At 41.4% G+C, this 124,700-nt stretch overlaps 1 protein-coding gene and 1 pseudogene across 1 annotated transcript; one reads left to right on the top strand and one right to left on the bottom strand.

Moving 5' to 3' along the window:
- The first annotated feature begins 1,533 nt into the window (after positions 1 to 1,533).
- LOC102971477 lies at positions 1,534 to 2,123 on the top strand (annotated as a pseudogene).
- Positions 2,124 to 50,687: 48,564 nt separating this feature from the next.
- On the bottom strand, positions 50,688 to 122,438 carry MCCC2 (methylcrotonyl-CoA carboxylase subunit 2). Its single transcript, XM_042988022.1, has 17 exons — positions 122,140 to 122,438; positions 113,423 to 113,489; positions 109,639 to 109,723; positions 107,010 to 107,111; positions 98,627 to 98,754; positions 96,834 to 96,946; positions 82,561 to 82,674; positions 75,037 to 75,101; positions 69,952 to 70,051; positions 69,496 to 69,591; positions 67,960 to 68,032; positions 64,524 to 64,600; positions 63,508 to 63,574; positions 60,212 to 60,368; positions 59,230 to 59,344; positions 56,672 to 56,757; positions 50,688 to 51,847 (listed from the first exon to the last, which is right to left on the bottom strand). Exons 1-17 carry the CDS (start codon positions 122,266 to 122,268, stop codon positions 51,730 to 51,732), a joined length of 1,692 nt encoding a protein of 563 aa, XP_042843956.1. The 5' UTR covers positions 122,269 to 122,438; the 3' UTR covers positions 50,688 to 51,729.
- Between the last annotated feature and the right edge of the window lie 2,262 nt (positions 122,439 to 124,700).

Here is a 124,700-nt window from a genome sequence, read left to right as displayed (position 1 = left end):
ATGCACTGATGGCTTCCCATCTTACTAAGCACTGAATCTAAATTCCTCATCCTGACTTACAAAGTACTACATGATCTGTACCTCTCTCCAATTTCATGTCCTACCACTCTGCCCCAGACCCCTCCACTCCAGCCCCAGTGGTCTTCTCTGTGCTCCTCTAACAGGTCAAGCTCATTCCCATTTTGAAGCTTTTGCCCTTACCTTACCTGGAAAGGTCTTCCTGTGTTTCTAAATAGTCGAATACTTCTTGTAATTTAAATCTCGGTTTAAATGTCCTTGACCAGCCAATCTAAAGTATCCACCAATTTATGCTCCCACAGATTTATTGCTTGCCATGTGATGTGGGTCACTGGGATAATTAATACAAAATATGTGTCTGTTATCTCATTTATCAAGTATTTAATTGCTACTCAAATGCACCCTGGGAAGAAATTCAAGAAATACTATCTCTCCTGACGAGTAGCACACACATCAACAGCACCAAAGTATTTTCCTTTGGGATAAATCTAACTTGAAAATTAATCTAATACCTACCCCAGGTCTGCCTCTTAAACATACCTTTAGATCCTACACAATAAAACTTCAGTGCCAGCACATTTTACTGTTTAAACCTTACAGAGACATATTGGCACTCATCGCAAAAGGGATCTCCAGTAACGAAGGTATTCTAAATTTCAGAAAGAAAGTAAGGTTTTAGTCCATCCTTCTGCAAAGATGGGGATATTCCCAATGCAGTAATTTCTCTCATGTTGTGGACAGACACAATTTACTGATTTACTGTGGACAAACCTCTCTTAACCACTCCTCCTAAGATAAAGCAGGCTTCCTATTTCTCTTTTACTCCCCCCTTCAAATTTTGAGTAATTTCTTTTCCAGTATGGCCCAGAATAACACTTGGCCTTTTGGACTGTCATATTGCTCAAGTACCAAACTACTTTGTTATCCATTAACCCCCTCTCCATCCTTCTGCCAAACAAGTCTTGTTCAACAGTAAACTTCCTCAGTTTGGGCCAGGAAAACAAAAGCAAAAACAAACATTGGAACTCCATCAAAATAAAAAATTCTTCACAGTGAAGGAAATAATCAATAAAACTAAAAGACAATCTAATGAATAGGAGAAGATATTTACAAATGACATATCTGATAAAGGGTTAGTATCCAAAATACAGAAAGAACTGATACAATTCAATGCCCAAAAAACAAAGAATCCAATTTAAAGATGAGCAGAAGACATGAACACACATTTCTCCAAAGAAGAAACACAGATCACCAACAAATGCATGAAAAGATCCTCAACATTACTAATCACCAGGGAAACACAAATCAAAACCACAATGAGATACCACCTCACACCTGCCAGAATGGCTAAAATCAAAAACACAGGAAACAACAAGTGTGGGGAAGAATGTGGAGAAAAAGGAAGCCTCTTGCTGTGGGAATGCAAACTGGTGCAGCCACTGTAGAACACAATAGGGAGGCTCCCCAAAAAGTTAAAAATACTTTCCTTTTACTGCCACGGTGGCAGCCATAAGTATGTTCAGGCTTCAAAAGAGGCTTGTCTCCAAGGTCCTCCACTGTGGCAAAAAAGGCCTCGTTGGACCCCAATGAGTCTAAGGAAATCACCAGTGCCAACTCCCATCAGTACATCCAGAAACTGATCAAGGATGGGCTGGTCATCCAGAAGCCTGTACTGTCCATTCCCAGGATCAGTACCGGAAAAACACCTTGGCCTGCCAGAAAGGTAGGCATATGGGCATCAGTAAGAGAAAAGGTACTGCCAAGGCTAAAATCCCTGAGAAGGTGACCTGGATGAGGAGAATGAGAATTCTGTGCCAGTTGCTCAGCAGACACCATGACTCTGAGAAGACTGACTGCCACATGTGGCATAGCCTGTACCTGAAAGTCAAGGGCAACCTGTTCAAAAACAGGTGGATTCTCATGGAACACATCCACAAGCTGAAGGCAGACAAGGCTCTCAAAAAGCTTCTGCTGAAAAGGATTCTGCTGAAAAAGTTCCACAGATCAAGGACCAAGGAAGCACACAAAGTCTGTGAAGAGCACCTCCAAGCCAAGAAGAAGGAAATCATCAGGCTCTGTCCAAGGAGCAAGAGATAAAGAAATAAAACTTCCTCTCTTTTGTCTGTATACAGTGGCCTCAGCAATTACACAGGTCGATTATTCAATAAAGCAAACCCTTATCTGCCCCCCCCAAAAAAATTAAAAATAGAACTACTATATGATCCAGTAATTCCACTACTGGGTATTTACACAAAGAATACAAAAACATTAATTCAAAAAGATAGAAGCACCCCTATGTTTATTGCAGTATTATTTACAATAGCCAAATTATGAAAAAAGCCCAAGTGTCTCTCAGTAGATGAATGGAAGAGCACCTGGGTGGCCCAGTTGGTTTGGCATTCGACTCTTGATTTTGGCTCAGGTTGTCATCTCATGGTTTGTGGGATCAAGTCCCATATCAGGCTCTGCACTGACAATGTGGAGCCTGCTTGGAATTCTCTCTCTCTCTCTCTCTCTCTCTCTCTCTCTGCCCCTCCTTGCTTTCTCTTGCTTGCTTTCTCTCTCTTAAAATAAATAAACTTTAAAAAAAATAGATGAACAGTTAAAGAAGATGTGATACACACACTCAGCCATAAAAAAAGAATAAGTTCTTGTCATTTGGAACAACATAGATGGGTCTAGAGAGTATAAACCTAGGTGAAATAGGTCAGTCAGAGAAAGCCAAATACTGTATGATTTCACTCATATGTGGAATTTAAGGGGGGGGGAAGGAAAAAAGAGACAAACCCCAAAACAGACTGTTAACTACAGAGAACAAAAGGAGGTGAGTGGGTGGGGTACATAAATAGGTGAAGGGCAATGAAAGTACACTTATCACGATAAACACTGAGTGATCTATAGAATTGTTGAATCACTACACTGTACCTCTGAAACTAATATAACGCTGTATATTAATTATATTGGAATTAAAAAAATCCTCAGTTTCACTGACCTCTTAGATATTTGTATTTAAAAGTGTTTCTCTTTACTTATGTTCACTGCACTTTCCTCCAGGTTAAACATCACTCTGTTCTCTTTGGTACACATTTATAATCTCATGGGTGGCACACTTTTCACTTCTACATTATCTGGTCCCCCACCTTCCCTATCTCCAGAAGAGAAATGAGTTTCCATTGACATTCATCTTGTATTTACTGACTTTCAATCCAAAGCCTTCCAAAGGAACTGATGTCATTCTGTTCTAACGAAACAACTTTATCACTATATAGAAGAAAACAATCAGCAAATGAAGCACACTTGGAGTTGATGCTAAACTGGGAGGTGCTGGAGACATATGAAAGACTATGTATTTTAGAGACAGCCTCAGAAGGAATAAAGTAGAGAAATAAGACAAAGCTTTCCATTATTTTTTCAAAGATTTCAATTTAAAAACTGTCAATTTCAAGGCTTCCAATTTTTTATTTTTTTTTAATTTTTCTTACTTTCTAATATGAAATTTATTGTCAAATTGGTTTCCATACAATACCCAGTGCTCATCCCAACAGGTGCCCTCCTCAGTGCCCATCACCCACTTTCCCCTCCCTCTCACCCCCCATCAACCCTCAGTTTATTCTCAGTTTTTAAGAGTCTCTTATGGTTTGCAAGGCTACCAATTTTTTTAAAATATCAATGTTCAGTATGTTCACAGCACTGCTAAGTACACTATGAGGACTAAACAAGAACAATTCTTGCCCTTGATCTCTGGGTCTGATCATATCCATAAATACCCATAATGTAACATCTCATTGAGGTGGGGGTCCTACTAGAGAAAGAAAAGCCCCAAGAACTCAGAGATCAATTCCCACTAGAGAGGGGAAGTTTCATGAAAAAAAAAAAAGGCATAGGAATTTCTGGGTCTTAAGAGGGTGTGTAGAATTTCCACAATAACCAACATCCCACTCTGGGGCCTTGGGGGTAAATAGGCAATGTACACATAGTCATGTAAAAGATGTAAAAGTCATGTAAAAGATGGGGAAACAGCACTGGAAAGGAACAGTAGAGCAGAAAAAGGAAATTAAGAGTAGCAATAGATCATTCTAAATTTGTATCCAAAATGAACAAGAAGCATAGATGAACCCAAAGGTTTCCATTTTTTAAATACTAACACTAAAAGCAAGCTTTGTTACCTAAGAGGTCTAGTCTAAGAGAAGTAGCCCGTGTCAGATATAGGGAGGTATCAATAATGAAAGGATACTTGTTCCAAGACAAAGAAACCTTTCTCAGGTTTCTTTTGCACCACACACCTGGACTGCAGCAGAAAGAATGGCACACCTAACCTACACTCCCTATGCCAGAGGTATCCCATCTTCTCCTCTAATTTTTCTGGATTCAGAACTCCTAAACTTGTAAGAAGTGTAGGATTAGAACTAAAGCAGTAGACTAGGATGCCCTAAGAGAAGAACTATATGACCTAATAGAGAGTAATTTGAATCCCTCAATGGCTTTTCATTGCCTATACTTTTAAATTAACTTCTCAGCATGGTGTCAGAGTTTCTCATAGTTTGATCTTCACCCATATTTCCAATCTCCTTTTCCTCCACTTCCAACCAGTTCTATCAGGCATCTTATATTTTATTTGGCAGATACACCATACTTATTTCTTACCTTTGCACTAAATGAGAGGAATACACTAGGTTATGCTCTTATAACAAACAGCTCCCAAATCTTAGTGACATGACAAAAAAGAGATATACTTCTCACTCATCTCACATCTGCATCGGGTTTAATGAAGTGCTATGTTCATCATGGTCTCAGGGACCTAGAATGACCAAACAGCCACCATGTGTGACATTGCTTGTTGTGTTCGGGGGGGGGGGGGGGCGGTGGGGCGGGGGAGGGGCGGTGGGGGTGAGCAGTCGGGGGAAGAAGAGCTCTGGGTAATCTTGAACAATCTATTAACAGCTGTGGCCCAGAAGTGCTGTTTAACTTGTTTGTAACTCATTAGCCTGAACTACTCACATGGCTCCACCAACGTAAAAGGGACTAAGAAGTGCAGTGTTAACATGTGCCTAGAACAGACTACCATACACGTCTGCATGTTCATACCTCTGCCTTTGTCCATGCCCTTCTCTACACCTGGAATGTCCTTCCCAGGCTGTGAACATCTAAACAGCTCATGTTTCAAGACCTATCTTATCTGACACCTTCCTCATCCATTAGCAATCATACCAACAGGTTTACCTTACATTTGTTTCCATAAAACTTTAAACAATACTTATTAAAACACCCAACATGCATTATATTATGTTATCATATGTCTATCTCACTTGCTAGACAAAAAAAAACACCCTCGAATACTCCTGGTATTCCCAGTATTTAACATGGTGCTCAATACACAGATGAGAAGGAGAAAATTAGGTACTATGAAATGAAAGATAATATTTAGACACTAACTAGGTGAACATACAAACAATTACACACTTATTACAGAATAAATTCATTAAGCAGTTTAAAAGCACTGCCAATTTACTATTTAGAAACACCATTATCACCCTCATATTAAGAAAAAAGTATGCCAGAGAGGGGGAAATTTGTTTCACAGGTAGTCAGTTTCAGAGTAGGATTTCTGGGGTACAAGCTCTGGCCTCTCTCAACATTTCCTCCACAATTAAGGGCATTTTAGTTTCAAAATGGTAGATTTTTTGCCAAGTGCAAAATTTGGTCTGTCACTAAGAAGAAGGGTATTGCCATAAAAATAAACTCAAAATGGATCAAAGACCTAAATGTAAGACAGAAAACCATCAAAACCCTCGAGGAAAAAACAGGCAACAACCTCTTTGACCTCAGCCACAGAAACTTCTTACTCAACACGTCTCCGAAGGCAAAGGAATTAAAAGCAAAAACGAACTATTGGGACCCTATCAAGATAAAAAGCTTCTGCACTGCAAAGGAAACAATCAACAAAACTAAAAGGCAACCGATGGAATGGGAGGAGATATCTGCAAATGACTTATCGGATAAAGCGTTAGTATCCAAAATCTATAGAGAACTTACCAAACTCAACACCTGAAAAACAAATAATCCAGTGAAGAAATGGGCAGAAGACATGAATAGACACTTTTCCAAAGAAGAAGATATCCAGATGGCCAACAGACACATGAAAAGATGCTCAACATCACTCATCATCAGGGAAATACAAATCAAAATCACACTGAGATACCATCTCACACCAGTCAGAGTGGCTAAAATTAACAGTTCAGGAAACCACAGATGTTGGAGAGGATGTGCAGAAACCCTCTTGCACTGTTGGTAGGAATGCATGGTGCAGCCACTCTGGAAAACAGTGTGGAGGTTCCTCAAAAAATTAAAAATAAAATTACCTTATGACCCAGAAATAGCACTATTAGGAATTTATCCAAAGGATACAGAAGTGCTGATTCATAGGGGCACATGTACCCCAATGTTTATAGCATCACTTTCAACAATAGCCAAATTATGGAAAGAGCCTAAATGTCCATCCATTGATGAATGGATAAAGATGTGGTTTATATATACAATGGAATACTACTTGGCAATGAGAAAGAATGAAATCCTGCCATTTTCAGCAAGGTAGATGGAACTGGAGGGTATTATGCTAAGTGAAATAAGTCAGGCAGAGAAAGATATATCATATGTTTTCACTCATACGTGGAATTTGAGAAACTTAACAGAAGACTATGGGGGAAGGCAGGGGAAATATAGTTTCAAACAGAGAGGGAAGCAAACCATAAGAGACTCTTAAATATAGAAAACAACCTGAGGTTTGATTTGGGGGGGAGGGGAGTGGGGGAAATGGGTGATGGGCATGGAGGAGGGCACTTTTTGGAATGAGCACTGGATGCTGCATGTAAGCAATGAATCATGGGAATCTACTCCCGAAGCCAGAGCACACTGTATACACTATATGTTAGCTAATTTGACGATAAGTTATATTTTTTAAAAAAGGAAGGGTATTGCTTCCAGATCCTTGTTATAGACTTCTTCAGGGCTTTTCCCACACACTCCCTATGGTGCAATATGGAAAGAAAACTGGGATAGGATCAAACCCTAAAGAATCTTGGGAAATTTAAAACCTGTTTCTGATCAACAGTCCCAGATCACAGACATGAAGAAGTGACTCCTGTGCTGGGCAGGGCTTGGCTTAGATGGCATTTAAGGTCACTTTTACAATCATGATTCTGGGACTTTATGCCTCCTTGAGAAATCACTAAAGTGAAATCTATTCCTTTTGACATAAACTATAACCTCAGGAGAAAAACAATAACATCTGGCATGATGCAAAGAGGCAGGGCCTGAGGGAAAAAGTATATTTTATAGGAAGAAGGATCCTCAGTGAGTCTCTCCTTTATTTTTCAGGTGATCTCTGGCCCTGACATTTCTCTACTGTGCATTAGAAGTAGTTTAATCTGGTTCTGGTTTTAATGATAGATCCATCATGTTGGCTTGGATTACCAGCTAAGTCAGGCCCAGCTTCTCCTGCTCTGCAAGCTCGATATATTGACATTCAGATCTCTGCACTTCCCATCAAACTTTCTCTGTAAAGCCAGCCTCACAAGGTCTCTGAGATGGATGGGCTAGCAATCATTTCTTAAGCTCCCCTAATATTTTCGGAAAGCCCACACGGACTGTGGTTATTACACCGGAAGGTGAGATTAGAGTGGAACTTTGAGAAGAGTGAAGCCCAGAGAATGGCAGACTTGCTCAAGGTCATCTGTCAAGTTTTTCTCTCCTAACAACTGACTGCAAGAAGACAGCTGTTTGGAAATCCAGTTTAACTTTATGAATGGGATTATCGACAAATGAAGCTCTTCTATTTCTATACAAAAGAAGTTTAAAGATCTTAGGAAAGGCAATCCAATCAGAAGAGGTGTGCAGACTGGGGGATGTCTTAAAGCTGCATTTGCCATAGAGTATTCACTGTTTTAGGGGGACCTTGTGGAGATAATAATGATTATGGGAATACTTAAAAAAAAAAAAAAACACCTCAATTTTCCTCAGTGCCCAATACTCCCTTAATTTTCAACCCTTCTCTAGAAAACACAGATCTTCAATCATAGTCTCCTTTCTTACAGGCCCCAAGGCCTCTATGCCCATTCATCTGAGGCTGTGACAAACATCGTGGCTATCCGTGGCTCCCGCTCCCTCTGAAACACTATGCGATGTTATGTGTTACACTGTGTTATGATTCACAAATACTTAGTCCTCCAGGAAGGACTATACTTTGGACTCCACCAAAAGCATAGCCTTTTCAACATCATGTGACTTGCTTCAGCCAATGAGATACAGGCAGAAGTATGAGGAATTGTTTTCATGTGGAAACTTTAAAAACCAAAGCATACTTTGCACTGCTCTCTTTCCCCTTCCATGCTGATTGGCAATGTTCCACATAGAGGTAGCTCTGTCAGCCTGTTATGGAGAGTTCTGGAGGGAAGAAAATGTTGAACACAGCTACCAGCCTTCAGTAGACATACAGTGTGAGTAAGGAATAAACTTTGCAGATGTAAGCCACTGAGCTTTTGGGGTCATTTGTTACTGCAGCATAATTTAGCTTACCCAGGCCAACTCAGGTAGATAGATTACCATATCCATCAACTCATCTCATAGATAGGACCAGTCATCTATGCTGCATAACATTTAGTGGCTAAAGACAACATGTCTTTATTATCTCACTATTTCTGTGGGTCAAGAATCCAGACATGGCTTAGCTAAATCATCTCTTTGAGGGTCAGTGCAAGGCTGTAATCATAAGGTGTTGACTGGGGCAGCAGTCATCTCAAAGTTCAACTGAAGCAAGATCCACTTCCAAGATAACTTAGTGGTTGTTGGCAAGAAGCCAGAGAAGTGACATCTCATCATTTGTGCCATATTCTATTCACTGGGTCCTTCCCACACTAACAGGCAGGAAGTGAATATCAGGAGTCAGGGATTAATGGGAACCATATTAGAAAGTGTCTATCACAATGATTGTCAACAAAAATAAAAGTAAATGAACAAGAATTGTTCAAGAACCTAAGCTTGAGTGGTGAGATAAGAAAGAGAATCTTTATAAATGGGCTCTGAAGCCCAGAAAGGTTAAATATCTTGCCTAGGCTATGCAGTTAGAAGTAAAGCCAGAATGAAAATTGAGATCAGTGCTATTTCTGCTCGACAGTGATAAGAGAAAAATTAAATAGCAATACAAGACAAATTGCATTCAAGTGAAACAGAAGCTAGGCCATCAGTTGCTAATTGAATTGTCACATAAATCATCCAGATAATGAGTGAATTAAAAGTGCAGAAAGACAAGCTTGTTAGGCTGGGGGCAATAAAAAAGGTGGGTCATAATATGAGCTAGACCCAAAGGGTAGAATTGTTTGGGTGGAAAAGAAGGCGAAACTGTTCTTGGCAAGGAAATAGCCATGCTGAGGCTTCTTCAGGAGAACCCTGAGGCATCATGCAGAAATGTTGATGCCCCTACTCCTCTGTCTTCAATCTCAACTCATCAGGTGAAAGACATTTTCCAAACAGGCTATCTCTGGAACATCGTGCATCAGAGGTGAAGCCAGACAGACCCTTTAATTTATCCTTAGAGAAGTGGTACCCAACCTGAGGAAGAAGTATCGGAATCAACTGGAAATTTTTGTTTGCCAAGCTACATATGCTTATATTATACCCCCAAAACCTGAGGTACCAGAATATCTGTGGAGGAGGGCACTGGAGCTCAGCTAGCTTGCAAAAGTTTCCCCAAGTGATTCTGATATAACCCCCTGGTTAAGAAGCACTGCTAAGGGGCTCTTTGCATCATCTGGTGAGGTTTCAGGGGTGCATATGATGCCCAACAAAGAACTCCAAGGCCAGGTCTTTTCAGGATGTTAATACCCTCTCTCATAAAACACAAACAGCTTGACAGGTGAGCCAGGATGGAAAGATGAAGTCCAGTCATGCTCAGTTCAACAGAGATCTCCACTGTCCCCTCAATTAAAGTCTTATGAGCACGCCCCAAGGGCCTTTCCAAGAATACTTGATGTGCAGAGATAAGCCCCCAAAATAGTAAGCTTAATAGTAATTAAACCTTAATGAAAGACTCACTTCCATCCCCCTTGACAGGATAATGGGACAGGGGGATGTATTCCCCATTTTGTAGGTGATAAAACTGATCATTTAAGTAACTGGATCCGGGTCCACAAGCAAGTGGGAAGGAAGTGGAACCCAAATTATCCGAAAACCCAGTATTTTCTTATTTGCTAGTCCTTCCATTTTACTTTGTCAATTTTATCATTGTTTTAGGAGAGCAGGTGAGAAAAGAGGGGGGAAGAGAAAGAGAAAATAAAATCTATAAAATTTTCAATTATAAAAGGATATTCCCTAAAGGTCAAGATCCCCATGGTTCCCTGACAAACCAAGTCATTTTTTATTGGAAGTTGCAAAAATGTCAGGCTGAGTTTCCAAGTGCAAGTTTTGATTTTCCCATTGTGATTGAAACTCTGTTTCATTACACAGACTGTGAACTCTGGACTGAGGTCCTCCCGTGCATCCCATTGGAGATCTTCTCCCAGAAAATCAAACAAGGCTTTAAGGGCACTTTGGCTAGGGGAAGAGCAAAGATCTCACCCTATGCAGATACAAACCCACCACGCTTCACTGACTAGGAGAGACCCTGACAAGCCACAGCTATTAGCATTTATGATGCTTTTTGCCCAGATGCAAATGTCATTTTCTGCCATTTGCACTGATGACCAGGGTAGCCCTGGATAAAGGCATCGCTGATGGACACAGCCTTTGCTAGGGGTGGGGGAGAGGTTGGAATGGACTATAACTACAGCTTTTCCCATGGCAGCCGTCAGATACCCACAGAGACCAATCTCTCCCAAGGCTTGCAATGAAATGTTTCCTCGGGGGATGAAAAAGTCTTCAAAGGAACCTGTCAAGTTTGCTGTACTTTTTTTTTTAATCATTGTTTTTTTTTTTCCCCAAGCACAGGCACACAAAAAAGAGCAAGTAGCTTCAAAATGCCATTACCTGTTTCCTTAATATTTGCCATATGATAGTCTTGATGTCCAAGCATTTCAAAGGGAAACTCTGAAATAATTCTTTGTTTCTTTCTTGTCTATTCTTTCTCCAGGATTTTGTAAAAACACATCCAAGCTCTAGAGGCATGGACATAAATGTCCTAAAGGCTCAGTTACATATGAGTAAATCAAGATAAGTGAATGGGCTGCCCAAAAGGTGCTGGGAGATAAGTGAAAACCAATCTTGCATTCCAGACTTCCTAAGCCCATTTCTCTGGCAGAGACCCAAGGTATGAGTGCTATTTATGTGGAAACCCTAAAAAGAGTTTCTGAACTGGGCTGAAAATTAATTAGGCCACCTTGTGAGCTTTTCAAACAATATCCACCATCAGAGATTCTGATTCAATTGGCCTGGGGTGGTGCCCAGGTAAGGGTGCTTTAAAAGCTCCCCAGGTATAAGATGGAGGTATCTCACTCTCAATGATCAGTATGGCCCTTCCAGTGCCTAATTCACTGAACTGGGCATTTGGATCAGTTGCTCTGTTCCCGTTTACGGATTGTAAATCTAGGTGTCTATGGGAGACAACAAGTAAGGTAAGGCCCAAAGAGGGCCAGGTACAAAGCAACAGAGAATGGTAGACCTTATAGGGTTTTTTAAATGTTTATTTATTTTTGAAGGAGAGAGAGACCAAGCATGAGCAGGGGATGGGCAGAGAGAGAGAGAGGGAGACACAGAATCCAAAGCAGGCTCCACAGGCTCTGAGCTGTCAGCACAGAGCCCAATGCGGGGCTTGAACTCACGGGCCATGAGATTATGACCTGAGCCAAAGTTGGACGCTTAATCAACTGAGCCACCCAGGAGCCCCTTAGTTTTTCAAGAGGAGATAGAAATTTCAATTTTTAAAAAAATTTTTTAATGTTTATTTACTTTTGAGAGAGAGAGACAGAGTGTGAGTGGCGGAGGGCAGAGAGAAAGAGAGACAGAATCCAAAGCAGGCTCCAGGCTCTGAGCTGTCAGCACGGAGCCCGACGCGGGGCTTGAACTCACGGACCATGAGATCATGACCTGAGTCGAAGTCAGATGTTTAACCAACTGAGCCTCCCAGGGGTCCTAGAAATTTGGATTTTTATATGAAACTTCCTGATTTAAAAATTTTAACAACTGATTTAAAATGGAATTCTTTGAAAGTACACAAGGCAGCAGCCTTGGTTTCCACTCAGAGCATTTCCTACACTGAGCACTCAGATGACCTGGGCATCTCTTTCCCTCTGGGATAAGCTAGCAAAACTGAAGAAAGAAAGCACATCTACAGAGCATGACTGCCTGTCCTGGTAAACACTGGCCTCCTGTCAGTCTGGCCTGCATCATCATTTATATGTATATGTCTTTAACTGACAGACTCCAGTTTCCAGGAGGGCCCAGGAATATGTCTATAACCAAGATGAGTGACCCGAACCCTGAGAGGCTTCACCAGGCCTTAGACAAGAATGTGCCATTGGGTCCAGGACCTTGGAGGAAACTCAACAGAAGTAAGGAGGGGAATAACTGAACCCCCAAAAGATCCTTGTTGATCCTTTTTGTTAAGATCACCAATCAGAGAATATGGTGTGTGGGAAAGAGCAAAGGTACTGAAGCCAGACCCTGACCCACTGTACAGCACTGGGCAAATCAAACCATCTTCCAAGCCTCAGATCTCACATCCATCAAGTGAACATAAAAATACCTTCCCCATAAAAACAGTATGGAGATTCCTCGAAAACATTAAAAATAGAATTACCCTACAATTCAATAACTGCCCCACTGGAAAGGACTCAAAGAATACAGAATCACAAGTTCAAAAGATATATGTGCCCCCTCTGTTTATTGCAGCGTTATCTGCAACAGCCAAATTATGGAAGGAACCCAAGGGTCCATCTGTAGATGAACGGATAAAGAATATGTGATATATATAATGGAATATTTATTGTTCAGCCACAAAAAAGAATGAAACCTTGCCATTTGTAAGAAAACAAGGATGGAGCTAACGAGTATAAGGCTAAACTGAATAAGTCAGCCAGAGAAAGACAAATATTGTATGATTTCACTCATACGTAGAATTTAAGAAAGAAAACAAATGAACCAAGGAAGAAAAGAGTGAGAGAGAGACAAACCAAGAAACAGACTCTTAACTATAAAGAACAAAATGGTGGCTACCAGGGGAAGTGAGTGGGGGGATGGGTGAAACAGGTGAAGGGGATTAAGAGTACACTTATGATGAGCACTGGTAATGTATAGAATTGTTGATTCACTATATTGTACCCTTGACACTAATATAACACAGTAGGTTAAGTACGCTGAAATTAAAATTTGAAATTTAGTAAAACAACAACAACAATAAACCTTCCCCCATAGAGTTGCAATGGTGAGACAGGATGAATCTAGAGCACCCAACACATGGAATGCACCAGATAAATTCTCAGTCAGAAAAGGCATCCATTTTCATGCCTTGATAATCTAATTAAAGTATCTCAAAATTCTTACTGATGGAAATTTCTTCCAAATACAAGATTTAATTCTTTTTTTTAATGTTTATTTAGTTTTGAGAGAGAGAGAGACAGAGAGAGAGAGAGAGCATGAGCAGGGGAGGGGCAGAGAGAGAGGGAGACCCAGAATCTGAAGCAGCTCCAGGCTCTGAGCTGTCAGCACAGAGCCTGATGCAGGGCTCGAACTCATGGACTGCGAGATCATGACCTGAGCTGAAGTCAGACACTTAACCAACTGAGCCACCCAGGCAACTCTGCTTTAATTCTAAACTCCTTTTGTTTACCTACAACGACTACAACTACACACTCCTTCCACACATGTGCACACAGGTGGCAAACGTCTCCGTCCATCAAAGCTTTTCTTCCTTCCAGCATCTCACCAAGGCTCTAGTGGTCCCTTTCACCCTCTGAATTCTGCCCACCCTTCCACAATACTTCAAGCATTTCACAGTATTAATCTTTCACCTGCCGCTCAGCACATCAGAATGTACAAACACCTCAGCTGAGAGGTCTGGACATGGTCAGGTGACATAATAACCCTTAGGGAAGAGGCCGTGTGATAAGCATCTTTTCATCTTCTTCAGATACAGAAATGGCACCCAGGAGACCAAAATGTCACGTAAGGCACTTTCTCCCAGCCTCTTTCTGCAGAGCCTCATCTTGCCTGCAGCACCCACTGCCAGTTCTGAAATCACATTATCCATCTTGGTGGGCTTTGCATTCTAAAAAGCAGCTATAGTCATGGCTTACCATCCTCCACAACATCTGTCTATATTCGATTTAATTGCACAAACATGTAGGGACTTCTTTCTCCAACTACTCTACTAAGGCTCTGAGGAGGAAAATCTAAAGCAATACACAGACTTTTGCCTGAGCTCCCCACAGTGTGAAGGCTGTATATCAAGTTTGCCGAAGGGATGACATGCCATCAATGGTTAGACAGATTTTATTAATATTTCTCTGCTCTGTATCTCTTTTCTAAGACATCCACCTGTGATTCGGATTCCCTGGCCCAGGAGTGTAGTGGGTATGGCTATTAACAAATATAACTGATTATTTTATATGAAGAGTTTATATCTACATGGATCTTGAAAGAGATTAAGATATGCTACCCCAAAATGTGCCACTTTGGCATAAAGATTATTCAGATAAGACTTTGAGCTGAAAGCAATTGAGAATCAACAGATTCAGGATAATTCTGCTTCAAAACAAAGCACAAAGTTCCGTTTGTGATGGTGTCGCTCACTCGCTCCTATACCAGGAAGAGGAGTGACCTTTATCACGAATGATGGACAGCCAGCACCAACATGAATCTGCAGATACAAACTTTAATAAAATAGCCCTTATATTCCATTAGTTTCCCTGATGTATTTCCTAGTCACTTCCTCACAATTTATTGTTCCTTAAAGCCCAAACCCCTTTTCCTTTGGTAAGAAGGGTATACAAGCTCACAAGTCTAACTGGTTCTTTGAGTTTCGCTTGCTTTCTGTGAACTTCCATGCAGGTAAACAGTAGTAAAAATTGTGTGCCTTTTTTCCTGTTAATGTATCTATTGCCAGTTAGATTTGCAGGCCCCCACTCAATGAGCCTAAGAGGGTACGGGAAAAGTTTCTCCTTCCTGACAACCTCTTCAAAGCAGACATTCTCAGGGACAGTATGCTAACACTCAAAACCTAAGGACCTGCATGCCTTTCTGGAAAGGTTCGTTGTAGCTTATCTAACCATAAACAACTATTGAACCTGAGAATTGCAAACTCTTATTTGCCCTTAAGCAATGACTATGCTGCTGGGAGCAAGATGAGGGAACATCAAACAATTACAATCCAGTGTGAGATGAGCTTACAGAGGAGGACCTCACAGAACTCTCTACACTGGAACTCACAAGCTGTGACTCTAGCCCCTTTCAAATCCCATTCTCCAATATAGCAGCCACTGTGATCTGTTTTTAAAGATGAACTGAGTCTTCTTGTTCCCCTGCTTAGATCCCTGGAAGCCTTAACTTGGTACTTAGAGTGATTCCTAGTTCCTTCCATGGCCCACAAGATGCAGAAGGATCTGGTCTTGCCACCCTCCCCGTCCTCAGTCACTTGTTTTGTGAGCATCTACTAGGCTGCAGGCCTCTGCTAATCTCATCTCCTGACACCCCCCTTGTCCTCCACCTACTCCTGCATGGTTTCTTCTCAGCCTCTAGACCTTTTGCTCTAATGTCCCCTCATATAGTCCTTCCCCAGCCACTCGAAATAGCTGCCCTATGTTATCCTTTATCACAGAATTCCATTTCCTTGGTAGCACTTATCACTATCCTGAAACTGATTCATTTGTTTCCTTGTTAGATGTTCATCTTCCCCCTTGGGCTATAAACTCAGTGAGGGCAAGGATCTGGTCTGGGGAGAACAGTGCCAGGCACAGAGCGTCCAAGGCAGTGAACAGTTCTGAATGTGGAAATGAGAGGAAAGTCAGCCTTCGGGTCAGGCCGCCCCACTCGCCCCTTCCTCTGTAGCCACCCCTCACCTGGTCATGACTCAGCAGGTGCACATGCTCCCATAGACCCCTGGCACGTCTGAGCAATAGCTCAGGGTCAACTCCTTAGTAGCTGCCTTTCTGCATTCCCCTCCCTTCCCCAGGAAAGCCTTTGGGAAGCCTATGGAAGAGAAACATAAATCTGTTCCCGCCCCACCCCTCCTGCCACACAGACACAAGACAAGCACATCCAGGGTTCCACAGAGAGAGACAGAGACCTGAACTGCCCAAAAGCATCTCTTGTGAAGTACAATTTGACTTTATTTTAGGATCTTGAACTCCTGGTCCCTCATGCCTAAGCTATTTCCCAAGGGAGTCTATGCTGAGCCTTTGCTCTAGGGCACCTGTCTCCCAGGGATGGCCTTGCTGCTGCCAACAGGACAATGGATGTGACCAGAGTTCCCAACAGTGCCAGTGAGTGACTGTGGACTTCTAGGTGACATCATACATGACCCAGTACCAACCTTTCAATGTGACACAGCACAGGCTTAGTCATAAGATCCGGAAAATACAGATCTCATGCCTCCGGAACGAAATGGCTAAGATCTCTTTTCCTAGGGATCAGACAGGTTGAGCTGAAATGAGTGTCGATAATACCCACTGATTGCATCTCAAGGACCATTTCCCTGAACTAAGCCTGGGTCAGAGAGCTTATTCCTTTAGAGCTGCATCCACTGGGGAAATTTTTGTTCTAAAATATATAGCATTGGAGAAATGGAAAAAACCACTTACAACTGTATAGTGAAGAGGTGGGGTGGGGGATAGTAACCTAATTGATTTTTAGGATAGAATAGAGCTTCTTATTCAACAGCAGCCCAGAAGTAAAGATGCGTAAGTGCTCTTGATGGATGTGGCTATCAGAATCCCTCTACGTGTGCTAATAACATAAGCTAACAGAGCCCTTACTCTGGGCCAGGCACTACTGAGCAAAGCAGCTGATAGGCATTTCTCATTTAAATGAGGGTCAGGGGGTGCCTGGGTGGCTCAGCTGGTTGAGGGACTAACTTCCGGCCCAGGTCATAATCTCAAGGTTCATGAGTTCAAGCCCCACATCGGACTCAGGACTGACAGCTCAGGGCCTGGAGCCTGCTTTGGATTCTGTGTCTCCCTCTCTCTCTGTCCACCCCCTTGCCCGTTTGCACTCTTTCTAAAAAATAAATAAATGAATAAACATTAAAAAAATTTTTTAAACAAGGGTCAGGAATTATTCTCCCATTTTTATTTAAGGAAACTAAGGCTCAGAGAGGTTAAGTAATCACACAGCTTGTGAGTGGTGAATCTGAGCCATTCGCCACATGGCTCCTGCAGTTTTTCTTGCCACCATAACTATGCTTTTGAAGTAAGGGATCAGTGAGAAACCCAGCACAGTTAACCAGCTCGAAATCCTCTATCCACCACCCACTGCCACGCTGTTTTCCCCTTGCCCCCATCCAGGTTGCCTCATCACCAGCAGCCCGAGGCAGTTAGCTCTCAAGCCTGCTGCTTGAAAATAAGATTTGCAGCAGCGAGGGGAGCAAAAAGTAGGAACACAAACACCTCAGGACCCTCACCCGCCACTACTTTCTCTGCCCCACGGGACTCCCATCCCACAGGACAACGATGGCTTGGCTTTGACACATTAATGGTACTCAGCATTAGTCACCACATGTTGACTGAACCTGAAAACAACATACTTTTAAAAAGCTGCTCTTTCAACGCTCTATACACAGAACTGAGTCTAATGAGTGCCGTTTCAACACAATCCAGCACAGGCTTCTTTCCCGGTGGAATAACGACGACCGGCTACCATTTGCTGAATACCTACCGTGTGTCAGATGCTTAACGTACATTTCTCTTACAAGCTGTCTCAAAAATAACATATACTCTACTAATATTTCAATAGCTACTACGTTATTAATAGTATCTTAGTAGTTATCAGTGTACTATTAAGTATTTTATTTATCCATTTTAAATAGCGAAATTAACCATCTCATTCTTTCAGACTTTCATAGCAATTACAGTTCAGAACAGGGTCAGCCCCTATCAAGATGAATTCACTTCGTCCTCCTAATAACACTGTGTTATTATCTCACTTTTCTGAAGATGAGGAAACCGCAGCCCAGAGTGCTTAAGTAATTTGTTCAGGGTCACACAGCAAATAGGTAGCAGAGCTGAGATTTGAACCCTAGCAGTCTGATTTCAGAGTCCAAGCTTACGACCTCCATACTCTGCTGCTTCAAGCCCTTCATAATCCCAATGGCTCTTGACAGAACAAATGATAGCTGCATAAAACTAGTAATTGCAAAAAAAAAAAAAAAGGAGTAGCAAATTCAGGGAAGAGTTCACTCTTGTGACAGTCAGAATCATATACAATTCATAGAAAGACGCACTGTGTGGAGATCAAATAAGTGACGAGTGCTTAATGTTACATATCACGGAGAGACTGATTTTAAAAAAATTTAATCTTTATTTACTCTTGAGAGACAGAGTGCAAGTTGGGGAGGGACAGAGAGAGAGGGAGCCACAGAATCTGAAGCAGCTCCAGGCTCTGAGCTGTCAGCACAGAGCCCGACGCAGGGCTAGAACTCACAAACCACAAGTTCATGACCTGAGCCAAAGTCGGACACTCAACCAATTGAGCCACCCAGGTGCCCCTGGAGACAGTGATTTTTTAAGATCAAGTAAATAAAGACTTAGAAATGTTTACAATACTGACCAGCATTCCCATATGTAATTTGATAGTGTTGCCATTTATAAAAACCACAGAAATAGTTTAGAACATATTCACTGGATGTTTATGCAGTCAGTAATCAATCAGCTAGAACCTACATGTAGATGACTCTTGGGAGAACAGACCATAGCTAAATGTGTGTGTGTGTGTGTGTGTGTGTGTGTGTGTGTGTGTGTGTGTGTGTGAAAGAGAGAGAGAGACAGACAGACAGACACAGACAGAGGGAGGGAGGGTGTTAGAACACACAGCGCAACCTATAAGGTTTACTTCTGGGAAGTGGGACACTCAGGGAGAACACAGTGTGTCTGCTGTCACACAGTCAGGCGAGTGGCAGAGCCAGGATTTGAAGCAGAGCCGATCCAAAGCCCACATGCTTTCTACCCATGACACTCCTTTCTCAAAGAATGGATGAGAAGGGATTTCAGTTATGTTTTCCTATAAAACCCTGATTTTAGGTTAAAACCTATTTAATCAAGAGGGGATACACACACCCAACACTCATAAAGTATCATTTATCTGCCATTCCTTGATCTATCAATTTTCTTTCTTTCATAAACTTCGTATTCCCAGGGTCTTTCATATATCAGTGATTAGTATTAAAAGGATTATCTATTTAACTGGGGGTTTTTTTAGTGTAAAATTCTGTGAAGTTTGCTGCACGTTTGGAATTCATATTTTGCATTATTTCTTTTTAGTTTACCATCAACTTTCTCCCTTTTTCTAAATGATTTATTTTAAACTGAAGTACATAGCAATAGAAACCAAGGAGTTTTGTGGTAAACATATCTGTGGATATTGTTATGAATTTATTGTCTATTGTTAGTCATTGAAATCATGATCCTTATCACAGTGGTGATGGACAGGATCATTCTGGATACATACTGTCTACAATGCAGGTGAGAGAGAAGAGGGAGGTTAGAGGAAAATGATTAGACTTCATTACAACTGGGTCAGACAGAACAATGCCTGTAAGCTGTGAGCCCTCCTTAAAATGCTTTATTAAAGAGCACAGTCTGGTTTGCTTTATCTTTAACCACATCTCTGAGACAGGTTCTGCCCTCTGCTTTGTTTCGATTGGCTGGCTAGCCCTGAAGTCAATCAAGAAAACTTCTCAAATGGTGGGGACACAGAGGAAAGGATACTGGGGATTAGGTTAGAGCCTCAGCTGCTCCTGACCGGAACTGACCTGCCTGGAGTGGGGCCTCCACCCCCACCAACTCAAAAGAATAAGGAATCCACTTAGTGGGAATGCTTATTCTTTGTTGTCTGTGAACGTCTCTATCTCAAACTAGTTCAGAGATGAGGTTTAAGGTTAGGGGTAGGGTCAGGGATAGGAACAAGCCAAAGCAATGCCCTAAATTTTCCTAAGCAAAGCTCCTTTCCTCTTCCTCTGCATATTGAAGCGTTCTTCTGGCGGAAGAACCATAATGGGGTAGCATGTGCCAGACCCGGCGCTGAGCCCACAATGCACGGCAGCTCTGTGCAGTGAGCACTGTCATTTGCACCACTGCCCAGTAAGGAGAAGGAGGACAGACTGCGACGACAAAACCAGGCAAGCTGCTCAAGGACAGAGCCAACTACCAAGTGCACAATTTTGCCAGCTGAGCACTCCAGCACCCCTGCACATGTCTTGGTACATTTGTTGGAATGATGAAGAGTAAGAGGGCCAGGGACCTGCGAAGAGAAGAGGAAGCCCAAGCAGGGAACTGGGCACCAAGGAAAAGGCTCACCATCTGTACCATTCTCTCTGCCCTCCAGGCCTTGAGAGAGGCTTTATCATAAGCTTCTAGAACCACCTCCGGGGCTGCCATTGGGTCCTCAGAGGCCTGACGAAGGGGAAGTGTAGCTAAACCTGAATTGCTAAATTTCTTTTTGAGCCTGCTGAAAGCTAAGAAAGGTCCGAATGCGGGAGATTGCAGAGTCTGTCCCTGGAAACAGACTTTAAAAAGAGAATAGCCGGTCTTCTGTCCTGGATATTGGACTTGGTTCCATCAAAGCAGAATGTTCTGCTGTTGCCCCCCCACCCCACCCCCAGTGAAGTCCTCTTTTCTCCTGTCTGCCCCTTTCTTTCCCCTTCTCTACAATTCTTCACTAATTTGACATTTTGAAATACTCAACCACTTGTCTAAAACTTAGTCACACCATCCAATAATTCCTTGAGCTCTTTGATATGCAGACAATTAAATGGTTCTTGGCTCAGTAATAAGACTTGCTATGTCAGAACAAAAAAGAAATAATGTTTCAAAGCTTCTTGTCCTCACAAATCACCACTCTTTCAAGTCTGCAACAAATGTCTACAACTAAATGTCCACTGGGGCACCTGGGTGGCTCAGTCGGTTAAGCATCTGACTTTGGCTTAGGTCACGATCTCACAGTCAGTGAGTTCGAGCCCCGCATTGGGCTCTGGGCTGACAGCTCAGAGCCTGGAGGCTGCTTCAGATTCTGTGTCTCCCTCTCTCTGCTCCGTGCCCACCCCCACCCCCACACACACATCACATTCTGCCTCTCTCTTTCAAAAATAAATAAGCATTAAAAAGAAAAAAGTTAAAAAAAAAAGTTCAAATGTCCATTTAAGAGATACAATTTTTAAAGTTTTTTTCTAATAAACTCTAATTCTTAGAGCAATAAAACTGTTCATTGGACAATATCCCTGTCAATCTTTCTTTCTTTCTTTTTTTTTTTCCTGTTGGTCTTCACATGTACCACATTCAAGTAAATGCTCAATGTAGATTCATTTATGGAATGAGAAGACTTTCAATGTCTCCTCCACCCAAGCCTCTCTGGATGGCTGTCATCTCTCAGGGGCAATATTCATCCCTGGGGAATTTCTCCATTAGCCATAGGTCATCACCACTCTCAAATTTTATTAAGTTTGTCTCTACATACATACAGGATGCAGTGCTTTGGCATTAAACAGACTTGGCTTTGATCCCAACCCAGCAACTCTATTTTCCCACACATGCATAAAGAACCATGTACATGGACGAATATTGCAGTATTGTTTTTAATAGAAAACACAGGAAATAACCTATATCTCCACCCCTAAGGAAATGCACTGATATGGTGGAATATTCCACAAGAGTTGAAAGAAGTGATCTAGATAATCACAATGGCTCATATTTATTGAGTGCTTACAAAGAGTATCTGGAAATATTTCTATTATACAGTTAACGATTTCAAGTCAACCTCCATGCAGCAATGTTGGTAATTCTTACTGGAGAAAACGAGAGAGATTCAGTAGAAATCTACATTACCAATACAAATAAACAGCTCAACATCTTTATCCTAGATACAGATGGCCAGGGGCATCTTTAATAACAACAGCAACAACAAACGTCAGTTATCTAGCGGTTATCTAGCACTTTCCACTTCCAGCACTGCTCCAAGTGCTTTACACATTTTAGTTCAAGGTATCCTCCCAACAACCCAATACAGTGAAGACTATTAGAACCCACATTTCACAGATAAAGAAATTAAGGCACCAAGAGGACAGGAAATTTGCCCAGAGTCACACAACTAGGCATGCTAGGACTGGAATTCAACCCAGGCAGCCTGACTCCAGACCCTGTGATCCTAAGCGCTTTGCTGTCTATATCCCTTTGGGAATAAAAATGGACACATGCCAAAATAAGATGTGAGTGGGAAAGAAGGGGGATACAAAATTTTACCTAAGGCATCATTTGTGGAAATTTTAAGAGCACACATATATTACAATAATACCTACTATGGGCTACTGATACGTAAATATATGAAGTGAATTCATTTTTAAGTGAACTGGAAGAAAATACACCCAACTCCTGAAAAGTGGTTCATTTGGGAAAGGGGGGGAAACAAGACATGGAGAGGGACAAGTGAGAAGAGAGGTTGAACTCAGACTCTAATATTTTATTTCTTTAAAAAGATCTCCTTGGGGGAGGAGCCAAGATGGCAGAACAGCATGGAAGCTTTTTGTGTGTCTCGCGTCCGTGAAATACAGCCAGACCAACACCAAACCATCCTATACACCTAGAAAACCAATCGGAAGATTAACACAACAATCTGCACAACCTGAACCACAGAATTCAGCAGGTACAGGACACGAAGAGCTGAACTTGGGGAGCAAGAAGCCCCGAAAAGTAGGGAACCTCTTTTGCGGACAGAGAGAGGATGGAGACGGGGTGGGGAGGGGGAGGAAGAATATGGGAAAAGCACCCATCCCCAAAAGCAGCTGGAGAGAAAGTGGAAAATTGGAAACAGCCGCAGGGACTAAACTAAAAAGGGAGAAAGGAGAAAGGAGAGGGTTTAAATTTCATTAAGACTGTAAACAAGGGGAGCCCAAAGGCTGCAACTCCACAGCTTGATACCTGGCGGTGCTCTGGTGGGAAAGGTGAATCCCCAGGAACAGAGTGGGGTCCGGGAGGTTCTTGGGCCACATGGGAAAAAGCGGTTCCATTGCTAGAAGGACATTTGGTAGAGACTGTTGAAGCCACCTGGCCCCAGCAGACCCCAGAAGGCAGCCACATTCGCTGGTGCTGGGACAAGGTTGTTGAGGGTGAAGCCTGGTGCCAGATGTGTGTTGCGATTTTCCATGGTCCCTGAAACACTGAGGCTACACTGTCTCGCGATTTTTTTTTTGGGGGGGGGGGGGTGGGCTGGCACCTGGCCGCAGTCTTGGGGCACCGGCAACAGCAGGGTCCAGCAGGCATTCCTGGGTGCAGCCAACATTCAGCCATTGCTCATTCGGCCATTGCTCAGTGAGACCCTCCTGCAGAGAGGCGGAGCGGGTCAAAGCCACAGTCCTTCGGAAGTAAGGGGCCAGGGAAAACAGCCACAACTGAGACAAAACTTGGGAGAGAGGTACTTCCTGGAACCTGGTCATGAGAATGGAAAACCGGGGAGTGGACGAGAGCTGAAGACGGAGGACTGGTGCATGATTGCTGATCCAGAAGAACAGACTGGGTGGCTGGGTGGCACCATTTTTCACCGCTTCCACGCATGCGCACCTATGAGCACCACAACAATCCACCCCAGTAGGCTAGCAGCACCATCTAGTGGAGAGCAGAACTGTTACACCGAGCCCTGCCCAACTGGGCCAACTTCGCTCTTCAAGAACACAAACCTCACCACCAGCTTAATTTATGGACTATAAAGAGTCACATGGACTGACCTCTAGGGGAAAACGAAGCAATTTCAATCCTACTTCAATCTGTTAGCAGGTTCATCTATTCAATTTTTTTTCTCTCTCTTTTTCCTGTTTCTCTTTTTCTTGAATACAGAAAGAGAAAAAACTCATTTTTATTTTCAATTTTTATTAAAAATATCTGTCTTTAATTTTTATTAATGTATTTTTTACTTTTGTGTAAAGTTCTTCAAATTCTACTTTACTTCCATCATTTTATTTTAGTCTTCTTCAGTATACTCACCTTTTCAAATTTTCAAACAATTTTTTTTCTTTTCTTTTTTCTCTTTTTCATTTCTTTTCTTTTTCTTGAATGCAGAAAGAGAAAAACTTCATTTTTACTTTCAATTTCTTTTAAAACTATTTTTATTTAATTTTTACTACTATATTTTTTGCTTTTATGTAAATTTTTTCAAATTCTATCTTATTCCCATCATTTTATTTCAGTCTACTACAGTGTATTCACTTTTTCAAATTTTCAAACCATTTTTTTGTCTTTTCTTTTTTCTTTTTTTATCTTTTTCTCATTTTCGTTTCTTTTTTCTTAGATACAGAAAATGAAAAAATTCATATTTCCTTTTTAATTTTTATTAAAAATATTTTTCTATAATTTTTTCTACTATATTCTCTACTTTTGTGTATTTTAGTAGACTTTAGTGTATTCATTTTTTCAAATTCTCAAACGATTTCCTTTTTTGTTTTTCTCTCCCCTCCTTCCCCTCTTTTTTTTTTTTTTTTTTTTTTTTTTTGTCTCTCTAATCTGTCAAACCACTTTTTACACTGAGACCAAAACACACCTAGGATCTAGCATCACCAATTTGATTTTTGTGTGTGTGAATTTTTAACTTTTAATTTTAATACTTTTTAATTTTAATTTTTTTAATTTCAATTTTTCTACCTCATTAATTCCTTTTCTCCCTTCAAAATGACAAGATGAAGGAACTCACCCCAAAAGAGCACGAAGAAACAGCAGCCAAGGATTTAACCAACATCGACACAAGCAAGATGTCTGAACCAGAATTTAGAATCACAATAATAAGAATATTAGCTGGAGTCGAAAATAGATTAGAATCCCTTTCTGCAGAGATAAAAGAAGTAAAAAATAACCAGAATGAAATTAAAAATGCTATAACTGAGCTGCAATCACGGATGGATGCAGTGGCGGCAAGGATGGATGAGGCAGAATAGAGAATCAGCAATATAGAGGACAAACTTCTAGAGAATAACGAAGCAAGAAAAAAAGAGGGAGATTAAGGCAAAAGAGCACAATTTAAGAATTAGAGAAATCAGTGACTCATTAAAAAGGAACAACATCAGAATCATAGGGGTCCCAGAGGAGGAAGAGAGAGAAATAGGGGTAGAGGGTTATGTGAGCAAATCATAGCAGAAAACTTTCCTAACCTGGGGAAAGACACAGACATCAAAATCTAGGAAGCACAGAGGACTCCCATTAGATTCAACAAAAACTGACCATCAACAAGTCAAATTCATAGTCAAATTCATATCATAGTCAAATTCACAAAATATTCAGGCAAGGGGAGAATCATGAAAGCAGCAAGGGAAAAAAAGTCCCTAACCTACAAGGGAAGACAGATCAGGTTTGTAGCAGACCTATCCACAGAAACTTGGCAGGCCAGAAAAGAGTGGTGGGATATATTCAGTGTGCTGAATCAGAAAAATATGCAGCCAAGAATTCTTTATCAACAAGGTTGTCATTGAAAACAGAAGGAGAGATAAAAAGGTTCCCAGACAAACAAAAATTAAAGGAGTTTGTGACCACTAAACCAGCCCTGCAATAAATTTTAAGGGGGACTGTCTGAGGGGAGAAAAGATGAAAAAAAAAAAATATATATATATAGAGAGTGTATATATATATAGTGTATATATATATATATAGTGTGTATATATATATAGTGTATAGTGTATATACACTATATATATATACACACTATATATATATATATATATATATATATATATATATATATATATACATACACTATATATATACTAAAAGCAACAAAAGATTAGAAAGGACCAGAGAACACCACCAGAAACTCCAACTCTACAAGCATCATAACGGCAAGAAATTCATATCTTTCAGTACTCACTCTAAACGTCAATGGACTCAATGCTCCAATCAAAAGACATAGGGTAACAGAATGGATAAGAAAACAAGACCCATCTATATGCTGTTTATAAGAGACCCACTTTAGACCTAAAGACACCTACAGATTAAAAATAAGGGGATGGAGAACCATCTATCATACTAATGGTCAACAAAAGACAGCCAGAGTAGCCATACTGGGCAATCTAGACTTTCAAGCCCCGCGTCGGGCTCTGGGCTGATGGCTCAGAGCCTGGAGCCTGCTTTGGATTCTGTGTCTCCCTCTCTCTCTGCACCTCCCTCGCTCACACTCTCTCTCTCTCTCTCTCCCTCTCTCTCTCTCTCTCTCTCAAAAATAAACATTTAAGAAAAAATAAATAAATAAAATAAAGACTGTATCAAGAGATGCAGAAGGGCTTTATATCATAATCAAGAGATCTATCCACCAAGAAGACCTAACAATTATAAACATTTATGCTCCAAATGTGCAAGCACCCAAATATATAAATCAATTAATCACAAACATAAAGAAACTCATCGATAGTAATACCATAACAGTAGGAGACTTCAACACCCCACTCACAACAATGGACAGATCATCTAATCAAAAAATCAACAAGGAAACAATGGCTTTGAATGACACATTGGACCAGATGGACTTAACAGATATATTCAGAACATTTCATCCTAAAGCAGCAGAATATACATTCTTCTCCAGTGCACATGGAACATTCTCATGAATAGACCATATACTGGGACACAAATCAGCCCTAAGTACAAAAAGATCAAGATCATACCGTGCATATTTTCAGACCACAATGCTATGAAACTCAAAATCAACCACAAGAAAAAATTTGGAAAGGTAACAGATACTTGGAGACTGAAGAAAATCCTACTAAAGAATGAATGGGCTAACCAAGCAGTTAAGAAATTAAAAAGTATACGGAAGTCAATGAAAATGATAGCACCACAACCCAAAACCTCTGGGACATAGCAAAGGCGGTCATAAGAGGAAAGTATATAGCAATACAGGCCTTCCTAAAAAAGGAAGAAAGATCTCAGATACACAATCTAACCTTACACCTTAAGGAGCTGAACAAGAACAGCAAATGAAACCCAAAACCAGCAAAAGACAGGAAATAATAAAGATTAGAGCAGAAATTAATGCAATCGAAACCAAAAAAACAGAATAGATCAATGAAACCAGAAGCTGTTTCTTTGAAAGAATTAACAAAATTGATAAACCACTAGCCAATTTGATCAAGAAGAAAAAGGAAAGGACCCAAATAAGTAAAATCAAGAATGAAAGAGGAGAAATCACAACCAACACAACAGAAATAAAAACAATAATAAGAGAATATTATGAGCAATTATATGCCAATAAAATGGGCAATCTGGAAGAAATGGACAAATTCCTAGAAACATATACACTACCAAAACTGAAACAGGAAGAAATAGAAAATTTGAACAGACCCATAACCAGTAAGGAAATCAAACTAGTAATAAAAAAATCTGCCAAAAAACAAGAGTCCAGGGCCAGATGGCTTTCCAGGGGAATTCTACCAAACATTTAAGGAAGAGTTAACACCTATTCTCTTGAAACTGTTCCAAAAAATAGAAATGGAAGGAAAACTTCCAAACTCTTTCTATGAAGCCAGCATTACCCTGATTCCAAAACCAGGCAGAGACCCAACTAAAAAGGAGAACTATAGACCAATTTCCCTGATGAACATGGATGCAACAATCCTCAACAAGATATTAGCCAACTGGATCCAACAATACATTAAAAAAATTATTCACCACGACCAAGTGGGATTTATACCTGGGATGCAGGGCTGGTTCTATATCCACAAAACAATTAACGTGATTCATCACATCAATAAAAGAAAGGACAAGAACCATATGATTCTCTCGATAGATGCAGAGAAAGCATTTGACAAAATACAGCACCCTTTCTTGATAAAAACCCTCAAGAAAGTAGGGATAGAAGGAGCATACCCTTGAGATCATAAAGCTGTATATAAACGACCCCATGCTAATATCATCCTCAATGGGGAAAAACAGAGCTTTCCCCCCAAGGTCAGGAACAAGACAAGGATGTTCACTCTCGCCACTGTTATTCAACATAGTATTGGAAGTCTTAGCCTTTGCAATCAGACAACACAGAGAAATAAAAGGCATCCAAATTGGCCAGGAGGAGGTCAAACTTTCACTCTTTGAGGATGACATGATACTCTATATGGAAAACCCAAAAGATTCCACCAAAAACTGCTAGAACTGATTCATGAATTCAGCAAAGTTGCAGGATATAAAACCAATGCACAGAAATCAGTTGCATTCCTATTCAGCAACAACGAAGCAACAGAAAGAGAAATCAAGTAATCGATCCCATTTACAGTTGCACCAAAAACCGTAAAATACCTATGAATAAATCTAACCAAAGAGGTGACAAATCTATACACTGAAAACCATAGAAAGCTTATGAAAGAAATGGAAGAAGACACAAAAAAATGGAAAAAGATTCCATGCTCCTGGATAGGAAGAACAAATATTGTTAAAATGTCAATACTACCCAAAGCAATCTACATATTTAATGCAATCCCTATCAAAGTAACACCAGCATTGATCACAGAGCTAGAACAAATAATCTTAAAATTTGTATGGAACCAGAAAAGACCCCGAATAGCCAAAGCAATCTTGAAAAAGAAAACCAAAGCAGGAGGCATCACAATCCCAGACTTCAAGCTATACTACAAAGCTGTAATCAAGACAGTATGGTACTGTCACAAGAACACTCAAATCAATGGAATACAACAGACAACCCAGAAATGGACCCACAAACATATGGGCAACTAATCTTTGACAAAGCAGGAAAGACTATCCAATGGAATAAAGACAGTCTCTTCAGCAAGTGGTGCTGGGAAAACTGGACAGTGATATGCAGAAGAATGGACCTGGGCCACTTTCTTACACCATACACAAAAATAAACTCAAAGTGAATGAAAGACCTCAATGTAAGACAGGAAGCCATCAAAATCCTCGAGGAGAAAGCAGGCAAAAACCTCTTTGATCTCGGCCGCAGCAACTCCTTACTCAACATGTCTCCGGAGGCAAGGGAAACAAAAGCAAAAATGAACTACTGGGACCTCATCAAAATAAAAAGCTTCTGCACAGTGAAGGAAACAATCAGCAAAACTAAAAGGCAACTGACGAAATGGGAGAAGATATTTGCAAATGACAAAGCATATAAAGGGTTAGTATCCAAAATCTATAAAGAACTTACCAAACTCAACACCTAAAAAACAAATAATCCAGTGAAGAAATGGGCAAAAGACATGAATAGACACTTCTCCAAAGAACACATCAGATGGTCAACCGACACATGAAAAAATGCTCAATATCACTCATCATCAGGGAAATATAAATCAAAACCACAATGAGATACCACCTCACACATGTCAGAATGGCTAACATTAACAACTCAGGCAACAACAGATGTTGGCAAGGATGCGGAGAAAGAGGATCTCTTTTGCATTGTTGGTGGGAATGCAAGCTGGTGCAGCCACTCTGGAAAACAGTATGGAAGTTTCTCAAAAAACTAAAAATAGAACTACCTTATAACCCAGCAATTGCACTACTAGGTATTTTTCCAAGGGATAGAGGTGTGCTGTTTTGAAGGGACACATGCACCTTCATGTTTATAGCAGTACTATCAACAATAGCCACAGTATGGAAAGAGCCCAAATGTCCATCGATGGATGAATGGATAAAGAAGATGTGGTATATATATACAATGGAGTATTACTTGGCAATCAAAAAGAAGGAAATCTTGCCATTTGCAACCACATGGATGGAACTAGAGGGTATTATGCTAAGTGAAATTAGTCAGAAAGACAAATATCATATGACTTCACTCATATGAGGACTTTAAGAGACAAAACAGAGGAGCATAAGGGAAGGGAAACAAAAATAATATAAAAACAGGGAGGGGGAGGGGGACAAAACAAAAGAGACTCATAAATACGGAGAACAAACTGAGGGTTGCTGGAGGGGTTGTGGGAGAGGGGATGGGCTAAATGGGTAAGGGGCATTAAGGAATCTACTCCTGAAATCATTGCTTCACTATATACTAACTAATTTGGATGTAAATTTTAAAAAATAAAAAAGTTAAATTATAAAAAAAAAAAAAGATCTCCTCAACTTGGAGGAGTATAAGAAGTCAGTGTGCTGCCCTTTCAGTTTTCCCAAGAGTCTCACAAAAGGTACCCATTTCTCCCCATCATTCATATTTGCAAAGCCCAGAACCCACACACATGCTTTAATTTCATTCTTTTTAAAAAAAAAATTTTTAACGTTTATTTATTTTTGAGACAGAGAGAGACAGAGCATGAATGGGGGAGGGGCAGAGAGAGAGGGAGACAGAATCGGAAGCAGGCTCCAGGCTCTGAGCCATCAGCCCAGAGCCCAACGCCGGGCTCAAACTCACGGACCGCGAGATCATGACCTGAGCTGAAGTCAGACGCTTAACCGACTGAGCCACCCAGGCGCCCCAATTTTATTCTTACCTATTAACATTTGCATTAAGATACAGCTTAAATGACATTTACTTTTAAGCAAATTTTATTAAGCTGTGCATTTTAGCAGTGTGAGATCAGAAGGAAAAAGCCAAATAGGTTAAAGCAAACACATTTTACTTTCTTATGATAAAAGGGATACAGGTTCATTTTAGCAACTTCAGAAAATGCCAGTGTATGCAAAAAGAGGACATATCACTGACATACCACTGTTTACATTCCCAGGTATACTGCTCCAGGGTTATTCTATGATTAAATATACATAGAATTTGGACTCAAAAAATGACATTATATGTATATCCATGTCCAAAAACTGCCATTTTCCACCTAATAAAGACCAAATGTCTTTATTTTTTTTCCTGCATTATTTTTTGATGTTTTATTTGTTTTTGAAAGAGAAAGAAAGAGAGTCCATAAATGGGGGAGGAGCAGAGAGAAAGAGGGAGACCGAGAATGGGAAGCAGGCTCCAGGCTCTGAGCTCTGGCAGCAGAGCTCAATGTGGAGTTCGAACTCAGCAACGGGGAGATCATGACCTGAGCCAAAGTCAGATGCTGAACTGACTAAGCCACCCAGGAGTCCTTATTTTATTTTTTTATTTTTATTTATTTATTTTGAGAGAGAGAGAGCACGCACGCCAGAGAGGGGGAGAGAGAAACAAACTCCAAGCATGCTCTGCACTGTCAGCACTGAGCCCGATGCAGGGCTCGAACCCACAAAATGAGAACATGACATGAGCTGAAGTAGGACACTTAACCGAATGAGCCACCCAGGGGCCCCGCTGCATTATTTCAAGCAGTTGCATGTATTTCATTCTCTCAATGCACGTATTTGACCAACAGTTATTGTACACCCCCCGCCCCCCTGCCAACAAAGGTGAATTAAAGACATTTCCAGAAATATGAAAGCTGGGGCAATCTGTTGCTAGCAGATCTACACTACAAAAAATGTTAAAGGAAGTTCTGTGGCTGAAGGAAATCATTCCAGATCTGCACAAAGGAGTGAACAGCATCATATGGTAAATATGTGGGTAACCAGCTTTTCTGTTGTTTTTTCTTTATAAGTCTGCAAAAATAACTCATTGAAAGCCAAAAGGACTAACAATGTACTGTAGGTTTTGTAACAAATGTAAATTTCAAAGGCATGACAGTCATAACACAAAAGATGGCAGGAGAAAATGGAAGCAAACTGTTGTCGGGCTCTAATGTTATTCATGAAGCAGTGTAATGTGATTTGAAGGAAAATGTGATGAGATGTGCACTGTAAACCCTAGAACCATTACATTTTTTTTTTAGTGTTTATCTCTGAGAGAGAGAGAGAATATGAGCAGGGGAGGGGCAGAGAGAGAGGGAGGCACAGAATCTGAAGCAGACTTCAGGCTCTGAGCTGTCTGCACAGAGCCCAAGGCAGGGCTCGAACTCATGGACTGTGACATTATGACCCAAGCTGAAGTCGGACGCTTAACCAACTGAGCCACCCAGGTGCCCCTGACCCACTAAATATTTAAAACAAAAAATATGATGGGGTGACTGGGTGGCTCCGTTAGTTAAGTGTCTGACTCTTGATTTCAGCTCAGGTCATGATCTCACGGTTCACCAGTTCGAGCCCCACATTGGTCTCTGTGCTGACAGTACAGGGCCTGCTTGGGAATCTCTCTCTCTCCCTCTCTTTCTGCCCCTCCCCTGCTCTCTGTCTCTCTCTCCCTCAAAAAATAAACTAAAAAAAATTTTTTAAACAAAAAATATGAAATGGCAGTAAATGCCCAATCCAAAGCCACAACTGGTATTTCAAGGAAGGAACGACCCATCCCTGAGAGGTTCAGGCAGACTCTTCCACTATTTCCAACTGCTGCTGTTCCAGAAATAAAAATATCATTTAACAACTTGACTCTGGTCTAATTCCTTAGTCCCACCTTGCAACTCAAAATATAGAGGCATCCAAATCCACCTGCTCAAACTGCTCAAGAAACCAGACATCGACAAATAGTCCACAGAGAGAAGTGAACTAGATGAAATCCAAGTTTCCTCCTCATAAACCCAAGGCCTAACCAGAGAAGCTGGGATCCTGAAGCTTTGACATTAATCACCCGAGTTTCCATTTTACCATTATCACTATTGAAGAAATATTTTCAGAGTCACTTTTTAATACAGTTTGATGTATAATAACCACAGTGGAACTGCACTGGCATTTTCAGTACCAAGGGATCAGTTTTTCTAAGCTCAGTTCCTTTTTGCATCCGTGTGTCCACAGAGACAAAAACACAGTGACTTGGGCTTGAATGAGCCCTTTAGGGAACATCCAGCTGTTGATGCCAAATACATATAAGGGCTCCAATGACGGAAATCAGACTTTCTGATTCATCCCATCCTGCTGCCTGGACACAGGCATAGCTCTGAGTGTCTCTGGCACATCCTTCTGCTCAGTGAGGTGCAGCCAGTTGCCACAGGCCTCTGGCAACTCGGATTTTTAAAAGTCTTTGAATCTCTAAATATACAGTTATTATCCTTAGACCCACCCCAGACTTCCTTTGTGACTGTGGGGAAGCCACCGGACATAAAATCTTACATTAGTCTCCGGGTAATTATTAATATCTAACAGTTAAGGCTTACAACATGCCTTCTATGGGCTCTAAGTGACTACATATAGTATATACTTACAAAATATAATAAACAGTATGTTACAAATAAATATATAATATATATTCACTTAACGGATTATGAAACTGGGACAGAGAGAATTTGAGTAACTTGCCCCCAAATTTTTAAACTAACAACTGAGGGGGACACCTGGGTGGCTCAGTTGGTTACACGTCTGACTGTTGATTTTGGTTTAGGTCATGATCTCACGGTTCATGAGATTGAGCCCTGCATCAGCTCTGCACTGACAGCAGATTCTCTCCCTCTCTCTATGCCCCCCCCAACCTTCAAAATAAATAAATAAATTTTTAAAAGATAAAAAATAAAACTAACAAGAGACCATGCCCAAGACTCAGCTCCAGCTCATCTCCATACCATACAACCTCAGGTAAAGGAATGGTGGGGGGTTGAGATCTCACGAAATTAACTTCCTTCCAGGAACAATACCAAGGTGACAATAGACAGACTCTGGGACAAAACACAGTAACCTCACTTCGTGCTCCTGTCTCTACCATCAACCTGCTGCCCCTACAAGCTCCCCTTGACTGCCCCAAAGTTTCATCTTGCAAGATCTTCGAACCAAGGGTAGTTGGAGATAAGCAGCTAGCTCCCCTACAACCACCCTGGAGAGGTCCATCTGTGGGCCCCTCCCCATGCTATGTGTGCCAGGTCCAGCCACGTCGGCTTCCTTACCATTAAGGAACGCATTCACCTGTTCATTCAACAGATATTTATCAAGCACCTATTTTGTGCCAGGCCAGGCATGGTGCCAGAGCCTGGGAGTACAGTGATGAACAAGAGGTATGGTCCTTCCCCTGCAGAAGGCACAACCAAGTAAAGAGACAGACAGTGAATTCATAATTATCAACTACCTGAAGAGAGAGGGGAAATTAGAGGAGATAGAACAGGAGCTCCCATTTGAACAGAACTTTGAAGAAGAAATGAGAGTTTGTTAGTCAGACAAGAAGAATAAAACGCCAGGCAGAGGGAGAATGTGTGCAAAGGAGGGAAGGAGGGAAACAGATCTGAGGGTTCCTTGACTGTAGGGTTACAGGCGAATACAGCAGAACAGGAAATCTGGTTACAGGCATCAGGCAGGCTTCGCCTGCAGAAGGCCAGGGAAGCCAGCATAAATGCCTCCCCCTAGTTAGATGAGGAAGGAGCCCCAAAGGAAGAAACCATCAACAGCAGAGGTTGCCAGCGGATGTGCAAAAGAGCTCATGGAGCATGAAAGCACTGGAAAGGACACTGACCCATGAAGTGGAACAGAGGAAGCCACACCGTGCACAGAGTAACGGCCACTAAGGACAGAGCCCTTGACAGCCGGCTAAGGTTGGAGTTTCCCAAAGCAGACCCTGAGACAAAGACTTGTGTGCAGGTAGTTTATTGGGGTGGGGGCATCCCAAAAAAGGCAGAATGATGGAGAGCGCAAAGTGAGAAGGGAAAGAAAGGCAGAAAAGGCTATCAAGTGCAGGTTAATATGAAGGTTCCTGCTATGGGCAGCTGGGGCTCAATCTCGTGCAGATGTAAAACAGACCTCACAGCTAAAATATTTATAGAAAAAAATTCCATCCACCCCCCCCCCGCCCCCGGTGGAGGGTTGCCCCTGTGGCACTGAATCACCAGCCCTCTCACACTGCCCGGCACACTAAGCTAACCTCTCCGGGTGTAGGAGGAAGAGTACGAATGGGGCACAAATCAACTGGAAATTAACTGAAATTCAGTTCACCAAGCAGACAGTCTCCCATGCATGGTAGACTCTGCAATCAGATGATTACCGTTCTCGTGCTCTATTATCCATCCCAAACTGAAAGGTTATAAGGTAAAGGAGTAGAAACACCATGCTCAAATAGGTTCCCTCCAAAATCCCAAAGGCCTACCAGATATTGTGCCTCCTTTTATTGGTAGGCCATTAAAGATACAACAACAAATTCTTCACATTTTAGGAGCTGCTTCAACTGGACCTCCTCCTCCCCCTGCAGAAACTTCACTAAGCAGACAGACCTTTAAATGTTCACAGGCTGCATCTCCCACCCTGTGGTCCACACAGGTCTCATTAAGGCATCTTAACTCCTTGCTCCTTCCTGCTCATCAGCTCTAACATAGTCATCAAAAATAGGGATCCACTGTCATGTTGTATGGAGTATCAAAACGTCCAAGTCTTTTGCGGACTCACATTGTGGCAGAAAGCAGGACAGGTGGCATAGTCCCGAAGCAAGACTGAAATATACCATTGGTTGTGCTCAGTAAAAGCAAACTGCGGGGTGCCTGGGTGGCTCGGTCGGTTGGGCGTCCGACTTCGGCTCAGGTCATGATCTCACGGTCCGTGGGTTCGTGCCCCGCGTCGGGCTCTGTGCTGACAGCTCAGAGCCTGGAGCCTGTTTCTGATTCTGTGTCTCCCTCTCTCTGTGACCCTCCCCCGTTCATGCTCTCTCTCTGTCTCAAAAATAAATAAACGTTAAAAAAAAATTTAAAAAAAAAAAAAAAAAAGGAAACTGCCTCCCGGTGATACTTGCAAATTGGTAAAGAGAAAATAGCATTTTGTGAGCCAGTATCTGCATACCAGTTACCAGGGGCCGCATTAATCTATTCCAGTATGTATATCCTACCCGACAAAACAGATCAAATTGAAGTGAAGTTTCCAATCGTCTATGGTCATCCTCCAAGATTCTTCTGCCTCCTGCAAAGGCCAAACAGGCAAAACAGGAGGATGCAGTAAGTATCAGCACCTCATATCTTGAATCCATTCAACCATAACCCAGCAATTCCTCTGCAGGGTTAGTGATTTCCTCCCATGGCATACTTTGTGCTGGTCTCCCCAGTTATGGGTCTACTGACAAGAAGATATTGGGGCGACTCGAGGACAACAGGCATCCTCTTGTAAGGCAGCTTCCCCAGGTAAGAGGATTAGTGTCCAACCTAGAGAAGGCTAGTCTACCCAGATGCAGAAAAATAGCCGTCTTCTACCAACAAAGCAAGTTCTGAGTAACTGGGGAAGTCCCCACTGTCAGTTCCATCTCAGCCCATAGGATGTCCCCATTCTAAGACTTAAGGTCCTATTCCTTCTCAGTAAATGTCCTAAGTCTCCCAAGAGAGTCATGGCAAGGCCACGAATTCAGTGAAAGTTTGTGTTTCATTTTCAGCAAGATTGGCTGTGTAGCTGTAAGAAATAATTCACAGCCACTGTAGAGGCTCTCTGGTTCTCTTTAACTAGAGCTGAGAATTTAAACATCCAATCTCATCACTTTCCTTCTCTAAGTGATCTGAAAGACTCAGAAGAATCCATCCCAGGCTACTGTCCTTTTTAGTCATCACTGCTGCCACAATGGTCAAGTACAGCAGCTACTTGTTCCCTGAAGGTATCTGCTTCAGTGGCTGCTTCCTCACAATTAACCATACACGAGATAGTTTACAGAGAGACTGGATTTACCACTAAATGGGTTTTGACACCAAACTTTCAAGAAAAAAGATATAAAAAGACTTCAGATTTCATAGCACTTAAAAATTTTAAACTGTAGATAAAAGATGATGAACCTGTGGGGAGGAAGGGTAGACAAACTATTCTGAGGGGATAAGGGGCTGTGTAAATGCGCTCAAATTCTGATTTCTTATAGCAAGAATGAAATAGACAACTTCTAAAGTTGAAAAGAAAAGAAATTGATAGGCGAGCATATCTTTTTGTGGGGATATCCCCAAAAGAACAAAACAGAATTGGCTAGAAGTGCCTGTCTCTGTGGATTAAGGATGGATGACACACGTGGACTATGATAAGCCCCTTTGTTCTATTTCTTTTTCAACCGTTTGTAAATATTATTTGATTTTTTTTAATTTTAAAGAATTTAAGCCAGGCCCAGAACACTCAGAGATGCCAAGGAAAGACATTTAAATTTCAACCCTAAGTGACAGGGAGCCAACACAAATACTTAAGAGAGTGGTACAATCAAAAAGTGTTTTTAGGGGCACCTGGGTGGCTCAGTTGCTTAAGCATCCGACTTTGGCTCAGGTCACGATCTCACCGGGCTCTGTGCTGACAGTCCGGAGCCTGGAGCCTGCGTCAGATCCTGTGTCTCCCTCTCTCTTTGCCTCTCCCTGGCTCACGCTCTCTCTCTGTCTCTCTCTCTCTCTCAAAAATAAATAAATATTTTTAAAAAGGGTTTTTTTAGAAAAGGTCAGGGGGATTGGCTATCTCAGGAGTGCACAGCATGATCTCATATGTGGAATCTAAACAAGTTGAACGCATAGAAACAGTTGAATAGTGGTTCCCAGGGGCTGAGGGGTAGGGGGAGAAATGGGGAGATGTTGGTCAAAAGGCACAGACTTAAGTTAGAAATGAATATAGTCTAGAGACCTAATGTATAGCATTGTGACTATGGCTAATAATGATGTATTGTATTCTGGAAATTTGCTACAGAGTAAATCTTAAGTCCTCTCACTACATGCAAAAGAAAAGAAAAAGGAACGTGAGGTAATGAATGTTAATTAGCTCGATTGTGGTAATCATCTCCACAGTGTACACATTTATCAAAACATGTTGTGCACCTTAAATATATATAACTTCTGGTCAACCACACTGGAAAAAAATAAAGATTTTTGCTTATAGAGCATATCAGAGGCCTATGGGAGGGGCAGGGCACAGGGCTGTACGGAGACTGGTCAGAGGGAAACTTTCCACACTCATGGTTCCCAGAGCTGAACAGTTCAGAATCTATTTCGACTGCAATTTCAAGGTCCAGCAGTGAGGATACATACGCTAAACCCTCACACAGGCAGCACACTAACACAGGCCTTTTCTTTTATTCATTATTCCACCAGTTATCTCCATCACCTTGGGATATAAAGACCTACATGTGGCCTCATACTACACTAAGACCCCATCTAGATGATTAGAGGAGAGGAACTTCCGCTAACAACCCAAGAGTCAGGGCAGACACCTGGGATTTAAGAGCCAGGTAATAACGGTGTGGACAGAATGGGGATCTGAATGGCAAGTTTGCGTCTCCTCTGACACCCTGCAGACACCGCCATGCCCCCACTTCCAGTTGACACTTGGAGGGGGCCATCAAAGTTGAACATGCTCAGTCTTTGAAATGATCCTGAATTTACAAATTGTGTTTTAAAATATTCCCCGTTAAACTTTATCCCACGCGTTTATGTAGACTGTATGGATAAGGAGAAGAAGGAACAGCTTCAGAATGGTGGTTCTGAAGGAACAGCTTCAGAATGACGTGACCGAAGACCCGGACCCTTGCATCATGCTCTGGCACCCTCAATAACAGCTTCAGCCTCTCAGGGAATGCAGCAAAGCTCCACAGATCCAGAGTCACATCCCCACATGTCAAGGTCCAGAAGAAGAAAGAGATCAAATGTTCTGGCTTTTCTCTGGGACAAAGAAATATCTCCTAGAACCACCCACCCCTCCACAGATTTTCTCCCATACCAACCTCTGGGCTTGTCCCTGGAAAAGAGAACGAGAAACCCATTAAGCCAGTCAAGCCCACCAGGAGCTGAATAGGAAGCCGATAGGCTTCCCTGAAGCACATGGATGCACTTGTAAGTATGAATAACTAAAGAACAACAACAACAACAACAACAACAAAAATCAGAGTTCTGTACGAGAGAAAAGAGGGGGACAGATGCTGGACAAACACCCAGTAGCATCCATTTTAACATCTAAACTGAAAATTTTCCTGACTTATAGGATCAGGAAATAAAATTATATTCAATTAAAATTTTGGTCAAAAGATGTAGAGAAAATATTTAGCTCCTGACCTGGGGAGGTGAGGATAAGAAAAAAAAAATGCCAACAGAAAAGACATGAGACACACATAAGAAGTATTTCCAGTAATCTCACTGATATTCTGGGGAGAATGCCTGTGCTCTGAGAGCTCATTGGATGCTCTACATTTGCAGAGCTCTCAGGAGGCCTCCAAAGATATAGGAGTTGTAGGAAGGGTGACAATGAATGGTTAGATGAATATGTTAATAAAAATAATCATGGAGAGCACCTATCGAGCACTTGATCTACATTAAGCACTTTATATACATTAATACATGAAGTGCTCATAAAAACCCGTGAGAGGTTATTAGAAAGGAAGAAAATGAGGTTCAGGTTGTTGCTTGCCCAGATTTATAATCCTATTAATGGGGAAAGCAAGACATAAACCCAAGTTTATGTGATTCTGAAGCTGATGCTCTTGATCGCTCATCTTTAATACCTAGTTTCTAGAGAAATGTAAGGGATAAATTAAAACACGTTCCACACCGTAAGTTCCGAAGGATTCCAGTGTCGGGCTGATAATTTGCTTTCTCCATCTTCAACTGAGTAACCTTTACTGAATACCCACTCAGACCTGAGAGATCATCTAGGTCATCTGGTCAACCAGTGCCAGCCTTCTGCCAAAGTGTGGCCCACAGACCAGAAGCACTGGCATCAGTGGAAGCCATTTGAAATGCAGAATCTCAGGCCCTACCCCAAACCTACTAGATTAGAATCTGCATTTTAATAATGCAGGTGATTCACATGCACATTAAAGTTTGAAGTGCTGCTGTACAGCATCCCTGACACGGGGCTCCTCTTTAATCTTTCCTGGGACGGCAGATCCATAAGCACATTGCTCTCATATGAGTAAATTATTACTAAAACTTTTCTCATCATTCTACACCTTCCCCTCAGTTTGCCATTTCAATTTACAAATGACAACCCTTCAAAGCTTGCGAACACCTGTTTCGTCTTCCCATAGTCCTCTCGGACTAAATACCCACTTCCTTCACTATTTCCTAAATCATGCTGCTCATGTCATCCACCTCAGTGGTGCCCAATCTACGATGTGCATGAGAATGACTTGGAGATATCCAAGAGTGGATCCCAGGAACCTGTACTTTTTACGTTGTCCTCAAGTACAGCCAAGGCCCAGATCTCAGGGCTCTGAACCAATGCCCTGCATGCCTTCTGGTTTGTTAATATTCTTCACAGAGTACAGCTTATAGAGCTGCAGACAAAAATTGGACCAAATTATAAGCATTATTGTGACCAATGATCAGAACGTACTATTTTAATTTGTGTAGCCTAAAATGCGGCTAGTTCTTATAAGAAAGTCTCATCACAGTTAACCTCTGTCAAGCTTGCTGGTAAACAAAATTCCAGGGTCTTTTTTTTTTTTTTTATTCCCATAGGAGCTGCTTCAAAGCTAGGTTTCCTTAGTTCTATACATAAGCTATTTTCCTAAATTTAGATGTAAGAATGTACTTTGTCCCCTTAAATTTCCACTTGTTGTTTTGAACCCTTGATTTCACCCACAAAAAGTTTTGAATCTTTATTCAATCCTTTATTGGAAGGCACTGAGTGGACTGGGAAAGGTTGGACTCTAGAAACAGACATGCTTGGAAAAAATCAGATTTACTGGAGATAAACGGCCCAAATGGTTATGCCCAAGACTGTAACTTAAGAGGTCAGCTCAATGCCTGACAAGAAGTGTTCATGTAATTTAATACTTGTTGAATGAATGAATAAAATTATGACTGATGGCAGTGATAACCAGGGATACCAGCTAAGAGGCTCTAACACTTATCCCCAAGCAAGAACAGATGGAGGTCTGAGTTGAAGCCAGTTCCGTGATAAAAAAAAAAGGAGGATTTAGGGAGGTCTTTGAGAGGTATAAACAATAAAATTTAGGGGCACCTGGGTGGCTCAGTCGGTTGAGCATCTCACTTGGGCTCGGGTCATGATCTCATGGTTCGTGGGTTTGAGCCAGGCATTGGGCTCGCTGCTGTCAGCAAGGAGCCCGCTTCGGATCCTCAGTCCCTCTCTCTCTGCCCCTCCCCCACTCAAGCTTGTACTCTCTCTCAAAAAACAAACAATAAAATGTACTGGGCAATGGATTGTCGAGGTAAGGAAGAGGTAAGAGTCACAATGACACCCGAGTTTCCAGACTGAGCACCTAGGAGGTTGCCGTTGTTGAGAAAAGGACCAAATGCAAACCACTTCAGCTGAACCACATGAAAGTCTGAGGGCCCCAAGGAGATAGGAGTGTCCTCCAACACCTGCACATCCAAGTAAAACAAGACTGACGCCTTTATGGACCTAACTCAATTGTGATGTGGATATAGTCCATCGAAAATAATCTCTGGATGAAACTTGAAGACGCTAAGTGAAATAAGCCAGACACAAATGGGTAAATATTTTCTGATTCCACATTATAGAAGATACCTAGAATAGACAAATTCATAGAGACAGAAAGGAGAATAGGGTTGCCAGGGACTGGGGAAAGAGAAGAATGGGGAGTTAGTGTTTAATGGGCACAAAGTTTCAGTTTGGGAGGATGAAAAAGTTCTAGAGCTGGGTGGTGGTGGTAACTGCACAGCAGTGTACTTAATGCCACTGAACTGTACATCAAGAATGGTTAAAATGGAAGGGCACCTGGGTGGTTCAGTCAGTTAAGCGTCCGACTTCAGCTCAGGTCATGATCTCACAGTTCGTGAGTTCAAGCCCCACATCTGTCTCTGCTGTCAGCACAGAGCCCGTGTCAGATCCTCTGTCCCCCACTCTCTCTGCCCCTCCCCTGCTCAGGCTCTCTCTCAAAAAAATAAAATGTTAAAAAAAAAAAAAAGAATGGTTAAAATGGAAATTTCTAGGTTATATATATTTTGCCATAATAACAAAAATGTCTTAAATGTAATCTCAAGTTATCAACGATCCATGTTGATAATTATTCCCCTTTTTATCTGGTTAAGCTTGGTTGAGAGTGAGGAACTGACAGAGGTCCTCAGAGACTTCAACGCTCTGTTTAATGCACTGAGAAGTTACAACAGAGGCACCAAGGCATAAAGAGATGATTCAGAAAACAATTCTGTGGAAGCAAAATGTCAGCTGCTGTTAGCTCCATTATGTAAAAATACTTCTGCTCCTGCTTGTTTTGTTTTGGCTCTGATTTTCTTTCTTTCCATCACCTTGGATAAATCTCAGAAACTTCTATTTAAGCACTATCAGCACTTAGCCTCAAATGAGGTACAAGCAGAAGTCGAAATAAGGCACACCTTTATCTTGGCTGTGAACTGTACCTTAAAAAAATGTTTATGCAACCTAAAACTTACGGTTTTAAATGCATACAAAGGTCTTGAAATGAATAGCTAGTTGCTCCATTTTGAAATCCTCTGAGGCAGCCTCACCCTATGAAGTGACTCTCAGCTTTAAATGCATGCTGGAATCATTTAAGGGAGCTTTAAAAATTATTGATGCCTGCATCCTAACCTGAAAGAGTCTTGGGGCACCTGGGTGGCTCAGCCAGTTGGGTGTCCGACTCTTGATTTTGGCTCAGGTCATGATCCGTGCTCAAAGCCTGGAGCCTGCTTGGGATCCTCTCTCTCTGCCCCTCCCCTACTTGTGCACTCTCTCTCTCTCTCTCTCAAAAAATAATAAATATACTTTAAAAAGATAACCTGAAAGAGTGTGATTTACTTATCTGGAGTCTGGTGAGGGTGTCAGGATTTTTTGTAAGCAAAGTTCCTCAGGTGATTCTAATGTTCAGCCTGGACCATGAATCAGGATTCAAGAAGTTAGAACAATTCATCCCATGCTGAAAATGAGGGAGAAAGAGAAATATACAATGACCTAACCAAAAATATACAAGGGTGATAGTATCACCAAAGCAGATGGATCTTAGAATCCCACCCAAGAATCCCTGATTTAAGCATTTTTAAAAATCTCTCCAGTTGATTCTAATGTGAAACTAATCAAGTCCCATCCTGTATTAAGAGACAAGGAAAGAGGTGCCTGGTTGGTTCGGTCGGTTAAGTACCCGACCTCAGCTCAGGTCATGATCTCACAGTTTGTGCATTCGAGCCCCGTGTCAGGCTCTGTGCTGACAGCTCAGATTTAAGAGACAAGGAAATTTAAGAGACAAGGAAAGACCAGTCCAAGATTAGACAAGTAGTTAGTACTACCCTCTGAAGAAGACCCCAAATCCCTTGATTCCAAGTTGAGCTCTATGTCCAGTAAGCAATTCTAGTTCTCTTACTGGGAATGCTGAACACATTCTACTATGGATTTAAATTATGACCCAGTTCGAACAGTTTACAGTGCTCTGGTCTAGGAACTTGATCCTCTGGTTGTCTTTCCTAGATTCCTCATGGTGGATACAGAAGGTTGGAAGAAAGGCCACATCAAAATTAAGACAAAATGAAAATACCAATAGCTCCAAAATAAAAACAAGAACCTCCTAAGTACTTGCCAACACCCACATAATAATAGCAACCTGTTAACACTTCAAAAGAGATTATAGACAATGTGTTTAGCATTCCTATGAGAAAAAGGCTACCCAACAGGTACCTAAAAAGCCTCTCAGTTCTTCCTTCTGGCTCTTGGAATGGCTGTTTTTAAATTATCTCCAATGGAAGACGGTCAGATTTTTTAGATTTCAATTAAAAGTAACCTAAAATCTTGCTCAGTGACACATTTTAGTGATCACAAGGTTGCAATAAATTGAGTTTCCCTTGTAGCAATTTTAATGCTTGATCCATCCTCATTGCAGTGAGAAGGCACATCCTTCCTGTGGGTGCACTGCTTATTTTCAACATCCCACTGGGTTCATTTCTGAAAAGTCTAATTTATTGTTAAAAAAATTTTTTCAATGTTTACAATTTTTTTAAATGTTTATTTATTTTTGAGAGACAGAGAGAGTGTGTGTGGCGGGGGCGGGGCAGCGGGGCGGTGCGCACGCACCAGTGAGAGAAGGGCAGAGACTGAGGGAGATGCAGAATCCGAAGCAGGCTCCAGTCTCTGAGCTGTCAGCACAGAGCCCAATGCAGGGCTCAAACTCATGAACCATGTGATCAGTCATGACCTGAGCTGAAGTTAGTTGCTCAACTGACTGAGCCATCCAAAAAGCACCCCTGAAAAGTCTTCTTTAAAATGTAGGCAGTAAAGCTTTCATTAAAGTTGAAAACAGGAACTTATTTTAACCTTTGTCTTGCAAATACTAACGTATTTGCTGCTACAGCACTGGAGCTGACTCTGACAAGTTTTTTTAAAAAGATTGCTGGGGGTGGGGGGTGGCCTGGGGGGCTCAGTCGGTTGAGCATGGTGTCTAACTTTGGCTTAGGTTATGATCTTGCACTTCATGGGTTTGAGCCCCATGTTGGGCTCTGCACTGACAGCTCAGAGCCTTGAGCCTGCTTGGGATTCTGCATCTCTCTCTCTCTCTCTCTCTCTCTCTCTCTCTCTCTCTGCCCCTCCCCTGCTTGGGCGCACGTGTTCTCTCTCTCTCTCTCGCTCTCGCTCTCTCTCAAAAATAAACAAACATTACAAAAAAAAATAAACGAAATTGCTGCAAGAAAACAGGATGCCAGGATACTTCACACCCAGAGTATTAGTAACCAGAGTGGTGCCAGTGATACAGAGCAAGAACGAACCAACAGCCTCTGTCTGACAGGCCACTGGAACAACTCAGGGCTGGTTGTCTTCCACGTTCCTCCCCCTGCTCAAGAATCCAATGGCTTAAGTCAGCTTGGCCAGGCCTCTGTGAAGTGTCCGGCTCTCGGCTAAAGACCAGGGCTCTTTGCTTGACACTTGCCAAGACAGCACAGGAGAGGGGTAGTTCCCAAAGGGATATAACAGTGCAGTTACTAAAAGACAACGGAGGGGGACTGAGCAGGTGAAAACACCCTCCCAAGTCACTGACCTATGGCTACACAAGGAAGGGGCCATGCTGTACTTACCTGTGTATGTGTATGCACTTAGACACTTATTTCTATTAACCGCTGTGTTTACTTTGTATTCTATCCCAAAGCCAGACACCCAGCAAGCCTTCAGGGAATGTTTGTTCATTTGAATAAAATAAACTCTGACAAAGCTGAGGAATGCATCCTCTTGGCAGGTGATCTCCACCTCACTCTCACCAAGTCAGCTGGCACACACTTAGTGCAGAATAATAGTAATTAAAAAAAAGTTCTTAGCACACCCCCTTTTTCTTTTCCTCCAGCTTACTTCTAACAAGTAGATCTGCTCGCGTTTTCTCTTTAAATTCTCTCTTAAATCCCCTCCTTCTAAGATCTTCCCCTGCCTCCAGTCCTCACCCCTCCCAGCCCACTTATCCCAATACTAGTAGAAGTAAAGGGGATCTAGGGAAGCAGAGAGAAAGCTTGAGCAACTGGAGAGAGAAGGAAAACAACTGCAGGATCAGAGAGACTGAGTTTGGTCCCCTCCCATCGTCCTCAAGTTCGCATAATTCTTCTGTAGCGTGACTAGGACTCAAGTGGCTTTCTCCCATCTTTTCCCAGTCCTTCCACAACAATGACACCACCCGTGCATTTATGCTAAGTCCTCACAACTTGTTACTAATGTCACATCGTTACCTAGACACAACTTTTAAAAGTTAATGAAAACACTAGTTTCCTAAACAATTAAATTCTACTGGAGGTTACTTCAGCATCTGAAAGCACCAGAGTCATTACCATGCCCAGCAATCCTTGCACCATAAATACACGTTTATAGAACAGAATTCAGCAATAGGTCCACAGACACCTGGATTCAACAACTTCACTTCTAAGAATTTATACTAATAATCACGGTTATGTAAAGAAACTGTAGGATATTTACTGCAGCATTAGCTATAATAGTGAGAAACCAGAAACAACCTAAGTACCCAACCATAGGGGAGTGGTTAAATCAAATAGGTGTCCATACAATGTTGTATCAGGCAACATCACAATTACTGTAGGTGAAATATTACACGACATGGAAACATGTCAATACATGTATATTGCATTCAGAGAAAATGGAGATTACAGAATAACTTTTTTGTGAAAAGAAATTCCCACAGATAGAAAAAAAGAGAATAGTACAGTCTACAAGAAATCAGTAATAACAGCAGCTATCTCTGGGTGGTGAAATTAGAGAATTTTCACTTTCCTTACTGTCCCTAAATTTTCTACAAAAAACGGCACTGGATTTTAAATTACAAATAATTTTAAAACAAATGTTATTTTCAATTATCGTACAACTTAAGAGTACAATAGAGCTATCGAAAAATGTAAAATCCGTTTTCTACAGAAACTTCTTGATATTAGCCCAACTATTCCAAAACTGTTACCTGTTCACTTAGTACAATCAACACTTGCTGAATTACACATTAAATTTCTACAGCTTACTTCTGACAAGTAGTTCTGATCGTTTTCTCATCAGTTCTCTGTTAAATCACCATCTTCTAAGACTCTGTTCTCCCTCAGACACTTCTCTTCCTTAACATAAGGAATACCACAAACCTGTGATTTTGGTCACTTCTGTGAAAGAAAAAGCCACCAGACACATTGAAATGCTGGGTGCTACAGAAAGCAAAACTGCCCCTGCCTTGTGGTCAACTCTCCTCTTGAGTCAATTAAATGCCTCTCTAGAATGCTAACACAGAGGTGTTTGATATCATACTGAAGTCTGTACTGAGGTTACAAAGCAGGGCACCTGGGTGGCTCAGTTGGTTAAACATCTGACTTCAGCTCAGGTCATGACCTCACGGTTTCTGAGTTCAAGTCCCACATCGGGCTCTGTGCTGACAGCTTGGAGACTGGAGCCTGCTTCAGATTCTGTGTCTCCCTCTCTCTCTCTCTCTCAAAGATAAGTGAACATTAAAAAAATAAAAATAAAAGCGTTACAAAGCAGGAGTGCCTGGGTGGCTCAGTCAGTTAAGGGTCCAACTTTGGCTCAGGTCATGATCTCACAGTTCGTGAGTTTGAGCCCCATGTTGGACTCTGTGCTGGCAGCTCAGAGCAAGCCTGGAGACTGATTCGGATTCTGGGTCTCCCTCTCTATCTGCCCCTCCTCCACTCGCTGTCTCTCAAATATATAAACATTAGAAAAATTAAAGTTATTTTAAATAAATAAAAGTTTACAAAGCAGGCAGGCAGCCTTTAGAAGCTGAAAAAGGCAAGGAAACGGATTTTCCCCTCAAAGCCTGCAGAGTGAAATGCAGCCCTGTGTCCATCTGGATTTTAAACTTTTTTTTTAATGTTTATTTATTTTTGAGAGACAGAGAGAGAGAGCGGGGGAGGGGCAGAAGGAGAGGAAGACAGAATCCGAGTCAGGCTCCAGGTTCTGAGCTGTCAGCACAGAGGCCACGCCGGGCTCAAACCCACAGCTCTGAGATCATGACCTGAGCCGAAGTCAGACACTAAACCGACTGAGTCACTCAGGCGCCCCCTAGATTTTAAACTTCTGACCCCTACAGCTCTAACAGAATGAACTTGTATTGTTTTCAGCCACCAAAAAGTTACACAGTGGGTATCTGGAACAGTGGCTTGTAATAAGTACCAAACCTGACAGGTAGCATCAGTACTCATTCCATGATAATGAACTACAGAGAGAGCAACCACAGGTCCCCCATCTGCTCACACCTATATGTCAGTGTGGTGATTAGTATCTGGGCCTGTTTCCTCTCAAGCGTCCCAGAGTAGATCATCAATTAGCTTGATTGCAAACATCACTTGGAATGTACATTTGCCTAGACAGGTCGAAAGTGGAGAGAATTTTCATTTAGCTCCAAAAGCAACTTGATCCTTAACATTCTGATTTCAGATGCAAGAGAATTTGAGGCACATTAAATATAAAAAAATTATTTTCAGTGTTTTGTGGTCGACTTTTTGTCAAAACAATAAAAACCATCATTATTAGTGATTGTACTTAATTTCTAACATTTATAGAGAACTGTTAGAAATACCCAGAGGCCATGATTATCATGTTCCTGCTGTTTTTCTAAATACTGAATTTCAGAACCAATAATTAAAGGATTTGTAAGAACTGGCTTTGGCCAGAACAGTAAACAATCATCCTTCCAGAACACCAACGAACACATTTCAGAATTAACAAGGACTAGGTGACCTCTCCCCAAAAAGATACATTTTTTTCACTAGCACATTCAACAATGCCTTCTGGCAGTGCAAAAAAAAGTTTGACAAATTCTAATTTAAATTTTTCCTTGAAAACTGAAAAATACTTTTGTCTCTTTTATTCTTTAAGTACACAGAGGGCTAATTTAGAGATTAATTAGCTGTATATTTCTTAAAATTCTAAATTATTCATGTTATCCTAGCTGCTCTTATTTAGAAGTGTAGAAAAACATTCTCCCTACGAAAAAAGTTATGTGAGATGAACATGTTAAGAAGTAATCACACTGTGGTAATCATTTCACAATTCACATGTATTAAATCATCATGCTGTACACCTTAAACTTACATGTTATATGTCAACTGCGTCTCCGTAAAGCTGGGAAGGGGCAGACAAAAACTGCTGCTTGTTTTGGTAAAACTGTTGTTTTTACTGGATAAACTATGCAATATAAATTATCTTAAGCATGGTGTGAGTGATGACTGTGATTTTTTTTAGAGGCCAAAACACTCCTAAAAAGACCATCAATCTTTGACTTGTTGATGGTTCCTAGCAAAGAAACATTACCTATTCTCGATTAAGAAAAAAATTGTTTTCTGACACGGACATAACTTTTAACTGAAAATATAATTCACTATTTTAAAATACTTACCGTGTTTCTTTCTTGGTTCGAAAATCAGCCCCAGAAGAGGGAGGCCGAGGGATGAGAGAAGTGGGCCAAGCCACGTTGGTAGGTGAGGGGATGTGCTCTGGGGGTGGTCAGCACCCGTCACAATACCAGGGCATCTCCACACCAACGTGCGGAGACGTTGTAAAGAAGCCTTGTTTATAAAGAGGCCTTAATTGGGTTCAGATGCTCTCAACAACACCTGTCTCTCAAGGCTGTGTTCTTGAAAGGGCGGCCACTACAGGAACAGTACGCAGGGACGAATGTTCCAAGGAAAGGGGAGGGGTTGTGGAGCCTCCCGCTGCCAGGTCTGGTTAGCAGGTGAACCAGCAGTCAGTCACATCCTCTCAGGGACCTCCTCCAACATCCTTCTGAAAATGCAACCTACTTCCTTTTTTATTCTTTTAATGTTTGTTTTTGAGAGAGAGAAAGAGACAAAGCATGAGGGGTGGAGGAGCAGAGAGAGAGAGGGAGACACAGAGTTGGAGGCAGGCTCTAGGCTCTGAGCTGTCAGCACAGAGCCCGATGTGGGGCTCGAACTCATGAACTAAGAGATCATGACCTGAGCGAAGTCGAACACTCAACTGACTGAGCCACCCGGTGCCCCAAAAATGCAACCTACTTATCTTTATTTAAAGTGCAAATTTATTTAAGTAAGTCCAACACTTATCTTTACACATTTATCTGTACACATCTCAAAAAATTAAATTGACTTCTGATACACAAATGCTGCCTAAAATGAACATCACGCACAATGCTTGAAATATTAATTTTATTAGGAAACCATTTGATAGTTGTATTATATCATTTAATCAGTCACTTAATTTTAATGTGGCCTGAGAACATCAATTAAAATTTGGATTTTTCAACCATTCAATAAACATGTGAGCATCTCCAAGTGCTAGGGAATGGAGATGTAGGCTAAACAGGAGATTCTTGCTCTCAGGGAGCTTACAGTCTAGCAGGAAGGCAATATTAAAGAAATATTTACATTTCTCATAAATACGTAAGACAGAGAAAATGGTTGGTGCTTTTCAAGAGCATCAAGAGATAGTGTCTAACCCAGCCCAGAGAAGTCACGGAGACAAAAGGTAAGTGCTTCAGAGAAAGTACAGGCAGAGGGAACATTAGGTGGTGGATCCTAAAGTGGGAAGGACTGTGTAGGTTCAAGGAGCTAGAAGTCTAGAACAGATGGAGCACCGAGTGTGGGGAAGAGTCAAGGAGATGAGACAGAAGAGGGGATGTGATGGTCACGATCATGGAGGGCATGAGGGGTCTAGTACTTCTACAGGGAACCCGTGAGACACTGAAGCAAGGGAGCAGCATGACCAGGTGTGCACTTAGAATGGTCATCCTACCTCACAGGGATGCAGACGCAAGACTAGCTAAGACTAGAAGCAGGTAGACCACTTCTAAGGCCTTTGGAAGTGAAAGACAAAGATAATGGGGAATTTAAGAGACAGTGAGGAGGCAAAATCAATTGACCCTGATGCCTGAATCTGAGGTTCCTAAAAGACCACCAGTGCAGACATCCAGTAGACCCCTAAGATACACAGGTCTAGAGCTCAGGGAGAACAATGTCGACACAGGAATCATCTGCGTTTAGATGGCTTCTGAAGCCATAAGAAGGGCTGATATGACCAAGAGAGAATAAACCTAACCATGAGTAACATACACATTTAAGAATGAGCAGGGGGGCCTGGGTGACTCAGTTGGTTGAGCATCCGACTTCGGCTCAGGTCATGATCTCACAGTTCGTGAGTTCGAGCCCCACTTCAGGCTCTGTGCTGACAGCTCAGAGTCTGAAGCCTGCTTCGGATTCTGTCTCCCTCTCTCTCTGCACCCCCCCTACTCGAGTGCTGTCTCTCAAAAATAAATAAAAACATTAAAAAACTAAAAAAAAAAAAAAAAAAAAAAAAAAGAATGAGCAGAGTGCCAGAGGAGGGGAGCGAGGGCATGGGGAGTTACTATTTAATAACAGAGTTCTGTTTGGAATGATGAAAAGTTCTGGAGATGGATGGTGGTGATGGTAGCACAACCATGTGAATGGACTTAAGGCCACAGAACTGTACACCTAAAAGTGGTTAAAACGATACATTTTATGTTCTGTGTATTTTACCACAATTTTTAAAAAAAGAACAAGGGGATACTTTCATGTTTTGCTAATGAAAAATCAGGACAAATAGTAAAGGGAGTAGGAGAGAAATCACTAGAGGAACAGGGGCAGGGCAAGGGAGACAGAACAAGAAGGGCCAAAGAGGTTGGCAGAAAACCTAAAGTTTCGATCTAGAAGCTAAGGCCAGCACTGCGGGGAGGAAGTGTTCAAGTGCACTGAATGCTTCAGAGAATTCAGTCAGATAAAGTCAGAAAAGAACCCACTGGTTTCAGCAACATGGAGGTAAACCTTGAAGAGGGTATTGGCAGGGGAAGGCAATGAGGAGAAGGATGGAGAGAGAATGGGTAGAAAAGAGAGCCCCAAATGCAGACAATAAGTGTGACTATTAAGGGAAGGAGTAGTGGCTAAAAAGACAAGTAATTGATGCTTTTAAAAATTGTGTGTGTTAAAATATCATCATGTGTAATCAGCAAAACAATTATTTCAGAGGAAAAATGACTATTAATAATCTCAAACATACCTGCAGTGTATAGGTTATGGGACTTTCATGCTACTTGTGGGTTAGAAAGGATAACTTAAGTTATTCTCTTCAGTTTATGGGTGGTAAAGCTGAGTCACAGAAAAGTTTCTCAAAGAAAATAGACAAGGAATTGAAGTTTATCAAATAAATATCTTCACTGATTTTTGTTTAATGTAGAAAAGTACGATGCACTGTGTTAAGAAAACAATTTTACCATAATAGCCACATGTTGGAAAAGTCTAAAATTTTAAGGCTACTGGTATGTCAATTTTGGTACATATCCAATGGAAGATGCTTCACACTCCAGTTACATCCTCAAGATGCTGAAGTCAGTCTTCTGGATTGGTGCATTGAGGGCTGCACTAATACTGAGACCCAGGACCAGTCTGGTGTCCATGGGATCAATAATCCCATCATCCCACAGCCTGATAAAAGAACAAAGCAAAAGTTATTAGGAATCTACCACCAAACTACCATTTATATAATTTATGCCCAGAAATGCTGAGGTTTTTCTTCAGGTACCATGGGGATCTACCAATGAGTTTCTGGGTACTACATTCTCACAACTGAAATTACATTCTTCCCAAAGAAAAATGACAGGACTTTGATCCCAGGCCCTCAAAGAATGTCAGAGTGAGCTATGGTTTTGGGAACTGCTTCCAGAAACCACAAAATAATCCTTGATTTTCAAATACTTTTACTTATTTCAGGAAAATGTTTCCTGTTCTTCTGCCCACATAAATATACAAGTTGATGTGTTCCTGTTATTAATATGGAGAGACACATGAACCCAGGTAATGATCTCAAACCAAAGTCTCTACTGGAAAAGGTGTACTCCCCCAAATTCCCAAACTTTTAAGAAACTACAAAACCGACTGAATAGACTTCACTATTTTATTAAAGTATCTTCAGTGTAAGTTCTTTGTCTTTTGCTACAATAGGAAAGTAAGTAATAGCTTTAAGCTGCTTTCAAAAGAAACTCTAAAGTACAAATCTGCTTTTCACTGACAACCTCAGTTTTACAAAAAAGATGAATGAGAAATACTGTTTTTTAAAGGTCATTAGTAGGTGGCTGTTTGGCTTTCTTTAAACAAACTGCTTTCAGTATCTAGACAATAGCATCAATTATTAAACCATACTTAGATCGACAGACCATGAATCAAATCTTTGCTCATAAAACATTCATAATGGGGACCCTGAAGTAGCAACAGCCAGTAAGAAGAGGCCACTCCTGTCATGTGTAACCAGGTCAGTTGATTACACCCCCTTCTGACGCCAACAGCAGAATAACGCAGCAAGCACAGCGAAGCCAGGCCTGCTTCGTGATGGTCATTAACAAGAGTGCTCCAGGTAAAAGGCCCTAATCAAATGCCTGAAGAAGTTCTGATTATAAAAAGAACTGAGCAGAAGAAACTGGCATGCTGCACACGTAACAATGAAGGACTGAGAGAAACACAGAACGTCATTATCCGCGGTAGCAGATAATGAAAGAGGTCTCTGAAAAGACAGAGCCAACCATGGTAGAGCCAAAACAGACCGCACAAGTTTACTGGTAGGCTGAGATTCATGAAATCCAAGGAAGGTGCCATGAACTGGCTTGAAAATCCTTTCATCTTGTAAAGAAAACTGCTGACTCCATGCCACCAAATGTTTTAACAGAAAGGCCTAAGCATCTATGAATTAACAACAACAACAAAAAAACACCTTAGTGTTTTTTGATATTTGTTTCCAGAGATAAATACATCTGGGCCATTTGCTCCCCTGCCCTGAATACAGCCTATTAAAATAATAGTACTAATGTAAGTATGAAAACAATAAACGATTCCGTCTTTCTCAAGAGATGACTTAGCCAGGGCTGAAAAACAAATGAATGGCTCACACGAGATACGTTATTTTTCAAAGTTTAATATTTCAACTGTCCTTGTGCATTTCACTCAAAATCTGATGTAGAAACAAAAACAAACAAGAAACTGTATGTGAGCCAATTGCACCAATTGCAATTGGTGCAAGGAATAACCTTGCACCAATAGGAATAAACCTAACCAAAGATGTAAAAGATCTGTATGCTGAAAACTATAGAAAGCTTATGCAGGAAATTGAAGAAGATATAAAGAAATGGAAAAACATTCTGTGCTCATGGGTTGGAAGAATAAATATTGTCAAAATGTCAATACTACCCAAAGCTATCTACACATTCAATGCAATCCCAATCAAAATTGCACCAGCATTCTTCTCGAAGCTAGAACAAGCAATCCTAAAATTCATATGGAACCACAAAAGGCCCCGAATAGCCAAAGTAATTTTGAAGAAGAAGACCAAAGCAGGAGGCATCACAATCCCAGACTTTAGCCTCTACTACAAAGCTGTAATCATCAAGACAGCATGGTATTGGCACAAAAACAGACACATAGACCAATGGAATAGAATAGAAACCCCAGAACTAGACCCACAAACGTATGGCCAACTAATCTTTGACAAAGCAGGAAAGAACATCCAATGGAAAAAAGACAGTCTCTTTAACAAATGGTGCTGGGAGAACTGGACAGCAACATGCAGAAGGTTGAAACTAGACCACTTTCTCACACCATTCACAAAAATAAACTCAAAATGGATAAAGGACCTGAATGTGAGACAGGAAACCATCAAAACCCTAGAGGAGAAAACAGGAAAAGACCTCTATGACCTCAGCCACAGCAATTTCTTACTCGACACATCCCCAAAGGCAAGGGAATTAAAAGCAAAAATGAGTTATTGGGACCTCATGAAGATAAAAAGCTTCTGCACAGCAAAGGAAACAATCAACAAAACTAAAAGGCAACCAACGGAACGGGAAAAGATATTTGCAAATGACATATCGGACAAAGGGCTAGTATCCAAAATCTATAAAGAGCTCACCAAACTCCACACCCGAAAAACAAATAATCCAGTGAAGAAATGGGCAGAAAACATGAATAGACACTTCTCTCAAGAAGACATCCAGGTGGCCAGCAAGCATATGAAAAGATGCTCAGTGTCGCTCCTCATCAGGGAAATACAAATCAAAACCACACTCAGATATCACCTCACGCCAGTCAGAGTGGCCAAAATGAACAAATCAGGAGACTACAGATGCTGGAGAGGATGTGGAGAAACGGGAACCCTCTTGCACTGTTGGTGGGAATGCAAATTGGTGCAGCCGCTCTGGAAAACAGTTTGGAGGTTCCTCCAAAAATTAAAAATAGACCTACCCTATGACCCAGAAGTAGCACTGCTAGGAATTTACCCAAAGGATACAGGAGTGCTGATGGAGAGGGGCACTTGTACCCCAATGTTTATAGTAGCACTCTCAACAATAGCCAAATTATGGAAAGAGCCTAAATGTCCATCAACTGATGAATGGATAAAGAAATTGTGGTTTATATACACAATGGAATACTACGTGGCAATGAGAAAGAATGAAATATGGCCTTTTGTAGCAACATGGATAGAACTGGAGAGGGTTATGCTAAGTGAAATAAGCCATACAGAGAAAGACAGATACCATATGTTTTCACTCTTATGTGGATCCTGAGAAACTTAACAGGAACCCATGGGGGAGGAAAAGGAAAAAAAAAAAAAAAAAAGAGGTTAGAGTGGGAGAAAGCCAAAGCATAAGAGACTGTTAAAAACTGAGAACAAACTGAGGGCTGATGGGAGGTGGGAGGGAGGAGAGGGTGGGTGATGGGTATTGAGGAGGGCACCTGTTGGGATGAGCACTGGGTGTTGTATGGAAACCAATTTGACAATAAATTTCATATATTAAAAAAAAAAAAAACTGTATGTGAGCTTACCATTTACTCTTTTCTTTTAAATCTTTTTTTAGGGTTTTCTATTTCCTCTTTGCTTCTACTGGCTACTATCTAAGTCTGTTTAAGTGATGGTAACAAGAACATGTTTATGTCTCAAAGACTATAAAATATTTTCATCTTAATTAAATGAATCAATGACCCACAACAAAATAGCCCTGCAAATCAGCTTACAAAAATACATATTAACAAGAAGAGAAATAGGCTTTTTAAAAATGCCAAATGGTACCATTTTCATTCCGAAAGTAATTATATGCTCTTGAAAATAAGTATGTTCAGCCTCTGTACCCAAAGTGCCAGGAGCAGTACCCGCCACGAAAGATGTGCTGATGACTGAAACGGATTCTAATTTTTTTCTTTTCTCCTTCCTCTCCAGTTTGCCTTCCCCAGTAAATGACACAAATCACACCATAACCTAATTTTAAAAGACACAAATAGTTATTTTCTTTATTCCATATGCCCAAGGGATAAAAGGAAGATATGAAGCTTAGATTATTCTTCAGAATGAAGAACATTAAAGTTGCTGAAAACAGAGGTCTGAATGCACACACGGCAGCAAGTCTGCAGCCCAGGCAGGCCACGATGATTTATGACCTCATTAAAGGCTGTAAGAAACAAACAGAACCAAGAGTTGCAATGGTGTGTGAGGTGATTACTTGGTGCTGACACGCAGACCCTGGCTGTGAGTAATCACCTCCTCAGTGCACAAGCACACTCGTTATCAAGTGCCAAAACGTGTTCAACAGTTCAACCAAAGTCATCTTTAAAATAGGAGTAAAAACAAAATAAAGACAGGGGCATGGCAGGAATCCACGTATTTAAGCAAAAACTATAAAAGAACGAATTCCTGAAAATGATACAGCCAGGATTATAACTCTTAACTTTTTAGCCCCTGCAGGCCCAGACACCTCATTTAGAAGTGGGAGAAGGAAGGGGGCGCCTGGGTGGCTCAGTCGGTTAAGTGCCGACTTCGGATCAGGTCATGATCTTGCAGTTCACAGTGAGTTGAAGTCCTGTGTCAGGTCTGTGCTGACAGCTTAGAGCCTGGAGACTGCCTCTGATCCTGTGTCTCTCCTCTCTCTCTGCCTCTTCCCTTTTCATGTGTTCTCTCTCTCTCAAAAATAAAATAAACACTAAAAAAAAGGCGTGGGGGGGGGGTGGTGGTGGAAAGAATGGTGGAGAGTTGTGGAATCAGACCAATGGTAATGGTCCATAGCCCAGCCTGGGAGAAGGGGTGGGATTTCTGCAGCAGGTACTCCCATTATAGAGACAATAATACAAAATTATGTGCGGCCAAAAGTTGTTTTCTGGTTCCTACCAAGGCCAGACCAACCCAACTGCCTGTATCTCTGTAAAGCTGCTGCCCTTACAGCCCAGACGCACCCACCAGGAGGTATCAGAAGGTACTTTTTCCCTGGCTCCCACCTTGCACTGGAATAGTAAGGGTTTCCTTCCTCTTCAAACTTCTTAATGATTGGCTCTTTTAAAGCTGCTTCATCCGCACTGGAGAACTGAAAGAAAAGGGACCATGAATGAATCCACTGTACTAAAGCAACAGATCCACTCAAGAGAACCTCAAGAAAAAAGGGGTGACCGTTTCTTAAGTAATAATGTCACAACCACCATCTGCACAGTGACATATATAGATGACAAGTGATACTTTAGCACACATGATCTCACCTGAGACATGAGTGCCAAACTGGTCCACCATTACATCTCACTTGTCAGAGACAACTTCCTGAGGCGGTTTAGTGTAAGGTTCAAAACCAAGGGGATCGCAGGGCACCTGAGTGGTTTAGTTGGTTGAGCATCTAACTCTTGATTTTGGCTCAGGTTGTGATTTCATGGTTTGTGAGATCGAGCCCTGCAATGTGCTCCACGCTGACAGTGCGGATCCTGCTTGGGATTCTCTCTCTCTCTTTGTCCCTCCCCTGCCCTCCCCGCCCCTCAAAATAAGTAAACTTGAAAAACAAAAACAAACCCAAGGGGATAGAGTATTCTAGCAGGGCCTAACAACGGATGTGAATTATACAAAATGTAACAAAAGGGCAATTTTACATTTAGCAGCTTCTGTTGGACATGGACCAGTAGGAGATTGTTGTGGGTTTTTTTGGGTTTTTTTTTTGTTTTTTGAAACAGAGAGTGGTGGGTATAGGCAGAGAGGAGGGGAGAGAATCCCAAGGAAGCTCCACACTGTCGGCACAGAGCCCAGAGTGGGACTCCATCTCACAACCATGAGATCAAGACCTCAGCCGAAATCAAGACTCGTATGCTTAATCAACCGAGCCACCCAGGTGCCCCGTAGGGGATTTTCATTCAAAACAGCCAAATTTAAAACAATTTTAAAGTTTAAATGGGTGAAATATCAATCACCACTTGAATAAACCCAAATAGCTGAGAGATATTTTCCTCTAATTAAAAATTTAATGGCTTGCCCACCAGTATTGCCAGAAACAAGCGATAATTAATTCAGTTGCAAAAATCTTTATGCAAACCAATTTTGAAACCCTGGAAAGTGTTTTCAACTTAAAAAGTATTTCACACCAAAACAAATGACTTATTTCAAATAAATCCAACCTTCTTTTATGTACTTTCATAGTTTAGTATCACTTATATGTCAAGAATTTGGGGAGAGAACCACTAAAATCCTATACTTACCTTTCATACATAAGAATAAATGAATTCATATATTTGTATATCAATCAAAGAACAACTACTTAATAAAAGACTACCATACTGGGCTAGGGTTAAAGATAGGTCTTTAAAATATCAGGTAGAATTTCACACCTCTGATGCCTAACACACAAACACACAACAAACACAAGAGTAAACCTCTCATTTCACTTGGATACTCATCAGTACGGAAATGAAAAGGAAACTTCAGTTTAAGTCTGCAGAATTCCTGCTGCTTGCAAAAGACAACTGAGGATGTGAAGCATGAGTAGGATGCATTCAGGGAGGCAGGAGCCACCCCTCATGCTTATCTTATCCCCATTCCACAAGCTAGGCAGTTGACCAGATGATCCTAACTGGCAGGAATGAGAACCTTAGAAGGCAGGGCCTCCTCCATGTTATGCCCTGTTATGATAAAACAGGTCAAGTAAACAGTTCCAAGAACATGCATCAATCATTTTAAGGTTCGGGGCTTATGCAAAGTAGTAGTATAACTAATAAAAACTAATGCACAACTTCAGAAGAATCTCTGAGACACAAAAAAAGAATCCATTCTCACAACAACTGTTTGCAAAGAAGAATTTGCCTTAATAAATTATTCTGTTGTTCACTCAACCCTCAGATTATAAGCTGTCTGCCCCCAGACTGTCAGCTACTCAAGGGGCAAGAATCTCACATTTTCTCCAAGTCATGTAAACCTTCTAAGGTGCTTGAGCACTCTGTACCCTGTGGAGTACGCAGCCAGTACCTTTTGTGTGATGTTGCTGTCAAGACCTAAAAAACAATCGCTTAAAAGTACCTACTATTAACATTTAGAAAACTAAAAGCAGCCACTTGCTGATGTGCCTTTCATCAAGGTTCCAGCGACCTTTCCATTTTTCATTTATATGTGCACAGTATAATAATGTTACTCAATTCTCAATTAAAGGACCGGGCCCTCCCACTCAAGGACAATCTAAGAGAGAAACTGGAAAAAACAAAATTCTGCTGCTTTAGGTCATAAAATCAAAGAAGTAAATCGCATTTATTTAAATCTCACTAACTGCAAATGACTAAGAACCTAAGATCCTTATGCCTCAGACCAGTGTCTGAGTTTCTCGAGTATTTTCTTGGAAATTCTGAAAAATTACAACAAGCAACCTCCAATAAAGTAGCTCTAACAAGAGAGACAGAGCATATGGAAGTCCAAATTGCTGACAGTCAGCATCTTCTAAGTGAAGCCAGGCCCTAACCCGCGAACACTGAGAGGTTCTGGGCGCGCTGCTCCCTGGCTCAGCCAAACCCAGAGACACAGAAGAAACAGCATTTACTTGTTTCCCTTCACGTGCTCTTTGGTCCTTTGCTACTGTGGCCAACACATTGGCTGCCTGCTCTCCTCCCATCACTGAGACACGAGCGTTTGGCCACAGGTAGAGGAATCTTGGGCTGTAGGGGGGGGAAGAAAAATGATCAAATTAATTCACTGTACAACACAGAGGTTTTCACAGGCCTGTGATTACCTCCTAAATTAGTGGCTCTTCATTCCAGCTGTGTATTCCAAGGGCATTTTTTTAAAAAAATCACGCTTGGAACCTACCCCAGACGAATCTCCAGAGGTGTGTACTGAGTGTAGTTGGGTTTTTAAGTTCTCCACATGATTCTGATGTCTGTTTTGATAAATTTTATTTATCCATTTCATGTCAATTTACTGGACATAAAAATATTCAAAATATCCCCTTATTACATGTGCTTATGTCCTGTTTTCCATTCCCAATATAAAGTCTTTTTGCTTTATTTTTTAGTTTTACTAGGAGACGATCAAATTTGTTAACCTTTTTAAACAAACAAGTCTGGGCTTTCCTGATTCTTTTATCTTTACGATGTTTGCTCTTTATTGTGTCCTGTTTTCTATTTTCTTGTGTTTAATAAGCTGTTCTTCTTCACAGTTCTTGAGCTGGCAGCCTGGCTCAGTGATTTTCGGCCTGACTTTCTTTTCCAGTCTACGTATATTTACATCTAGTACACACCTTCCTCAAAGCAAGACCTTAGCTGCATCACATAAATTATGACATATGGTATTTTCATTATGAGCCATCGCAAAATATTTCCTGATTCCCATTGTGGATTTCTTCCAAGTAGCACGTTTAGTCTTAAATTTCATTTCACTCCTCCAGATGATACAAATTACGGTATAACTGATCAAAATGTGTGAATGCCATTCTATGTTTCAAATAAACCTGTAACAAACTGACCATTTATAAATATACTTGAAGTGTGATTCTTTCTTCAGAGAAAACCATGACAATCACCTACCTATATGCTCTGCCACACATCCCATAGTTTCCAGCCCCATAAGATCCCCCAATGATGACAGTTATCTTAGGCACATTGGCACAGGCTACAGCAGCCACCATCTTGGCACCATCCTTGGCAATTCCTTCCGCCTCATAGTCTCTACCAACCATAAATCCTAAGGGAAAGAACAGAAAAAGAGCCTCTGGATGTAATGGAATTTATGTGCAGAAGTCAAATCCAACATCTTGTCAAACTGTATTTTACTACAAAGCCTCTCACTGTAACAAAATATTTACATGTGAAATATACACCCCCAAAAAGTTTGCTTAAAAAGATAAAATAAGGGGCACCTGGGTGGCTCAGTCGGGTAAGTGTCCAACTTTGGCTCAGGTCATGATCTCGTGGTTCGGGGGTTTGAGCCTCACGTCAGGCTCTGTGCTGACAGCTCAGAACCTGGAGCCTGCTTCGGATTCTGTGTCTCCCCCTCTCTCTGCCCCTCCCTCACTCACACTCTCTCTCTCTCTCAAAAATAAATAAACATTAAAAAAATTTTTTTTTAAAAGATAAAATAAAACTGCTCTAATCAGTTCTAAAATTTTCCCTAAAATGGTTCATCTGGATGCACACACAGCTCTCAAACAAGATCAGGATGCCAGGAGTTTACCGTCAAAAATTCTCCCCAAACAGCAGTCGGTGATGAAGGACTGTGACACAGCAAGCTCAGGACGAAATGCTGTAGCAAGCCGAACTACAAGGGCTTCCATATTTCCTGACCTGGTTTAATATATAAACTGTTCCTTCTGAAACACTGCTTTAAAATTTGGATGAAATAAAAAGATAGATGTTTCAAAGATGGTAAGAGCCCCCCACCAATGACTCAATAGCATGGTGGAAGAATTTTTCACAGCAACTACAGCATTCCTGTGCTTCCTCAAGCTCCTGGCCGTGGGAGACTGCTCTGCAGCTGCACTGGGCCCTCCAGGCCTTGGGCTCCTTCCTGCTCACCTCACAAAACCCAAGCCAGGCTTCATGCGTCTCCCTCCCCAGCCGTCCACTCACTTGCCTAACTGGCTGTCACTGTTTTTGTTTTGCAAGTCCCCGGTAATCAAGTCATCCGATTCCATTCAGTTTTTATGGGACAGCTGTCCAAGCTGCAGACACAGCGGTACCGACAGGACAGCCCTCAATCTTGCCAGGCACACTGTGCTTCCCTGGGACCCCTGTGAACAGGGCCCTCTCAATAGCTCAGAGCACCTCTTCCTGCCTTGTCTTGATTTCCTGAAATATTCCACAGTAGCTAGCTCAAATATCAGCTACCTTCAAGCTCTCATCCCTCACCCAGCACCCCACCGCTTTTCTATTCCCTGGAGATGATTTTGCCTTCAAAAATAGGATTCCAAGGGGTGCATGGGTGGCTCAGTCAGTTAAGTGTTTGACTCTTGGTTTTGGCTCAGGTAACGATCTCACAGTTCATGAGTTTAAGCCCCACATCAGGCTCTTAGGTGATAGCACAGAGCCTGCCTGGGATTCTCTGTCTCCCTTTCTCTCTGCCCCTCCCCTGTTCACTATTTTTCTCTCTCTCAAAATAAATACCATAAACATTAAAAAAAAAAAAAAAAAAAAAGATTGTGCCACCTCAATTGTCTTTCTCCTAATCCTTCCCAGCATAAAAAACAACATAATCATGTTCCCTTCCTTCCTCTCCTCTCATCTCTTTGGAAAAAAATCAGAGTTCCTCAAAGACTGTCCCTGAGCCCTCTTGTCTTCTTTCGGGGGTGTTCTCATCTCTTCCCACAGTCTTAAATAACATCTACATATTCTGAGGATGCCTATATTTTTATATGCAGCCAACACACGTCCTCTGTGTTCAAGATTTTTTGAACTGCTAAGACGCCTGAGTGGCTCAGTCGGTTAAGCATCAGACTTCAGCTCAGGTCATGATCTCGTGGTCCACGGGTTTGGACCCCATACCGGGCTCTGTGCTGACAGCTCAGAGCCTGGAGCTTGCTTCAGATTCTGTGTCTCCCTCTTTCTCTGCCCCTCCCCACTCACACTCTGTCTCTCAAAAATAAATAAATGTTAAAAAAATATTTAATAATAATAAAAATAGGTTTATTCAACTGCCTTTTGTATGTGTATCTCCATGGATGTCACACAGGACTGTCAAATGCAAGATTGCAAAATCAAACACAACCTCTGCACTCTGCGCCCAACCCAACCAAAAAACCAAAGAACAGAAATGTAGGTGTAACTTCCAAGAACAAGGTTTAACTTACTGGTGGTTAATAAACATCGAATTATTAGAAACAAGGTCCCCTGAAGCTTCAGAATTCTTTTTATCTGCCCTTCCACAAGGTTTGCCACAAAGTGCTCTCTCAGGCTGCTGTTGGGACATAACGCCTCTCAAAATCCATCTAATCAACTATCATAAACTTAAGGGAAGCACCAGATCAAGATGTTTTTGCACCAGGACTGTTTAATGCCCTGCTGACTAGCAGGAGCCAAACTCCTTTTTCTTGTGAAGGCTCACCTGATTCTAATGACTAAGAACCCTCCTTCCTTTGAGCTCGAGACAGCCAGGGATCATTTTGAAGACAGGAGGAGTGGGGAGCTTTCAGCTAACCACCATATCTAAGTGCCCCCTATAGGTTAGGCACTGTTCCACAAACAAGATAAATAACAGAGAATTGTAGGAAAAAGGACTCTACAACCACAGAAGACCTTAAAAATCATTTCATCCACCCTATTAAGATCGTCTATGAAACATGAAATCCAGAGAGGGGATACTGATCTTACCATTCTTTGGAGTCCAAACTCAAATCCTCAGACTATTGTTCAGGATGTACATACACCTTTTCTAGTATGTCACTTCAGGTAGAATTAACCACACAATAAAAGATGAGGAAAAGGAAGGAGCATAGCATGTGCTTGAAATCCTTTATGGAAAACAAAGTGCTAGGAAAGAGATGATGGGTCAGACAACACTCTCTGGTAGTGAGATCAGTATTTCTGGGAGAGAATAGAGCCCTGCCGGGGCGGGGGAGGAAGGGGCGTAGGTATGCGCGTGTAGGAGTAAAGGGAGGCCCTCTGACTGTGATACATGTAACTGAGAAACTGCTTTATCCAAATAGGGATAAACATCTCATTTTAGATTCATGAAGTGTTAACCCTTGAAGAGACTCTACAAAAGAGTATTCAGTTGAACTTTTTGCTATAATGGAAGTGCTCTATGTCTACACTGCCCAATATCTGAGTCCTACTGGACAGTTAATCTCTGGAATAATGCAACAAAACTGATTAAGCTATTTTCTTACCGGTAATGTTTTGAAGGAACAGCAGAGGAATATTCCTTTGGCAGCATAACTGGATGAAGTGAGCCCCCTATAAGCAAATGAGGTAATCTTTTTAAAGGGGGGTGAACAAATCTGTAGCCATCATGCATCCTACAAACACCATACCTGGGTCAGCGGTAGGAAAGTGTACCCTGTGCTTGGCTAGTTTGACCTTACAGTAACACTAACAACAATACTCCCGTGTGGACCCACGGCCAATGGGACATCGACTATGGTTTGTACTACATTTGTTTGCAGTCATGTGTGTGATCACTGGCTCACAGCTGTAGGGATGAAGTCAAATCACTAACATTCTAAACAGCAAGTGAAACTCAAAAAACTAGAAATGCTTGTCAGTGGGAATTCCTGAGCCTCACTATAATTCCTTAGTTTTCCACTTTAAAAGAAAACAGAGGGGCGCCTGGGTGGCTCAGTCAGTTAACTGCCCAACTCTTGATTTCAGCTCAGGTCATGATCTCATGGTTTGTGAGATGGGGCCCCAGGATGGGCTCTGTGCTGGGAGTGAAGGGCCTGCTTGGGAATCTCTCTCTCTCTCTCTCTGTCTCTCTCTCTCTCTCTCTGCCGCTCCCCCGCTTAAGCTCTTTCTCTCTCTCTCAAAATGAATAAACATTAAGAAAAAAACTTTTAGTAAAAATTAAAGCAATATAAGCACTTTTAAAACAAGTATTCCTACAGCCTGAGGATACATACATGTCATCCACAGCACTTACAGTTCAAGCGTCGTATCAAAACTTCCCTGAAACATTTCATTGTTTAAATAATGCTCTAGATAAAACATGTTAATGTAAACCCCCATATAAACGGTTTCAAACACTAAGATACACACACACACGCTCACATGCACATACAGTGTTCTGCCTACTAAGGCATCTGGTTAAATATTTTAAAGTTTTCATGCAATAAACTTTCATTCATTACTTGACCTTCAAAGTTTAAATTAAAACAGAAAATCCTGAAACATGTTTAACAGTACTTGCCTTTTTTGCAGATTCAGAAAAGAGAACTCCGTTATTTCCAATGATACCTATAGGGTATCCAAATATTCTAGCAAATCCTCAAAAGAAAATTGAAAAAAGATTTATTTATTCCACAGGATTTTTAATTCACAGCTAACAGACATAGTTACACATTCTTTAATTTCAAATCAAAGTTTAAAATGTGGGGATTCTGTCTAGGGTACAGAACAGCTCATGTCACAATTTCTTCTTTCTAAAGTACTGGAGAATCTGGGTTCTTTGCTTCCTTGAAAGGAGTGTGTTACCTGTAAAGTTATCACTTTGTCTGACTGGTTGGTTTGGTTCGATGATGGATGGGGTAGGGTGTTGCCCATTCATTTGTGTAACACATGTCCGAGTGCCTACTAAGTACCAGACAGAGGACATTCTGAAATGGAACAAATCACAGGTGGAGAGCCCTTTAAAGGCCCATGTTCAGAGCTATCTGTCATTCTCAGGTGACTGGCTTGCCTGAAAGTGCCTATGGCAATGACAGGCCCTTGAGGTAAAGGGTATAAACTCAGCAAAGGCCAACTTGCTTTCTTTCTTTCTTTTTTTTTTTAATATAATTTATTGTTAAATTGGCTTACGTGTAACACCCAGGCCAACTTGCTTTCAAAAGCGGGAGCACAGTCGAGGCCGGTGGTCACACAATGAACCACCACACTTTCATTTTCTCTAAAAGCTTCCTTTATTCCTCACCACCAGTCCCACTACCGCTGCAAACACCCACTCTCCATACACACAGACACAAAGGGAGAAGAATAAGGGCGAAAACGATTAGTATGTGAGGGAGACACCTGAGGGGATTTCAGGAGGCTTTGTAAACCTGAAAAACTACAGAGATCTTCCCAAGAGTGAATTTCAACAAGCCTAATGAGGACTCTAAATAGGTATCAAACACTTGGAACCCAAGAGTCAACAAACAGTGCTTGTTGACAAAGCACGCTCCCAAAGCGCCTGGGGACCCCGCTCTGTCTTCAAGCTCAAGATACACCGGCTGCCAGCTGAGACGCTCGGTGTGTGGTGTGCGACACAAAGTGGTGTGTGACACAAAGCAGGTGCTTGAAAAATTGTTGAAGGAAAATTAATGGATAAGAGACAGTGTCAACCTGCTGATATGCCAGAACACTGAATTTTTAAAAATTTGTTTTTGTTCTTTACTCTGGCGTTGTCTTGGTTTTCTTGATCTTTCAGTCCTAAAATCCCAGCCAAAAGCCTATGCTGCATTTCTTAAATGGCAATGCCACTTACAGAGACAGTGCAAAGGGGTGACCTTCTCCAAAGGTCTAGCAATCCGCTTCCACTTTTGTGCCCCACCCCCACAAAACCAGCTGGGAACTTGCACATCTCTTGGCAGTGTGGTGCTGCCCCTAAGGTATACTGCCCTGTGTGAGCTATTTAGACTTTCAACCCATCCTGAGCCTGGCTTGGGATCTCCAGGCACAGGACCTACTAAGTAGGGCACATGCCCCACTATATCAGGGACACGGAGGAAGTGCCTTCACCAGCTTCCTTCGGGCCAAACAGGAAAGCACAATGTCCAAGAAACTACTAGGGCATACCTAGGCAGGTGCAGAGGCAGGAGGAAACTCTTAAGAGCTGCCAGAGATACCTGATCCTCAGAAAAATCTGTTCTTCCAACCCCCAATACTTCCTCCTGTCACCAACCTCCATTCATTCCCCTCTTCTCCTTCTCACTTCCCTTTCCCTTTCTCCAATCTTATCTGAATTCAAGACAGAGGAATTCCTCAGTATTCTAGGGGACAAAGGTACCACAGGTCTTTGAGCAAGTAAGGGGCAAACTGGTAAAAACAGATGACAAGGACAGCCCATCCATCTTTGGAAAAGAAGCAGAAACAGCTCTGACTTGTTTCAAACTGCTGCACAGTGAGCGTTACATCCGGAACTATTTGGCCACAAATCCTGTCTATATATCAAACAAAAGTCTCTTAATCACTTAAACACCTCAATACAAAAACATAAATTCCACTCCCAGTGTGAACGCTTTTATTGCTCATAAATCACACCAGGAGAAAGTGTTGTGATTTATCCTTAAGCCTTCACGTAGATTTGCAATTTGGATTTTTTAGAGTTATTTTTTTTTTTGCTCTGATATGTTGCCTTCAGATTACTTACTACATTTTCTAGCTTTATTAAGACCAAATAAAATTCAGAGAATTCGTTTTGCCATTCGTCCAAGATAGATTATTATGGGTCTAGCATCTATGTTTCAAACACTTTTCTTCCAAAGCCTGCAAACTTAACACTTTAGATGAATGAATGAACTTTTATAAATAGACTTATTTGTTTTTTCAGACGTGGTTTTCTGTCCTGTATTCTCAGTCTAGTGTTTACATGATTCGACGTTAGACCCACACAGAGGCTATGAGAAGGTCCTTCTAGGAAGGACATTATATAAAACCTCCCAGTTGAATTAGAGACTAAAGAACCAAGGAAACAGTGCTGAAATTTTCAAAATAATTACAAATTATCCAAACAAGGGAAACCTGGGTGACTCAGTTGGTTAAGTGTCCGACTTCAGCGCAGGTCATGATCTTGAGGTCTGTGAGTTCGAGCCCCACATCAGGCTCTGTGCAGACAGTTCAGAGCCTGGAGCCTGCTTCGGATTCTGTGTCTCCCACTCTCTCTGCCCCTCCCCGACTCACACTCTGTCTCTCTCACTCTCAAAAATGAATAAATGTTAAAAAAAATTTTAATTAAAAAAAAAAACCCAAATTATCCAAACAAAAAGAACTACAAATGCTCCCACTAATTTTACTGCAGTAACAGGTCTTTACACGGTGAATTCCACCAAGTCACAGACAAGGTCCTGCACCACAGCATCCAGCCATCATCATACTAAACCCTCTGGATCTACGAAGCTGCTCAGCTCCAAGTCATCTTCACAAAATAACTCCTTTTGAATACAGACCCACATACTTGTCCTGCTTTAAATAACAAAGCTCACACCAAGTGCATCAATACCTGGAGATAAAACATCACTTATTTTCAAAGTAATAGAAAAAGTTCAGGGGCACCTGGCTGACTCAGTACAGCATGTGACTCTTGATCTCGGGATAGTGAGTTCAAGCCCCATGATGGGTGTAGAGAGTGCTTAAAAATAAAATCTTTAAGGGGATGCCTGGGTGGCTCAGTCAGTTTAGCATCTGACTTTGGCTCAGGTCATGATCTCATAGTTCGGTTCGGGAGTTCGAGCCCAATACTGGGCTATGAGCTGACAGCTCAGAGCCTGGAGCTGCTTCAGATTCTATGTCTCCCTCTCTCTCTGCGCCTCCCCCACTCACTACTCTGTCTATTTCTCTCAAAAAAAAATAAACATTAAAAAAATTTTAATAAAATCTTAAAAAAAAAGAAAAAAGAAAATGTTCATATTTTCAATTCTTTGCCTTTATACCTGTAACTAATGTGTCTCCATATAAGGCTTTGAACTCATTGAATCTGCTTCCATCCACGATTCTAGCAATGACCTAAGAAGAAAAATAACAGTGTCCCTGAGATATTATACTACAAAAGAATTTTTTGCATTAACGTTAGTCATAAGGAAAACAAATTCATGCTTAAGTTGTTACTTTCACAGAATTTCACCTTACACAGCAAGTCTTCTCACTAGAATTTCACTTTAGATGCATGGTTGATACCCTGAAGTCATTCTGGGCCCTGGTTTTACACTGCGTGGTCAGAGCAACAGCACCATGTTGCAAAGCAGAGAAGCAGAGAGACTGTAAGGGCTGCACGCTGGACTCAGAGCTCTAGGAGCTGCTCAAAAGTATCAGCTGAGGGTCAGGGATTCAACCACAAAGCATGGGATAGGCTCAGAGTCAGGAGACTTAGCCTCCAACCTAAGGGATCAATAGGACTTGCATGTCCTGGAGGGAGTCTCAGTTCTCACCTCTGCAAAGGTGGGACAAGGTTGTGAGGATGCGATGAACCTAAGCAAATAGTGCTAAGAGGAAGACCCAGCCCTGATTCCTGGCTCTACAGCTGAGAAACCAGAGTCACAGCCTGGCTACCTCAAGTCCTCTGAACCTCACTTTTCTCATCCGGTTTAAAGAAAAACAAAAAGATAAGGGGAGCCCTCTTACACCACTGGTGGGAATGCAAACTGGTGCAGGCACTCTGGAGAACAGCATGGAAGTTCCTCAAAAAAATTAAAAGTAAAACCACCCTATGACCAAGCAATTGTACTACTAGGTATTTATCCAAAGGATACAAAAATACTGATTTGAGGGGCACAGGCACCCTGATGTTGACAGCAATATTATCAACAATAGATAAGATATGGAGAGAGCCCAAATGTTCATCAACTGCTAAATGGATATAGTCAAGGGCAAAACTAAGGCACAGAATCTGATAGTAAGATAATTTCCTAATTTGAAAAAAAAGATAATTCCCTAATTTAAAAAATATTCTGTCAGATAGCAAACAAAATAAAAGACTACATGCTATATGCAAGCACTAAAAATTGTGAATCTAGACCAAAGAAGACCATGTCGACAATCTGTAACCATAGCAACAGCTTCAACTGTAATCAAGTCTAATCTCTGCTAATGTCATATTGATTTAAAACGGTACGTTTTTTTCCTTTCAACAACTTACTGACATTGCATCCACTTCCCAAAATCAGAACACTAAAAAGAAACAGCTGAAAATTATGAAGTTACCTACATCATTCCTAAGTTCCACAGGAATAATGAGTCCTATTTTTGAACAAAGCAAGTTTCATCATTGTGCAATGAAAACTTCCCAACCATTAAGAGGATTGTAATCCCCCTCTCTCTTCTAGTAAGAGATCATTCCCTTATATGTCACTCCCTACTGAGATCTACAGTAGGCTCTAAGGCACCAACCTATCTAAACAGATTGCAGCCTTACAAATGGATATAATGAGATTGACAGCATGGTTTATAGCTCACAGTTCCACTCCACACACCTCTCGGACATCAAAGTTCCTCTTAAGGTTAGTGCCAACTATTCCATACAATTCATCAGCAGGAAACAAAGGATCTTCAGAAGGCTCAATGGAAACCTGCAGAAATATAAAACAACCACATCAACCTGTTAAAAGACATTATTCAGGGGCGCCTGGGTGGCGCAGTCGGTTAAGCGTCCGACTTCAGCCAGGTCACGATCTCGCGGTCCGTGAGTTCGAGCCCCGCATCAGGCTCTGGGCTGATGGCTCGGAGCCTGCAGCCTGTTTCCGATTCTGTGTCTCCCTCTCTCTCTGCCCCTCCCCCGTTCATGCTCTGTCTCTCTCTGTCCCAAAAATAAATTAAAAAAAAAAAAAAAAAAAAACGTTGAAAAAAAAAAAAAAAAGACATTATTCAGGGTAACATAAGTCAAAATGCTTTTCAATAAAATAAAAAACAGAAGAACATAACCAACTCACATCCAATTTCTTCTGGTAATTTAGATTCCTCACAATCTTCCTAGTTATGTGAAGGGCATGAGTATCATCCAAAGCATAGTAGTCGGATACTCCAGACTTTCTACAGAGTAAAGCACACTAAAATAATCAGAACAGGGAAAAGGAAAAGAAGTATCTTAAACCCCAAATATCTTCTCTCACTTAAGGATAGCATCATTTCACTTCCAAAATACTTCAATACATGTCATCTAATTTGATTCTCACAATGGCCGTGGCAGAACGGTATTATCCTTATTTCACAAACAGGAAAAACTGAGGTATACTTAAATTAAGTACCTTGCCCTAGGACCAGCAGTAGCTGTGTAAGAATCCACACCTTCTATTTCTTAATCTTGACCTTCTTCTACTAGACCAGAGAGCCTTGCTGATGAGGACTTCTATTTAATGCTCCTCCCATGCACCTCAAACAAAGCTGTATATGATTAAACTTCAACAACCACAGATGGCATAATGTAGTCCATAACAACAAAGTGTTTGTCAGTAACTAACTAAGCTCCTAACAAAGATGCCAACTATGGTCTCTCATTTCAGAGAGACAGCTGAGGAGCACCTTACAAAGTTACACCCTAAGAGTAAGCTGCTATAGGTAACATACAAAGGCTTGAAGACCCTGTCCCTTGGATCAATGGTAAAACTGGGTATTGATAATAGAAGTGTGATAAGGGCCACTGAGGTTCCCATTCAATTTCAAGTTCGGTGTGAATGATGCATGGGCTTGCTCTATTAGTTTTATTCTGATTAGATGGCTTGTTATCTCACAGGTAGATATACTATGACTCTGTAATATAATATTAAAAATAACTGTAGGGGCACCTAGCTGGCTCAGTCAGTGGAGCATGTGACTCTTGATCTGGGGTTATGAAGTTCAAGCCTCACGTTGAATGGAGAGATTACTTAAAAATAAAATCTTTTTAAAAATAAATAAATAAGGGGTGCCTGGGTAGCTCAGTTGGTTAAGTGTCCAACTCTTGATTTTGGCTCAGGTCACAATCTCACCTCTACCCTACTCTACCCTGGCAGTGCAGAGCCTGCTTGGTATTCTCTCTCCCTCTCTCTGTGCCCCTCCCCTGCTCTCTCTCTTTCAAAATAAATAAACTTAAAAAAAAATGTTTTAACTAACTAAAATGATGATAAACACAGACAAAAATATGTACCTGAAAAATAAAATTTTTCTTCATTTTATGAGTAAGGACTAATCTGCTGCAATCTAAATCGTGATGATTGTGATGTCCTGTCTAGGGAAAAATGCCAAACCCTTGATAGATATTTCTTAGAAATGGGTTCTCACGGTGGTTTCAGGGCACTCTCTACCTCTGGACTGGGTGTTTCTAAATGAGAATAGAGACCGTGTTTAGTCCTGGCTACAGCCCCACACACGCTGCAAGTACTAGACCCTTCAGTTTTTTTAACTTAATACGACATTTTACAACTAACCATATCTTTTAAATGCTTCATACATAATGCCAGCTATAACTGCTGACTTCTAGCTGCACTGTAATAATTCAGTAAGCAAACAGCAGCAGAAGGAACTACTTCCAAATCAGTAAAATGCTTTCCTTTCAAAACTGCCTAGTATTTATGAAAACAGCAGGAAAGGGAAACCTTTGATGAGACACTATATAATGAAAGTCTTTATGTCAAATTAACTCCTCAGGACCACTAATCAAAGAGGTTTAAATATGGATTTACAAAGAGGAACCTGGGTGGTTCAGTCGGTTAAGCATCTGACTTTGGCTCAGGTCATGATCTCATGGTTTGTGGGTTCGAGCCCTGCATCGGGCTCTGTGCTGACAGCTCAGAGCCTGGAGCCTGCTTCGGATTCTGTGTCTCCTCTCTCTCTGCCCCTCCCCCCACTTATGCTCTGTTTCTCTCTCAAAAACAAATAAACATTAGAAATTTTTTAAAATATATGTATTTACAAAGACAGAGAAAACCCAAAGCAATCTATTACACTGTTAAAAAGAACAAAAACCAAGCCATCACCGCTTAATCATTGTCTCATGATTTTAAACAGGTTATTATTAATAATAATAGCTAGTAGCAATAGGGTGCTTAGCAGGCATAAGGCACTGCTAGGAGGTGGGAACTATTATTATCTTCATTTTACACATGAAGACATGAGGCTCAGGGAAGTACGGAGTTGGTCCAGTCACAACAGTAGTAAGGCAGTAAGTAAGTAAGTAAGTAGTAAGTAAGGCAAACAGAAGATGAATTCTGGAACCTACAGCCCAACTTGGCATACTGCCTACAGTGTTTATGGGCACCAGATAACTTTTTTTAAATCAAAAAAATTTTTACACTACTGCTCGTCCAATGATATCTTCATTTCCTTCTCCCGTTAAGCAACCACAAACAGTGGCAGTCCACCTTGTATTCCACCCACCTGTTCCACTGGCGTGCTCCTCCCTCCCGGCTGCCTGCCACGGCCTCCCTCCCTCCTCCTCCCACACCAACGTCTGCCTGCAACGGCCCACGCTATCGATCAGAGAGGACCACAGCAAGTCCGCTTACACGCATGTGCTCACCATAAAGAAACGAGTGCTCTGTTCCACGCATGCAGAACATACAACTTAGGTGTCCTAAGCACAACACCGCTCCCTTAACCACTCCTCCTATTGCCTCTAGTTGGAAAGCTGGAAGCAAGCTAGCATATTCATTTTGTAATTGCTTTTTAGCTCTTTGGTTTCTCTTATCTACGTAATGAAATTATTAATCCTGAGGGGAGAGACCAGGCCTGAAATTTTTCTGTGTTACTCACAACACTGAGTGCCATCAATCTAACCACAGTAAGCTCTCAGTGAGAAGGGAATGAAGGAAAAACTGAGGCAAACGTAGCTCCTTTCCCCAACTTTTCTTAAGGCGCAGTGGTGCTATTGACAGGAAAGTAGAAATGCTGTACCTGTCTTCTTTCTCCTACCTACTAGACTGCTCCCGTAGCCTCCTGCCTCTCTGGATTTGAGGTCTGGCAGCACAAAGAGGGGTTCATGCACCTGCCAAACCAGGGAGCTTGATGACGAGGTCTACCTGCAATTTATACCTGGCTTCTTTAGGGTACGGTCCTGGGCCCTCTTCTTTATCTACCCCCATCTTGGGGTGAGCTAGCTCAACTAGTCCCATGGGTTTAAATTCTACTTCTATGTTGACAACTCCCAATTAAAGATCTCCAGTGCTGATCTGGGAGCAGACTCTTATCAATTAACTGCCTGCTCAGCCAGCATCCCTACTTGGATGTCTCAAGCGCCTCTAACTTACCCGGTCCAAGAGGAATACCCGATCCCCCTGCCCCATCCTCAGATCTCCTCCTCCTCCTCCCATCTTCCCTGTCTCAGGAACGAAACCATGTCAAGTTATCACCTATGTTACCCCACTTTCCTACACCCCTTATATGACATCCATCAGCAAGTCCCTCAGTTCTGTCTCAAGGAAGCTTGAACCTGGTCACTCCCCCTACGTGCATGACCACCATAGCCACCAGCATCTCTCACCTATACTGCTGATAAAACCCCCCGAATTGGTCCCTCAGGTAGACTCATGCCAAATCCCTAAATGCTCTCTGTTTTACAGCCAGAGGGAGTTTTTCTGATGAAATATATCATAATAGCATATCTCTCCTTAAAACTCCTTAAAGTTCTCTTTAAAAAAAAGTCCAAATTCTTTAATGACAGGTTATGATATACAACAACAAAAATAGTAGCAGTTAACATTTATAGGTACTTACTTAAGGTACTATTTCAAGCAATTTATATGTATCATCTCAATCCTCACAAAACTCTAGGAGGTAGACAGTCTTCTTAGCCCTGAACTGTAACCCGAAATGACTAGACCAGTGACATGATGGAGCCAGCTCACGACTGACTCACAAGAGCCAAATGTGTGCACCTCTTCCTGATTCCACACTCAGTGGTGTCCTCTCAGGACCTTGCAATCAGCCTCGGTGGGATAATTTACATCAGGGGCATTGGCAGGTGCCACAAAGTAGAGCTTTTGACCCCCCCCCCCCCCCCCAGAGAACCAGCTGTTATGCACTTCCTGCTGTTGAGAGTTTAGCTAAGCTACCTCATGGTAGATGGCTGCCTCAGCATCTACTTCGTTTGACTGAGTGGCCTGCAGGAACCTTAAACTCACTCCAGCACGCTCATGCGAGCACATGCTCTGGACAGCAGCCACAGAGCACAAGCACGTGTAAGTCCTGATATGACTCCCCCAGCGACCTTCGTGATCAACAGTCTCCCTGCCTCCCAGCTCCTTCCTGCATGTCTTATGTGCTCCTTAAAGAAGACCCATATGGAACTGAACGAAACTCCCATCTTTGGGTTTGAATGGACTAAACTAGCCCTAGACTGGGAACCCCAAAGTGCTCCAACATGGACCCTAAGAAAAACATGTGCTCAGGTTCTGCCTCTGTCTGCACTCTGCCAACAGCTCCCAGCGTGGTCCCTCAAGGCATGCTGTGTACTTCTTCCAGGTTCTGTGAGTAATACACTTGTCCATTTCAATTTCTCTCGTGGTCTGTTGTTGAATCACAGCTCACCATCCAGCACATTGTGCTCCACTTAACAAATATTAATTTCACAAAGTCTTAATGCCTGCATGGCACTGGGTTAGATCCACCTCCTATATGCCCTTCCTATACTTCTTTGTGGACCTTATCACATGTACACATTTATATCATTTTTTGGCAATTACTTATCACCCACCTCCCTAAGATGTTAATAAGCTCTCTGAGGTCAAAGACAATGTCTACCTTATTATCTTGAATACCTGTAACAGTGTCTGGCACATAACCAGTGCTTGATGGATGTTTGTTAAAGAAATGAGAAACCTGTCTCTCCAGTCTTTCTAGGCTACAACGGAAAAGCTGATGTTCTAGCTTAGAAATGCAGCTCTACAGTTCAAAGAACTGAACCCTAAAACAGCAGCTCAAGAACCAATGGACTGTGGTCAGACCTGGCAAGTTTAACTCTTAGAAAAAATAATTAAACTTTCTCTTAAACGGACAAACAGGCAACAGTGAATCCTGGAAAGAAACAACGGCCTCTGTTTCACCTGCAGTGCAGATCGGCACCTCCAAGATCCTCAGCTGAGACCTCTTCTCCGGTCGCGGCTTTAACCTACAGCAGCGATAAAAGTCAGGGGTGAGTTTTGCCCATTGGAGAAATACGAATGCTTACCTACCATGCAAGTCTTCTAACCTGACTATGGCTAACACTCTTTCTTCCACAGAGCTAAGATTCTGTTTTCTTATTCCACCCACCTAGCAAACCTGCATAAAATGGTCTCTAGTCTACAGATGAATAATCTGAACCCAGAGTCACCAGAGAATTTCCTCACAGCCCCTGAGCAAGTGAAAGAACCTGAGTTGAATCGAGGTATTTCTGGCCTGAGAAAGCCCACTCTCCTTCTCCTAACCTATGCATGTCAAAGCATTTGTGTCTGTGCATATGCTGTTCCCACTACCTGGGCTCCCTGCTCTCTGTCACGTACCTGAGGAATCCCCCTTCATTCTTTAGACCCCAGCTGCTCTATGTGGATTCTCCTGACCTGCCCAGGCCTCTTCATCATTAAGGAGTCTCCACAGCAATTAAAAGAACAATGCTTATTCATCTGTGGTCCAAGAATACTCCACATACACCTCCAACAGGGCACCTATCAGATCGTATGTCAATAATCTGCACATGTCTCTATTGTCTCCTCTATACTGTGAGTTCCTTGATAACAGGAACTGTGATGTATTTGTCTTTGAATGCTCAATAAATTTAATGAATTAATGCCATTTTTGGCTATCCTGAAAAATTCCAGTAATTATCACAAACTCTTAAAGGTACAATACCTTTAAGATGGCAAAAAAAAAAGTCTCTAAGATTAACCATATCTAAGAGTCAGCAGAATATGACCAAAAAGAAAGAAACTCAAGTAATAAATTACGAATGACTTAATTACAGCCTGAGAAATTCTAACAGAAAAAAAAAAAAAAAAAGAAAAATTATTTAGTGCTAAACGCCAACCTGATCCCTTAGGAATTGCTTATTGATTCCTACCTGTTTGGGTTGACTGATTTCTTTTTCTTCAAATAGAAACATGTTTTTATTAGAATAACGAATATTTATCTAAACTGCAATGTAGCAAGGACTTACTCCCTACCTCAGAAGCTCTGTCTTGGCTTAGCCAGTTAAGCATCTGACTCTTGGTATTGGCTCAGGTCATGATCTCACAGTTTGTGGGATCGGGCCCTGTGTCAGGATCTGCAATGATAGCATGGGATTCTCTCTCTTCCTCTCCCCCTGCCTCACCCTGCTCATGCTCCCACACTCTCTCTCTCTCAAAATAAATAAATAAACATTAAAAAAAAAAAGCTCTGTCTTAAATAAAATATTATTGCACAGGGAAAAGTAACTAAAATTTTCACCTCCAATTATTCCACCCACAGGACTAAATTCTTGGTTCTCTTCTTCCCAAAATATTCATTGTAAAATAGCATTCAGCCCAGACAATAACTAATTATAAGAGGTGTCTGGATATTTAAAGTTGCAAAAAAGGAATAAACAACCATTATGCTCTATTTACTTATTTCCAGGGTTCTTTTTTTTTTCTTTTTTTTTTTTTTTTTATGGTGATTTATTTTTATTTTTTTTTTCAACGTTTTTTTATTTATTTTTGGGACAGAGAGAGACAGAGCATGAACGGGGGAGGGGCAGAGAGAGAGGGAGACACAGAATCGGAAACAGGCTCCAGGCTCTGAGCCATCAGCCCAGAGCCTGACGCGGGGCTCGAACTCACGGACCGCGAGATCGTGACCTGGCTGAAGTCGGACGCTTAACCGACTGCGCCACCCAGGCGCCCCTCCAGGGTTCTAATATCAACTGATAAAATAAGGATTCGTCATTGGTTAATATTTACTGAACACCCACCCACAACATGTCAGATACTGTGACAGGTGCAAAGATGATAAAAATCAAAAACAGCTCAATCTACTAAACATTAAGTTCAGAAGACCGAAGAACAAAAAGATCCTTCAAAAATTGGTCTTATTATTATGCATTTTTCCAGCCACTTTAAGTGACTAAAAGCTATAGCAACGCAACCCCACATTATGCACAAAATCTTTTTCAATTTTCAATAAAACAAGTGTCAAAATTTAGAACCCTGAAGCGGATGAGGCTGCTGCTGCTTTTTTTTTTTTTTTTTTTTTAAACCTGTAACCATGTCTTTCAGGGGGACACTACAGAACAGAGTCGAGTTGTCTAAGAGAACTGCTGACTTTGGCTGCCTCATTGCTCCTGGCTGAGGCACAGGGTAAATCTGAACCCACCGACTGGAGGACACTGCAACTGCACATTAGAAAAAGCTTTCTCTTGAAAACAGCTAGTGTTCTTCCATTATTCTCATGCTGCCTACAGTCCCAAAAAGGTGTCAGTCCCATCTTTACTCATTCTTTAAGGAAAAACAATACGAACTACTGAAAGTGTATACCCTTCACTAGACAAAGGTAAATTTTGAATGAATTCTCTCCTCTCATTACCCAACGACAGGTATCATATATAACTAGAAAAATATTAAAGAATAATTGATAACAGAAGCCTTTTGAATAATGCCTTCAGACTTTTATTACATATAAAATGGCAGCTCTTCAGGCTTACCTGATCCTCAATAAAATTTATTAAAAATGATTACAACCATTTGGAAAATACACGTTTTTCACATCAAAGCAAGCATAAGCTGTTTTCAACATAGTTTTTTTTTTTATTTTTTTTAATGTTTTTTTTTTTTAATTTTTTTTAATGTTTATTTATTTTTGAGACAGAGAGAGACAGAGCATGAATGGGGGAGGGCAGAGAGAGAGGGAGACACAGAATCAGAAACAGGCTCCAGGCTCTGAGCTGTCAGCCCAGAGCCCGACGCGGGGCTCGAACCCACAGACCGTGAGATCATGACCTGAGCCGAAGTCGGACGCTTAACCGACTGAGCCACCCAGGCGCCCCTCAACATAGTTTTTAAAATAAATTTGTGTTGGGGTGCCTGGGTGGCTCAGTCGGTTAAGCGTCCGACTTCGGCTCAGGTCACGGTCTCGCGGTCCGTGAGTTCGAGCCCCGCGTCGGGCTCTGGGCTGATGGCTCAGAGCCTGGAGCTTGCTTCCGATTCTGTGTCTCCCTCTCTCTCTGCCCCTCCCCCGTTCATGCTGTGTCTCTCTCTGTCTCAAAAATAAATAAACGTTAAAAAAAATTAAAAAAAAATAAATAAAATAAAAAAATTAAAAAAAATAATAATAAATTTGTGTTACTATTCCAAAACCAAAGATGATTTTTTTGACAGAATTTTAAAGCAATAAACTTACTCTCTGAGATAGAATTCACATACCACAAAAATCTCACCTGAAGAATAAAATTCAGTGTTTTTTAGTGTATTCACAAGAACGTGGAACCATCAACACCACCTAATTCTAGAAGTTTCATCACTCCCTAATGAAAGCCCATCGTCATTACAGACACTCCCCATTCTACCCTCCTCTTGGTCTCTGGCAACGACTAATCTATTTTCTGTCTCTACATATTTGCTTATTCTAAATATTTCATAGAAGCAGAATTACACAATGCTTTTCCTTTTGTGTCTGACATAATGCTTTCATGGTTTATGTTGTAGCATGTGTCAGAACTTACTCCTTTTTATGGCTGAATAATATTCCATTATATGGATATCACAGTTCTAGAATATCCTTGACATTCTTCCTCTTACCTAATAACATTCTTAGATTTCATTTAAATAATGGGACATTTTTCTAAGATGTAGTAATCACCTGTGTCTTCACCTACCCTCCCTTTATCCCTCTGAAGTCTGGGACCAGACTGTGACACAAGCACAGCAGAGTGAAGACAGCATTACTGAACAACACTGGAATGGAGCTGATCAAAGAAGGAATGGGGAAGAGTCTAGGATTACGTAATCCACTCCTCAGTCCTGCATCACAGGCAAGTGACCGTTAATGGTGTGCAGGAGCCCCCTCGCCAAAGGGCCCTGTGCTTTAGGGCTTAATGCTCAGTAGTTACCTACTGAAATTCTAATTTTATTTATTTATTTTTGAGAGAGAGAAAGAGAGAGAAAGAGAGAGAGAGAGAGAGAGAGAATATGCACATGAGCAGGAGAGGGAAGAGGAAGAATCTTAAGTAGGTCCCATGACCGTGAGATCATGACATCACCTGAAGTCAAGATTCAGACGTTTAACTAACTGAGCCACCCAGGTGCCCCAGATTTTCTAATTTTATCTTTGAATTTGTGTTCTGTAAATGAACAGTGATGGGGCTTATGTGCTGGGGTTCAGAACTCTTGCCTGGTCTGCCTCCCCCCACCTCGGTGGAAAGGGTTCTTGGCTCCCTGCTTCTCTGCCAACTGATCCCTGGGCACTGGGCTCTGCCCTATCTGCTCTTCCCTGCCCCTGCATGGCAACTGTTACACCTGCCCCCAGTGGGGGCCTGGTATGGGCACAGGGAGGATCAGGGGTCAGGCATGCACCCCCTGGCATCTCAGGGTGGAGCACAGCAGCACCGGCACGATCCTGGGCTGGCAGTGCTGAGGTGTATTCTCTAGCAGATGACTCAGTGGAGGTGGGAGCTAGGGGACAGCCTTTTGCCCCCGCCCATTTGGATACCAAGCACATCCTAGAGCAGAGGCTGTATACCCTTGGAGGTCATATGTCCATCAGGAGTTGAATGGTGGGCCCACTGGAAGCACGAGTGCCAGGGAAAGGGTGTATTCCATGTTGGAGAGAACATGTCCTTAAATAGCAAATAAAAAACACCGTGACAGATAAAGGTACGACAGAAGGAAAATGTTTTATATTTTAGTACCTTTAACAGTATTTTTTTCTTCCTTTTTGAACAAGGGGTCCTGTATCTTCATTTTGCACTGAGGTCTGCAAATTATATAGGTGGCCCTACAAGTGATTCATAAAGATTGCTAGTATTAGAAATTTAGAGCACCTCTCATAGCTATTCTACATTGTTCCTTTTTATAAAAACTTAACCTTTTTGAAAAGTAGTATTTTCACAAGGCTCAGAGAGCTAAAGATCTCAAAATGTTTACGTGCAGAAAAAAAAAAGTCAAAAGTGTCTCTCCCACCCCATTCCATCTCCTCTGCATTTAAACCATGTTTACTGTATCTTTTCTAGAGTTTCTATATGCATACACATTATATGCATATACATGCATTATATATATGCATAAATGTATAATTTCCCCATTTTACAAAAAAGTGGACATATGTGCAAGCACCTTGCTATTTTTTTTCACCTAACAATTTATCGGCTTGTTGTTGACCCTGACTCAAACAGTACTGCAACTTATGTAAAAGAAAAAATAAATAAGGCACCTGGTGGCTCGGTCAGTTATATCTCTGACTCCTGATTTGGGCTCAGGTCATGATATCACGGTTTGTGAGTTTGAGCCGCTTGTCAGGCTCCACGCTGACAATATGGAGCCTGTATGGGATTCTCTCTCTCTCCCTAGATCTCTCTGCCCCTTCCCCACTCTCTCTCTAAAAAAAAGTGTGCTCAAGAAATTCATGTTGACTGAATTGACTCAAAAAAAAAGAAAAAAAGAAAAAAAGAAGTAAGTTTACTTCATCAGCCATTCAACAAATGATCCTGTGCCAATTGTGTATCCACATACAAAACAATGTCAGACTCCTTCTTTAAATCCTACCCACATGAACTCAAAATGGATTACAAACCTAAAAGAGCTAACACTATAAAACTGAGAAGAAACTGAAGTATTAAATCTCCATGATCTTGCAATATAGGCAAAGCCGTCACATATATGACACCAAGAGCACAAGCAAAAAGAGAAAAGCAATACATAAAGTGGACTTGATCAAAATTAAAACTGTGCATGCTTCAAAGGAAGATACCATTAAGAAAGTGAAGACAATCCATAGAGAGAAAATATGTGCAAATCACATATCTGAAAAGAGACTTGTATACCGAACATATCAAGCATTCTTAACAACTCAATAAAGACAACCCAATTTTACAAATGGGCAAAGGATCTTGGGGTGCCTGGGTCGCTCAGCTGGTTAAGCGTCCAAATGTTGATTTCAGCTCAGGTCATGATCTCACGGTTCATGAGTTCAAGCCCCACTTTGGACTCTGAGCTGACAGGGCAGAGCCTGCTTGGATTCTCTCTCTGCCCTTCCCCCACGTGCATGTTCTCTCTCTCAAAATAAACTTAAAAAAAAATAATAAAAGAATGGGCAAAGGATCTGAATAGACATTTCTCCAAAGAAGATACACAAATGACCAGCAAGTACATGAATGATGTTCAATATCATTAACCATTAGAGAAATGCAAATCAAAACCTCAATGAGGTACCATCCACTAGGATGGCTATCATCAAACACATACACAATAACAACTGTTGGCAAGGAAATGTAAAAATCAGAACCCTTACACACTGTTGCCAGGCATATAAAATATGCTCTGGACAGGTTGGTATTTCCTCAAAATGTTAACCTCAGAGTTACCATGTGACCTAGCAACTGTACTCACAGGTATATAACCACTATAAAAGGAAACATATCCATACAAAAACCTGGATGTGGGGGCGCCCGTGTGGCTCAGTCAGTTAAGTGTCTGACTCTTGATTTCAGCTCAGGTCATAATCTCACAGTTCGTGGGCTGGAGCCCTGTGTCGGGCTCCATGCTGACAGCACACAGCCTGCTCAGGATTCTCTCTGTCCCTCTCTGCCCCTCCTCTGCTCATATGTGTGTATGTGCTCGCACTCGCTCTCTCTCTTTCTCAAAATAAGTAAATAAACTTAAAAGAAGCTGGATGTGAATGTGCACGGCAGCATTATTCATAATACGCAAAAACTGGAAACAACCCACATGACTATCAGCTGATAAATGGATAAACAAAATGCAGCCTATCCATACAATGAAATATTATTCAGCAATAAAAAGAAATGATTTCTCAAAAAATTAAACACAAAATTATTACATGCTCCGGCAATTCCACTTCTGAGCATATACCCAAAAGAAATGAAAGCATGAAACTCAAATATATTTGTATACTCATGTTCACAGTAGCACTATTCACAACACCCTCAAGTGGAAGCAACCCAAAAGTCCACTGATGGATGACTGAATAAACAAAATGGTATATACATGCAATGGACTATTACTCAGCCTTAAAAAGGAAGTTCTGACATATGCAACAACATAGCGAATCTTGAGGACCTTATCCTAAGTAAAATATGCCAATCACAAAAGGATACATACTGTATGACTGTACTTGTACAAGGTACCTACAATAGTAAAACTCATAGAAAAAGTAGAATTGGAGTAGCCAGGGACAGTGGAGGTTGGGGAGAATGGGGAGTTAGTGTTTAATGGGTACAGATTTTCAGTTAGAGCAGATGAGATACTGCTGGAGGTGGATGGGGGTGATGGTTGCACAACAAAGTGAATACACTTAACGCCACAAAACTGTGTCTTTAAAAATGGTTAGAATGGTAAAATTCATATTATGTATATTTTACTTCAATCAATCAATCAATCAATCAATCAAAACTATGTTCTTACCAACGGGGGTCCTCCCAAGAAAATGGTGCCCTGCTTGCGCACAATGATGTTTTCATCAGCCATTGCAGGCACATAAGCACCACCTGCCGTACAGGAGCCCATGACCACCGCTATCTGCAATCCAAGCAGACAAGAAACCCCTGAGGTAAGGCTCAAACAGTTAATTATAGTCTCTGGATCTACAGTTCCATAAACGTTGCAGTACCAGGAGATATTACTAGCTGGTCCCTATAGTTCTTTTTAAAAATGGTCCTCCGAATGTTTGGAATAGTTTCTTAACTACTTCTATCAAAGCATTTTGAAGGGCTTAGATCACATTTTTTACAAAATTTATGGACAGTCTCCCTGTGAGAGAGAAGACTGGCCATTTAGACCATTAGCCTGATCGACTTAATTGAGAGGAGAACCTCCACAAGCCACCCAAAGATTAGCAAAACTGTGTTGAAACTAATAATGTCTTCTCAACAACTACCACTTACCTCACTGGAATACTGAAATAATTCTCCAAGTGAGTGTTAATATTTTGTGTAACACTGAATATGGTACGTTCTAAATATAAAACTAACGTTAGCATCAAAGTTGAAAATCTTGCTCAAAAGAAAGTCAATTGTGTACAACCTGGGTGATGTGTACCTGAGTATTCGCAGTATTATTTTCCCTACTTTTATGGGTATTTAAAATTTTCAATAATAAAGCTTTAAAAACAACTCTTGCTTACAGATTAATAAGACACAAAGAATAATAAATATGGGTTTGGCTGATTATGTCTAAGTCGGCATAAATAATATCAGAGAAAATTTTTAAAAGTATGTAATGGCTATTTTCTTAAATTACCATATGAAAGCAGTTTTTGCTAGTAATTCCAATATCCATTCTAGCAGTTTTCTTACAGTCATACAAATACCCACTTTGAAATGAAAATGCTACACTAGTATCAATCCAAAGATGCAAGACAGCACGAGTTAACATTTTTCCATCTAAATGGCAGTCACAAAAAGTATTTTTCCCTATTTCATGTATGTTATTAAAAATGGCTGCAAAATCGCACTGCCAACATATTACAAGTATTTATCACGCATTGTGTTTGCTTATCAATCAGAAGTTTATTTTCGAAGTATCTATGGCTAGAAAAGTTCTTGAACAAGGAAAGAAGCACCGGAAACATTCATTGTGACAGTGTTCAAGAAAACAAAGATAGCAAATAACCAACACATCCATCGACACAGCATTTTGAACCAATACACCAACTGTCAATAAGTAAGTTCTTAAAAAATCTGAGGGAAAAAAACAAATGATCTTAACACTTCATAAATACGTATGGAGGGTACATGAGTGTTCCATTCTGTTACTAAACTATTCTCTGTTCTTTCTGCATTTTTGAAATATTTTATGGGCTTTTTTTTAAGGTTCTATCAGGAGTAAAGGAAACGATTTCACCTTATCAGCCTGTTCTCTGTACACGAACAGCAGATACAGTTCAAACTATTTCAGTACCAAAAAATAAAAGTCAAGGAAGTAGAGAAGAGTCACAGTGAAGTAAAAATCTAAAAAGGGACAAATTTCAAAGCCCTGAAGAACTAAACAGGCATAGCAGGGTTCCATGAAAACAAACTGAAAGCAAAAGAAAGCAATAGCAACTGTCAGCAAATATTCAGAGACCAAGGATGGGAGGCAGGGTAGCTGGTAAACAAGGAAAGAAGAATCTGTTTGTCAAAAGGTAGTAAGATAAAAATGAGGGAAATGAAGCTGAATGCCATCATGCCATCTCAGGGGGAGAAAAGACCTATCAGTTTGGTAGAAAAGTTTCACAAGTGAATCGCTAACAAATTACTAGTGCATCTATGCTAGGGAATTCTGCCATATTCCTAAGGGCACTTCAGATGCGGTTTTTTCCAAAGCATTTCCAAAGCCAAGGAAACCAACAATCCACTTCTCTTACACGAACTGATAATGGCCTCCACCGATCCCTGACTCTTGGTATCCGCGTCCTATATAATCTGGTAGCATGCTTCTAATACATAGATTATAGCAAGTGTCACTCCTGTGATCAAGTTATGAGAGACTCTGTCTTCCACCTTGCTGGCTCCCTCTCTTGCCCACCTGCCTGTTCACCCTAATGCATCTAGCTGACATGTGGTAACTTACTCTATACGGATGCCCACTTGGGAAGGAACCTAGACATGCTTCTGGCCAACAACTTACAAGAAAATGAGTGAGACCTGCAGAGAACTAAATCATGCCAACAACCACGTGAGCAAGCCGGGGCAGACCCTTACTAATGGAGACTGAAGAGGACTGCAGCCACATGAGACCCAGAGCTAGGGGATCCGGCTCAGCTGTGCTCAGAGTTGTGCCCCATAGCAACTGTGAGGTAAAAAATGGTGCTTTCAACTACCAAGTTTTGGGGTACTCTGTTCTGCAGCAACGGATAACTATCGCAGAGATCAAAAAGCATCTAAAGTAACTACAACTGAAGCACATCTGAAGCCTTGGGACGGTCTTTGCTTAGAAGTACTTTGCTGTTGGTGCACCTGGGTGGCTCAGTCGGTTGAGCGTCTGACTTGAGCTCAGGTCATGATCTCACAGTTCATGAGTTCGAGCCCCACATAGGGCTCTATGCTGACAGGTCAGAACCTGGAGCCTGCTTCAGACCCTGTGTCTCCCTCTCTCTCTGTTTCCCCCCCCCCCACCCCGCCCACCTTGTGCTCTGTCTCTGCCTCTCAAACATGAATAAACTTCAGCTCAGGTCATGAGTTCGAGACCCCATCAGGCTCTGGGCTGACCAGTCAGAGCCTGGAGTCTGCTTCAGATTCTGTCTCCCTCGCTCTCTGCCACTCCCCCACCCACACTCTGTCTCTGCCTCTCAAACATGAATAAACATCAAAAACAAAACAAAAAAAAACAGAAAATACTTTTAAAAAAAAGTTCTTTGTTGTTGCTGCCCTTCAGTAAACCATTCCCCTATTGCAGAAATGGGAGACAGTCCATGAACAGAATGCTATACCATCCCAGAGAGTAATGAAAAACCAAAAGACATGGGTAAACATTGAAACCATTTTGCTAAATGAAAGAAACCACTTATTATATGATCCCTTTCACATGAAATGAATAATAGGCAAATCACAGAGTCAGATGAGTGCTTGCGAGGGGCTGGAGAGACTGGATTGAAATAAGCAGTGACTGTTAATGGATATGGCATTTCCTCCTGGAGTGATGAAAATGTACTAGAATTGCCTCAACTCAGGGAATATCCTAAAAACCACTGAACTGTACATATTAAATGGGTGAATTGTATGGTACGTGAATTAGATCTTAATAAAGCTATTATAAAATTTTTTAAAAAAGAGCTGGAATTATTAAGTATATAAGAATCAAAATTCTCAAATTTTATCAATAAGAAACAGGCTAGGGGTGCCTGGGTAGGTCAGTCGGTTAAGTGTCCCACTCTTGGTTTCAGCTCAGGTCATGATCTCATGGTTTGTGGGTTTGAGCCCCATGTTGGGTTCTGTGCCAACAGTGTGGAGCCATCTTGTGATTTTCTCTCTCTCTCCCTCTCTGCTCCTCCCCTGCTCACGTGCTCTCTTTCTCTCTCAAAATAAATAAATGTAAAAAAAAAAAAAAAAAGAAACAGGCCACGCTAGTCACAAGTATCTCATAGACATTAAACTTAGCATCTCTAAAGCAAATTCTGATAAAAGAAAAATTAAATAAAAGAACCTAGATTAGAGAAGTCACCACCGTTGCAGAATGTCCTCTTCTCATCGTTTAATTCTAAGCCATTCGCTTACTTGCAGAACAGGGTGAATGTCCATCAAAAAGAGCCCTGCCACTGCGTCTGCTCCTTCTTCTCACAAAGCACAGGAATCCCAGGGCCAAACAGCTCTAACGGCCTTCCCTGTCCCAAAGCATTTGTCTGTGGTACAACAAGAATCTCACGCTGAACCATGCTGGACAAATGATGTAGACCCCAAGGAAGAAAATTCTGCTGCTTTCTCTATTAAGAAGACATTAAAAGGACATAAGTAAGAGGTGTGAACATAACGTATACTGAGCACACTCAGGGTATAGGCTTGTGTTGGGGGCACAACACATGCACCAAATCAGGGGAGACATTAGAGTGACTCTCATGTGCATCAGAACACAGGACAAGTCCCAAGAACTCCACTGAGAGGCTACAGTCCACCCAGTCACCCATGAGGTGGGCTTCCTGCAATGTGGACAAGCCAAGAGGTCTCTCCCACAGGGTGAGGAGGTCCATGGTGACTCAAGACTTAAATCAAGACCAAGAAAGCAGCAAGAAGGCTAAGAAGGATGTGTAACTGACTATAACACTGCCTGCCATCACTACCACAGAAGGCACAAACAGAAATTTTGAGTAACAGGAAATGAGATGCAGGGCGCCTGGGTGGCTTAGTCAGTTGAGTACCTGACTCTTGATCTCAGCTCAGGTCTTGATCTCAGGATTGTGAGTTCAAGCCTCATGTTGGGCTCTGTGCTGGGCATAAAGCCTATTTAAAAAATAAAAAATAGGGCGCTGGGTGGCTCAGCTGGTAAGGCATCCAACTCTTGATTTTGGCTCAGGTCACGGTTCATGAATTCGAGCCCCACATCAGAGTCAGCGCTGGTGGCAAGAGCCTGCTTAGGCTTCTCTCTCTTTCCCTCTCTCTCTGCCCCTCCCCCACTTGTGTTCTGTCTCTCTCTCTCTCTCTCTCCTCCCCTCTCTCAAAATAAACTTAAAAAAGTAGAAATAAAATAAACAAAAAATAAAAAACTCTTTTAAAAAAGGAAATGAGATTCTACAAAACAGAAGTAAGAGTCTGCAAAAACTTCAGACAAAATTTCATTACCCTCCAGGTCTTGCCTAAACAAAGAGAGACTGGTTCTCATTGCACCAAAACCAAATTACATATTGTAGGTCAGCAGGCTGCCCTACAGAAAGGGTCTCTGAGAGAGAGTCAAGAGGTTTTATACCTAATTCTGAAAAGCTGTGTGACCTCTAGACCTCTATCCTTCCACTGAGAAATTGCAGAAGACTATCCAGTTCAAAGGTACACGGTGATAAATGTAATATAACTTACAGGGGGGAAACGTTTCAGTTGCTTGGTAGAAAAGCCATTAAAAGTATAATATGTTTTTAAATCTCTCTTCTTTTTCGATTTCAAGTTAATGTGGAAAGCAAATACTGCCTATATCACATTTTCTTCCTCTACCTACAGAGCCTCCATTTAAAAAATAAAAGTCACATGATACTCTATATGGAAAACCCAAAAGATTCCACCAAAAAACTGCTAGAACTGATTCATAAATTCAGCAAAGTTGCAGAATATAAAATCAATGCACAGAAATCGGTTGCATTCCTGTACACCAACAATGAAGCAACAGAAAAATAAATCAAGCAATCGATCCCATTTACAGTTGCACCAAAAACCATAAAATACCTAGGAATAAATCTAACCAAAGAGGTGAAAAATCTATACACTGAAAACTATAGAAAGCTTATAAAAGAAATTGAAGAAGACACAAGAAAATGGAAAAGATTCCATTCTCCTGGATAGGAAGAACAAATATTGTTAAAATGTCAATACAACCTAAAGCAATCTACATATTCAATGCAATCTCTATCAAAATAACACCAGCATTCTTCACAGAGCTAGAACAAATAATCCTAAAATTTGTATGGAACCAGAAAAGACCCCAAATATCTAAAACAATCTTGAAAAAGAAAACCGAAGCAGAAGGCATCACAATCCCAGACTTCAAGCTATACTACAAAGCTGTAATCATCAAGACAGTATGGTACTGTCACAAGAACAGACACTCAAATCAATGGAATAGAACAGAGAACCCAGAAATGGACCCACAAACATATGGGCAACTAATCTTTGACAAAGCAGGAAAGACTATCCAATGGAATAAAGACAGTCTCTTCAGAAAGTAGTGCTGGGAAAACTGGACAGTGACATGCAGAAGAATGGACCTGGGCCACTTTCTTACACCATACACAAAAATAAACTCAAAGTGGATGAAAAACCTCAATGTAAGACAGGAAGTCATCAAAATCCTCGAGGAGAAAGCAGGCAAAAACCTCTTTGATCTTGGCCACAGCAACTTCTTACTCAATACGTCTCTGGAGGCAACAGAAACAAAAGCAAAAATGAACTATTGGGACCTCATCAAAATAAAAATCTTCTGCACAGTGAAGGAAACAATCAGCAAAACTAAAAGGCAACTGACAGAATGAAAGAAGATATTTGCAATGATATATCAGATAACAGGTTAGTATCCAAAATCTACAAAGAACTTATCAAACTCAACACCCAAAAAGCAAATAATCCAGTGAAGAAATGGGCAAAAGACATGAATAGACACTTCTCCAAAGACATCCGGATGGCCACCCGACACCTGAAAAAAATGCTCCCTCCACATCAGTCATCATCAGGGAAATACAAATCAAAACCACAATGAGATATACCACCTCACACCTGTCAGAATGGCTAACATTAACAACTCAGGCAATAACAGATGTTGGCGAGGGTGAGGAAAAAGAGGATCTCTTTTGCATTGTTGGTAGGAATGAAAGCTGGTACAGCCACTCTGGAAAACAGTATGGAGGTTCCTCAAAAAACTAAAAATAGAACTACCCTACGAACCAGCAATTGCACTACTAGGTATTTATCCAGGGATAAAGATGTGCTGTTACAAAGGGACACAGGCACTCCCAATGTTTATAGCAGCACTATCAACAATAGCAAAAGTATGGAAAGAACCCAAATGTCCATTGATGGATGAATGGATACAGAAGATGTGATATATATACACCTACATACACACAATGGAGTATTACGCAGCAATCAAAAAGAATGAAATCTTTAAAATTAAAAAAGATACAACAACAACAACAACAAAAAAGAATGAAATCTTGCCATTTGCAACTACGTGGATGGAACTGGAGGGTATCATGCTAAGTGAAATTAGTCAGAGAAAGACAAGTATCATATGACTTCACTCATATGAGGACTTTAAGAGATAAAACAGATGAACATAAGGGAAGGGAAACAAAAATAATATAAAAACAGGGAGGGGGACAAAACATAAGAGACTCTTAAATATGGAGCACAAACAGACGGTTCCTGGGGGGTTATGGGAGGGGGGGATGGGCTAAATGGGTAAGGGGCATTAAGGAATCTTCTCCCGAAATCATTGTTGCACTCACTATATGCTAACTAATTTGGATGTAAATTAAAAAAAAAAACTTTTAAAAAGGCATAAAATTCACGTATCAGTTCATTAACTCTCCAAAATTTAAATCACAATCAATTATACTGACCGATCACACCACTGATTCTAGAATACTCATGCTTATCTGTGCTAAATAGATAGGCTAAAATGTGCACAGAAAACAAAAAGTCCTCCTTATCCAGAATATCCTGTTTCTTCCTTTTTATCAGCCTCAAAGCAATCAGTGATTTTGTTCCCTAGGCCCTATTTGACAACATGGACAAGCTGAAATGCATTTTTGAAATAATGGGCAGCCCTTGGGGCACCTGGGTGGCTCAGTGGGTTATGAATCTGACTTTGGCTCTCAGGTCATGATCTCATGGTTTGTGGATTCAAGTCCCACATCAGGCTCTGCACTGACAGTTCATAGCCTAGAGGCTGCTTCAGGTTCTGTGTCTCCCTCTCTCATGCCCCTACCCCACTCATGCTCTCTTTCTCTCTCTCAAAAATAAATAAACATGAAAAAATAAAAATAAAATAAATAAAATAATGGGCAGCTCTTTCTGCCCATGGGTCTTATCCGTGTTCTTTAATAAAACCGCCTTTCGGGTGCCTGGGTGGTTCAGTTGGTTAAGCATCCAACTTTGGCCCAGGTCATGATCTCATAGTTCATGGGTTCGAGCCTCGCACTGGGCTCTGTGCTGACAGCTCGGAGCCTGGAGCCTGCTTCAGATTCTGTGTCTCCTCTCTCTCTGCCCCTCCCCCGCTCATGCTCTGTCTCTCTCTGTCTCTCAAAAATCAATAAACGTTAAAAATTTTTTTTAATAAATAAATATTTAAAAAATAATAAAACCAACTTTTCTGAACGGAAAAAAAAGATATACAGTGCCTGTCTTAACTAAGTCCCTCAAAACAATTACCATGATCTGAAGCAAAGAAAATAAATTTCAAAAATAATGAGCTAAGCCAAGAGGGTGGAAGTGGGGACAGGGAAGGAGAGAAGGAAGCACGGACACCTGAAATAATTTTAAATACATCTCCAAAAGAAGAACAAACAGGCAGACACGCGAAGGAAAAACAGGAGCTGCACCTCCACATGGCTAGATGAATAACGACTATTTCAGAAGAAATATACTGTTAGTCACAGTGGAAACATTTTGTTCCTGGTGCACTAAAGGATTACAGTCAAACAGGATGATGCAGCAGGGCAAAGATCCAGCTAGACCAGACCACCACTAAGTTTTAAATTATTTTAAATTATTTTAAATTATTTTTTTTTTTTTTTGACAGAGAGACACGTGAGCAGGGGAGAGAGGCAGAGGGAGAGAGAATGTTAAGCAGGCTGTATGCTTACCATGGAGCCCAAGGCGGGGCTTGATCCCACGATCATGACCTGAGCCAATATCAAGAGTAGGACGCTCAACCCACGAAGCCACCCAGGCACCCCGTCCACTAATTTTAAAAATTAATGCTAATGTGAGACCTAAGAAAACAAAGATCCCTCCTCTGAAGAGAATTATATGCCTCACACTTCAAAAGCCAGCAACGTGGAGCCACAATACAGAAAAAGAAGCAATGTTTCCAAGATTATCAAGACTTCAGCCACAGGTTTAGAGAAAGCCCAGGTGAGGTATCCTCAGGACATGAGACTCCAAGTAAGACCACCAGACACCTGTATGCCAAGTCTTTAAACTTCAAAAACAAAAAAACAAGTTCTAAAATACACCAGAAAGGAGGGAAAGATGACAAGAGAATACAGATGTAGGTAGGTGTCTTATGTAACTGCCTTTTCTCCTTGAGAGCAAAAACAAAAATTTTAAACCTTCCAGGTCGGCAAAAATCTGTCCACATTTTTACCACTGCAAAGATACAGGAAATAACAGAGATATGATTGTCAAGAGACATGTATCTTAGAAATAAGTGGATAAGTGGACCTATAATGGGCAAGGTTAATAACATTAAATAAAAACCAACATTGGGGAGGAAAGAAGGAACTGAACAAATAAAGAAGCTAGAGTTCCCTATCAAAATGCACATGTAATATAACTGGAGTTAAACAAGTGATTGCTTCATGTAATAAAGTATATGGATAAAAATTTAAAAAAAATAAAGTATAAGAACTTGTTTTTATCCATCCAAACCAAGGCCTCAGTAAATAATAAAACATACATTAAAATGTAAGATATACTCAGTACATCAGATATCACTTGAATAGTCATAAAGAGTTTCACTCTTCTTTTTTTTTTTTTTAACGTTTATTTATTTTTTAGACAGAGAGAGGCAGAGCACAAGCAGGGGAGGGACAGGGAGAGAGGGAGACACAGAATCCAAAGAAGGCACCAGGCTCTGAGCTGTCAGCACAGAGCACAATGCAGGGCTCAAACTCATGAACCATGAGATCATGACCTTAGCTGACGTTGGGACGCTTAACCACTGAGCCACTCAGGCACCCCAAGAGTTTCATTTTTTAAATAAATATTGACTAAGTACCTTCTCAGGGAAATGTGTGAGGATATAAAGATTTATCTGATGGTGTCTCTTATCTCAAGAGGCTTAGAGTCTAGTGAGGGAAATTAGGATATATCTAGATAAAAGGAATATATGTCATTATTAAGGTATAGCTCAAAGAGAAGCCTTCCTGCAAGAGATGGCATCTGAGATGCATTTGGAAAATGGACTGGAGACTTAGACTGCAAGGAATGGGGAAGAGAGGGCCCAGCATGGACCTGAGCAGTCATGAAAGGCCATGGTACATATGAAGAACAGTGAGTGGTTCAGACTGACAGTGGGCAGTAAGGCCAGAACTTAAGATCGGAACTAGACCACAAGGGGTCTTATGTACCAGGCTAATAAGTCTGAAGTCTGTTTTGTAGAAATTATGGTTTTGAGCCAGGAACCAGATAAAGAGTAATGCTACAGTAACATGTACAGTGGACAGAAAAGGAAAGACTAGGTAGTCAGGAACACAAGGCAGGTGAAGGTAGTGCCACACTGTTAAGTAGTAATGTGGGCCCAAACTACCCATGGTGATGGCAGTAGGAATGGAGCTGAGAGGGCCAATCCAAAGGTAAAAATCGACAGGTCTTTGTCAAAGGTTTATTATGTATTGATTATCTGTCCAGCACCAGAGGAGCTCCTGGGGATACAAAGATGAGAAATATATAGACAGACAGATTTATATATCTATATATAGACACACACACACACACACACACACACACACACACATATATACATTTTTTTTTTTTTTTTACCAAAATGATCAGGTAGGGGCAGGTAGGGGATAAAGCAGGCAAGAGTCAAGGATGACACCAAGGTTTCAATCCTAGGGAAAAGCTCAAGAAGGAAGTACCATCAAGAGCAAACAGGGACACGGGTGAAAGAACCGTCAGTAGAGAAGTGAATGTGCTCAATGTCTAGTTGGAGCCCCTAAGTACCAAAGGGAAATCCACAAAGACAGGAGAACCTCCCAAAGTGCAGAGAGAGGTCAGGAAAGATCACGGATAAGAAAGGGATGTCATTAGAGTTTATGAAACCATTAAGGACAAGTTCCTGGGTGGAGAGGATTAAACGGAGAGCCTGGGGGAATACGGAAAGCCAGTGGCACAAAGCCTAAGGAGGATTTCAGGAAAGGGAACAAAAGAGGTCATGTGGAGTAAGAATCTGGGCTCTAGGGGTGCCTGGGTGGTTCAGTCAGTTGAGGGTCTGACTTCAGCTCAGGTCATGATCTCACGGTCTGTGAGTACGAGCCGTGCGTCTGGCTTTGTGCTGACAGCTCGGAGCCTGGAGCCTGTTTTGGATTCTGTGTCTCCCTCTCTCTCTGCCCCTCCCCCATTCATGCTCTCTGTCTCAAAAATAAATAAACATTAAAAAAAAAAAATTAAAAAAAAAAAAAAAGAATCTGGTCTCTAGGAGGCTAGTAGGACCTCCAAAGGCAGTAGGTTTTATGGAGTGAACAGTCAGGAACAAAGGTCCTAGGTCAGTTTTTAAGGAGTCTGCTGATCCAGGGAAGGAGGGAAGCTTCAGGGAACAGAAGAAGCTAGCAAAGGTCCTTTTCTTTTGTCACGGCTTTTGGTGCTTTTTCTTTTTCCTTTAAAAACAGAGGAAGTTGGGGCACATGGGGTGGCTCAGTTAAGCATCGGACCCTTGATTTCAGCTCAGGTGGTGATCTCACAGTTGGTGGGTTCAATCCCCTCTGCACTGACAGTGCAGAGCCTGGTTGGGATTCTCTGTCTCCCTCTCTCTCTGCCCCTCCCCACTTACAATCTCAATCTCTCTCTCTCTCTCTCTCTCTCAAAAGAAATAAATAAAACAAAAAAATGCAGAAGAAGTCAACACAGTTATTGACTGTGAGAAAAAAAAGTGGATGAGAAAATATTAGAGTAAGAGAGAGAAGAGGAATAAATGATGAGGCACAAAGGAGGGGTTGGCATTAGGATTATAAATGAAAAGCTTAGCCCTGGAGAGGAAGAGGGACAACTGTTTCTAGGATAAAAGAAGGCAAAGTCACAAAGTTTTTAGTACAAAAGTGCTCGCACACAGCCTGACTTCTTCAGTTAAGTATGAAGCAACAGCTACAGTGCAGACATCGGGTTTAGGGCTCATTTACTGGGGAAAAGATCAGAATAGGCACTATGGAAACTAGTACACAAGAGAAATTGGAAATTTTCCTCAAATTCCAAGAGGTTTCTAAGAATAGAGGTAAACCTTTGCCCTGAACTTCCTACTGGAGTAAAACAGAGAAAAGAAATGCTAAGAGAAGTGGCTCAAAGAAATACTGATGTTAACATTTTTAAGAAACTAAAATAGGAAAAAGGAAAGCATTCAAATGCCCTTTAGACACTTCAGATTTTTTAATCATAGGCAGGTACTACTTACTCAAAAATATATGGACACTTTTAGTTTTAAAAAGACATTTTTTTAAGGTTTATTTATTTATTTTGAGACAGAGAGCGAGCAGGGGAGGGGCAGAGACAGAAGGGAGACAGAAAATCCCAAGTAGGCTCCACACTGTCAAAATGGAGCCCGAAGCGGGGTTCAAACTCACAAACCATGAGATCACGACCTAAGCTGAAATCAAGAGCTTAAGCGCCTGAGCCACCCAGGCACCCCTAAAAAGACCTGTTTTTTAAAGCACTTCAAGCTTTAGGTTCCACAGGAGAAGAGATCATACCTGGTTTTATTCACCAACAGAGCCTGGTTACAGTAGGTCCACCATAAATATTTGTTACATGTTGATTATTTACAAGCTACACGAATGGAAAGACAGGGCAAAGAATAAGCATGCCAGCTGACACATCTATAGTGGGTTGACTGATGCCCCCACCTCCTCCAAATATGTCTACACCTGAATCTCTAGAACCTTTGATTATGACCTTATTTGGAAAAAGAGTCTTTGCAGACATAATTAAGGTAAGGAACTTGAGATGAGATCATTGTGGATGACATGGGTGGGCCCTAAATCCAATGACAAGCGTCCTTTTAAGAGAGAGAAGACACAGACACACAGGGGAGAAGGCAAACAAGCCAGAGATCAGAGTCATACAGTCACAAGCCCAAGAAACACCTGGAGCCACTAGAAGCTGGCAGAGGCGAGGGACAGGATCTTCTCAGAGAGCCCAGTGAGGTTGCCCCCTTCATTTTGGACCTCTAGCCTCTAGAACTTGAGAGAACAAATTTTTGTTATTTTTCAGCCACCCAGTATGTGGTAATTTGTTATGGCAGCCCTAGGAAACTAATATAAGATTAAGGTTGGTACAACTATACAGGTTATAATATCAGATTAGATGGGCCAATGTCCCCTATAAAACAAAATGCCATGGTAAGAATTACATATTATGTAATGCAAGGACCCTCTGTGCACAAGTGAGCAAAGCTAAAGTTTCTATTTAGATATATAAAGCACAAAGTCACTGCATAACATAAAATATATAATAAATGCCAACAATGCACTATATCAATAGAAAATAAAGATGAGATACCATAACTGTGAGAAAAGGCTAATTCATTAGAATATTACTAAAAACACTACAAACTTAAGAAATTCAGGAACAAAACATAAACAAAGCACAAGCATTGGTGTTATGAAGTATTTCAGATTAAAGATTACAGAATAATAAATACTTTAACCTAATATCCAGTCTTAACAAATCTTGACATTTGGCCAAATTTACTTCAGATTTGTGTTAAGGAAATAAAATATTTCAGAAATAGTTGAAACCTCCTGCCTTCCCCCCTTTCTCCTCCCTCCCGCCTCAAAGGTATCCATTGTCCTAAAGCTCTGTGTATGATTCCCATGTACATTTTAAGATAAAGTAATAGATTTTTTTGATGGTTTTAACATTTACATACAAAGCAAATGACTATGCATTTATTCTATTATTTTTACAGACTATTTATGTTGATGAGTGCAACTCTAGTTCAACTCTAGTTCATTCATTTTAACAGCTACAAATGGTATTATTCATCTCCCAATAATGGTCATGTAGGTCATTTGTTAACTTTTGCTAGGACAATGCTACAACAATCTTTTTTGCTCATGTCTCCTCATTCAGACACCAGAATGTCTCAAAGTGTAGTCCTAAAAAAGCAACTACTGGGGCACCTGGGTGGCTCAGTCGGTTAAGCGTTGAACTTCGGCACCGGTCAGGATCTCACAGTTTGTGGGTTTGAGCCCCGCATCAGGCTCTGTACTAGCAGCTCAGAGCCTAGAGCCTGCTTCGGATTCTGTGTCTCCCTCCCTCTCTCTCTGTCCCTCCCCTGCTCATGCTCTGTCTCTCAAAAATAAATAAATGTAAAAAAAATTAAAAATTAAAAAAAACCAATTACTCAGTGTCCTTTCTTTTGACAAACTCTTTTCCTTTAGTGAACAGCCTTTATTAAAACATAAAAGCATGCCCATAATTAAGAGAATAATCTGACCTTAAGGCACTTTCTGTGGGGGGAAAAAAAAATCTACATTCTGTGTTAAATTCTGTTTTAAATCATCTCAGGCTATCTAGCTGGCAAAGGCATTTGGAGCAAAAAAACAATACCTTTCATTAATGAGAAGTTACCTGTGCAATATTTTGAGAAGACATAATTGCCTGATTATAGAATATACGGCCAAAGTGATCTCGATCTGGAAATATTTCTGCTTGCCAAGGTAAGTTTGCGCCTCCTGAATCAACTGAAGACAAGGGAAATAACAGAAATAAGTACGTCTGAATGAACGAAACATGCTGTACAAAGGAAGACGTGTACCACTGACAGCAACAGTTCTTCATCACATTCACACAAAACTTGCCCTATCACCGTTCTGAACTATTCAACAGGATCTTTCTCCAGTCCCCCAACGCAGCCAAAAAATTCACTGTTTTCATCAAATCCATTAGGCTCTCCTCCCTGTGCAAAATTCCACTTGAAATATTTAGGACATTCTCTCCTTTGAGGACCAGCTAAAGCCCCAGAAACACCACAAATTTTTAACCAGTTCAGCTAAAAAAAAAAAAAAGTATCTTTCTTTCTTTTAAACCAATGCAAAGCCACACGCATTATTCATGTGACAGTTTGTCACATAGTGTCTCTGGGACTGTTTATACTGCAGGGCTGAGTGGGGGATAAGAAGGTCAGCTGAATTTGGAAGAGAGCTTGGTTACTTCATATCTGTGTGATTACCGACATGTCCTAGCCATTCTATGCTTCCTGTTCCTCACCTGTGAAATCAAAGTAACAACGGTAGCTCTCCCAGGAAGCTATTCCTGGGGTGACATGAAATAATGTATAAAAAGCGCTTACTTAGTTCAGCACAGAGTGAGTGCAAATAGCAATGCTGTGAAAAGTTAGCTAGTCCTATGCCCACCACTCTTGCCTACAATCATCATGTCTTTTGTTGTTATTTAGTACATGACATCCTGTCTCTGGTGCATTTAAGCTTGCCCAAGATGGGGACAACATAATACTCTTTACTCCATTACCTACAGTGTTTGGCACAGCACCTGTAAACAGTAGGGCCTCATTTGCTGTTTTCTGTATGTGCAAAACAAAGTTCACACTGTGAGTCACCCAGGTAAATGCACTTTTGCAGCGAAAAAAATCTCTAAGTCAGTACCTGTACAAACACTTGCAAAAATGAACAATATATATATGCTGGTATTTCACCAAACTAAACCATTATCCAGGCAGTGCCAATTTTAAACTGCCTTGCTTTTATGTTCCTTTTGAAATACCCTTAGATTTAAGTGTATTTTAATTTCAAATATAAATTTACTTTCATTAAAAATTAAATTTCTTAAATTGCATTTGCTGAAAATTATATACATACTCAAGCATTTAAATTAGTACCTAGCACTCAAGAGATCCATAAATATTAACTATTATTTTCTCACAGTTTGAACTCATTAAGGTTAAGACAAAAAGAAAATATATAGAAGAAAAAAATCTACACCCATGTAGAGAAAAAACTGGCATACATGAAAATACTGTCACAGGTTATTCCTCAGTGATGTTGTTATGGGTAGTTCTTGTTCACATTTTCTTCCTGAGTTTTCAGCAAAGAGCATGCATTTCTTTTGTAATTATGGAAGAAACCAACAGTTTTTAAAAATACCCAATGATGGGGGGTTGTGGGTGGCTTAGTCAGTTAAGCCCGCCTTTGGCTCAGGTCATGATCTCCTGGCTTGGGGTTCAAGCCTCACATGGGACTCTGCTGTCAGTACAGAGACCACTTCAAATCCTCTGTCCCACTCTCTCTCTGTCCCTCCCCTACACTGTCAAAAAAAAAAAAAAAATGATGACATCATATAACCTTGTAAACACTCTTGCATTTTACCACCTAAAAATAATTCATTTTACGACTCTTGTGACTTGCCCAAGTAGATGCAGGGGAGCCTGTTTTGCATTGCAATTTCTTGTGCCCGCAAATGCTTTTTCACAGTCACGGGATAGTAGGTCCCTCCTTTGATGGTGGCATCATTGGCAACAATTATACATTCTACTCTGAAAGACAGAAATTTCATCACAAAGAGAATAAGAGAGACTTCTTCAAAGTTAAAAGGCCAAGTACATTTCATTGTAAGACACTCCAATGCAACCTTCAACTTCTAGTACATATCACCAATGACAGTCATTAGCAGATGATCTCATGATATGAAAGCAAGCTTTAATCAAAGTCCACATACTCATTTATATCATCACTTTTAACAAGTTTACAAACTCATACTTGACTTTTAAAGAGTCATCGGTCCTCTATTAGCAGTGAAAAACTAACAACCTCAGCCACATTTCATAATGGTTCTTTCAATGAAATGATCCTAGCGAGACAATAATAAAATATACACACAAAAAAAATCCAAGTCTCAAGGGTGAGAAATCTCTCATAATAAACCACCAAGTTTCCTTTTAGGATGGTAATTTGCAAAAATGAAAACTGATCCATCAAGAGAATTTACTTTTCTTATTTTCAAAAGTTCTTACCACATGCTTTCATGCACTTCATGAAAGTTACTACCACATGCTTTTCAAAAAACTAAAACAAGTTTAAAACACAATATCTATCGTGCTTAAAGTAACAAGAGATGCAAAGTATAAAATGGCATATTGAGAGCACCTGGGTGGCTCAGTTAGCTGAGTGTCTGACTCTTGATTTCTGCTCAGGTCATGATCTCAGAGTTCGTGAATTGGAGCCCCACGCCAGGTTCTGCACTGACAGTGTGAAGCCTGCTTGGGAGTCTCTCTCTCCCTCCCTCTCTCTCAAAATAAAATTTAAAAGCCACACTTGAAAAAAGTAAAAAGTAAGATAAAATAGTGTATTGAAAACTTACTAAAGTGCATCATCAGTGGTGCCCTTTCTCACCAGAACCACTGAGCTGAGTGCCACGCCCATAAGGAGGACACGAAGAGCAGAGTGGTGAGTGCAAACCACCTATAAGGCAAACTGCTCAACCCTGCCGGGAAACCGGAAGGAAACCTGAGTGAACAACAGTGGGTTCTTTAAAAAAAATGTAATCTTGGGGCTCCTGGGTGGCTCGGTCGGTTGAGTGTCTGACTTTGGCTCAGGTCTTGATCTCACAGTTCGTGAGTTCGAGCCCCGTGTCCAGCTCTGTGCTGACAGCTCAGAGCCTGGAGGCTGCTTCGGATTCTGTGTCTCCCTCTCTCTCTGCCCCTCCCCCGTTCATGCTCTGTCTCTCTCTGTCTCAAAAATAAATAAACATTGAAAAAAATTAAAAAATAAAAATAAAAATGTAATCTTGTTTATATTTCTGTTTTTTTTTTAAGATTTTATTTTTAAGTAATCTCTACACCCAACATGGGCTTGAACTTACAACCCCAAATACAAGAGCTGTACACTCCACCAATTGAGCCAGCCAGGCACTCCTATTTATGATATGCTTTAAAACCTCACTTTATATTCTCTAGAATTCTAAAAAGTGAGTCACTGAATCCCTGTTGAAAATAAAGTAGAGAACAGCAACTGAACAGCGGCCTCAGGTAGCAACGGACTGCTCGCATTAGGGTACGTGGCCAGCAGTGCTCCCCACAAGATAAAAGGGTTCCTCTCCTTAGAGCATCTATTTTATTGATATAAAGCTTCTTTCCACATTACAGTTAGCATTTTAGAGTGGACTGCCAATTTTTCATGACTTTAGTAAACAAATTAGATTTCAAAGGAAATTTATGCTCTGGCAGGTTGTTGAGGCTATCATCTCACACCTACAGGGTGCACTGTTCTGCCCCGCCCTGGGGGTGGTGCCCTAAAAAACCTTAAGAAGCTGTGATTCAGGAAAGGGGCCAGGCTATGGAGTCTGGTGGAGTATGGTGTATGGAGTATGGAGTATGGTGAAATGTTGGCTCTGCCACTTGCTGAACATGTGACCTTGAACAAGAGACTGAGCCACAAGAGACAGAGCCACTCTCACTTGCTTATTAAAAGGTCACAAGGGCACCTGGGTGGCTAAGTCACGTTGAGCATCCAACTCTGGATTTCGGCTCAGGTCATGATCTCAGCAACATGGAATCGAGCCTCACGTCATGCTCTGCACTGAACATGGAGCCTGCTTGGGATTCTCTCCCTCCCTCTGTCCCTCCCCAGCTCATGTGTATGCTGTGCGTGCTCTTTCTCTTTCACAAACAAACCAACAAACAAACAAAAAAGGTCACAGACCTGTTACGGAATAAAAAATAAAATTAGTCCACAAAAAGACTGCATTGTACATCTACTGGTTTTGTATACCCACAATCTATTATTTTGGCAACAGAACTAAACTTTCTTTCAGACACTGCCTCTTACCTAATCCATGTGGTTCAAGTGACACTGGCCCCCAAAGCCTATCTTCAAAGGTATAGAAAAGAACCAGCTCCTTCTACCCAAAGTCCACAGTGTGGCTCAGCAAGGGGCGTGGGCCCCCATTTACTTTTACTCCTGAGTGACCTCAAGAAAGCTGATTTTCATATACCTCAGTTGTTTCACTTGTACGTGATAAAAAAAATTTTAAATAGGGATAACAGTAGTATCTATTTTATAAGGATAATATTCATACTTATTTCAGTGATTTAACATTCATTTAATACTTGGGGCACCTGGGTGGCTCAGTCAGTTAAGTGTCTGACTTTGGCTCAGGTCATGATCTCACAGTTAGTGAGTTCAAGCCCCGAATTGGGCTCTGTGCTGACAGCTCAGAGCCTGGAGCCTGCTTCAGATTCTGTGTCTCCCTCTCTCTCTGACCCTCTCCTGCTCGTGCCCTCTTTCTCACTCAAGAATAAACATTAAAAAAAATTTTTTAGGGGCGCCTGGATGGCTCAGTCGGTTGAGCGTCCGACTTCGGCTCAGGTCATGATCTCACGGTCCGTGAGTTCGAGCCCCGCGTCGGGCTCTGTGCTGACAGCTCAGAGCCTGGAGCCCATTTCAGATTCTGTGTCTCCCTCTCTCTCTGCCCCTCCCCTGTTCATACTCTGTCTCTGTCTCAAAAATAAATAAACGTTAAAAAAAAATTTTTTTTAATAAAAAAATATTCATTTAATACTTAAAATATTCCCTGGCACATAGTGGACACTGGATAAATGTTAGCTATTGTTATTCTGGATTATCTAATTTAAGGAATTTAAGTGGGATTCTAAGAAGAGAGCTGGGTGACTGGACCCCTAACTCGAACCACAAGACAATAAGATAAACATTAAGTTCAAAAAAGTTTTCTTAAATAAATATCAGAAAAAAGAATCATTTGAACTTGAACATAAAACATAAGTACTTAAAAAAAAAAGGGGGGGAGTGCTTGGACCCCAAGCCTAACCCCTTTGGGGCTCTCCTACCTCAGCTACTGACCTTACAGAACAGAAACTGGGGTATCTCTGGCTAGCTCTGCCTCTGGGTTTAGAAAGCTTGCCTGGGAGTAAAACCAAAACACACCTGTGACCTGATAACACCGTCTGAGCTCCTACATCCAGCTATGTTCACACTTATCAGCTAAGAGTCAATACATTCTTTTTTTCTTAAACCAGTTTGGGCATCTAGCATTGGCCAGAGAAAGAGTGGTGACAATATATACAACCACACTATTTACGTAAGAAAGGTGCGTGTAAATCACAATGAACTGCTACTTTACACCTAGTAAATGAGTGAACCTTTTCAGTCATAATATCTAACACTGGCACAGCTCTAGGGAAAAGGTAAGTCTTTCCTTGGCCAGCGTCATAATGGAGAGGAGTCTCGTGGGGCAAAATGCATACGCTGAGTATGAAACCCTGTGGTTGATGCGAATAGAGAACGACTTGAAAGTTGGTGTCTGGGAGGAGACTTCTGATCACATGGTTTAAAATGTGCAGTGGAATCTGCTCCCTGTCTTTACCTACTTGAAATCACTGTGGAGTAAGGGGGATTCCACACCAAGCCCCCAAATAAAGAAAAGAAAAACAGAGCATCATCCTGTAAGTGTGATACAACTTCACTATCTCATTCTGGAAATAACCACAAGAGATATAACTTGGCCTATAAAATAACCCCTGACATCCATTCATTTATTCAACAAATATTTTTTTTTTAATTTTTTTTTAATGTTTATTTATTTTTGACAGAGAGAGAGACAGGGCATGAGTGGGGGAGGGGCAGAGAGAGAGGAAGACACAGAATCTGAAACAGGCTCCAGGCTCTGAGCTGTGAGCACAGAGCCCGACGCGGGACTCGAACTCACAGACTGTGAGATCATGACCCGAGCTGAAGTCGGACGCTCAACCGACTGAGCCACCCAGGTGTCCCCAACAAATATTTTTTAAGTGTGTTCTATGTGCCTTGTCCTTTTCTAGAAACTAAGGACATGGAATGAACAAGAAGGGCAAAATTCCTGATGTCACAGAGCTCCCACTGTAGTGGAAAGGATCAGTTAGGGGAAGCAAAAACACACAACAAATCTGTTAGGTAATTTCTGATTATATGTGCTATGACACCGTAATAAAACTAGGTAATTCTACACACACCAATTCTTTCTGGGTTTCCAGTCCCAATGTGCGGGGGAGGGTTCACCCACATTCAACATCAAACAATTCTCGGACACTCTGCGGGGGTATTGCTGGTGTCTGAGAATTCAACTCAATTCTGACATGATCTCCTCGGAAACAGCATCATATTCCACAGGCTAAGGGTTAGTCCTACAGGACTGCTCTCCACCCCCCACTTCTGATGGCAATCATAAGCTTAGGCTGTGACCTGTGCTTCCTGACCAACCAGCTACAGACTATAGGTTCCAACGACCTCCACCTTAGGTTCTTTTAACTTGCTAGAAGGCTTAACACTTAAACACTTAAGTTCACCGTTTTATCAAAGACATGATAAAAGACACAAATTAACATTCAGTGAAGAGATGCACAGGGCAAGGTATGGGGAAAGGACGGGGAGCTTCCATGTCCTCTCTTAGGTGCACCACTCTGCCCTCATCTCCACATGCTCACTGACCAGGAAGCTCCCAGTCCTCTTGGGTTTTATGTAGGCTTTACTGCCTAGTCACGACTGAGTAATTCAGTGGCCATTAGCTGATTCGATCTCCAGCCCCTCTCCCTTCCCCAAAGGTGGGGATTGGGGGAATAAGTACGGCAGAGAAGTTCCAACCCTCTAATCACACAGTTGGCTCTCCCTGCGGTGGGGTCCAAAAGCCACCTTCACTGATAGCGCAAAATTCACCATGACCACTCTCAGTACTTCCAAGGGTTTGGGGAGCTATGAGCCAGGAACTGTGGACAAAGACCAAATATATATGAGAAGCAAATTTTGGTCATCTGAATGCCTAAATACATCTATCTACAAATCACACTATTATAGTAATACAATATTTATTATTATTAGTTACTATAGAACATATAATAAAACAAGGTAAAATATATAATAAAACAAAGTAATTGAGATGGGGCTATGTTACGGTATAATGGTGAAGGAATGCTAAAAATAACAGTAACAGCCCATACTGACGTGTCACTTATGATGTACGAGGTGCTCTTTCAAGGCTTTAGGTATGTGAGATATCCCACTTACAGATGAGGACACAGGTACAAAAAAGTTAAGCAATTGGCCCAATGTTACCAACCAACAAGTTAAAACCAGCATTTGAGTCTAGGCAGTCTGATTCTAGAATGCATGCTCCTAAGCACTGCTCCAGGGGAAATATGAATGGAGAGCAAAAGCCAATCAAAGAATCAGGTGAAGAACACTTGATTCAGAGCAAACGGCTTGAGTATAGGCCATATATGTGTGTGTATATATATATACATATATATATATATATACATATATATATATATATATATGTGTATATATATACACGTTTAGCGTGTTCATGAAACAGCAAGAGCAGGATGGCCACAGTGATAGAGGTACAAAGGTAAGGTGAGGAAAGCAGGCAGGGACTGTTTCTTACAGGACCTAATAAGCCACGTAAAATATGTGAATTTGCCAGAGAAAAGGACTACTGCTCAATTATTCATCAGCCAGTTACTATTTCAGGCAAGGAATCCTTGATTCTAAGCTGGTTTATAAATAAAATTCCATACAACAAGTCTCCTCATTAAATTTCTTGGGGTCTACTTCAGAACGTATCACGGAGCCTAGATCAATAGATGCAGCACTACTCAAAAATATATAAGAAAGCAATAAAGGTATAAAAGTTTTTAATGACCGTATGAATGGATTTGGCTCTGAAAAGCTCCAGGCTGAAGCTACCAATGACCTTGCTGCAGGGAACAGAGCTTCTATTCTCATCTACAGGAGTCTGTCTACTCTCAGGGGCAAAAGTACACTTGTATTATGCATCTCTTAAGGACTAGAAGTGTTTCTCTTCCCTTTCTTGTTTCTTTCTCTTGTTCCATGACAACCCTCTACAGTAGATGGTATGATTATTCCATTTTATAATGAATCATATTATCTTGGGGCGCCTGGTTGGCTCAGTTGATTGAGTATCCGACTTCGGCTCAGGTCATGATCTTGCGGTTCATGAGTTCAAGCCCCGTGTCGGGCTCCGTGTTGACAGCTCGGAGCCTGGAGCCCGCTTCAGATTCTGTGTCTCCCTCTCTCTCTATCCCTTCCCCACTGACATTCTCACTGTGTCTCAAAAATAAATAAACATTAAAAAAAATTTATAATGAATATTTTCCAGATGTGAAAACCAAGGCACTGAGTGGTCAAGCAATTTGCTAAAGGTCAAACACCTACAAAATGCTAAAGCCAGGATTCTAATGGAGGCTGACAACTCCTGAACCCATACAACTTTTAAGTGTAATTCAATTTCCTTCCAAGCTGAAAACTTGATAAAGTGAGAACAAGGCACAAAGAAAGAAAACGAAAATGAAAAATATAAAAGTACAAATAATAAGATATTAATATATGCACAGGAAAGGTGAAAGAGCATGCTCTAACCTGCTGTCATTATGACTGGACACATAATTAACAGTAACTATCCTGCTTAATTACATATTTCATGATGATGAATTTAGTTTAACTCTGCATGAAGTTTATCCTTTTATGAAAGGTTTATTTTTAAGTGTCCCCTAAGACTACAAAAAGAAAGTGTCTCCACACTGGGTAAATATTAAGCAGATCATAACTGGCAAAGAGTGGAAGAGTTGTGGGGGTACAGGAAGGTGAAGCAACAATGGTGAATGGCTATGGCCGTACCTCCCCTGAAGGCACGAATTATGGGGAGAAGGTGGGAGAACACACACATGATAAACCAGCATCGGAGTCAAATGCAACTGTATCAGGCTCAGAGTCCATCTACCTGAGGTCAAAGCTGGGCTTTGCCCAGGGTCTTGATCTTGGGCCAGTTATGATCTTACCAAGCAGGCTTCCGTGCCTGCAGAACAGGGATGATGACAGTAATACCCATTCTCACATAGCTGTGGTGATCATTAGAACAACTGGGGCACCTGGGTGGCTCAGCCAGTTAAGTGTCCAACTCTTGATTTGGGCTCAGGTCATGATCTCACGATTATAGAGCAGAGATAGAGCCCCAAGCTGGGCTCCATGCTGGGTGTGGAGCCTGGTTAGGATTCTCCCTCTCCCTCTGCAACTCCTGCACACACATGTGTGCTCTAGTTCTCCCCCTCCCCCAAAAATACATAAGTAAAATAAAACCAACCAACCAGTGGGAAGTGTTTACTACAATGCCTGGCATGCTAACTTGAGATGGTAAATGTGAGACCATACATAAATATACGCAAGTAAATTTAAGTTCTAGCAATCTAGATTCCCCAAGTCTAGAGTGGTTCTCAAATATTAGCATTCCAGAATCTTGGAGGGCTTGTTAAAAAACAGATTGCCAGGCCCCACCCTCAAAATTTAATTTTATACTTCTTACGAAGACCTAGTAATCTACACTTCTGTCAAGTTCTCAGGTGATGCTGATGCTACCTGAAGAGCACAATTAGAGAATGACTCCTCTAAGACAGTGGTTTTCACCAGAGATGTCCAAGAGATCACCTACAGAGCCTTGGAAAACGATATAAGCAAAGCCCACACCTGCAGATTCTGATTATGTAGGAAGATTTGGATTTGAGCCCCAGAATTTGTGCTGTGTTTTTTTTTTTTTTTTTCCCTTCAATCTTTGTCTCTAAATCTCCACAGATAAATCTAATACATGTCTGGGCAGGAAGCCTCAGCCCTACATAATATAAATAGCACAAAACTTGCAAGTTCATATGCAAAGCAGTGACAGCTGGAAGACTGTGCCCGTCAATCTTTTCCTGCCCACATTATGGAGTTTAAGTAGAACACTCACCCTGATACTCTCCCAATGCCTGTAATAATGCCACCAGCAGGCACCTCCTCATTAGCATATAACTGGTAACCTGCAAACTGGGAAAATTCCAGAAATGGAGACCTGCAGGGAAGAAAGGATATTGCCTGAATTGAAGTTATTTTTTAAAAATGCATATTTAAAGTTATAGGTGGAAAAGATTAACAAGCCAATGTTTCAAGCATGCATGTTGAACATATATAAAATCCACAAAAAAGAAAAATATTTAAACAAAATCTAGTGTGGGTATTTTGAGGATTTACACAGTATAGCCATGAAATAGAACACTAAGTAGCTATTTTAAAGGATGTTGTACCAATGTGTTTATTAGTACAGAAAGAGAATAGCATGTAACACTTATATAAGCCCCTACCCTTTGCCCAGCTCTTTTTCAGGACCTTCAGAAACCTAACTCACTTGTACCTCAGAACTACTTCCTGAGGTGGATCCTATTATGATCCCCACTGACAGAGGAGGAAACTAAAAAAAAGAAATTGAATCACTTGTCTGAGGTCACACAACTAGTAAGTGGCAGAGTTGGGTTTTTTTTTTTTTTTTAATTTTTTTTTTAACGTTTATTTATTTTTGAGACAGAGAGAGACAGAGCATGAACGGGGGAGGGGCAGAGAGAGAGGGAGACACAGAATCGGAAACAGGCTCCAGGCTCTGAGCCATCAGCCCAGAGCCTGACGCGGGGCTCGAACTCATGGACCGCGAGATCATGACCTGAGCCGAAGTCGGACGCTTAACCGACTGAGCCACCCAGGCGCCCCAAGAGTTGGGTTTTAATAAGCAATCTAACCCCAGGGACCAGGCTCCACACCACTGTAGCTATTATTCCACCTCTCACTTACTTAAATGTTCAAGATGTAGTAAGTAGGGGGAAAAAGGGTGTTATAAAACACCACATTTAGTATGATTCCATTTTTCTTATAAAAAAAAGTGTCTATTACACATACACCTAAGAACAGTCTAGAAGGATGCACACTTGGTGTTAACAGTGTTTTTGCCTCCAGGTTGGGAATATGGGTGTATGTCATAAAAAAATACTTTCGGGGGCGCCTGGGTGGCCCAGTCGGTTAAGCGTCTGACTCTTGGTTTCAGCTCAGGTCATGATCTCACGCTTCGTGAGTTGGAGCCCCACATTGGGCTCTATACTGACAGTGTGGAGCCTGCCTGGGATTCTCTCCCTCTCTCACCACCCCTCCCCTGCTTGCTCTCTCAGTCTCTCAAAAAGAAATAAGTAAATAAACTTTAAAAATTTAAAAAAAAAAAAAAAGAGGACTGAGTTTTTCAGTCAGTCAGGTGTCTGACTTCTACTCAGGTCATAATCTCACAGTTCGTGGGTTTGAGCCCCACGTCAGGCTCTGCACTGACAGTGTGGAGCCCGCCTGGGATTCTCTCTCCCTCTCTGTCCCTCTCCCGCTGTGCTCTTCTTTCAAAATAAATAAAAATAAAACTTAAAAAAAAAAAGCTTTTGGAGTCCTCATTCCCTTCTCTCCACCTGCATTCCCTCCACTCCAATCCTTCAGGAAATCCCACTGGGTTAGCTCTATCTTGACGGGCCTAGAACGTGACATTCTCATCACCTCTAGTACTACTATCCTAAGTTCAAGTCACATCATGTCTCCTTTGAATCACTGCCACAGATGTCTAACTCATCTTGGTGCTTCCAGCCTTGCTGCCCACTTTCTACTCCCCAAACAGCAGCTAGAATGACTCTTTTCAGATGAAAGTCACGTAGATCGTAACAGTTTCATATTCAAAATCCCAAGAGCCTCCTCATTCCTCTCTGGATAAAAGCCAAAACTCTTGGGGTGCCTGAGTGGCTCAGTCGGTTAAACCTCCGACTTTTGATTTTGGTTCAGGCCATGATCTCATGGTTCATGAGTTCAAGCCCCACATCGTGCTATGCGCTGACAGTGCAGAGCCTGCTTGGGATTCTCTCCCCACCCACCCCACCCCTCACTCTCTCAAAATAAAAATAAACTTAAAAAAAAAAAGCCAAAACTCTTACACTAACCTCCAAGGTTTTATGGAATGGAACCCTACCTCCTACCACTCTCCCCTTCATGCCTTCTACCCCAAACACACTGGCATCCTCGGTTCTTGAGCATATCAGCATATCCTGCACATTCCTACCTCAGGGCCTTTGCAATGGCTATTCCTTCTGTCTGTTAACACTCTTTCACTGTATTTCAGGGCTCTCTCTCTTCACTCCTTCAAATCTTTGCTCAGATGTCACTTTCTCAATGAGGCCTACACTAACCACCTTATTTAAAACTACAACTTGACCCTCCTCCCTTATTCCGGTCTTTCTTTTTCCCATGACATTTATCACCTTCTAACATACTGCAGAACTTACATTTGTCATTTACTTTCTACTTACTCCTGCTACAATGTAAACTCCAGTTGGACAAGGACCTGTGTCAGTTTTGTTCACTCATGTATCACTAGCACCTATAACAGTGCCTGACACTTAGCCTCTCAATAAACATTTGTTGTTGAATCTTAGAGTAAGAATCAGAATTTTAAATCACTTATTTATAAAACTGTTTAAGAAAGTACCACAGATTAGAGAACACTGAGTTAGCACTTGGGCTGTACCAACCCTGGGTCTATAAGGCTGTCCACTCTTTCTCTGGCTAAAAGTTTTCCTCTTGATACGTGGCGTTCTCGGGCTTTCTCACTGCCTCCTGCAATAAAAACATGATTAGATTGATAGCATATAAGGTCTCCCAGTAATTTCAGGCCAGAAAAACATAAAACAGCCCAAAATACAGCAGTTTTAAAAGTTCAACGTATCTTTTCAGAAACAGCTAATTTTCAGATCTTCCATTCAACTCACAAGCTTTATTTTCTGAAGTAAATAAACTTGCATTAAAAAAAAAAAAATCAGTCGATCTCTGATTTCACAGCGTACCATACATTTTCTGAATTCACTGGTAATTGCTTAAAGAAATAATATAGCATCTTCTCTGCAACTCATGCATTGCCAATACTGCCTCACCTCCACCACATCTGTTCAATACCTACGACTACCTAGCGCTCTGCTACGTACTATGTGAAATTTGAAAAAGTCCTAGCTTCATTTGTCCCAGGCGAAAAGCCCTGTTTTAGAAATGACCTCCATGATGAGCGCAGCAAGACTTACCTAAAGGTAGGTGACCCATAACTTTTTACACTGTCTCCAAATGGGAGAGAGCTGCACACCTAACATGGCAACTAAGAAGTCCACTTCTGTTAGTATCTTCACTCAGAGACTGGCTTCTTTGTTTCCCCAAGTTGCTCCGGTCCAAGAAAACTACAGTAGTCAAAGAGCCCACGGAGGTAACCGGGTGAGGCTGCCTGAAGTGAACAGCACACCAACCCTCCCCGAGACTGATGGCTGCCGGGCTCGGTATCTCGTGAATATTGATAACCCACTCTCAGCAACCCAAGGCATCAGACCAGAAAGGGAAGGATCATACGGTACCTTAATAGGTTTATTTTCACTGGTGCCCACGACTTTCATCTTAATCCGCTCTGGGGCTCATGAAGTGTTCAGCTATCTAAAAAAGCTATTTCTTTGGGGGCTTTTTAGGGGAGAAAACAAGCTCTTACCTACTTCATACAAGCTTCCAAGTATTACCTTGTTTTTCAAACCAGGCCTCTTTCCTCTACCCAAGGGAATTTTTTTTTTCCTGAAGAGGCAGATGGCATATTTTTAAGATTAAATCTGCCTTAAAGTTACCAAGAAAATTGTATTACACGTTTAACCTTTTAAAATGAAAATAATTTTAGGAGGCAAAGATTTAGTTCCAAAATAGTGTAATTAAGTCAAACCGCTCTTCTCTTTCTCCCAACCACTGAGAGGACCTGACTTCCCCTACTAAGGTGGGTCTGGGTGTAGGAGAGCACAGGAGAGAGGGGTTATCAAGGGGCACAGGAAATTTCTGGGAGAGGCACATTTATGATCTTGGTTGTAGTGCCGGTTTCACAAGGAATATACCTATGTCAAAACTCAAATTGTACATAATGCAGTTTATTGTATGTCAATTATACCTTAATAATATTGTTTAAAATTAAATATTACAAGAAAAATGCACCTGAGGCAATGAAAGGAAAGCCAGGTCTTGTGGTGAGGGTCTTTGGAGAGTCAGGTGACCTAAATACTCACTAAAGGACTAGCAGGGGAGAGGAGGCCAGAGAGGGTAGAGTGACAAAGAAGTGATAAGAAACACACACATTTGTTTTCCAAGTACTTAAGATAAAACCATTCTTTGTTAATTCCACCTAGAGTATGAATTGGCAATTTGGAACAGCTGGTGACTTCCAGTTTTATTAGGGAAAATCAGAAAGAGGGCTATCCTTGAAGCAGATTTTCAGATTACAGAGCTCTGCTCCTCTGGCATTTAAACTGACTTGGGATATGTGGATAGCCATAAAAACAACATGACACAGCATCTTAGTTTTCCAACGATTATTCTCAAAGATTCTGCACTATCTCCATTTCCACATACTTGGAGACTGAAAAGCCCTTCTCCTTCTAGCTCGTTTACCATATTGCATTCATTCTAATATATACATTTTGTTCACACTTTTTAACATCCCTGAAATCAGGAAGCATTTTACAGTTTACAGGATGTGGCTTTTTTTTTTTAATGTTTCTTTATTTTGAAAGAGAGAGAGAGAGAGAGAGAGAGAGAGAGAGTACATGCACGTGCAAGTGAGGGAGGGGCAGAGAGAGAAGGAGACAGAATTCCAAGCAGGCTCCACACTCGGCTTGATTCTACAACCGAGATCATGACCTGAGGCGCAATCAAGAGTTGGGCCAACCAGGCACCCCTATAGCATCTTTTTTTTTTTTTAAGTTTATTTACTTCGAGAGAGAGAGAGGGAGAGAGCATGAGCACCAGCAGGGGAGGGGCAGAGAGAGAGGGAGAGAGAATTCCAAGCAGGTTTCATGCTGTCAGCACAGAGCCCAATGCAGGGCTCAAACTCACAAACCATGAATTCGTGACCTGAGCTGAAATCAAGAGTCAGATGCTTAAGTGACTGAGCCGCCCAGGCGCCCCAAGCATCTTTTAATCAACACATCTGTCTGCCTCTGCCTGTACAGCACAAATGTCACTTCAACTGTGACATGCATTGTTAGAACTGTATGCATGGAGTTAACTTCCATTTTAAAAGTCTTCAAAAACCATCTTTAGGTCATTACAAGTCCCCTGTTTTAACCACCAAAATTATTTGTGCTTTTCCATATTGGTAAAGTAATTATCACGCAGCATTATACAGCTAAGCACTTCAGAATCTATCAAAATACTTACAGTGGCACCTACGGGGCTCAGTATGTTAAGCATCCAGCTCTTGATTTCTGCTCAGGTCATGATCTCATGGTTTGTGAGTTCAAGCCCCACGTTTGTGCTATGAGCCCAGAACCTGCTTGAGAGTCTGTCTCTCTCTCTCTCTCTCTCTCTCTCTGCCATATCCTGCTCTCATGTGCAAGCAGGCACACACACTCTCTCTCAAAATAAATGAATAAGCTTAAAAAAAAAAAAAAACAACTTATTTTAGAAATAGCTTTTAGTTTCAACTCACAAAGCCTTCTAAAGTAAATTTTTGCATTGACCAATAATGGCACAGCAGAATTTGCTGTAATTGTTTATACATTAATAGTTTACATTCCCCATGATGCAATTTCTTCCAAGCAAAAGGGTGTCTATTATGTCCACAATTTGAAAATTGAAAATAATAACAATTTGCCAAGTTCATAGGAAATATCATTTATTTAATCAGCAATAAACCCACATAGACATTATTTCCAAGTTATATAACAAAGCAGAAAATTCATAATTATGCAAAATTAGTATATAGGATGAATATAACTAATGAACAGAAAAGGTTTCAGTTGCTTCAGGTAAAACAAAAATTTTAATGGATGCTGTGGCTGAAATAAACCTTTAAGCAGAAATACTTTAAAAATTAGTGAATCGGAGGGGCACTTGAGTGGCTCAGTTGTTTGAGCGTCTGACTTCAGCTCAGGTCATGATCTCCTGGTTTGTGGATTCAAGCCCTGCATCTGGCTCTGTGCTGACAGCTCAAGCCCAGAGCCTGCTTCAGATTCTGTGTCTCCCTCTCTCTCTGCCCCTTCCCCGCTCATGCTTTGTCTCTCTCAAAAATAAATAAACATAAAAAAACTTTTTAAATTGATGAATCTGAAATTTTACTTTTTCCCACATAATGGCAATGCTGTAAGAGCAAAAAAACTGACAACAGGAAAAAATGAAATGTCAGCACACCAACAAACAGTCTTGAAGAGTCAAAGCTTACTGCTACTGGTTTTTCCTAAAACCAATAACTATCAAGGAACATTTTCATTAGAAGCATAAAAGGAAGAATAAATGAGTGTTTACCTAATCTTATTTTCTGTGCTCGTTCATGGAGCTGATTTACAAGTACTTTCATCTGTTCATAGTTTTCCTAAAACAGAAGCAAAGAAAGAAAGGGAGAGTAATATTAGAAAGCAATTATCTTTTTTTTTTTAAACCAAAGTAAGGGCTAATGTGAACATCATGTGTCACTGCATGTGGCCTCACACCTACCCATGTGGCCTCCATGTGGTCAATCCATTGGATGGAAAGGATGACTCCTGCCTCTCCATCTCTGCCCAAGCTCCCCTTCACTACCACCTTCCCTCTCCAGTCCATCAATCCTAATATTACCCCTCTTTAGAGATCAATTCATGTTCCCTCTCATCTGTAACACCTCTCATTTCTGGTCACTCCTACTCATTTACCATCTTTCTTCCTTCAGCATTGACCAAACTTAATTCATTTCTATTTGTTTTCCTATCTTAAGGAATATAAGCCCTTTGAGAATTAAAATGCCATCTTCCTTTTTCTGTCCCATCAACCACTGCCCTAAGAAGTTTCCAACCAATGCAGAAATACTTGGGGGTACCTGGGTGGTTCAGTCGATTGAGCATCTGACTCTTGATATCAGCTCAAGGCATGATCTCACAGTTCGTGGGTTCAAGCCACACATCACCCTCTTCACTAACTTTGCAAAAGCTGCTTGGGATTTTTGGTCTTCCTCTCTCTCTCTCTCTCTGCCCCTTCCCTGCTCGAATGCTCACTCTCTCTCAAAATAAATAAATAAGGGGCCCCTGGGTGGCTCAGTCGGTTAAGCGTCCAACTTCGGCTCAGGTCATGATCTCACAGTTTGTGAGTTCAAGCCCCGTGTCAGGCTCTGTGCTGACAGCTCAGAGCCTGGAGCCTGCTTCAGATTCTGTGTCTCCTTCTTGTTCTGCCCCTCTCCTACTCTTTCTCTCTCAAAAATAATAAAACATTAAAAAAATTTTTTTAAATGAATAAGTAAACATTAAAATAAAACACTTGCTAACTGACAAATTACACTTAAAAACAGAGCCCAGGAAACACAACAGATCCTATTTTATATTTAAAAAGGAACAAGAGCCACCTGGGTGGCTCAGTCAATTAAGCGTCTGACTTCAGCTCAGGTCATGATCTCATGGGTTCCGAGTTCGAGTGCTGTGTTGGGCTCTGGGCTGACAGCTCAGAGCCTGGAGCCTGCTTCAGATTCTGTCTCCCTCTTTCTCTGTGCCTCCCCGCCCCCCCATCTCTCTCTCTCTCTCTCAAAGGTAAACACTAAAAAAAAAAATTTATAAATAAATAAAAAGTAACAAAACTCTATGTTTGCACATCTTTAGAAATTTTCTAGAGTAACAGACAAGAAAATATAAACTGTGAGAGGTGGAAAAAGGGTACAGGGCCTAATTTTTCACCTTCTGTAAATTTTGTTTGATCAGTATATTACTTTAGACCAAGAATTAAGTAGCTAGTTTTTGTGAAAATTCAGAGTTTAACCCACTAATACATTTTGCTCCCCACGATGTCTTTAACATCTCTGATGATCTAATTCCTTTTACATGATGCAATACTAAGCAGCTTGCCAGCTGCTCAAAATTAGAAGAATTTACCATGTTTACAACAGAGCTCTATTATTTATTTTCTACAGCTCTAAGAGCTCCCAAGGTCAAGGTTTCTGCTACATTCTCTTGCTCTGCAAAATGCAGAAAATAAAAAAGGGAGAAGCAGCAGATTGTTAGGGAAAGAACCTCTGCCCTGGATCAGGGAGGTCCCAACCTCAGAACCATCTCTGCCTGCCAGCCCTGTGATGACTTCCCTGCTAGGTCTCCCAAGCCCTGTCCTACGGCAGACAACCTGTGGGAACAGAACTCCGTAACTCGCCTAGAACGTTGTTTCCCAACCTTGACAGACATTGGAATCACTAGGGAGCTTTGAAAAATAAAAATAAAAACAAACCCTCAGAGATTCTGATGTCATTGGTTACAAATGTGGCCTGGGCATTAAGCACCATAAAGGTTCCCCAAACGATTTAAATATCCAACCAAAAACAGAGGAACACTGGCCCATAGTCTCCATTTCTGAGTTACCCTCAAGGCAAATTGGAAACCTACCAAAAGGGGGGTTTGGTAATAGGCAAAGGGTTCTTTTATCACCAGAATTTTTTCAGATTACCATAGTATTTGCTGATATTAAGAGCATGAGGCAGTGGAAGCTGAAAACTTCGCTCTACTACAAAGCTTAGGTTAGAGATCCTTTTTATTCACAGTTAGCAAAGTCAGAAACTCCCAACTTCATGAATTGCCTCAGACAGAAACAAAGCTCTGCACTGGAGCGTGTCTGTTCAGCCCATCACCAAGAGATGGCATTAGAGCAACGTGTGTAATGCCACCTGACATGTATGAAGAGACTGAGCAGCCTTTCAAAACCTAACATCCAACCTCGGTACTGACAGCCTCCTAGGCTGAGAACTACTGCTAGTAAGCAGGAGCTGAGTCCTGAACTCCTTTGTCATCGGCGAGAGACGCAGCAGAGGGAATTTGTAAGGGGAAGACCTCCTTGTATGAACAAAACAGAGTGGTAAGGAAGCTCCGGGGGACGGAGTTGGTGGCCAACTCCTATCTGTAGCTAAAGGGCATCTTCTCTATGGACTCTCTCACCCGACCCTGCGCTGCAGCTCTGTGGCTCAGGGCTGGGTGCTACTCTGGCCTCAGGCCCTGGGCGCCCCCTCTGTGCTGCTGAACACACAGGGTGAGGAAAAGGTCTGATGACTATGTTGCTAAGTGGAAAGGAAAGCAGATTATTTTACTGCAACAAGTAAATATTTTTTGCTGGTTTTGTGCTTAAAGTCTAACTTGTCACTTTTACCTTTATTCTAAGGTTAAAAATCCACCTCATAAATGTCTAAGACACCTTTTTTTTTTTTTTTTTTTAAGTAAGCTCTATGCCCAACATAGGGCCAGAACACATGACCCCGAGATCAAGAGTCACACGCTCTACTGACTGAGCCAGCCAGCAGCCACTTAGAAACCTTGATCTCAAGAATCCCCACGGATGGTAAAGCGCCTTCATGAGGATAGGCAGCCTTCTCAAATGCTCCACTGTTTGGAATTTCACTTTCTCTCTCTGCCACTCTCAGCATGTGAGTCTATGGTTATTCAACAAAAGATTTGCTCACTGTTGAGTTTAAGGAATTTCTGAAAAAGAACCTCATCCAAACTGTTAACCCTTGTGTCTCTTCACTTTCTAGTAGTCAGGTTAAAAGATAATCTGAAAAATACACTGTAGGAAAGAAAAGAGAAGCCACATATATTGTTCAACATGTGACTCCAAGTTCAATAAAAGGAATTTGGTGCTAATGGAAAAAAAAAAATCTGAATACCTACTGTCTCAGCAAGGTATGTGAAAAGCTAACACATTTACCTTGGAGTAGGCTTATATTGTTAGTTTAAAATTGATAGGATGAAGAAAAAAAAGTTTTTCCAGTGACATTATTTGCAGCTAATTCTCAAACAAGTCCATCCAGTCATTATGACATACTATCTTCTTCTCAGTCCTAACTTATTTAGCTCAACAGCACTAGAAAATGAATAGACAGGTTACAGTATGGCAAAGTGAAGGGGCAGGGATTTCTCTAACATGTTCAGCTCCTCTTTAATGGGGTTTGTCATTGTTGTTAATAAAAGAAATTTAGGGGCACCTGGGTGGCTCAGTCAGTCAAGTGTCCAACTTCAGCTTAGGTCATGATCTCATGGTTCGTGAGTTTGAGCCCCGTGTCAGGCTCTGTGGTGACAGCTCAGAGCCTGGAGGCTGCTTCCGATTCTGTGTCTCCCTCTCTCTCTGCCCCTCCCCCACTCATGCTCTGTGTCTCTCTCTCAAAAATAAATCAACAAAAATTAAAAATAGAAGAAACTTAACTTTGTTTCCTGGAAATTTTCAAACATATACAAAAGCAAAAAAGATTAGTATAATAAATGTAGCCAATGTCCTTCAACAATTATCCACAATGGCCCAAGTTTTTTTATTTTTGCCCCCACCCTGAATTATTTTGAAGAAAATACCAGACATAACACTTCCTCTGTAAGTATTTCCAAATCTCCAAAAGATGAGGACCATTACTGCATACCAATACTCTGTTAATAAAATCAAATATCCAATTAGTGAAGACACTTCCTCAGCTGTCAGAGGAAGTTTACAGTTTACAGTTTTTTACAGTTTATTTGAAAGGATTCTATGGAAGGTCTATATAGCCACAAGCGACTGATATTTCTTAAGTCTTTTCTGAAATTCTGAAATTTTCTGAAACTAAGCCTTTTCTAAGTTCGCCCATCTTTTTTTTTTTTTTTTTTTTGCCTTGACATGTTCTCTTTGTCCCCTAGATTTTTCCCACAATGTTAAATGCGTCCTCCCAGTATCCTTCAACAAGTTCTTCTTCCCTTGCAGATCTAGAGGCTGATGGGATTTTGTTGTGCCGTAGTTTCTTATTTTTCCCCCAACTCATCAAGAATTAGCTGACCTCGGGGAGCCTGGTTGGTTCAGTCGGCTGAGCATCCGACTCTTGGTTTGGGCTCAGGTCATGATCCCAGGGTTGTAGGATCAAGCCCTGAGTGGGGCTCCACTTGCCACTTAAGATTCTCCTTCTGCAGGGCATCTGGGTGGCTCAGCTGGTTGAGCGTCGGACTTTGGCTCAGGTCAGGATCTCACAGTTCATGAGTTTGAGCTCTGTATTGGGTTCTGTGAGGACAGTTTAGAGCCTGGAGTCTGCTTTGGACTCTGTGTTTCCCTTTCTCTCTGTCCCTCCTCAACTTGCATTCTCCCTCTCTCTCTCAAAAATAAATATTTTTAAAAAAGAAAGAAAGAAAAAGATTCTCCCTCTGTCCCTCTTTCTCTAAATTTTTTTAAAGTGGAAAAAAATAATAATTAGCTGATGCCCCTCCACCTGCATTCTACCTCCCAGTCTTCTGTCAACTTTGCAAACCACAGGCACCAAAGTTCAGAACTGATGAGTAGTTCCATACACACAGAGAAAACAAGTAATTCTCTACTAAAGTGGGCTGAAACGCAAGGTACAATTGCTATAGCCTATGACACTGCCCAATTTAGAACAAAGTCAATCAAACCTAAAGCTACTTATACAAGGGATCTTTATCCTAGCTAAGCCAGTCTTCCAATTAAGAAATAAAGGAAATTGTCACCAATTGCCAAGGCTTTCTGAAGCATATGGCCATGAGAAGTGACAGCAGGCAGTTTGGATTCCTAGTCACTAGGAAAACTGGGCAGAGAGAAACCAGACTGTGTCCAGGGCTCCTAGGTGCCATCTCCCACCCAAGGCATGGCTTTATTTTTTGTTCCCCTCTTGTGGGTTTTTGTTTGCCTCAAAGTTTACTACTTGGAGCTGGTGGCCCCAGAAGACAAGGGTACACCTAAGTGAAATCTTTTAACATCCAACATAAGAACACATCCACTCTCTCTCTACTGTTTATCTGTGGCAGACACGTAGAGCTGCTTATCCATATCCATTCTTCCCATCCTTCTTAATGATGAAATCCCAATTTTATTCAAGGTAACAACATGCCTGGCTGGAAAAGTAAAACACTGTAGCCTCCTTTTGTAGACAGGTGTGGCCATGTGACTAAATTCTAACCAATGAAATAGAGGCAGAAGTTGTTAGGCATGACTTCTAGAAAGGCTTCTTAAAAAGAAAACAAACAGGTGAGGGTGTCCTTTCGCCTACTCTCCCTTCCTCCTCTTTGTCCCTGAACTCAGACATAATAGGTGGAGCTTATGTGGCAACCTCTACAGCATGAGACAGAATGTACTACTTATTCAAAATTCTTCTGTCCCTCTCATCCTTGCCAAGGTTCAGTGTGAGATTATCCTTCCCCACCCACAGTCTATGAGTCTGTCCCTTTTACTTGCTTTGACCAGTGGAATGTGGGCAAGTGTGACAGTGTACCAACTGCAAGCAAAGGCTCTAAAAGGGACAGTGTTTCCATACTCCCGTCTTGAGCCCCAGCCTTCCATTATGAGAGAAGCATCCCTCGGTAGCCGCTGCCCCTTCGGTCTGAGTTCGGGAATAAAAAACAAATACAGCAGACCTGAATCTGGTGCGCTGCCCAGAGAAGAACCACCACAACCAACCCTGATCCCAAAGCAAAAAATAAGTATCTGTTCTTTTGGACACAGAGATCTTGGGATTGTTTGCTATACAGCATTACTGAAGTGAAAAGCTGGCTAAACAGATCCTGAGATGACATCACGGAGGGAAGGAAAAGTTGCGAGAGCTAATACTTCTTGAGGGCTTATTATGTCCCAGGCAATGTTACAGGCAGCCACTAATTGTCCTGATGGTTCTATAAGATATGCACAGTTATTAATGCTATTATACAATTGAGGTAACTGAGGTACAGAGAGGTTAAGTAACTAGTCCAAAATCACTCAGCTAACAAGTAGTAGAACCAGGATTTAAGCCAAGGCTCACTAGTTCCAGAACCTTGCTCTTAAACCATTATGCCACACTGTCTCTGCCCACTCACAGGGCCACTGTTAACACTTTAGCTTATTTCCCTCCTGTTTTTTTTTTTTTCTCTCCATGGAAATATGTTATTTTTTAGTTTTTAACATACATGAAATACTAGACTAAGGCCTTTCCCATCATACCACAACTACTTCCGTATTCTAATTACTAGTGCACAGACCGGACCAGAACATTAAACATTTTACACAGAGAAAGAAGTTATATGCTCAGGCCTATACCCCCAAACCCCTAGCTAACAGCCACCATCAAAAACATAGGCCTCGGGGCGCCTGGGTGGCTCAGTCAGTTAAGCCTCCAACTTCGGCTCAGGTCATGATCATGCAGTTCGTGAGTTCGGGCTCTGTGCTGTCAGCTGAGCCTGGAGCATGCTTCAGATTCTGTCTCCCTCTCTCTCTGCCCCTTCCCCATTCACACTCTGTCTCTGTCTCCTGCAAAAATGAATAAACATTAAAAAAGCAAAACAAAACAAAACAAAACAAAACACAGGCCTGGACCTAAAGCCAAAAAGATGGCAGACCAGGAAGCTCCAGGCCCTCATTCTCCCACAGAGACATGCCCAAACAACCAAAAACTGGCTAAAATAACCTTACAGAAACTCTGGAAAATGTCAGAAGTCTACAGCAACCAGAAGAACACCCAGCCAAGAAGTCATATTCAAAATAGAAACAAGTCTCTCCTCCATATTGCCACCACACTAATGATTCGATCACATCCCATAGGATTTTGCCACTTCCCTACTTAAATATCTTAGCAGACAGCCTGCAAAATGAAATCTGAAGGTGGCTTCAGCATGCAAGACGCTCCACTATTTAATCTCATCTACTCCATGAATTCATCAACTCCATCAATTCCATTCCTTAGTCATTACTTCTAAGTCCTCATACCCTCTATATGCTTTCAGAACTTGGTTATCTATGTTCTCATAACTTCCGTAGTTTGTACAGACTTGCCTCTCCTTCTCCACCCTGAACCTGGCCAGCTCTGACCCAACAACAATCAAGATCCAACTCACTCATTACTTTGTATCTGTGGCTTTCTGTAACCACCTTTTTCAAGTTTTAGATACCACTTACCACAATGCACTGTAAGTACATGCTTTCTTGTTCACCTTCCCCACAAAATTATGACCTATACCAAGTACCTAACATACTGACTAAACCAAAGAAACCACTTAATATTTCTGAATTAAACAGTTCTCTCCTGACCCCAGAAAATCTAGACTTTTGGAACCCTCTCACTGGATACTGTTTGCTTCAGCCTGCTTATTTTCTTTTGATGTAAGGAAACTGTTTAAAATGTCTTTTCTGGGGGCTCCTGGGTGGCTCAGTCGGTTGAGCGGCCGACTTTGGCTCAGGTCATGATCTCACAGTCCTGAGTTCGAGCCCCACGTGGGGCTCTGTGCTGACAGCTCAGAGCCTGGAGCCTGTTTCGGATTCTGTGTCTCCCTCTCTCTGACCCTCTCCCATTCAGGCTCTGTCTCTCCGTCTCAAAAATAAATAAACGTTAAAATAAATGAATAAATAAATAAATAAATAAAAATGTCTTTTCTGAAAGTTACTTGTACAACTTAAATGTTATCTGTATAACCTCAGAAACCATGGGATAGGGTGGAATTTCCCGGCTTTGAAATTTCACAAGCTGTTTCTGTGACGCTGTTATACCTCCCAATTCCAAGAAAGGGTTATTCAAAGACAGCGTGCGATAAGTATGTTCTATTAACATAACCAACTATTTAACTAGTCTGGTAAGCACAACCCTATCTGTACCAGGCAAGTGGTTCCCAAAGCTGGACTTCGCCAAGCCCTCAGGACTTCACTAACAACGCAAACACCAGGATCCCACCCCAGAGACCCCAAAGATCCAGGCCGGGGCTTAACGCAGCCGTATATTCATCAAGTTCCTCGGCTGACAATGCTAAGTCAGGTTTTGAGAACCACTGATTTCAAAGATACAAAACACAGTGCCAGTGCTAAAAGTGAACTAAGATATATTTTATTTGGAACTATCTTCCTCTGCAAACTTCACGACCCCTACTGTGTCCCAGAATCATGACTGGAGGCTCCAGAGAAAAGAACAGAGCTGTTAAAGTGTGTCCACAGTTCACTGGCTTCCTTGTCCGGCCCACATTGGCGGACACAGGAAGAGGAGTCACAGGCTCAGTCAGGGGTTTCCAGGCCCGGGCCGCCGGAAAGCTCGCGCAGCCTACCTGGTAGATGGCAGAACCCGAGTCCGGCTGGGTACCCAGTGTGGCCACCGAGTCCCCGTGATAAGCGCGCGGCCCGGGGACAAGGGCGCGGGCGCACGGCCGCAGGGCTAACCTCAGGGAAGCCCACATGACAGCCGGCCCGGAGCGAAGAACTAGTGCAACAGAGCGGCCCGCGCAGGTTCAGAGTTGGTTATTTCCCAGCCGGCTTCCCTGATTCGGGATACAGCTCAGCTCGCGTCCTTGCAGCCCAACCCGCCTGAAACACCCCAAAGTCTCAGGCCAGCCACGGCACGTGCGTGGGCTCGCCAGCCGTAAAAGGTTGACGCTGCGCACCACGCCCCCCGAACTCAGCCAATAAGCGACAGAGGCGCAGCACCGCGAGGTCCTGTCCCCTCGCGAGCGCGGGAGTTCTGCGGTCCGGAGGCGGAGCCATCTTCCCCTTGCCCCTTTTTCTGTCTGCGTGCTGTGCTGGCTAGGTGAGGTTCAGTATCTTGAGAATCGTCTCTCTTGGTTTTCCTCGTGCTGTTTTCTTCTTCCCCTCTTAATAGAAAGGGGCTTGTGGGGGAGAGGAAGGAAAAAGGAAAAGAAAAAAAAGTTAGAGAGGGAGAGAGCCAAACCATAAGAGACTCTTAAAAACTGAGAATAAGCACTGGGTTGAGCACTGGGTGTTGTATGGAAACCGATTTGACAATAAATTTCATATTTAAAAAAGAAAGGGGCTGGCACTTGAAAAATCTTATCCCTATGGGAGAGCTGGAAACCGAACAGGCAATTAAGCTGTCCTGAGAAACAAAACTCTTTATTTTTTTTTTAATTTTTTTTAACATTTATTTATTTTTGAGACAGAGAGAGACAGAGCATGAATGGGGGAGGGTCAGAGAGAGAGGGAGTCACAGAATCTGAAACAGGCTCCAGGCTCTGAGCTGTCAGTGCAGAGCCAGACGCGGGGCTCGAACTCATGGACCGCGAGATCGTGACCTGAGCCGAAGTCGAAGTCGGACGCTTAACCGACTGAGCCACCCAGTCGCCCCGAAACAAAACACTTTAAAGAAGATACATATTTATTCATTCATTCAGCAAATATTTCTTCAGTGTCTCCTGTGTCCATTGCTCTTCTGGCACTGAGTCTTATAATTTCATGAGTCTTCCAGCTTTGTCTTCTCTTTCAGGTGTTTTGTTTTTGTTTTTGGTTATTTGGGGTGGGCTTCTTGAGATTCCGTATTAATTTTAGTATGGGTTTTTCTGTTTCTGAAAAAAAAATGTCATTGGGTTTTGATAGGGATTGCATTGAATCTGTTCACACTGGATAATATTGACATCTTAATGGGGCGCCTGTTTGGCTCAGGTCATGACCTCAAAGTTTGTGAGTTTGAGCTCTGCATCCGGCTCTGTGCTGACAGCTCGGAGCCTGGAGCCTGCTTCAGATTCTGTGACTCCCTCGCTCTCTGCCCCTCCCCGACACATGCTAGCGCCCTCTCTCTCTGTCTCTCTCCCTCTCTTAGAAATAAACATTAAAAAATTTTTTTTAAATATATTGACAACAGTATTAAGTTTTGCAGTCCATTGACATGGAATGTGTTACCAGGTATTTGTGTCTTTAATTTCTTTCAGCAATATTTTGTAGTTTTCATTGGGCAAGTTTTACACCTCCTTGGTTAATTCTTATTTTATGCTTTTGGTATTTTATTATTTTTGATATTATTGTAAATGGAAATTGTCTCTGTAATTTCCTTTTCAACTTGTTCATTATTAGTGTATAAAAATCCAATTGATCTTTGTGTGTTGACTTTGTATCCTGCTACTTTGCTGAATTCATTTATTCTAACAGTATCCTGCTACTTTGCTGAATTCATTTATTCTAACAGGGTTTTTTTGGCGGGGGTGGATCTTTAGGGATATTCTACCTATTTCTCATCTGCAAAGAGATCATTTTACTTCTTCCTTTCCAATTTGAATGCCTTTTATTTCTCATTTTTGCCTAATTGCTCTGGCTAGGACTTCCAGCATTATGTGAATAGCAGTGGCAAAAGTGGACCTTCTTGCCTTGTTCCTGATCTTCAGAGGAAACACTTTCAGTCTTTCATCACTGAGTATGATGTTTGCTGTGCATTTTTCATATGCAGCCTTTATAATGTTAAGGTAGTTTTCTTGTATCCTTAGTTAGTTGATTGTTTTTATTAGGAAAGAGTGTTGAATTTTGTGAAATGTTTTTCTGCATCATTTGAAATGATCATGTGTGTCTTGTTTTCTTCTTTATTCTGTTAATGTGGTATATTTCATTGATCAGTTTTGGTACGTTGAACCATCATCTTTGCATTCCAGGAATAAGCCCCACTTGGTCATGGTGTATAATCCTTTTTATTATGGTGCTGAATTCAGTTTACCAGTGTTGTATTGAGGATTTTGCATCAGCATACATAAGGGTATTGGTCTGTAAGGTTCTTGTGTCATTGTCTGGGTTTGGAATCAGGATAATGGCCTCAGAAAGCATCAGGAAGTGTTCTCATCAATTTTTTGTAGAAGTTTGAGGATGATTGGTATTAGTTCTTCTTTATAAATGT

This window comes from Panthera tigris, chromosome A1, assembly GCF_018350195.1.
Source record: "Panthera tigris isolate Pti1 chromosome A1, P.tigris_Pti1_mat1.1, whole genome shotgun sequence".
NCBI lineage: Eukaryota > Metazoa > Chordata > Mammalia > Carnivora > Felidae > Panthera > Panthera tigris.
This window is presented reverse-complemented; position numbering and strand designations above follow the sequence as displayed.

What these genes read in the sequence shown, in the direction of transcription:
- MCCC2 (XM_042988022.1), bottom strand. Translation starts at nt 122,268, where the DNA reads ATGTGGGCTTCCCTGAGGTTAGCCCTGCGGCCGTGCGCCCGCGCCCTT. An exon ending in CTTCTCAAAATATTGCACAG is followed by an intron (nt 82,675 to 96,833) that starts GTAACTTCTCAT and finishes CTTGGATTGCAG; the next exon opens with ATAGCGGTGGTCATGGGCTC. An exon ending in GTTCCTTCAAAACATTACCG is followed by an intron (nt 60,369 to 63,507) that starts GTAAGAAAATAG and finishes TCTTTCCCTTAG; the next exon opens with GATTTATGGTTGGTAGAGAC.